Raw genomic sequence first — 144,179 nt, forward strand, 5'->3', positions numbered from 1 at the left:
CATGAATATGGACTTGATTGCTTACAAAATCACGAGTTATATAGTAGTTATATTTCGACAGGGGTGTGTTTGGGCGTATGACATTTGCGCCGATTTTGAAAATTTTCATTCTTTCATTTGCGCCGATTTCATTTTTTCATTTGCGCCGATTTTATATTTTTTCCTAATTGGATTTACAGGTACGTTACAGGTGAGTTCATACTTTTACATTGACTGAGCACAGAGTATAAAGACAAACCAAGTAATATTGCAATTGGTAAATGGCTATCCCAATGTTTCAGGTTATCATTCCTTTCCCTAAATGAATTCAATGACTGCTTCACGTTTGACATTGCTCCTTCTGATGACAAATGTCATACATTTTTAGACAACGTACAAGTACACATTCCATAACGGTCAACGAATTCGTGATGGCGTCCATAAAATTAACGACGGGATGATTTCAACTTCACCATTTGGAACTCTTGGTTTAATAGCTTCCTTGTGAGAAAATGCGAACTATAGAAATGTCCCATCAGTACGAATGACAGACAAAGAAAAGATGGCCTTCGTTATCGACAATTACGCCAAATACAGAAGAGACGAAATCATAAGAAAGGAATATATTAGGTGGGTTGCCTATACATACTCGGAAAGAACAGATTTATGATTTGAATGTATTCCGTTTTTATGGATTTGAATGCTGTACATATATTTTTAATTCGTCATTTTAGTATAAACAAAGTGCTTTTATCTTAGGTTTTTACTTCTTCATTTTAAGCAGGAGACAACAGTAATATACATGTTATGATTGACAATTCATAACATATGTACAACTGGCCAACGGAAGAGGTCTTTAATGATAAATGAAAATAGCATTACTGGGATGGAGAGTTGTCTCATTGGCACTCATACCACATTTTATTATATCATTTCACCTGTAATTTACCTGTTATTTACCTGTATAAAAATCGGCGCAAATGAAAAAAAAAATCGGCGCAAATGAAAGAAAAAATCGGCGCAAATGAAATGCAGATCGGCGCAAATGCAAAACGCCGGTGTGTTTAGTCAGAAAAAAAAATAATTCTGAACACATTTTTTCAAAAAGTCCCATTAATTTATTACTTAATGGAATTCAATAAATCATATGCTAATCTATTCTTCATATTGTCTCGCAGTGCACCCATATGCAATTGTGTATATGTTGAGTGCCAGAGAAAAACAACGGTCAAGTTTCGTCATCACCTTTATCGTTTATGTTTATCGAAAAATTGACAAATATATACTTGTAAAAGTAAATCCTGAGCCTGTAATAGCTGCTCTTCTTGTTCCATCTGAATGAATAGAAACAACGCTGTCGCCTTTCTTGTTAGAATCTCATAGAATCATATGATATGAGTTCCATGTTTTGTGAACGTCTTTCTTAACTGTCGTATTAGACTGATCAGTGCATATCACGCATGGCACTTTAAATGTATTTTAGCGCGAAAATTAACTTACATTTAGCAGGATTTATTGCCGTCGTAGTTCCATCTTGTCGCCTTCGTACTTTTATTCGATGGCAACACGACGGGATTACGAGGTCTTCACGAAGTCGTGTTGCTATCGTAAGACCTTCGGGTAGCTGCGTGATTCATTCGTGTAGACATCGTCATGTCAAAACTGCTCGATAGAAACGATGGAAACACGAATGCAATACGATGTTCAAAGATGCATTCCCGGTGACATTTCGATGGTGAGGATGGTGATACGAACTCAATACGAACCCTCAACATCGGACGCACCTTCGAGGATTTTTTAACATGTTAAAAAATTTAGAACCCTTCCCGAAGTTGTCCCCGAAGGCTAGAAAAAGTTGCCGATGGTTCTACGATGGTTAAAGATGGCACTACGAATAGCCCGTTCTGGATACGATTAGTCCCGATTTTGAAAATTTCCATAATCGTGTTGCCATCGGCGTAAAAATCGGGACAGTGTGACGTGGACATAAAGGCGATCACTATAGTTATGCTTGATTTAATTTCAATAATTTGGCTAACAAGGGGTTTGCAGTTTTGCTCAAAATGAAAACAGCGATAGCATGTTTTAGCTCACCTGGCTCGAAGGACCAAGTGAGTTTTTCTCATCACTTGGCGTCCGTCGTCCTGCGTCCATCGTCCTGAGTCCGTCGTTCGTCAACTTTTACAAAAATCTTCTCCTCTGAAACTACTGGGCCAAAATTAACCAAACTTAGCCACAATCATCATTGGGTTATCAAGTTTAAAAAACGTCTCCGATGACCCGGGCAACCAACTAAGAAGGCCGCCATGTCTTAAAACAGAACATAGGGGAAACATGTAGATTTTGGCTTATATCTCTGAAACCAAAGAATTTAGAGCAAAGATGACACGAGGTAAAACTGTTTATCAGGTCAAGATCTATCTGCCCTGAAATTTTCAGATAAATTTGACAACCTGTTGTTGGGTTGCTGCCTCCGAATTAGTAATTTTAAGGAAATTTTGAGGTTTTTGGTTATTATCTTGAATATTATAAAAGATCGAAATAAACTGTAAACAGCAATAATGTTCAGCAAAGTAAGATCTACAAATAAGTCAACATGACCAAAATTGTCAGTTGACCCCTCAAGGAGTTATTGCTTTTTGTAGTGAATTTTTAACCATTTATCTAAAATTTTGGTAATCTTTTAAACAAATCTTCTCCTCGCAAACATTTGAAACTACTTAGACAAATTTAACCAAACTTGGCAATCATCATCATAAGGGTATGTACATGTTGTATTAAATATGTGTCCAATGACCCTGGCGTCGAACCAAAATGGCCGACATGGCTAAAAATAGTAAATAGGGGTAAAATGCAATTTTTGGCTATTATTTCTGAATTCAAAGCATTTTGAGCAAATCTCATTCATTAAAATATGTTCATTAAGTCAAGATCTTACTGCCCTGAAATTTTCAGACAAATCAGGCAACCCATTGTTGGGTTCCTGCACCTGAATTGGTAATTTTAAGAAAACTTTGAAGTTTTTGGTTATTATCTTCAATCTTATCTTAGATAAAGGTAAACTGTTAACAGCAAATAAGAAAAGCAAACTATGATCAACAAATAAGTCAACTTGACCAAGTTCATAATAGATAGAGATAATTGTAAGCAGCAATATTGTTCAGTAATTAAGATCTACAAACACATCACCAACATCAAAACACAATTTTTTTATGAATCCATCTATTTCCTTTGTTTGATATGCACATAGACCTACGTCACTAAGGTGAGCGACACAAGCTCTTTAGAGCCTCTAGTTATGTTTCCTTGTAAGAATTGTTCGTCTTCATATGTCATAATTGGTAGGGGAGTGCGGAAGATAGTAACTGTAAATAATATTTTTGAGGCAATTGAAAATGCTTTTTATAGATATGGTGCTTCATATTTATTTTGTGTTTATGTTCAACTGAACTGTTTTGTTTTATTTGTTTGTGAAACATTATCATGTTGTAAGAAATTAAAAAAGCGATCAATATTTCACATTTGTTTCTTTTTGAACCTTGCTATGCAACTGTACTAAGAATTAAATGTTCAACCTTAGTTGATTGAGTTTTCGAAAACAATATTTGAGGAGTGTCGTAGTTTTAAAATATTTTTGACCTGCCTTACGCAACTGTGTTTGGAAGCCAACTACAAAACCAATCCTTTGTATGTTCAATTGCATAGTGGAGCACACTTATTGTACCGTTATCGATAGGAAACTGTTATGAAATTTCAAAAGTATCATCTTCCTTTGTTCTCTACTCTATTGTAAGGCTTTACTTACAAAAATTGGAAGGTTACGATTGTGGATGTTTACACAATGCGATTTTTTAACAGGGGTTTCCCGACAAAAAAGATGGCAATAGAGTTATCATTGGGGATAAAACGGAATTTTTGCTCCTGGCCATATTCTTATTTAATCTTCGAGCTCAAGGGTTCCGACATTATGGAATATCCGGGTTTCTTTGACCAATGTATTGTGACTCAATGCTCCACTGATGCTCTAAAATGACAACATTTCGACCTCCTTCTGTGAGGACCAGAACTCACAATTAATGTAGAATCATGCTTTGATTTGAACTGTGGGGCCCATGTTATTATCATATTATGAGGACAGGTAATGTTGTTCTGTGATAAAACGTTCATTGATGGTGATTCGGTCCTGAATGGTCCTGATGGGTCCTGATTCTGTGCTGATGAGTTTGTTTAGATTGTATCAGAACGGTAATTTAACAACCGTTCTGTTGCTTAATTTTTCTCTGATACGTCGCAAATACCATGTAAGAAATATTACAATAATATTGTATTACAAAAGTCCTGCAAATTCGCCAAACGAAATTGTCCTGACGATGTGCTGGTGATTAGGTAAAACGGTTCTGGTGCTGTGCACTTATGTTCTGGTTCTGTGCCTTTATATGTTAGTGGCAAATATTTAAGATGATTGATGCAGGAAAATTGAGTAATTGATAGAAATATACCTAGCATATATTTGGTACATGTTTTATATGAGCAAAGTTGAGTCTATTTTGATTTAATATAATTTTTGAGAGGGGGTGCAAGATTTTGTTTTTTCAGGTGTTTTAGGCATTTTAAAACTTTTGTTAACTGTTTTTTTGAAGATATATGTGCTGTTAACATTAGACCGTTGGTTTTCCCGTTTGAATGGTTTTACACTAGTAATGTTGGGGCCATTTATAGCTTGTTGTTCGGTGTGAGCCAAGGCTACGTGTTGAAGGCCGTATATTGACCTTTAATGGTTTACTTTTATAAATTGTTATTTGGATGGAGAGTTGTCTCATTGGCACTCACACCACATCTTCCTATATCTGGTAACTGTAATTGATTAAAAAGCTGTCCTGTTACTTAAAAGAGAGACGAAAGATGCCAGAGGAATAGTCAAACTCATAAATCGAAAATAAACTGACAACGCCTTGCTAGAAATGAAAGAAGACAAACAGACAAACAATAGAACACATGAAACAACATAGAAAACTAAAAAATTAGCAACACGAACCCCACCAAAACCTAGGGATGATCTCAGGTGCTCCGGAAGAGTAAGCAAATCCTGCTCCACATGTAACACCCGTCGTGTTGCTTTAGTTATTACAAATCCGGTAAATAGTCTAATTCGGTAGGTCACATTCATAAAAGGGAAGTGGGTTGTAGTTACGACGTAAGGAACATTTCCGATATCATTTGTGAAACGGTTATTCCATAACGGTCAACCAATTCGTGATGGCGTCCGTAAAATTTATGAAGGGATGATTTCAACTTCACTCTTGGTTTAATAGATTCCTTGTGAGCAGCAACCCTCTAGCAAGGAAATCATGATAGGAAATGCAAGCACGGGAATATCTTATCAATTGGGAGGTATATTCCCCGTATGCAGGTGCTGCTGGTATGTTGCTACTTAGAAATGGAAAGTTCACAATTGGAAAGCCGAAATCATCTCTTTTGTCGTAAAGTTTTGTTTTCAAACGACCCTCATTGTCAATTTCTAGATGTTGGCATTGTTGTGAACTTTTATTATAGAGAAAAATAAATAACGCCTATTTTTTTTAAATTTTTAAATATTTGAATTCACTGTTTCCTGTTGTTTTTTTTCATTTAAGATAATTTTTAAAAACGCTGTTACATGTATCGGTTATCAAAAAGACTAACTTTCCAAGAGAGATTATAACAAAACCCTCCGACAAGACATTGTGCTATGGTCCATAATCAGTAGACAGGTCTTTCTTTTGCTATGGGAAACAAGACTGGGAGAAGCACATGAGAGAAAGCTTGCCAAGTATCAGGTAACAGACATTCAATAGAAAAATTGGAGGACATGGTATTTTCCAGTGGAGGTAGGCTGTAGAGGCTTTGTTTCTCAAACATTTTAGAGAGCCTTTGGAGTCCATGGGACTAACTCGACCAATAAGGAAAAGCTTGGTTGGAAAAGTTGGGAAACAGGCAGAGGAAGATTGTCGTGGACAGCGCCGAAACAGTCGAGGAGAGGGGATCCACCTGATGATGGAACCAGCTGCGCAGTGGTACCCATAGATTAAAAACTACTTAGAATATTCCGCATTCCCTTTATTATGTCTGATGTACACATATTTATGACAATAATGGTTGTAACAACAACCCCCCGATTCAAGAGCCGAATTGGAGGACATGGTATTTTCCAGTGGAGGTAGGCTGTAGAGGCTTTGTTTCTCAAACATTTTGGAGAGCCTTTGGAGTCCATTGGACTAACTGGACCAGTAAGAAGAAGCTTGGCTGGAAAAGTTGGGAAACAGGCACAGGAAGATTTTCGCGGACAGCGCCGAAACAGACGGGAAGAGGGGATCCACCTGATGATTGAACCAACTGATCAGTGGACACATTGGTACCCATAGATTAAAAACTACTTAGAATATCCCACAGTCCCTTTTGATGTCTGATGTAGACATCTTTATGGCAATAATGGTTGTTAGTACAAGATTTGAAGTTCTGCAAAACAAAAAATCAAATGTTTACTTAAGTTTTGCGAAATTTGTTTGATGAGTACCGATTGAGATTTTAATTGACTAGAACATGGTTTATCTATTAATTGAAAATGCGGCATTGAACTAGCTTTCACTAGCTGCGAATACTGTGTGGTAAGTTGTCTGCTCTTTGGTCGTTTTTTTCTCTTTGATATACTAGTATTCCCAATTTCAATTCTCACTTTTAAGTTTTGTGTTTTTACAAACCTGTAACAATAAAGGAGGAAAGAAGGAGGGGTTGGTTGGGTTGAGGTTGGGAGGGAATGTGGAGCGCTAACAAAAATGTTTATCCCTGTCACGAGTGCCCAAAACTAGTGGTTGTCGATGGTTGCCATCTGTCGGTTTTTTTTCAAAGCTGTATTTCAATTCAGGCCTAACGTCTTCATTTTTAATCGATTACTTTTTTCATAGCTTAGATTCGTTATGGTTTTTGCCCGTTGTTGAAGGTCAAATTTTGACTTACAATTGTCCACATATTGTTACATTTTTGTCAGTTTTTTATCAGTTATGTATGAAAAGCAAGTCTGGGTCGTTTTTTAATCCAGTTGAAATGTATTGGAGACAGTGTATATGTTAAGGAAGAACTTAGATGCATCAGTAGTTAGATCATCTAACCTCGTTTATCGAATTGATTTCAACCAGTCAAACGTTAATAAATGTCCCTTTACCTCAAACATCTTGTGATTGTTAGTTAGTATATTACGTAGAAAATCACCAATGTAAAGGAATTCAATATCTTAAATAAAAATATTCTAATTATATGTTTTTATCTGATATTGGACGGAAGGTGATGCCCTTTCAGTTCCTTTTAAAATTGTTACACGATGATGACTGCTGTACCAATATTTTGACTATTTTATTTGTTGTGTCTGTTTAGTTAATGCAACATTGTAAATATAACTGAATTTGATGAGACTATCACCAAAGTGAGAGGGTTAGCGCTATAAAACAAGGTTGAATCCACCATTTTCCACATTTGAAAATGCCTGTACCAAGTCAGGAATATGACAGTTTTTGTCCATTCGTTTTTTATGTGTTTTGTTATTTGATTTTGCCATGTGATAATGGACTTTCCGAATTGATTTTCCCCTGAGTTCAGTTTTTTTATGATTTTACTTTTTATGTAATATAAGTTACGAATATTTGAAAACGTTTATGTTTCATCTGATTGAATTGAATACAATTTGGGCCGGAAATATTGGGGTTTTTGGTGTAAAAAAAAGTGCAAAATATTTTTTGTAATTTAATTATTTAATTGGTTAGAACGGATTATATTCGTGAAAACAAAAATTCGTTGAATTAGAATTAGTAATGATCATTTTTTGTAATTTATGATTTCTGATTAAAATCATTTTCACACGGGTAGGTGAGCTTTTCCCCTTACGTTGCACCTGTTGCTGTTTTTAATAAAAAAAAAATGTCTTATTCGCTGAAATAATTTGACCAAATGTAACAATATCTATACATTATACTTGTACCACAAAACACAGATCAAACTTGTAATTGAATAGCGTCACTTTTACAGTTCATAACTTCATAAGTTACGCCCTATGTTAATGGAAAAGTGCTAATTCTGTCGTTTCCCTAGTCAGCATTGAGTTTGCCTCAACCAATTGTTAATAAAGGAAGATATTAAACCAAGAGTTCCAAATGGTGAAGTTGAAATCATCCCTTCGTAAATTTAACGGACGCCATTGCGAGTTGGTTGACCGTTATGGAATAACCGTTTCACAAATGATATCGAATATGTTCCTTACGTCGTAACTACAATCCCCTTCCCTTTCATGAATGTGACCTACCGAATTAGACTATTTACCGGATTTGTAATAACAAAAGCAACACGACGGGTGCCACATGTGGAGCAGGATTTGCTTACTCTTCCCGAGCACCTGAGATTATCCCTAGGTTTTGGTGGGGTTCGTGTTGCTTATTTTTTTAGTTTTCTATGTTGTGTCATGTGTTCTATTGTTTGTCTGTTTGTCCTCTTTTATTTTTAGCCAGGCGTTACCAGATATGTTATAACATAAGCAACACGACGGGTGCCTGATGTGAAACAGGATCTGCTTTTCCTTCCCGAGCACCTGCGATCATGTACCTTTTGTCTAGTCAATGAATTTTCGTAATAGGTGTATATGTACATGTATAAGGTAGCGTGCTGTACTGTGCTTCACTATCTTACTGATCGAGATATAAAATAGAGGATCAAAGGGATGAGCATGTATAGCTCGCATGGTATTAAAGCAGTCACTCTACCTTCACTTCCCCTTTTCATTTTTTTTTCTGCATAAATGTCTTTCGAGAGAAAGAGAGAAAACTTCGTAAAAATATCCCACATATGTGTTCTATCAAGTTCAATTCTATTCGGACAAGCGGTTTCAGAGCAAAATAATTTCTTAATGTAAGAAAATCGTGAACAAGAGCTTTACATTGCGACCATATTTTTATTCTAATAAGAACGGAATGCGGATATTTTGTAAAGAACAAGACTTAGTGAAGCTTCTTGTCAAGTTTTGTTGAACTTGGCCAAGCAGTTTCAGAGATTTTCTTAATAAAGCAACCAATGAGGAACAAGAATTGACTATGACGGTATTGAATGTTGGCTGATTAAGACGAAATGAAAATGTACTTTTTAAAGAACCTCCCATAGATGTATCCGGTCAAGTTTAGTTCCATTTGTTCAAGCAATTCCAGAGGATAACATTTTTATGTCATCAAATCAGAAACAAGAATTACACATAGTGGCCATGTTTGTTGTCCAATCAGGGCGAAATGGAATAACTTTGTGAAAACATCCCATAGATGCTTCCTGTCAAGTTAATTTCAATTTCGCTTATTGGTTTTAGAAGAGAAGATTAAAAAGTAAAAAGAGAACAGAAAGACAGACGGACGAATAACGAGAAACAAGAATCGCACATGCTGCCTATGTATACTGCCTTAACTGGGCGTAATGCGGAAAGTTGGTCAATAACCTCTCAATATTGCTTCCTGTCAAGCTTCGTTTCATTTGGTCAAGGCCATGTCGGGGGAGAAGGAAATTTTTGTTATATCAACCGATCAGGGGAAAAAAGATTGCACACAGGGATCATTTTTGTAGTCCGATCGGAGCAAATGAGAAAATTTTATAAACGGCCATTCAAATATGTATCCAGTCCAGTGTGATGCATTTGGTAAAGTAGTTTCAGAGGAGAAGATTTTTGAGAACTGAGTCAATCAGTAACAACGCGATTGTCCATCTGGACAACATGGGCAAATTGTATGAAAGACCTCACGTAGGTGCTTCCTGTTTAGTTTATTTCCATTTTCCTTTACATGTAGTTGTTTTAGTGGAGAAGATAAAATGTTTAAAGTTAACAGATGTATGGATGACAGACGGACGGACGAATGAACGCACTCAAAGTGTTGACAAAGCGTTAAAAAGGAGGTACAAATGTATATACGTATTCTAAAAGGTTTGTTAATTTTCACAATGTCACCTTTATATGTTCATGCTCCAAGTTAAGAATTTCATTAATGTTTGCACTCTTGAAGAATTTAATGGAACTGTACGCATGGTATAGATCTTTTGTGATCACAAATTTTATTACAGCAAAACTAACGGGATGATTTCATAAACCCATCCTGTAGTGTTTGTTAATCATAATGATTCATATATATGCATTAACTTAACAATCGAGACCAGCACTGTATAAACTTTTCAACATACAACGACTCAATTATATCTGACATGTCAATTAAACTGTGTATTAGTTAACTATGAACGTCGGCTTAATCAAGTACATAAGTGTTGAAAATCGGCACACTAAATGCCTAGGAATCCCAAATTAAAAGAAATAAATCGCCATCAAAGGGACGTGTTGGTAATTATTCCATATATTGAGGATTTTGTCAAATCAGTGAAGTCGTCTGTCATTTCAGCTAAAAGAACTGATTTGAAGATATATACCTTTGATACGTAAATGTTCGAACTGAGGCTGTTGACCTTCATCGCCAAACAAGTTCCGAAAATGAAAATCGCGAGAAGGAATATACAGAGAAAAATTTGCCCCCAGTAGCAGTATTTGATCCTGTAACGAGTTTAGTGTTAGATGGTAAAAGGAATAAGCGTGGAGTTTTGTTTAATTAAGAGGGAAATTAAGCACGATATTTCAATCATTCGTAAGAATTTCCGAGTTTTAAACTTATATCTGTGATGCATGATAATTCAAAAGGAAAAAGTTGTGAGAAACTTTTCTTGGTGTCTAAAGTTAATATACCAAAAGATGCAAAATTGGTTTGGGACTATGGAGAGACCAAGAGAGATAGGATTCTAGGGAACCCTTGGTTGACCGGATAACTCTGTCGCTTCTAAATTAAATGTAAAATGTCAATTATCAGTGGGTAAGTAGTCGAGGTATAAAATAATTCATCGATTAATTTTTATATATTCGAATTCAATATTTGGTAAAATTTGTCTAAAGACTAGGTGGCAGTGGTCAGGCTAGCGCTAGCTTCGGGCACAAGCTTTAAAGTTGTGCGCACAAGTTTCAATAATTGAAAACTATACTTGAACAATGTTGAAAGAATGACTGTAATATCTTTTTCTTTCAAATTGAAGTGTGTATCACATGTTTGATGTTATTTCGAATAGATACAGTCATACCTTAACTAATTAAGAAAAAAAAACAATATTTAATTTCATTAAAGTTTTTCGTATATAAAATATACGTAACAGTGAGGATTAGTGAGTGACTTGATTGAATGTGAAACAATTACATGTATGTTTACAAAAGATCAGGAATTTGGATATTAATCGAAAGGTCATTTATTATTTTACTGCATAAATTGATTGAATAGAATTATTTAAATTGGTAATAAATATCAATAAAGATAAATACATTGTATTCCAGAATTCATCTATGCAAATCACAGGAAAATAATTATTTGGTTGCGTCAATACAAATATTCAGCGATTGTTTTCAACAAACTTTAATATACTCTGTTCTAATAATAAACATTATGCAACTAGATAACAACAACACATAAAAATCAGGACAAACAGGTAAAAATGTACTAGAGCGAACACGAATAAGGGCGAACGGACCCGGATTCTGTTTTATACAATATAACAACTAATTTGATGTTATATGAGGGTCCACACCAGTCCATATGGACTAATACATATAAAGATAAACAAGGAATGCAGGATATAACTACCGACCGAAAGCAATTTAAGTAAAAGGCAGTGGCTATTTTGCCGGCTCCAGACTATATGAAAGACATTTTATTGAAAAAAATTATCATCGGCGCAAATGATATATGTGGCTACTAGCTGAGATTTCAATAATGTTTTAGTCTTTGACTAGATATAGGATAACCATTATCAGGCGCGTAGCAACCCGTACGCAAAAACGCAGTTGCGTACACATCGAAAATCTCACAAAAATAAAAATATGGTAAATCTAGTAAGAATTTAACTAAAGTAATGAAATTAATAAAAAAAAATATACAAATATGTTAATGATCACTTTGTAGCTATATTCCGTTCCGAAAACTAGTCTTCCCTTTTCATTTACGAAATCAGCATCGTGATTCTGTTGCTGATACAAACAATTTAAAATGGCTGAGTCCTCCGGGTGTCAAAACACAATTGTCACGTCTTCTATGCCTCCTTACCCTGACATTTTTTCTGAAGATTCCAAAATAACTGATGAAATAAAATATGACATTCTTAAGGTAGCACAATACAACGATTTTTCATCCCCAATCAGACATCTTTAAACTGATGTAATTCCACTCATCTTTCTTTAAATTTTATAAATGAGGTACCAAAAGAAAGAAGGATTAATCTTTCAAATTGTGATAATTTCATTATGACATAATTATTACATAATTAATTGTTATGTAATTAGTTGCCATATTGTGATGTCCATACTTGAATGAATTTAGCTTCTGTGTTATTCATAGCATCCTAAAATATTTTATAGATTCTTGCACAACACAGTTTGACCTCAGTTAGTACCATGAGAAGAGTGAAGACCTAGTTGAGAAATACAATGAAAACGAATCGTTTATCTGGACTCGGTCTTTTGAACATATACTAAGAAAAAAAAATTAAAACAGACACGGTTTTGGACATCTTTAGTAGAAAAAAAGAAAGGAAATGGGCATCGATTTTTCAGAATTAACTTTGAGAGAAAAAAAAAGCTGAAAAACACTGCTTGTTCACTCATAAAATAAAACATAAAGATATGTGTCTGATTCGAACTTTTATTTATGTATTTTCTCAATAAGAAAAATACCATTTAAGTTGCACAGTGTTGGCTTAGAAATTAGTTTGTTTTCTAATGTAAAGTGGGTTCAGCATGATTAGGTAACAAGTAAAATATACCTAATCAAGCCATTTTAATCCACTACACATAAGAAAAGAAAAAAACAAATTGTTAAGCCCAACAGTACGGGTTTCTTTGTTTTTCTCTGATTATTTATTTCCAAAGTTGACTTTTTTCTCCTGAAAGTGAGATTTCTGTGAGGTCATTTTAAGTCCTCGGAAATTGCGAGAATGCAGGATTTTGCACCATTTACCCCAGAGCTTCAGGGGGCATTGAGCGGCCCCCCAGATCCCCGGCCGTATGACTACCTTCTCCGGCATTGCGTACACATCAAAATTGCCTAGCTACGCCCCTGATTATTTCGTATGTCGAACAGTTCCACCGCCAAAAAATAAACGGAAACTTAATTAACAATCATAACACAACAACCTTATATACACTATTTACATACGAATCTATACGTTTTTATGACTTTTTACATGGGAAGTTTACAGTTTTTTACTTTTGCATAGAACGGACTGCAATAAATATTGATACTCTGCAATTTTCATTCTCAAAATGGATTGTTTTGAATCATTGCAAAATGGCTAAAAATCTATGTTTTTTCGCTAAAAACCTGTGTTTTAAATTTAATGTATGATTACTTACATATATCTTTTTAAATAACCATTTCATAAAGAGAAACAATTCGCATCTATGTTGAAAAACCTTAATTTCTTTTGTGCCAGAGAAACTGCATTCAGCTTTTCAATAATTCAGCTGAATACAATTTATCTATAAAAAGATGAGCTGTTTGAACATACATATCAGCTATAGAACTTGTACATGAGCATATGGATCCAGTAGAAACTTTGTTTACATTTTCTCATACAAATAAAAACTAGATAAACAAGTCAAATATAATGAAATACTCACGTAAAAGATTCCTGATGTTTCCTCCTGTTTTGGTATGATTCTTTCTCTAAATAAAATTTTCATTGCAATTTATAAAACAGAAAAATTTGATGTTTTTGCCATTTAACTATAAATAAAATATAAATTTGCGCCATTTTGAAGTCTTCAAAATTCTTTATCTTTCAAACGCTTTAGACAAAGGATAAATCAAGGACTTTTCAAACGTTCAGGTGAGTTTAGCATTAAAAGCGCTTTTATGTTTTGACTTTTGTCTTCTAAATGCTTGAATAATTGTATGACCTTTATATTATTTGTTTTTAAATGGTTTTTCAACAAAGGAAGCAATTATAATATATTTCTAATTTACTTTTAACTGCTCCGATGTTAATACTTGATTTATTTCACTTGACTGGCGGGGTTTAACCGGTTTGCTCATCATGGACCAGTCCGTATATATACAGGTGTTTTGTGATATACTCATCAATTAGTGTTCAACTATTTGTCCCATACTAGGATCATACCGTCAGTTCTTTTATATATCCGTTTGGTGACACTGATAAGTGATTAGAATCAATAATAATTGTAACGGAAATCATCCTTATCGCACACATCTTCAAAAAGACTTTCCATATGCAAATTAAAGCGCAAGATCAGTTGAAATTACATTGGTAATTACAGATATAATTTCGATTTTTTTTTTTAGAAACCATGCTTGCAAAAAAAAAGGAGTTTTGATTCTGCAATTCCTTTAATTCCCTTCAATTGTCCAATTATAAATATTTAAATAAAAAAAACCTAATATTTCAAGTCCACCAAGTGCAGCTGACCGTCAACTATGTTGTCTTATATTTTTGTTCTCTTGGTCGAATAGCTCTTCAACTGTTTCTGGTTTTTTTTACATCCTCGTCTTTCAAATATCAGGCTCTGAGCGTAAATGATTAAGATCAACCCGGAATAGCGCTTCGGACGCATGCAATATATACCTTATTTTCATTTTTTTTACTTTTGCAGATAATTTTGTTGTCAACGGTTATCTTAGTCTGACCTCAGTCACAAACTGTTTTCATAAGTGATGTAATATGAAATATATGATACAACGCAGGAGGAGGATATAAGGTAAACTTTGTTGGCAAAAAAGGGACGAAAGATACCAGAGGGACAGATCGAAAATAAACTGACAACGCCATGGTTAAAAAAAAGACAAACAGACAAATGATAGTACGCATGACAAAACATATAAAACGAAAACTTAGCAACACAACCCCACCAAAAACTGGGGGTGCTCTTAGTGCTCTGGAAGGGTAAGTAGATCCTGCTCTACATGTGGCACTCGTCGTGTTGCTGATGTTATTACACACCCGGTAAATAGTCTATTTCGGTAGGTCACATTCATGCAAAGGGACGGGGATTGATGTTACCACTTAAGGAATATATCCGATATCATCTGTGAAACTTTTATTCCATAACGGCCAACCGGCTCGTGATGGCGTCTGTTAAATTTACGAAGGGATGATTTCAACTTCACCATTTGAAACTCTTGGGTTAATAGCTTCCTTGTGAGTAGCAACCCTCTACCAAGAAAATCATATATTGATAGGAAATACAAGATCGGGAAAACCGTATCAATTTGGAGATATATACTCAGTATGCAGGCGCTGCTAGAATGTTTTTACTTAGACCCTTATTGTCAATGTGTAGATGTTAGTCAAGATAAAGGCCGACTTAACTGTATCTGTTGTATCCTTTATCTCGTGTTCGATGGGATAGATGCGTTCAACATAGTCACAATAGCAATTGCAATAGTGTAGTATTTGTTAACTTGTTCAGTGATTTTTGGAAGAAAATACAGATGCTTCCGAATGTATATATAATATGCATGATTATTTATTTGTAATTCCGATTCTTCCACTTAAGCATGTTAGGCTCACTTTCTCATTCATTGTGGTAGGAAGAATGTCAACCATTAGAGAAAAGTGCGAAACAAAACAAAAAAATAAGTCGACATTTCAAAATCAGAGATCAAGCGGAAGCCGCTGAAGAAGCATCCATAAAAGCACTCCGGAGACGCATTGTTTATGAAATGTAATGCAAGTTCTACATGCTATCAATGCTAACAAACCCTCCAATTTTCGGCGAATGCTTATAATTTTGTCTTAAGGTTTGTAAAGTGAGCTGATGTTTAATTCTAGTACCATATGGCTTATTCACTCGTTAAAATTTATCTTTTATCTTTAGATGTATATTGTGGTTTAAATACACTTGTATTGATGACAGAAATGATAGGGTTCTGATATTTTGTGTGATTTGATATGCTAGAATCTTATTCAACATTTACACTTAACTTGATCTCTGCTTTTGAATAATCTCTTTGAACTGTTTCTGAGGCTAAATGTTATTCCTGACTATACAGCTTCTATGTATGTTTAACTTGACATATGTTTTCGTTGTAGTTCAGTGCTTTTGATGTTCTGTTTTCCTCTTATAATTGATTGTTCGGTTTTGACTTGTAACCCAAATTTGTTTTATTATTTGATTAGATTTATGAGTGTTGAACAGCGGTATACTACTGTTGCTTTAAATACAATCAAAGAGTTTTTTCATGATGAAGGCTATACTGTAATATTCATATCCTTGTGTCTTTAGCTGGAGAGTAGACCATTGGCAATCATGAAACCTCATTACCTAACTATAAAAGTTATTCCAGGTATAGGGTTAATGACTTTGGAAGGAGGAAAATAAGAAATAAAGCTGTCACGTTGAGAAACTTTCAAATACCCAATCAAGAGAGTCTAAGTCCCCTGTACAACAGTAATTTGAAAAGGACATTCTTTTGTCAAATGAGCTACACAAGTAACAAAGCAACAAAGCAACACATTCAACAAGCTAAATGAAACACAATAATACATCAAAACAATAACAAACAATAAAAACACATAAACCTGGTTAAACTAAAACATTTTTTTTATTTGTTTTAAATAATGGCCTGTACCAAGTCAATATTTTGACAGTTGTTTATTAGTTGGTCCGTATCTATAAGCTTTCGAGCGTTTGTTTTGGCCAGGCTATTAGCGATTGTTTTACATAGATTTTTTTCTTTGAGTTTAATATTTCTGTTGTTCCTTTATTTTCTTTTAGCGACTGATGCGTTTCCCTTAGTTTTTGTTTGCAGCCTTGATTTGTTTCCTTTTTATCGAATTATGACTATTGAACATTGGTTGCCTATATTTGGAAATTTAATGAGAAATTGTTTTATTAATACATAAAAAAAAACAAACATTTCCGTGAATCAATAGACCTTGAGACCTTTGAAAATGCTACAATAATTTTGAATGTTCATTCAAAATATGGCCTCTTCAAATCTTTTTTCCTGTTTATTATTTTTCAGTATGTTTTTTTCTATCAATAAATCAATTGTGTACTAATCATTTATCATGATCTGTTGTAGTTCTCCTGGTAAATGACGGAAAAGACTATTTGTAATAGGACTATGGTAAGGTGTCACATAAGTACATTCTGAAAGCTGATTTAGTCTTTCATGTCTATATTCATTGCATCTCAAACAAATGCAAACTGGTAAAATGTGCACTAAATAATGAGCATGACAGGTTTTAAGTTCATCCAATAACATCATAAAATCTTCTGCACCTATATGTCCCTGTAAATTTACTCCTTTGAATTAAGTAAATAAAACTCATTAATGACAGAACGATACATTGGTTTGATATAAAGTGAATGAATTGCAGCAGCAATTTTTTGCACTGAGTTTTCGGGGCAGAAGCAGTTTAAAAAAGTATGTTAGAACTTTTCAATCAGTGGATTAAGAAGAGCTGTTCTGCCCTCTCTACATCTTTTTACTTCCCTATTGTCATTTACTAAGTGTTTTAGTAAAACGTCTAATGTAAAATTGCGATTATATTATCTATTTAAGATTCTAACCAAGTCATCTAAGAATAAGCTATCAAACCAGATACCCCCATGTGCTCCAAGAAGAAGGCTTAAAGTGACATGATGCACAGCTTTTCTGTTTACTTGAAGTATTCGAAAGCTAATAAATAGAGCAACAAAAAGTATAAAGTTAATATGTTCCGCAACGGCTATTAGAGGAGAAACGAAGAACCTAAATGTCGAAATACGCGTGACATTAAGAAATAACTTATTTTAAATAATGGAATGGACTGCTGGGACCCGCAAACCCTTTATACAGAAAGTTTATTCACCCTTGTCAGCTTGTTGATAGAGGAACAAAATAGATTTGAAGCTATATGTCCAAATCCGCATGAGCATGCCCCTAAATACTCTATTGGTAAGTTTTGGAATGAGGCATATGATATGTTAGTAATAAGGGGCGGCAGTCCATTGGATTTTTCAAAATAAGCTATTTCTTAAAAGAGGGACGAAAGATACCAAAGGGACAGTCAAACTCATAAATCTAAAACAAATTGACAACGCCATGGTTAAAAATGAAAAAGACAAACAGAAAAACAATAGTACACACGACACAACATAGAAAACTAAAGAATAAACAACACGAACCCCACCAAAAACTAGGGGTGATCTCATGTGCTCCGGAAGGGTAAGCAGATCCTGCTCCACGTGTGGCACCCGTCGCGTTGCTTATGCGATTACAAATCCGATAAATAGTCTAATTCGGTAGGTCATATTCATGAAAGGGAAGGGGATTGTAGTTACGACGTAAGGAACATATCCGATATCATTTGTGAAACGGTTATTCCATAACGGTCAACCAACTCGTGATGGCGTCCGTAAAATTTACGAAGGGATGATTTCAACTTCACCATTTGGAACTCTTGGTTTAATAGCTTCCTTGTGAGCAGCAAACCTCTATCAAGAAAATCATGATAGGAAATGCAAGCACGGGAATATCTTATCAATTGGGAGATATATACCCCGTATGCAGGTGCTGCTGGAATGTTGCTACTTAGAAATGGAAAGTTCACAATTGGAAAGCTGAAATCATCTCTTTTGTCGTAAAGTTTTGTTTTCAACCGACACTCATTGTCAATTTCTAGATGTAAGTCAAGATATGAAGCCGACTAAACTGTATCTGTAGTATCCTTTATCTCTAGTTCGATTGGATAGATGCGTTCCACATAATGTTCACTCGTATTTCGACATTAGGTTTTCCGTTACTCCTTTAATAGGCGTTGCGGAGCATATCTATTTTATGCATTTGGTTCCTCTTTTGATTAGCTTTTGAATGAGGTCTAAGATATATAAATAATAAGGGCTGAAGAGTCGCAGCAGTCCATTCCATTACTCAAAATATCTATTCCCTTATTCAAAAATGGCTATTTTTTAATTTTATTTTGGCATTCATGCCCTCCGTAACCCCTAATCTTGTTATTCAGTCACATATTGTGTATATCCATTTTGTTCCACTATCAACAAGCTTTTAAAAAGTGTATTAACTGTTCTGTATATAGGGGCTAGATGCTCGCATCAGTCCATGCCATTACTCAAAATAAGCTATTTCTTAATGTTCAGGCGTATTTCGACATTTATATTCTCCGTAACTCCTCTAATAGGCGTTGCGGAACAAATTTACCTTATACCTATATACCTTTTGTTCCTCTTTTGGTAAGCTTTCGAAGGAGGTATAAAATACATCTGTTATTATGGCCCGAAGTGTCGCAGCAGTCCAATTTGTTATTCAAAGTTGGCTAATTCTGAATTTTCATGCGTTTTTTGGTATTCATGACCTCTGTAACCCCTCTAATAGTCATTGCGGCTCATATTTATCATATCCATTTTGTTCTTCTATCAACACGCTTTCTAAGGGTGTATAAACTTTTCTAATAAAGGGACTAGTGGGTCGTATCAGTCCATTTCATTATTTAAAATAAGTTATTTCTTAATGTTCACGCGTATTTCGACATTTAGGTTCTCCGTTACTCCTCTAATAGGCGTTGCAGAACATATTTACTATTTACCCATTGTAACTCTATTGATGAGTTTTCGAAGTGGGTATAATATATGTATGAAAATACAGGCTTAAGGGTCGCAGCAGTCCATTTCATTATTTAGAATAGGTTATTTTTTTTAAAATGCACGCGTGTTTTGACATTTGCGTTCTCCGTGACTCCTTTAATAGGCGTTGCTGAACATATTTACTATGTACCTTATGTTCCTCTATTGGTAAGTTTCCGTATTTTTCCATTTTTGTCCTCCGTAACACCTCCAATGGTCACTGTGGCACATATTGTTTATATCCATTTTGTTCTTCTATCAAAAAGCTTTCAAAAGGTGTATAAAGTGTTCTGTCCGTAAGGAATGGCGGGTCGCAGCAGTCCATTATTCAAAATAAGCTATTTTTTAATGTTCACGCGTATTTCGACATTAAGGTTCTCCGTAACTCTTCTAATAGGTGTCGTGGAACATATTTACTATATACCTTTTATTACTCTTTTGGTGAGCTTTCGAATGTGGTATAAGATATATCTGTAAACTAAAAAAAAAAGACAATGTATGATATTTTTTATAAATGTTTTGGTATGTAGGTCGTTTATATCGTTTATTATCATTTACAAAGAAAATTCTGTTAAAATGGTTAGGGAAATAAACAAGTTTAAGCTCCGAAACTAAAAAAAAAATAGATAAAGAGGATTTGTTGAATAGCACCAAATCGACGAGTTCCGAAATACGGGATAAAGATTAAGTACTAGTGTCACAGTCATTTTTTTTTTAATTTCATTATGCACTTTTCAACTTGAATACTGAAATATAAACTATATCATTATTTATTATTCATCATTTAACGTTGAATAGTGAATAATGATCTATTTCATTATTCATTATTGAATTTTGAATAATGAAAAATGAATAATGAACGTACTTCAGCGCGGTAAATCTTGAACCTGCATTCTATGGATGTTCTCTTATTAACCTTGTAATAGTTTATCAATTATCAAAATTTATAAACCTCGAAAAAAATCTCAAAATCCGTGGTAAAAGTCTTCATATGCCAGCTTTAGCTGGCACTTTTGGTAGAAGCATCGTTTTGGAATAAAGAACGATAACTCTCTCTACACAACCCATCTGAAAAGTTTCGTCACTCTCATTAAATCTCGTACGATTATTTTTTTTTAATGGCGGCCGAATTTAACATTTCAACTCGATCTTGAAAAAACGGGACAGATCGAAATAATTTCGATGTTAAATACGACATGAATTTTATTTGTTTGCAAAAACAAGAAATTTTGGTGATTTGTGTAGCTTATTTAAATGTTATTGTACCACGGAAATTACCGAAGTTAGGAGAACAACATCTGACGCCATGTTTCGTCTGCTTCAACATTCCATTATCAGTGAGGTCAAAAACAAATTACCTAAATAATCATAGGTACTTCATTAAAAGTCACACAATCATAGTTAACGATAACATTTTTAGCGTAAAAGTTCCGTCCAACCATGGGAACACAGAAAAAACCTCTGCAAGCAATACATTTCGGATTTGTTTTTTATAATGGGCATGCGGCATGCGGGGTAAACTTCGGTGCACTGGTTGATCATGACTGCTTATGTTCATACCTGTAGACAGGGAGGTTCAGGGGTTCAGACGAACCCCCCACCCCTTGAAAACAAATAAGGACTGTTTAAGTCAACGATCTGTTCAAATTGTGACTGTTAAAGTCGAGTTTTTGAGGTCTAATAACCCCCCTTTGGAAGTTCCAAGCTACGGGCCTGATGTTCATCTGCCACATTATTCCCCACATCAAGGACCAGTGATAATTATACTGTTAGATGTGATCACGGTTATTCTTGTAGACAATGGCGAATCCAAAAAATTTTCATAAGGGGGCCCGCTGACAGGGCGCTCCAGTCATGCTTCAGTGCTTCCCTATATAATAAAAAAAAAATCCCAAGAAAAGGGGGACCGTCCCCCCTCTGGATCCAATGGTAACCCACAGACTAATTCAAAACTTAACAAAAGTTTAAAACATAAAAAATTATTCAAATAATTCACAATCTTCTAATTTTGTACTTCCTTTGGCAAACTCTCAACAAATCTTTTTATTGATTATGTCGCACCTTATACAGTCCCAGGAGATGGAAACTGTTTTGTTTCTCTCTCTAAGTTTAATCACAAAAGGAGACTTGAGTCTGAGTAGTACATTTAGAACTGACTACTGTATATATATTGTATGCTTCCATATTGTCCAAATCCTCAATCCTCAATCTTAAGGCCTGTTGGCACGAATCGTCCCAATGTGCGGTTTTCCTCGACGTAATTTTTTCTCTGTGCTTTAAATTGGTATGCGCTGGTTAAGATTGGGATTGTAGAACAGCAGTATTAAATCTACCCGTTCTGTCAATGTAATGTGCCACTGTTTGTAGTTTGGCTTTTGTTTCTTCTGTGTTCTCGCCGTCCAGTCTCGTTAGCATAGTAGCTAAATTCAAGTTTCTGACCCCGACCTCTTTGGATATTTGGTGTAACATATCTTCTCGTTCGTTTTCATAGCAGGCACACCCCAGAAGGAAATGTTGAGGCGTTTCAGGTGCTCCACAGTTGCATGACTCTATGGCGTTGGTTTGGCCTACTCGGTTCTTGTAGTAAGGGAGCTACCATTTGATTTTTATGGGGGGGGGGCTAGGATGAAATTTGAAAAAAATAGGCAGGACAGGAGTTTTGAGTAAAAAAAAAGGCAGGATGAGACACTTTGCAAAAAAAAAAGGCAGGATGACAATTTAGGTAAAAAAAGTCAGGATAAACTAATAAAAAAAAAGGCAGGACCGAATAGAGTGAAAAATAAAAAGGCAGGACAGAGATTACAACTAAAAAAAAATGCAGGACAAAATTTTTCATCCTAGCCCCCCCCCCCCCCCCCCATAAAAATCAAATGGTAGCTCCCTAATTGAGTTCTGTATAGCCAGTTCTTAGTTGGGCGAATATACTGAAATGTCTTTTAGTTGGGAAATCATACATAATTGAGTGTTTCGTAGTTGGTATTTTTTCATAAAGGTCCAAAATTGGATTTTATGGGAAGACGGAGTTATAATGATAACCCATGAGAATACCATGACTTTGATATGTACAATGTATATACAGGGCATGATACTTGGAAGTATGTGGGCTACATCCTTTAAAATTCAAGCTGCAGCAGTCGCCTGCATATTTTATGCATCAGTTTAAACCTGATCAAAACATTTTCACTCTACCAAGTACTTTATCACTATATCACTATCAGGTTCACATTTCAACCTATTTAGCAATACACACTTATGGTTATATAACATCACAGTACCAAAATTGTACTCAGTAACCAAATTGCACCTATTCAGCAAAAAAAAAACTGCAAAAATCTTACAAGTTGTCTTTCACCATGTGAAGTTATCTTATTATCATCTTTTTAAAATGAGCAAATTAAACTTGTTACCAGCATACTTTTCTTCAAAAAATATAGTAAAAGCATGGAATTATGTCAAATTGTTCGAAATATTTGAAGAAATAAAACAAAATCTCTGTTTATATCCCAGTTTTAAGGATTTGAAATTAACCATACATGTAATGATGTATGGAATTTGGGTACTGACCTCATAATGAGGCTCATTACAGTCAGTATCATGGATTGTTTGGATGTAATTTCAAACCCATTTTTCAATGACTCTACATGGACTCAAAATTAAATTGGTGTAACTAAATTGTAAACAAGGATATATTTCGTTCTTATGTTGTACTGTTATATCACTGTCCCAGGTTAGGGGGAGGGATGGGATCCCGCTAACATGTTTAACCCCGCCACATTATTTATGTATGTTCCTGTCCCAAGTCAGGAGCCTGTAATTCAGTGGTTGTCGTTTGTTTATATGTTACATATTTGTTTTTCTTTCATTTTTTTTATATAAATAAGGCCGTTAGTTTTCTCGTTTCAATTGTTTTACATTGTCTTATCGGGGCCTTTTAAAGCTGAGTATGCGGTATGGGCTTTGGTCATTGTTGAAGGCCATACGGTGACCTATAGTTGTTAATGTCTGTCATTTTGTTCTTTTGTGGATAGTTGTCTCATTGGCAATCATACCACATCTTCTTTTTTATATAGTCTACAAAATAAGCACAGAATAAACTTTTGTCTGGTACATAAAAAAAGTTGTTAAAAAAATGACAATTTAGGTGCAATTTGGGTATTCTCATGTTAGCAACTTTACAACAGAACTACAAATTTATTTTCATGACCAAAGCAAAAAAAAAGTACAAACCCAAAGGCAATAAAATGCTTCGCCACGCACAGCCTGATACAACCACAGATGTATATTTAGCATATAAAAAACACATTTTTTTTTGTATGTCACTTGAACTCAAACATATTTTAATTTAAGCTTTAAACTTCAATATGGACTAATTTGAAAACAGGTATCAGTTGAACCCACATATTTCTATTTAGCAGAAGTCTCTAACTAAAAATGTACATATCTCCTTAATTTCATATGATAGTAAGTCCTACAAAAATATTGAAAATGTGTACATTTAATTTTTTTTTCTAGCTTCTCTCATGTGAAAGCAGTACCTTTTTGGTCACTATTTATGTGTTGCGTCTAAATAAGAATTGTAACACTTTGTAGTGACTGAACAGGTTAAACAAATACTTCTCAAGAAACCGAAAAAGAAGACAACTTGAAACAGCACCAGCCATGCCAGTATATGTATGAATAAAAACTCAGATCAGAATAGCATGGACAATATGTTAGTTCTATGTCCCTGTGAATATATTGTGAGGAAATTTATCAATAATTCTGCAGATAATGCAATTTTATCAAGTGGTTTGTACATTTTCTGTTGAAATTTTCACACAATCAGTGAAACATTCAAACAGGCTAAACTAGAATTTTATTACTGAAAGTTTCAAACAATGACAAGTGTTTTATTTACTAAATAACTTATGTGTTTCTGTGAGAAAAAAAAAATCATGTGCAATTTTTGGAATTAGAGGGAAAGAAGATCATTTTGCAGCGCACTGGCGCATGTCAATTGTGAATATAATATACTTACCAAATATATTTTCTTTATCATGATACTCACATCAACATTATCAAGAAGTACATATCATAGGAAAAATGCACAAATTACAGATAAAATATTTAAATCACCCTATTTTTAGTGCGTCTCCTGCCAAATCAGTATTTGTTGCATCTATTTATACTAGATGAGTATAATCAAGGTAAATAAGGTAATTTTTGGAAGAAAAACCCTAAATTTTGAAAAAAAATCCACCCCCAATAATGTTGTACCATAACCCCAAAATCAATTCTGATCTTCCTTTTGTGTATTGAACCTTCTAGTAAAATTTCATAGATATCCATTCACTTATACTCAAGTTATTGTCTGGAAACCAAATGTGTTTTCTTGAAAACAACTTTGACATGATTTAGCATTACTCGAAAGCAAAATTTTACATGCTTGTACTTCCCATTTCCATTCTCAATTTTATTTTGCAGTCATATAAAAACTTGAAAAGTAAGCTACATCATGTACATGTAACAAAAAAAAAATATGCAAGAAATGTCATAAAACCGACTCTCAATTAGTTCATGAAATTGATGTAGAACATGTAGAACTCACAAACTGAAGATGATCAGAAATACAAATGTTTTTTTATTCGAGTCAGATTTTTTTTTACCGAAGCCCTTCAGCCCTATCAATTAAAATTATTTAGTCAAAATTTAACACTAGTATTAAGGTTTATCATAACAAATTGGCAAATACGGCCTTTTTATCACCTAAACAACTAATGTGTACATATTACATGTGCGGTTTGGGAAGTTTTTATGTTTTTAGATATATAAAAGTATTTATTTTGCATATATCTGAAAGATAAAATCATTTTTGGTGAAGATCTGGATTCAAAATATTTGTTTTGTCCTATATTATTATTCAGATTTTTTTTTTACCGAAGCCCTTCAGCCCTATCAATTAAAATTATTTAGTCAAAATTTAACATTAGTATTAAGGTTTATCATAACAAATTGGCAAATACGGCCTTTTTATCACCTAAACAACTAATGTGTACATATTACATGTGCGGTTTGGGAAGTTTTTATGTTTTTAGATATATAAAAGTATTTATTTTGCATATATCTGAAAGATAAAATGATTTTTGGTGAAGATCTGGATTCAAAATATTTGTTTTGTCCTATACTTGAACAGATTTTTTTATTCATCAATTTCGGGAATCAGAATATTTTTTTCAGGAAAAATACCATAACCCCTCATGCCTTTTCAAGTTCAATGTTCGTTCCCTAAACATTTTCCATCTGAACTTATAATTTTATTTTAGACATAAACAATATGTTAATATAGCCTAGATCATTTGTTCTGAACATGCATGAAATATTTGCCACTGGACGTTAAACAACCAACAACCAATCAATATATAGGACATTGTCTTAGTATAAAGCTGGCAGTTAAGGTAGCGCCTTCCTCATATTATCAACTAAATGTTTTTGTTTCTTTATGAAATGGAAGATCGCTCCTATAGATGTTACGACTCCCTTTTAACACCCTAATCGATTTAGAGCTGGAACTATAGTGAATCCAATAAAGAAAATCGGAAGATGGATACCAAACGCATGTGTTTTGTTTTTATTTTGTCTGTTAGGTTGCTGTCTCAGTGATAAATATTTTACATCTTTATTCAATACTTGCATAATTTTGGCATGCATATCAAACGACGTGCACAATAAGCTTCTTTTTCAGAGAAAAGGCAATCGTATAGGTTTTAGAAAATTAGATATATACGTCTCGTTCAGAAAATATAGTGTGTAACAAATTTAAAAGGTAATTTCACTTTGCTGAATAAGCATTTAACATTTGCACACATCAACAACGGATATGCACCTATTTTCAGTTTATTTCTAATTTTTGTTCACCTTATTTGTTATGATAATTTAATGTGTCATTTTCAATAAAGAAACGGCCGTGTGGTACGCCAATTTCAAAATGATATAATTAAAATGCCTACATTGCATAGTAATACACTAATCAGTTTAGACAGACAAGTGCACGGCTTGTAGAATATGGAATTTACGAAAATGTATATTAGAATGTTACAAAATGACTAAGAATGTGTTATACGCATCCGTTAATTATACTAAATGTTGCTATCAATACGCTTTATAATTTCGAAGCGAGCTCCACATAGTTTCTCTAATAATCCGCGGTGACCCTGTCTTTTTTCATAAGATTGACTGTAATTGCTATTTAAATCAGTTTAACTATATTAACCTTGGAACAACATCTTGTGTCCTAGCTAGCTATAGCCCATAAGGCTTCGACTTTTACTTCTAGTCTAACATCCTGCAAACTACCGTAAAATAAGTTACATCTCTAAGATTCTTCAACGGTCTATATATACACATGGAAAAAGGTATTTTGAAATGCAAAATAAAAAAACACTCTATATTGTTTTGTGATATAAGTTATTGCAATAGGACTAGTTAAACATTATTTAAATCTCACTCGAGTTTAATCGAAATAAATGTCGACTCGATAAGTTATCTTTACTGTTCCCGTAAACAGCAAATTAACTGCTTTTATCCTCATTGTTTTCAACACATGACCTGGGTAAAGTCTCTTTGTTATTACTGTGCTATAATATGGATAATGCATAGTAAAAGTGTGCATAAACTACATCAGATATATTGCACAGTTCAAAATACTCTGACCTGTAGGAGCGGACCCTAGATTTTGAAAGGTGTGTACATGTAATTCCATAAGTTTAAAAAAAAAAAAAAAACAAAAAAAAAAAAAACATCATCGTGTGCAACGAGACTAAAAACACTTTTGACAATTTTACGATTAAATATTGTATTTGTTTTCAATCAAAAGGTGGGATCTTAAATATTTTATGATTTTTTTGGTATTCAATGTAAATCTCAAATCAGTGTTTCAAAGTCAAACCGATAAAAAAACATTGTTTTGGTAGTTTTTGTTAAAACAGTGATGTATATATATCTATCTGTATTCTAATTTAACTTATATACTTTTTTTTGTTTAGGGGCAAGCTGAAGCACGATTCCGGGTGCGGGAGTTTCTCGCTGCATTTAAGACCTATTGGTGACCTTCCTGCTGTTCTCTGCTCTTTGGTCGGGTTTTTCATACTCATTTTTTTTTTATAGAATATCCAAATAACTTAAATCCGATTTGGATTAGTTTTTTACTCAATGGATTTTATTACGACTATTTAGATACATGTATGTATGCCTTTTAAGTGACTTTTTTATGCTCGATTTTCAGGAGGGTCATATTTCAGGGGAAATAAGCTGCAGATCAACCAGACTTTATAAAGATACGACATGTCTTCAATAATTAATACAGTAGAAACAAATTTAAAGATTGAAACGAGATTTTTTTTTCTTTCAGTTTACTTTATCTGTATAAATTTATGTAGATCTATCCTTGGTTCATCTTCCTCTAAGCATATTATTTAGCGAAAGAAATTCAATTAATCTTAACTTAATAACCCTGTCAATTTTGATTTTTTCTTGCATATTCAAAAAGTACACCAAACCGAACTAAAACTAGCTCTGGAGGTGTAGATTATACGTCAATAAGAGGTGTCATACCACCAATTAAAAGTCCCTATCTGTTCAACCAAATATTGCAATTTTCACAGCTTTCTAAATATTTTACCTTAAGTTTAACTTCATAGAAACTAGGTATATCCTGAATTGTACAGGTGTCACCTTTCTGCATGCCAATTTTCAACATACATTCAAAATCATATAAGAAAGCAGAGAGCTTCCGAAAGGAGGTACCACTAAAAATAACCCCTGGTTTTCTGGAAATCTTAAATTAGTATACTATGGAGCGCATTAATCCTCAATTTTTAATGCGAACTCATAGACAGGTAAATTTTGGCTCAAAATGGTCTTAATATATTTCTCTTTCAACAAAACTTTCATTTCTGCAAATTTGTTAGTTAGTTTAGGTGAACAATGACATCAAATGCACTTTTTTTTTGTCCGAGTAGGCCTACTTTCACATACGTTCTAAATTTGAGGGAGTAATTGGTGGTATGACACCTAAAGAGACAAAAAAGTTGATTAGAAATCTTTTATTTTGCTTTATTCTTAATCCTTAGTCAATTTGTAGTTTAAAACAGCCTATCTGAGCATTATGCGACTTATAATAAAAATTTCACAGCTCAATTTAAACTGACTGTAATGTATGACTTTGATAGAAAATACTTGAAAATTTGAGGGAGTAATTGGTGGTATGACACCTAAGACAGCATACAGACCACAAACACAAGTTAAGGACATCTATAGAGGGCAACATGAAGTAGTATTCAACAATAGAGGTCTCTACACAATTTCGTCACTTATTTATATAAAAATTGAGAATAAATTTAACAGAAACGAAAAAAAAATCTACCATTAAATCGAATTCTCAAAAAATGTTAAAAAGTTAATAGTTATTAAATACTTACACACCTTTAACTACATAAGAGTGTAATTTCCCTTTCTTTAGCCTACAAGAAACTTTCATGGGAGTCCGGTATTGCGGATTATCGTCCGTATATTTGTGTGGGTTAAATGATATATGCCGACTTGCTTGGTCAATAACTTTAACAAGTTTGTAAAGTTATGTGAATGAAACCATGTAATGGGTTCTCGACAACTCTTAACTGGAGTAAGACGGCGGAATATCAGCATGAGACAAGCAGGTATGTCTGTTCGACAAATTATAGTTGGTCAGCACCATACTCCACTATAAGTCGTTTTATGAATAAAAATCAGGCAACAAATCATGTTAAGCCTAGGTCACACCTTACCAGATAGCACGAACAGACGACTAACGGATGAAAGAAAAGGTGTCCGTTGACAAAATTGTTATCCATTGGGAGGCCGTTGATGTACTGACAAATAAAAATTGACGCGTAACGAATGCATAACGGACACACACCGGATATGCAACGTACCAGAAACGGAAACGTACCGGACAGAACGGATGTCGAACGTACATCCAACGGACGAGTACCGCATAAAACGGACACCTAACGAAAGCGTACCGGATAAAACGGATGGACAAGATATACGGAAAAATTAAAGGCGACAATAATAAAACATGTAAATTGCATAAATATTCAAAATGTTTCTGTGTAACTGGTTTTGGTTTGATATTAAAAATACCGCCAAAGGGCAGTGTCTGGTCTGAATAAGAGCTACTTGATTGTTAAGACGTGCCCTTACTCTAAGATAGATTATGAATAATAAGAATTCATGAACCTTACGAAATCTAATTGGCATTTCTGTTGCGACATTTTCAATTGGCATTTATCCAGTTCAGATGCGTTCATCATCCGTTTTATCCGTTACACGTCCGTTAGAAGTCCGTTTCACATTCGTTCAACATCCGTTTTATCCGTTAGACGTCCGTTAGAAGTCTGTTAGTGAATTTATCTGCCAGACCTCCAACAGATGTATAACGGACACGTAACGGATACAAAACGGAAACGAAACGGATAGGTATCGTACAAAACGGACGCCTACCGGACGTTCAACGGACATTTCATCCGTTGGACGTCCGTTCAAAGTTTTGAAAATGCTCAAAATTTTCCACCGGACAGAACAGTCGTCGACGGATAAACCGTACGCTAAAGGGCATGTAACAGATATGGACGGACGTCTAACGGATAAGAACGGACGTCTAACGGATAAGAACGGACGTCTAACGGACATGAACAGATTGAAAAAAAGTTATCCGTTTAGGCATCCGTTCAAGCTATCCGTTAAGGAGTGACCGAGGCTTAAAAGACCTACCGAGATCAGAAATACCCCCATATAACAACAAATAGGGAAAACCAAACCATATGAAGGTTGGTCAGAAGGAACCATTTGCAAACAGTACAATCCCCCTCCCCCCCCCCTAAAAAGAGAGAGTGGTTGACATACAGGAGACTATAACAAGAACTGTTCGAAATCGACTCATAATTACTGGTTATCGTGCGAAAAGCCCATTTCTGAGACCTTTGTTTACGAACAAAGAGTGGCCTATATCCAACTGTGCAGAGCTCGCCAACGTTGTAAATTAGTATCTTGGAGGAAGATCCATCGGTCCAATGAAAGTTGGTTTAATTTCCTTGGCCTGATCGAGGCCCGAATTTGAATCATATCGAGCATATATGAGACATTATTGGGCGCAAAGTGCACAAAGACACCCCAGTTCAAACATTGCATGAAATAAACAATGTCCTTCATCAGGAATGGTTGAGGTTACCTCAGCAACAAATTTGTCGAATAGAAGCTGCACCAAGTATTGATCCCTTTTCGCATAAGATCAACCATACATGATGTGAACAATCATTTTATAGTTATGTTTTTTTAATGTCTGACATCGTAATGTTCGATTACAGTAAAATGTTTAAATATCATTATACCAATAATTTATCATATCATATCAAAAAAAGGGAGGCTAGTTTTCTAAGGTTAAAAAAAAAAAAGATAAGGCGTTGCATTACTTTTTCCATATATATAGATTCTTTAATTTTGAAATACAAAACACATAAAAAATTCATGCTCTAGAAAGTTCCACCATGATTATATATATGAGACGGCATGTAAAAACGTGAAAAAGACACCACAGTACTGACAGTGACAAATGGGGGTCTAACGTTCAGTGGCAAATATTGTGTACAAAAATGGACGAAATCTGATAGAAAGATATAGGAAATGTGATATGATAGTCAAATTGACAACTCACAGGACTCTCATGAGTAGTCAATGTAGTTAAACACACCCGTAGAAGCAATGGGCTGTCTCTATTTGACCTTCAACCAAGTACAAACCACAAACAATAAAGATTACATGCTATTAATATTCAAACATGAACAAATGCTAGTACCATGACTATGGATACAAAGGAGTAGGTCCGGTAAGGGCCGATTTTGGCCTCAATTTTCAAGTTCACCTAACGAAATATTTTAGACACTTTTTAAACATTTAAGTGACTATTTCAATTGATTCCATTAGTTTCTGTGACAGATTTTAACTGATTAAGTCATTAAAAACGCTCCTATGCAAGCTTAAATATGAAAAATCTATTAAATATGCCAAAAATCGTAATTTGTCAGATGGTTTTTGTCTAATTTACTGAAATCTTCACAATTTTAGCATTTTAGTTAAATTTCAGACGGTTTCCGTCAAAAACGAAAGTGGCCGCATCCGTGTTCATCCTCAACCTTTATATATATCATGTATTATCATCAAATACAACTTACATTTCAATATTATGAATGAACACGAATGCGGCCACTTTCATTTCAGACGGAAACCGTCTGAAATTTAACTAAAATGCTAAAATTGTGAAGATTTCAGTAAATTAGCATGACTTAATGATGCTAATACTGGGTATATGTGCATTGTATTGCCAAATCAGCCCATATTTATATAGCAGAATCATTCTTCTTTCCAACAAATAGCTTAACGATTACATTTTCCCAATTTTGTAAAACTGCTATATTTTGGGGCCAAAAAGGGGTCTTACTGAACCTACTCCTTTATTGCACCAGATGCAATTTTCGACAAAATATGTCTATTGCAGTGTTGCTGATCTATACAATGTACTATGTATATGCATTCAGGTATCGCATCTCAAATTTATTCGTTCATGGTGTGTTAATTTACGTTTTTTGATTGAGTTAAGCCTTCTAATTGATATTTTATCGTGTGTTTTTCTATGTTGTGATGTTATACTATTGTCTCAGTAAAAGGGAGAAGGTTTGGTACCATTAAAACGTTTAATCCAGCTGCAAATGTTTGCACCTGTCCTAAGTCATGAATCTGATGTACAGTAGTTGTCGTTTGTTAATGTAATTTATACGTGTTTCTCGTTTCTATTTTTTTTTTATATAGATTAGACCGTTGGTTTTCTGGTTTGAATGGTTTAACACTTGTAACTGTGGGGCCCTTTATAGCTTGTTGTTCGGCGTGAGCCAAGGCTCCGTGTTGAAGGCCGTACCTTAACCTATAATGGTTTACTTTTATAAATTGTTATTTGGATGGAGTGTTGTCTCATTGGCACTCATACCACATCTTCCTATACCTAAATCCCGGCAAACCTTAAATTAAGAATTGAAGAGTTCTCGTGATATGACTGGTGATGGCCTTATGATTATCAACTAAAATGTAAATTACTTTCGATGTATATTTTCATGTTAATTATAATAGAAATAATAGTTGTGCTGCTCAGTCGGCTAAATAGTAAAGATTTGTTTTTTTCCACTTCGTCAATTAAAATTTGAATCTCCTGCTACGTAAATCTTAGACTATTTTTCTTGACCATGATTTTGTATATAATAACTATACAGTCATATTATATCTTTCCTAATTGAGTACTTTATCAACGTTTTTTTTTTTGCGCGGCATTTCGTTCAGTACAAATGTAGGTACTCGATGTACGAGTCGTTAAATATTTACGATCAGATACATGTAACCATTCCTGTTTGAAAATACATGAACGCATAGTCGTAAATAAGAAGAATGGTAATAATAATTATGCTCATCCTTATTATCATTTGTTTATTTATTTTTGTCTATCTTAATCAAAGGAAATATGTTTATTAGTTATGACAGCCATAAGAGCATTTTACACAGGTATGACTACGTATCTTAGGACAGCTTTGAATCGTTAATTCGCATAAGGTCAAACAATACGTCATTGGAAGGCGACTGCAATACACATTCTGAGGTCACACAGGTTCATACAACACTCAGTCCGGCTGTGGGCGGAGCTTTAAAGCGATATCAGTATAGTATACAGATACAGCATAGCGATATATGTAGGGCTGTTAGGCTGTAGGGCTGTATCTGTATAGTAGGACACCATATTGCAGGATAAAACCGGATCACTATCCTAGTCAAGTCGAAGGAGAGATATGGCAAGCCGTTCTCGTCAAAACTATGTTTAAACCATTTTTCGAAAAATTTACACACTGAGAATTTAAAAAAAAACACACTGAGATTAAAAAACTTAAAAACACACACTGAGAATTAAAAATTACACACTGAGATTTCATAAAGACGCACTGAGATTACAAAAAATGAAAAACACACACTGAGAATTGAAAATTACACACTGAGATGAAATAAACTGAAAAAACACACAGTGAGAATTGAAAATTACACACTGAGATTTCAAAAATACACACTGAGATTTGTATGCATATTACTTATGAATATTCATGAGATGAATAATTCAACAGATTAATATCTTGGTCAACCAAACTCTTGTCACATAAAAATATCATTCGGAACACCTCACGTTACTTTCGTATCTCCTCGTCGGTGTCATTTCCTGTCAAAAAATTTCCAGGAGGTGAAAAATATATACAGATGCATTAGAACTCTCGAGTTTCCTTATTATGTCGATCAACGATACAGAAGATTTAGGGGAATTCTTCACATCTTTATTGAATGTTTTTGAAAATACTAATCGTAACTTAAACAGACCTTGGACAGCTCACGACATAACCTTAATCGAAAACATCAGTCGTCGACTAGAAAGTTGTTTAGAGATATTAAATGTTATGCTTTCTGTGCTTGATCCGGGGTCAGATTTAAATCTAACTATTGAAACCCTATACTCAACTGGACATGATCTTTTTGGACAAGCAACACAAATGCTACATACTTTGAATATTGAAGAGGGGGTTAATCATGTTAATGATGAGGGCGAAGACGCTTTGCTGTTCGCAGAAACATCCACAGGACGACCAAAGTACAATTTAAATCAATCAATTATGTATTTATATGAAAGTGGGATGTCATGGAGCAGAATGGCAAGGTTACACAATATTTCTAAATCATTCTTAAGCTACATGTACATGTCCATGTACCTCATTTTATCATTTAAAATAATATAAACATGATAAAGGGGGTCTGATCCCGCTTATTGTTTTGTCAGATTCCTGTATACCCGCTTATCATTGTAGAAATAATGCTTGTAATTTCACGTGTCCCGCCCAACTTCATTTCACGCTTAATAATTTAACTGTCACCCTTACAAAAAATCGTCCAATCCCGCATCACGCTTAGACCCCAATGAGACCTACATGTACATTTTTTACTATATAAGCAGTATAAAAATAACATATGCTGCTCCTATATACTATAAGAAAGCAATAGTGGTGTGCACTTTAATAATTTCATTCAAACTGGTGATGAACCAGCTAAGCACCCACCTTTTTTGCATCAGTTGTAATCCCAAATAAAAAAATGACATGGCAGTACATGCATATATATAATTAATCCCTTACTGTGTCGGTTACAAGCTATTTAGACTTATGTTAAACTGTTTTATAATCATGCTGACTCTAAATAAAGTTTATGTATTTATTTATTTACCAAAAAATAGGCTACTTGCAAACATTTGCTGCAAAATGCTTATGGAGGCTCGCGGGTATAAGAATTTCAGAAAAAAATTAACATTAATTTTTCATTACAAATTTTATTTATTACCTTAAGTAGTTGTTACTTTATCATATGGTACAAAAATCAATTTTTTGTGGCCCCAGGTGACATTTAAAACTTGGATATTATTGAAAAAGCTCCAAATTATCTCCCTTTGGTGCAAAACTGCCATTTTTTGACATTGAAATTGAAATATTTTTTTAACCCATCGGTGACCTATATTTTTTATTGCTGTTTTCGAATAAGCTGTACATAAGCTAAATAATTGTAAAATTTAAGCGATTTCTGTAATTTAGTTCTTTTTTTATTCCGATATTACCGCTTTTTCTCCTATTAGTTCAACAGAAAAAATGGACATTAACAAAAATGTATGCTTCTTTCGAAGGTGGATTGTGAGCGTAAATGAACGGTGACCCCATATTTTTATTTCATTTTTCTATTTACATGATTTAGTATAAGATAAATTTCATTTATAGAAAAATATAGAGAAATCCTATATTAAATAAAAAAATTGATTTAGACCCGCGAGCCCCGTTATGTTTGCAAGAATATTGCTGCTAGCTGCAAACATTAGTTTCATAGGATTTATCAGTTTGTTAGTTTTAAAATGCAATGAAGTACAAAAAAAACAAATACAATGTATGATGAAAGTATAACAAACACCAACTACATTGTACCAAAATACAGGCTCCTGACTTTTGACAGGCACATAGACATGAATGTGGTGGAGTTAATCATGTATGCCAACGCCTAAGCCCTTCTCCCTTTTCCTTGACTGGGGACAATGGTCCATCAGCATGCAATACTAAAGCCTTATAGCCTGAGATTGCTCTGGTGGTATTTATAGCACTAATAAATTGCTTTTTGTCCGTCCTTCCAGTCTTGTTAGCGCTCTCACATGTACAGTTCTTACCAGATTTTAATGAAAGTTATATCATAGGTTTATATCAGCAATGTCTTGGACGAGTTTGATCATCAGTGTCGATCAATTATTTTTAAAAGAGTTATGCACCTTGGAATCATTAACTATATGGAAAATTGCATCGTTAGCTTTCTCATGCATGTGTACAATTTTTGCCAAATTTTTATGAAACTTATACCACAGATTTATATCAGTAATATCTTAGACGAGTTTGAAAATCAGTGTCTATCAATCATTTTTAAAAGAATTATGCACCTTGGAAACATTAACTATATGGAAAATTGCACCATTAGCGCTCTCATGTGTACAATTCTTTCCAGAATTTTATGAAACTTATAACATAGGTTTATATCAGCAACATTCATGACATTGACGTGTTTGAAAATCAGTGTCGATCAATTATTTTTAAAAGAGTTATGCCCCTTGGAAATAATGATTATATGGAAAATTGCATTGCTAGCGCTCTCATGTGTACAATTCCTGCCAGAATTTTATGAAACTTATATCATAGGTTTATATCAGCAATGTCTTTGACATTTTCAAAAATAAGTGCACTGTAGTTATGCACCTTGGAAAAATTTATTATAACGGAAATCACATTGCATTTGCTCTAAATGCTTCATTTCTCTAATCATGCTAATTAAGATATTTATAAATTGTTATTAAGAACCAAAAAAAGACTGTTTGTTTAGTTATTGGCCTTGGATAGATAAAATATGTGCAACGTGGGGGACATTGGAACTCTGTTTTTTTTTTATATTTTATTCATCCCTAGAGAGTCTTTCAATTATTGATGAAATAGGGACAAAATGCATAATATTGTTTAATTATAATATACCAACCTGAATATTATTACAGTTGTCTCCAAGTCTCATTGTCTACTATCAGAAGAAGGAGAGATGAGCTTGGTTTAGACCCCTCTAATATGCATAGATTTTCAAGAATCAGCAACAATGACTTGGACCAAGAAATTATCACAGCACTCCAATTCACACCTAATGCCGGAGAATCCTTTATACAAGGCAGTTTTAGGGGAAGAGGTAATAAGAATAATTGTATATATATAATTTTAAATCTACATATGTATTTGAATTGAACTGATATATATGGTATATAATTGTATAATAGTAATCAGTAGTTACAGATCAAGTTTGAGTTTCATTCTAGTTGATCCAATTTTTGACCTTATTACAACCATTGCACTTAGAAAATTTTATGCACTTTGTGGCATCAAGTGAGCGATTACAGACTCTTTTGAGCCTCTGGTTAACCTCACATATAAACCCAAAGGGTTATATGAGCTATTGCCATCACTTTGTTTCTGTCGTCCGTTTGTTAACTTTTTACATTTTAATATTCTCGGTTTCAATTCCACTGCAAAGTTGGCATGAATCATCCATAGGATTATATCTGATGACCTTGACCTTCAACCAACATGGCAACTGTTACTACATGTATATTAAAATAAAACATAGGTGTAAAATGCATATATTAGGCTTATTTTAACTATAATTCAATGAAAAATCTTTTCTGAAACCACTGGAACAATTGGATTAAGTGAAGCTTGACCCAGATAAACAGGTGAGAGGTCTTGGCTCCTCTTATGGAATACTGGATCAGCCTCTTTTGTGGCATCAACTTATGTCAAGAGCAGAACATTGTGGATTGCATTGGTTATAATAATTCTGAAACATTAAAACAACATGGGTAAAAGCTCAATACATTTAGATTTCACAATCTGGCATCAAAAGTATGAACAGCCATCATGCCTCCTATATATACATGTATATACTCTGAGTGTTACCATACTATTTTCTGATATATATACCATTTACATATATGTTTAGCGATCAAACCAAGAATTTTACTCATGTACCCATAATCCTAGAATACATGAATCAAGGGAGTGTTGCCTATGCATATCTTCTAATCAGTTTTATTAACTGTATTAAAACAATTTCAAAAGAAAATAGTCTTAAAGTCAATTGATTGTCCAGTAATTGATGGTAGATGATGAAATATACATGATATATGAGGAATATTTCAGTAAACAAAATTTAGCAAGAAAAAAATATATTTCTAGCCATTATTGTATGGTTCCCACTATATAAACTGGATGTCCCAGGTCTTCCAGCTGATACATGTGCATGTACAATGTATGTTTTCACTAGCCTTGTTTTCACTATAGCCTGAAAATGGAAGCTACTACACAAATGTAGATCAGCATGACAGACCACATTGGGACATTAGTAGCTCTGGACTCTTTGATCCTATTTGTGAACTAGACCACATCCCGAGGCATCAGGGTACAAACTCTAGTTCAATACCGTATACTTTATTCCACAAAACACTGATTCAAGAACAATGTATAATATTGTTACCAAGTATGGTACATTTGTAAGTGTAAACTGTGTTAAATGTATAGTATGTAAATGTCAGTAATAACAATGAACTTTGTTTATAGGAATTAGAATACAACGATGGCGATTAAGAGAAAGACTTAATGTAATTGACCCTGTTGGTAGAGCACTAAGAAAAAGAAGAGCAATTCAAAGACGTGTATACAATGTAGAAGGAATAAATCATCTCTGGTTAGTGAAATTTTTTAAAATGTAAATGTTAAATAATGATCAACAAGACAATTTTTTTTAGGATGACCACTTTAAAAAAACCAAGTCACAGTGACCTATTTTTAAAAATCAGGTCACAGTGACCTATTTTTGTATCTTTTCCACATTTTTAATAAGTGTGATTCATACCTGTCAACTCACAGTATGAATATAAATGTACAGATTTGATTTTATCATATTATCATTTGCTGAATTAATAATTATTGTCCTAATAACAGCTAGAGCATGTTTATAGTTCAAATACCAATGTCCCTTTATCTATTCTACTTTTCAAAAAAGAAATTATGGTCTTCTTAAGCAAATATAGGCAGACATGTTTTTGACTTTGATGCAGCCTTATTCGCCTATTAATTAATTCCATAAATTTGACAGCTAAACACCAAACTATCAAACAACATTACATTCTGTAAGATCAACATATAAATGAGATAGCTGTACAGGTATATAAAAATCTAAGTTGATTTGAAAAAGTTATAAATTTTTTTAAAGGTGACCATTTGAATTTAGTTTAAACTTTAAATTGTAGCTTTTTTAACCTATTAACTTAAATCCATAAAAATGAAAGCAAAAAAAAAACCAAAGTAATAAATAGCCTGACATTCAGTAAGACCAATATAAAAATGATATAGCAGTAGAGTTTTATGAAAATGGAAGTTGATTTGAAAAATTTATGAAAAAATTTAAGGAGGACTATCTTGAAATAACCTAAAACTGAAAATTTGAGCTTTTTCTTAAAACCATAAGAATGACAGCAACACACCAAACTACCAAACAACTTGGCATTCTATAAGATCAATATATAAATGAAATATTGCTGTCCTATTAGTGCTGAAGACCAAATGACCAAATAACTAGAAGTCCTATCAAAAATAAAGTAAAAATAAATGTGTGTCCTTCTATTGACTATGTTTTGCACCAGTCCCAACCCACCAATAAATATTGACCGGTCCCTTACCGAATTACTTTTGACAAAATACAGATGGAGTTTGATAATGGGGTTGTGTGCCCTATTGTTTAAACCAGAGGCTCCCAATGAGCCTGTATTCGCTCATCTTGATTACAAGTGACCTCAACAAAAATTGAATCATTTTGGTCTTGGATGGAGGGTGGATCTATTGGACACAGTTTTTAAAGGAATTCATCTAAGGACCATCCAGGCCAACTTCATTTTCAATTGACTCAGTAGTTTCAGAGGAAAACATTTGTAAATGAATTTTTTGTCAAAATATGCCTACCAGTAATTCCCTTAACCAACAAAAAATTGGCAACAGATTTAACAGACCATTTTTGTCTCGCCTGTGACAAATTGCTTTCCCACACCGATGCCATCAAATTTTATTGAAAGACCTTTGACAAGGCAGGTGTCGGCTGACCTTGACCTCATTTTTATGGTTCATTAACTCTGTACATTAAGGAAAAACTTGAGGTCAATTTTTTGTGTTTAAGTCAGTTTCTCAGTAAGTAGGCATGATAAGTCGACAGTATTTGGTATGTGAGAGCCTCTTCATCTGGTTATCTAGACATGCAGTCATGGAATGCCTTGCTTATGCTGAGAGTCATATTTTCACTAAATTTTAATGAATACATGAAGTATAACTTTATCTATAATAACTCAGTTTGCCCTGTGCTGGACTATGCATCACAACAATGCAATCTAGAAGCAGGTGACTCCCCCACTCCCTTGCATTACAGTAAATAGGATAACCAAGATGGCCATCACTGCTGTACTTAATTTAAAAAAGGTTGATAGTGGTATACCTCCTCCTCACATTTGAAAACTGTGTTGAACATGTACTGATTTAAGTGAAACTATAGCTACCAAGTCAAAATTTGAAAATGGTTTCTTGTTTGTATTCAGTTGAAAAATATAAGTAACCATTTTGAAAATTGGGTTTTCCACAGAACTCTTTACAGATCTCTTTGATTAGGAATAGTAATATAACAATATGAAATAATTTATTTCCCTCAGTGTTGCTCTGAATAATATAAAAAAAATATTAAAATGACAAATTACAAAAAGTTGCAGAGTATGTAAGCAAACAAGATCTAAAAATATACCAAAACTTTGTAATAGATCAGATTAAGTATGCTTAAATAGTACACATTTTTGTATGGGGGCCAGCTGAAGCCTGCCTCTGGGTGCGTGATTTTCTCGCTCTGTTTGAGACCCATTGGTGGCCTTGTGCCGTTTTTTGCTCTTTGGTCAGGTTGTTGACTCTTTGACACATTCCCCATTTCCATTCTCAATTTTATTATTAGATATGTGCGCATGCAATTTGTGTGTAATTTTCAGTTTTCAGTGTGCAGTTTTCAATTCTCAGTGTTATTTACTGTTTATTTAATCTTAGTGTGTTTTTTTTTAAATCTCACTGTGTATATTCAATTCTCAGTGTGTGTTTTTTTTAAATCAAAGTGTGTAAATTTTCTTAAAATGGTTTAAATATAGTTTTGATGAGAACGGCTTGCCATACTATATAGTAGACTTGTAGGTGAACATCTTAGTTTAAAAAAATATTGACCCCTTCTGATATTACCAAAACTTAATTAAAAAAGTTGTCAAAATTGAATACACTTGCATTTCCTTTACTAAAATTTAAGGGTCACTGATGCTTTTTGGAACTTTATTTTATTGATTTAAAAGAAAAGTTCTTTATACAAAAACTAAACCTTTCACAATAAACAAAGGGTGAAACATGTTTCACTAGAACAGGTACCTAAAGTGATTTTATTATATCACATGATTCATGAGATTTTCTTTTTCTTTTCAGGCATGTTGATACAAACCATAAGCTAATAGCTTGGCGATTTGTGTTTCATGGATGTATTGATGGGAAAAGTCGTCTCATTACATATCTGAATATAGCAGATAACAACAAAAAAGACACAGCATTGACATTTTTCAGAATTGGTGTTAGTAAATATGGCTTGCCATCAAGAGTACGTGGAGACTGCGGAGTTGAAAACACAGATATTGCCAGATTTATGAACAATGAAAATGGAGATGGTAGGGGTAGTTTTATTACTGGTAGAAGTGTACATAATCAGAGGATAGAACGTTTGTGGTCCGACATTAACAGAACTGTAACAATGTATTATCAACACCTTTTCAGTCATATGGAAAATATTGAAGTATTGAACAGCAATATCGAGTTGCATGTGTATGCTTTACATTTTGTATATAGACCTAGAATTGAGAAATCTTGTGCTGAATTTGTTGTTCAGTGGAATAACCATTCACTACGAACTGAAAACAATATGTCACCAATGCAGATTTGGTATTCATTATGTGGTTATTCTATGGGTGATAGAATGACAGAGGTTGTAGTAGATATACAACAATATGGAATTGATTGGGAAGCCCCTCATGCAGCATTAAATCTCAACAACAATATAACAGTGCCAGAAAATTTGTTTACTTTATCGGATGAAGCCAGAATTTACCTTAATAATCAAGTGCAACCTTTAACAGATGATGGCAATCATGGCATTAATCATTTTGTGAATGTTGTTAGATATTTAGAGACCTTTTAAATTACAAGATGTATTTTGAACAGCATCCAGATTATTATTTGATGATAGTAAACAAGTAGATTTCTTTTTGTACTGTATTAATCTATTTTTACAAGTGTTAAAGGGCAATAACTCAACAAAAATACTCTAGTTAAACCCGAGAGCAGTATGACTATGTAAGTCCTAATATGGTAAAAAACAAGCATGCAAAGTTTCAAAGCCATCTTTTTATATGTTGTGTATTGGTTAATGGTAAGGTATAACCTTACCTCGACCTCATTTCATGGTTCATTGGTCATTGACATCTAGTGTTGGCCTTGTGAATAATGGTATACATCTTTCTGTCAGGTTGGTTTCATAACTACTGATTTACTCAATCCTTATGTACCAAATTTTGGTACTTACTTCATATGGTTGGGGCAAACACCTATTGTTTTTAGAGTCAAAGTTTATTTTAGATACCCTAAATATCTGTTATGATGATATTTGGTATGATTTATACACAATTTCTATGTATGTAATTCAAACTCTGCTTATGTCTTATGCATCAAACTTGGATACACACTTCATGCGGGTTGAGCAAAGAGAATGATTTTGGGTCAAAGGTCAAGGTCATATTCACTTTATTTCGAATTATTTAGTGAAAGAACATTATCTTTATAGCGGAAAATGACATTTTTTCTCACCTTTCCTTGTCAGTGAATACAAGGTTCCATACCACAAAAGGAAGGTTGGGATTGATTTTTGGGTTAAGGTCCCGACCGTTTAGAAATTAGGGGCCAAAAAACAAGGATTTTCTGGTTTCCGGACAATAACTGAGTATAAGTCTATGGATCTCTATGAAATTGTACCACAAGGTTCCATACCAAAAAAGGAAGGTTGGGATAAATTTTGGGGGTTATATGGCCCTAACCATTAAGAAATTAGGGGCCAAAAACAATACTTTTCAAGTATTTAATCACAGTCCAAATTCAGAGCTGTATCAAACTTGAATATTGTGTCCATGCTTGCCCAAACTGTTCAGGGTAAGACTTCTGGGGTCATATCAAGCTGCGCCCTGCAGAGCATTTTATTTCATTTTAAAGAAAATGTGACAGAAACATAAACTTTAAATGGCATTTTCAAACACTAATCAATATACATTAAAAAGTAAAAAAAACAAAAACATTGATGAACGATTTAGGCAAAACATTACAAGTGAGCGATTCAGGCTCTTCACAGCCTCATGTTATCACTAGTCTACCTGTATATCTGTTTCATGCAGATACTGAAGCTCAAACCTAAAAAAATGCTCCAGTTAATACTCCCGATAGTGCAGTCAATATCAAGAGTTTAAAAATTGTGTTTGTTCATGGTTACTATTTCACCCACAGGTATACACAGTCTAAAACAAGGCTGTTTTATAACTTTGATGCTAGGCAGGCAAAACATTTGTCTGTGATATCTATTTACGATCATTTTTTTTTGGTTTCCCCACTGTAACTTCAGTGTGTCTCTACCTTTAGTCATCAAAATTTCCCACACTTAATATTTTGGAGGCAAATGGTAAAAAAATCAAGGTCATTACCACTAAAACCGATTTTACTCATTCTCTTGCTTTCTGTGCCATTACTTCAGTTGGGCTCAATCATTTACCATCAGACTATTACAGAAAGTATGCATCTTGGGTACTACTGAACAAACGTGCATCAACTTTCTTACTATGACCTATATTATACGGTTCAGCAAGTCTGGTTATGTTTTGGGTTCAGGTCCATTTCTTGGATACTATACATATAGCAATGAATGTCATCACTGGATACATGTTGGGGAATACTGAACATTCTTTCCATATAATGGCAAGTATGACCTACATGTTGGTTTGTATTCTAACCATTTCTAAGCAAGGCACCTGTCTTTCCCACTTTTAAGTCACACAATAATTTGTTGAGTATGACCTATATTTTATGCTTTAATTCATTTATGGCATTAAGGTCCATTTCTTGGAAAGCAAACATAATAAAAGTGGATACATGTTGGTTAGGTTCGGCATTGCGGCTAAGTTTTAACTGCGCTTCTGCAGTTTTGTAACAGATATTGTCCGACCTTTCAGGTATGCAGTTGGTTTTTTTAGATTCTTTTGAAATGTCTATCTTGAACTTCAAAGCCAAGGATAAAATTTGTGTACCAAGAAGAATATTTGTACCAAACGTTGTTTTTGTTGTAAATCAACCATACCAAATCGATATCACAACCTACCAGAATTTACCCTTTAATGTTTTGCAAGTTGGCCATATATTATGTAATTTATTTGATTATGGTCACTTCCTGTTTATTTTCCTTGACTCTGCTGATACATGTAGCACACACAATTGTTGTGATCAACATTGACAATGAGACCAATAAATTGATAGAAATGGAATATGATTTGAATTTTGTATGGCAAGCAGTTCAGGTGCAAAACTATTTGTACACCCTTTTTTCGAAATAAAATACAGATTTCAAAACCTAAAATAACACTGAGAAATCGAAATTATACATCGAGATTGAAAAAAATAAAAAACACACACTGAGAATTGATAATTACACACTGAGATTAATATGCAAATTACTTATGAATATTCATGAGATGAATAATTCAACAGATTAATATCTTGATCTCAAGAACTCTTGTCATAATGAATTGCGATTCCTTCAACCAACATTTGTAATAAATTTCAAGACTTTTAAACATCGCTCATATTCATAAGTTTGTTGCCTATAATTCAGATCATTACTATCAGTGTATCACAATTTTTTTTAAATCTCAGTGTGCTTTGCTGTAATTCTCAGTGTGTAAATTTTTCAAAAATGGTTTAAACATAGTTTTGACGAGAACAGCTTGCCATGATTTGGTCTTGCTTGCTCACAGTTACTTGAGAAAATTGTAAGTCTACAACAAGGACTACACATTATAACAACACCATTTTCCCATGCATTTTTAAGGTAGGTTTACACTGCACTTTTATGGCAACTGTACTACATCGACAGGTGCATGATATGCTTACCATACAAAAATTCTGATTTGGTCTCATTTTTTGGTAGAGTTCTTGTATCTCTTTTCTTATGTACACTTGTACTGTCAGATATTTGAATAAGGAACCAATTTTAAAATTGTTTACAAGTCCCACATTAATTCAATAAACACTTTTTTGTGCATAAAAAGCAAGTTTTTAATTTCAAAAAATAAACTGGATACCAATACACAAAGAACACAAATTATATGGAAATAGTTTGATCTGATAGACAGCATCTCTTTTGATTGAATTGTCTATTTTCATTTTCACATTAAAACATATGTACATATTTTTACAACTCCCTACCTGTTTATATTGACCATTAACACTTTATTTAATGTGTAGGTCACATTGACCTACATTTTAAAAAAATTACAGAGCATCACCCAAGTAGTTGTGCTGAACCTTGAATCTTCACTGGTTACATAGAAAATAGCTATAAAATTGAACTATGAAAAAAATTTAAAATTGCCCTTTTTCAACATCCCCTCCAACTTACTGGGCCATATTTAATTTTGGACCACATCAAAAACACGAATCCGAGAGGACAATCCAAGGAATGTTCAGCAAAATTATGTTGAATTTGGCAGAGTGGTTCTGAAGATTAAAATTTAAAAAAATTAACTGACATATTCTAGACGACAGACACCAAGTGACGGTAAAAGCTCACCTGAGATCTTAAATAAGATCTGCAAACTAAATTTTACTAAGATTAAACAAGACTAGAATACTTGAACATAAAGTTGTAAAAATAATATTTGACAAAACAAATATAAGATTAAACAAGACTAGAATACTTGAACATAAAGTTGTAAAAATAATATTTGACAAAACAAATATAAGATTAAACGAGACTAGAATACTTGAACATAAAGTTGTAAAAATAATATTTGACAAAACAAATATAAGATTAAACGAGACTAGAATACTTGAACATAAAGTTGTAAAAATAATATTTGCCAAAACAAATATAAGATTAAACGAGACTAGAATACTTGAACATAAAGTTGTAAAAATAATATTTGACAAAACAAATATAAGATTAACATAAAGTTGTAAAAATAATATTTGACAAAACAAATATAAGATTAAACGAGACTAGAATACTTGAACATAAAGTTGTAAAAATAATATTTGACAAAACAAATATAAGATTAAACGAGACTAGAATACTTGAACATAAAGTTGTAAAAATAATATTTGACAAAACAAATATAAGATTAAACGAGACTAGAATACTTGAACATAAAGTTGTAAAAATAATATTTGACAAAACAAATATAAGATTAAACAAGACTAGAATACTTGAACATAAAGTTGTAAAAATAATATTTGACAAAACAAATATAAGATTAAACGAGACTAGAATACTTGAATATAAAGTTGTAAAAATAATATTTGACAAAACAAATATAAGATTAAACGAGACTAGAATACTTGAACATAAAGTTTTAAAAATAATATTTGACAAAACAAATATAAGATTAAACAAGACTAGAATACTTGAACATAAAGTTGTAAAAATAATATTTGACAAAACAAATATAAGATTAAACAAGACTAGAATACTTGAACATAAAGTTGTAAAAATAATATTTGACAAAACAAATATAAGATTAAACAAGACTAGAATACTTGAACATAAAGTTGTAAAAATAATATTTGACAAAACAAATATATATATATTATATATAAACAAATACTTCATAAAAAAAAGTCTTTATGTTTTTAAAGTCAACATGAAGACTTATTATCAAACAAGATCTGGAATTTGTCATTCGTCACTAAAATAGTATAGCACTAAAACTATATAAGTTAATTGACCTTAACAAATAGGAACTGCACAGGAAAAGCATATGTAGGGCTATATGTAGCGGCAGCTTAATAAAAACACAGCAAGTCTTGATGTAAATGATAGAACACATGTAGTTTCAAATACACGTAGGACGTTGTAAATAGTTTGGACATCAGTCCTTTTAGCCCCCTTTATAGGTCAATCAAATTTGTTTGGAAAATCACAGGCAGTCTATTTCATTATGAATCTATAAAAGAAGAAAAACTTGAGCTAACATCTGACAATCTTCCTGTAAAGTTTCAGGGGTCTGGGATGAAAACTGTAGGAGAATTGATTACACAATTTATGTACCTACTTTTCCCCGCCCATCGATAAACAGGTTTTGAACTTTGTCCAACCTGACCAAAAATATCATCAAAATCAGTATCAAAATAAATGATCCACATTGAAATAAGAACACACCCTTATTGGCCCCTTTGGCCCTCTTCTTTTGAAACAAGTGGGGTTACAATCTCAGTTTCAAATGTCATGCTTCATTTAGTGGCAAGGACCATTATGTTAAAAATTTCAGGAACATTTGTCTAGTACGACGAACACACCTATACAATAATAAAACCACAAATTTTGTTGCTGTCTTATAAAAATAATATATCACCACGCACAGTAAAGGCAATAGAAAAACATGTAAGGTGCACAACGATAAGAAATATATGTACACACGTAAAACAAATTGAGTATTTATATTGAAAAAAATGCCTGTAAACTTAATTCTACTAACATCAAACATGACTAAAATGAACTGCTTAAACCTCTATGCCAAGCCATTCTCGTCAAAACTATGTTGAAACTATGTTTAAGCCATTATTCAAAGAATTTAGTCACTGAGATTTAAAAAAAAATAAAAATGTGGATTTTGTGACATGTGGAGAACATGGCATTGTCCTTCCTGGGACAAATGTACTTATAGAGTATGTAATCAATGACAAGGAGAAAATCATTATGAAGCCAAAAAGTTTCTATGATAAGGCAAGGTCTGTTTTGAAGAGATACTGGAATGTAAAGCTGTCAACAGTGGATATGCCAGAGTGGTTGCAAGAGATGGAATACAACATTGATACTGACCAAGATGGCGGTGAATACAAATTTCTAGAATACGTAGCTAAAAGATGGTTTGGGAATCACAAATTTATATCGCAAATGGAAAATGAAAACTTCATCCTTATTATATTCATTAGTAGTGTGCATATAAATCTTAGTGTGCAATTTTCAATTCTCAGTGTGTGTTTTTCAGTTTATTTAATCTCAGTGTGTAATTTTTAATTTTCAATTCTCATTGTGTAAATTTTTGGAAAAATGGCGTAAACATAGTTTTGACAAGAATGGCTTCCCATAAACATCAATGCTTATGATGTAAATAAGTGATGCATCAAAAACAAAATATAAAATATTGCAAAAAACAACAAAACAACCTTCATATCAAATTTGGCCATTACTACTCATAAATGATTTGTATGATAAATATCTACTTTTAAATAAAAATGATATACAAAGAAATTCAATGTTGTCAGGGCATTACTTGCATCCAAAATTGACCAAAAAAAGTACAAATTCTTTTCATCATCAGATAAAATTATAAGAAGCAACTTTGGCTATATTGCAATTGTTTTGCCACTAAGTCATCTAAGTTCATTAAATGAAAAAAATAAATCTCTACAAGTGTATCATTAATTTTTGAAAGTTTTTCTTCAAAAATGTGAGTGAACAGATTAACTTTTTTAGTCAACAGTTCCCATTCATTTCTGTAATTGATAATTTTAAAATTCTACAACATTTGGATTGATTCATATCTGACTTGTGGCTAATGATGAAAAAATGAATAGGATTATTTTCATTTTATTTTATTTTAAGTTAAAGCTAATGTGTGGCCAAGAAATAGCATTATGCTAATATTTGTTTTGTTTATATTAGCTTAACATTTAATGTACAGTAATCTACAATGGTCTGAGCAACAATCACTGTTTATACATTAACATTTACTGAAAGTACCTCCATTCATCAACCCAACCAAAAAGTTACTTGCAAATACATACAGATTGGTATTTGCAGCATTTACAAACAACTGCAACTCATTTGAACAAGTCACTGCACATGGAAAGTATTGTGTATTGTCATGGTGAAATGTCACCGCAGGTTTTGGATGGAACCCAGTTGTGGGTATTCTGCTTGATCCTGTTGCAAAAACAAGGATATGTTTTGGCTCTAATTCTCTGATGAACTCATTCATTGTCGTTGTAAGAATAACATCTCCTTCTTTAAGGACTGTCTCCAGTTCATTGTCTAAATAAAAAAAAAATCTGTCACATGTAAGTCTAATTTTTGTCAATCACAGTTAAGAAGGTATGTATAAATCTTCCAATAATTGGGGGATTAAATTTGCAAAATTTTTAACACTTCTTGATTTCAATATATTTATCAATGGCAATGGCATCTGTCAACCTCAAAAGAAACACTAAATTAACCTCAATACATGATTAGGAATGTATATATATTTTCAATAGTATTGAATCAAATTTTGGAAAATTTCACTTTTATGTTTTGTATTTATGGCAACAGCATCAAATCTTGAAGGTCTTCACAAGTTTAGAACCATCAAATTTTGAAAAGATTGGATCAGTAGTTCTGGAGACCCCAAATGCAACAGCAGCCATAAATTTCCATGTAAATTTTGATGTCATTAAATGTATTCATTTATTAATACTGTTTTTCCCTTACTTAATATATAATACACGTATAAACTGCCTTGTATACCAACATATACTGGATAAATTGATATCACAAATATACTCTAAATTAATAATAATATTTGAGAAGAATTTTCTATTTAAGGGCATACAATACAGTTTTGATCCTGTATTTACAGTTTGATGAAAATTTGCATATAGGCTATTTTATGCCTGATTAAATCAAATCTGTAATAAAAAATATACCTTTATGTGCTACTTTTTGAGTTAAATGAGGTAGAAATTTTGTATATTTGCGGAAAATTTGGATTTGTGGCCTTATTTCCCTTTCGAAAGAAAAACATCACTTTTTTGTTTTAAAAGACAACACAATTTGTTTTTTGGTAAATAATAAGTAATTTCTGTATTTTATAAGTATCATAAAAAATTATGCATTTTTTATTCAGAAATAACTCATATTTATCAAATGGTCATGAATTGAGAAAAAAACGTAATTTTTTAATGTATATTTATCAAAAATTAAAAAATTGAACTATTTACTGTTTTATAAAATTTGGTCCACATAATCTCTCTGCAAAATGAAACAAAATGTCATTTTAATGCACTCATTTTCAAATTAAATCAGTTTGAATGATAAAAATCAGTCGAAAAATGCATCTTTACCAATATGTTGCGAAAATAACATTTTACGTTAACAACGTCATTACCTCCCCTGTAACTGTATTGTATGCCCTTAAAAGTCTAGAAAAACATACCTTGAATTGATTCAACAAAATGATGAAAATTGACTAGCACCAATTCTTCGTGCTCTTTCTTCCTTGGATCATGGGAGAACCTTGGCTTCAGTAATGCCAAAAGGTCAGACGAATTGATTCTGACCTTTTTGTACTCGAACAGATCTCTTAGATTCTCCTTGATGACTAGTTTTAGTACCTGTAAATAACTATATAGTAAAACTAATTTGTCTTCAATTAAAACAAGCGAGATAGCAGTCATAGGGACTGCAAATCTCACTCATTCCACATATCTAAAGATTTTTTTGTCAATTATATAGTTTTTTATATCATTTCTTTTACCCCATAACTACTATATACACAAAACACATTATTAAACCCATAATATACCATATCCAAGCTTTGGAAGAAAACATGTCCTAAGAATTTGACCAATTTCAAATATTTAAATTTTGCCTTTTTTACCCCGATATTTACAAATTCTTTTTGGTTTTCCCTAATAATAATGTTAATACTTTATAAAACCTATGGCAAGCCGTTCTCGTCACAACTATGTTTAAACCCTTTTTTCGAAAAAAAATACACACTGAGATTTAAAAACCTAAAATAACACACTGAGAATTTGAAATTACACACTGAGATTTAAAAAAATAAAAAACACACACTGAGAATTCAAAATTACACATTGAGATTTTAAAAAGACACACTGAGATGAAATAAATTGAAAAATACACACTGAGATTAATATGCAAATTACTAATGAATATTCATGAGATGAATAATAGGTGAGAAAAAAAACTAATTTATCAATACATTTAACCTTACATCATATGTTTCCAGCCCCTTCTTCAAATCAGTGATCATTGAGCTGCATCTGAGTGTGGTCAGATAAGAGGCTGCAACTCCAATAAATTCCTCCTTATTATCCATTGTTACCCTCGACATTATTCCATCTATCTCTTCCCACCATCTATTTTTGTCAACTGCTTCTCTAACTTCATTGTCGCAAGTTGCATTTTCAACCTATACATAAAGTATTGAAGAGAGATAATATTTTAAAGGGATATACATAAACTATCATCTAATTGTACATGAAAGAGGTTACTACTGTAAATATTTGTCATTATGTTCACTCTTTGTCCTATCAAGTAATCCTATCTTTTATGATATCTGATCTAGTCAACTGACTAATGTCTGCATACAAATAACTTATTTGAGCACACCAAATAAAACTTTCATTTATCATCAAGATACATGAAATGTAAACAACTATTTCAATTGCAAGTGTTTTTTGGGGTATTTTTTTTTCAACTTAATTTACCAAAAAATATCACCTAGATTCCTTTTGGGTTCCACTTAAAAAAACTAGATAAAAAAGATGCCCCCTGAGGCCCTGCTGCATGCATATGAAAATAGGTTTGCAAGCATTAGATTCAGCAAACAGTGATGCAGAAGTACATCTTTAAATGGTTGTGTCTGTAAGGCATGTTTGATGCCCCCATCATAGTTGATTTATTCTATAAAGTAGAACATATACCGGTGATGTTGTTCCTTCTTAGCTTCACAACTCAAGTTTTTCAAAATTAAAAAGAGGTAACTTTAATATTCAAATGTCACATGATGAATTCTATTTTTCAAATGAACAATTATCAGTAATGCATATTTACACCTCTGTGGCTGTGTAATGACAAAGGCATATAGTGACAAAGTTCACCATCCTGACATTTGTGAAATTTTTTAAAAACAGAATCGAACAATATGCATGACGTTTGTAAATGTTCTAATACTCTACATAATACAAAAGTTCCAGCTTGAAAACTGTTGGAGTAAGCCGGACAAACCATGTTCTCTTTATGCAGTTAGTACAAAAAATTGACTACGTCCAAACTACCTGTCATTTTGACAATATTTCATGAAAATCATGTGGATCTGCACACCTCCATTATGTGAAATACCAGTGCAGAGGTATGGCAAGCCGTTCTCGTCAAAACTATGTTTAAACCATTTTTCGAAAAATTTACACACTGAGAATTACAACAAAGCACTCTGAGATTTAAAAACTTCAAACGCACATTGAGAATTGAGAATTACACACTGAGAATTGAAAATTACACACTGAGAATAAAAAATTACACACTGAGATTTCATAAAGACGCACTGAGATTACAAAAATGAAAAACGCACACTGAGAATTGAAAATTACACACTGAGATTTCATAAAGACGCACTGAGATTACAAAAATGAAAAACACACACTGAGAATTGAAAATTACACACTGAGATTTCAAAAAGACACACTGAGAATAAATAAACTGAAAACACACACTAAGAATTTGAAATTACACACTGAGAATTTAAAATTACACACTGAGATTTGTGCGCACTTTTTATGCGCACATATCTAATTAGCATACTTAATCTGAATCTATTACAAACTAAAACAACAAGGGGACAAAACTCGTTAGTCCTTCGATTTGGCCGTTCCAAATTATTAATAAAAAAAACTTTAGAAATACAAGAACAAGAAAAATACCTACTTACTCAGTTGTTACAAAATACAACCAAATGGTGAAAAACTTTATTAAAATTATAAGAAAACATTGGAACAATCTGCAAAAGAATGCAGTGAAATTTTTACTCAAGTGTCTAATATAGCATATAAACGTAACAAAAATATAAAAGATTAACTAGCGAAATCAGGGAAACAGTTGGAAGACTTTGAAAAGGGACACATGTTTAATTACTGGTAGTAATGATCTGAATTATAAGCAACAAACTTATGAATATGAGCGATGTTAAGTCTTGAAATTTATAACGAATGTTGGTTGAAGGAATCGCATTTCATTATAATGACAAGAGTTCTTGAGATCAAGATATAAATCTGTTGAATTATTCATCTCATGAATATTCATTAGTAATTTGCATATTAATCTCAGTGCGTATTTTTGAAATCTCAGTATGTAATTAACAATTCTCAGTGTGTGTTTTTCAATTTATTTCATCCAGTGTGTCTTTTTAAAATCTCAGTGTGTGATTTTGAATTCTCAGTATGTTTTTTATTTTTTTAAATCTCAGTGTGTAATTTCGATTTCTCAGTGTGTTATTTTAGGTTTTTAATTCTCAGTGTGTATTTTTTTTTGAAAAAATGGTTTAAACATAGTTTTGACGAGAACGGCTTGCCATACAGAGGTTTAATTGAAGCATTCAATGGCAGATAATTTTGTTAAGTGCTTTTTATGGGTTCAAAGAGGTTGGAGTTTATATAATTTCTGTTCTGTTGGTGATATACAAAGTTGTCAGTGGAATTATAGTTTAAATGCTGTTTGCTATTTAGTTAATATATAGTTAAAGGGGTAACTCTGCAAATTCTGGAAAATACTCCTCAATGGTATGTTTCCAGTAAAAAAATACAGTACAAAACAAATATAAGAAAATATGTAAAATGCAAAACAACTGATACAATAAATGCATTTTTCAAAGTTTCCAGCACAATTTAGCAAGTTGATTTATTTTCCAAACAGTGTTCATTATGTTTTGTTGATTTTTTTTTATCGTCAATATAAAAATTTATTATACCGTTGTTTTTCTAATCGGTTGAGGCATATGATAGAAAGATTTCATATTGGATGTATTACATTTGGCGACTGTAAACTGTTCACTTTTTGAACTTCTACTTCAGACTCACTTACAAGGATCAATATATTAAACTGTTATTTTTACCATTGTTGAAGCATATGATAAAAAGATCATATCATGTCATTTTTCATATCAGATGTATTATAAGCCCTCGATCCTTCACCTCTTGGGCTGATAATACATCTGATAAATACATCTGATATGAAAAATGCCATGTATAATCTGATAATATATTGAGCGATTCATCTTAATAATTATTGTGATATTTCAAGTTTCAAATGAAATTGAAATGAAGTGGTTTGTCGATTTCAGTTTCGATCAAATTATTTTGAAGGAAACATGATTTAAATAACAAAAGAATTTATATATACATCAACTTGGTTGTTGTTGCTTATTAGAGATGATGTTTGAAATAATACGGAAAAACTCTTTTAGTATGAAATAACAAATTTATGAAAAAAATAAAATCTTTAAGATGTATATAATTATAAATTAATAAAAATGCAGGTATTTACATACAATGTTAAATAAACTTTTTAAAGTGAGTTTTGTTATTTCCCTGTCAAATGGGTTATGTAATAAGACCAGGTACCCCTAAGCCAGCTGCCCTGGACTGCTTAGGGTTCATGTATTTTAAAATAAAATATGTTGCTTATGTAAAAAAAAAAAAAGAAAAAAAAGAAATGAAGTTTGAAACTAAATAAATTTGAAGTTCAATGAATTACTGTATCGTCCTAAATCTTGACCAATAGATGAAAAGTATATGGTAGTAGTTGTGATGACATAATTAGCTGATTTATTTAATTCTTAGTTTACTAACTGTAAATTGTGTTTGAATTTTGACTTTTATATTTTCTTTTGCCATTTCATTTATGTAAAATTGAGAATGGAAATGGGAAATGTATCAAAGAGACAACAACCGGACCATAGAAAAAACAACAGCAGAAGGTCACCAACAGGTCTTCCATGTAACGAGAAATTCCCGCAACCGGAGGCGTCCTTCAGCTAGCCCCTAAAAAAATATATACTAGTTCAGTGATTATGAATGCCATACTAATTTCCAAATTGTACACAAGAAACTAAAATCAAAATAACATGTTTTCATTTGCATGCTGTAATTGTGTTCACTTTGTTTGACGTTTGTTCAGTTTATTTACTTTTAGTAAAATATTTATTTTTTTTACGTTTGTTTCTATGAATGTAGGCCAACTGAAAATTTGACTATCCTACATCTTTACAAATTATTGTACCTCGTTTAGCTGTTGGTGATAGTATTCTTCTACCACATCATCAACCTGACTTATGACTGTTGAAGTTGCCACAATTGCATCCACCATTGAGGGAACAAATAGTGCAGGTGCTTCCGAACCCTGTATAATCCCTGTGGCCATCATAATACCCAAAGCTATATATTCCCCTCTTGCCTGGGCACCATAATTAGGGCGTAAAGTATATCCTCTATTACGGCAACCTTATAATAAATATAGATTTCAGTTAATTATATTTACACAGATCGATGATATTTACCGTTTTTTTTTTGGTGCAATTAAACATGAGGCTCTAATCACTGATCTGGTTTACAGTGGTAGAAGTCTGTTAAATATTACTAAATATATCAATATGGTATACATATAGAATGGGGAAAAAATTGAAATAAAAAGAAAGTACAGCCTGTAACATTCACTATACAAATTAAATATCAAATATTTTAACACCACAAATATGGATCGGAGGAAGGATTGATTGATTGATTGTTGGTTGCTTAATGGCCAGTGGCAAATATTTCATGCATGTTCAGGACGATCTGAGAAAGGAACATTTTAAGCCATGCTTTGTTCAATTTGTCTTGGCGGTTCTGAAGAAAATGATTAAAATTCAATTTTTGCTAAAGGCTGTTCCCAGGGAAGGCAATTTTATTTAATCTCAGTAATTTTAAATTCTCAGTGTGTGTTTTTCATTTTTTTTTAATTTTAGTGTGTAATTTTAAAATCTCAGTGTGTTATTTTAGGTTTTTAAATCTCAAGTGTGGTTATTAATTCTCAGTGTGTAATTTTTTCGAAAAAAAGGGTTTAAACATAGTTTTGACGAGAACTGCTGGCCATAATATATATATAGGGTCAAACCTGTAACAAGACCACTGGACTCAATGACAGACTGCCAGAGAAGTCGGAAATATTCACGCCTGGGTCCCCCTGCATCAGCTGCAGCCTCCACACTACCTTCATCTGATGTAAAACTGACCTAAAAATATAGATTTATATAATTGCAGATATTTCCTGTCCACTGCTTCAGAATAGATGCATTAGAAAGAAGTCCATTTTTAGAGTTCTCACCTACTTTCCACAATAAAAGAAGGTCGGAGAACTATATTCTATACTGAATCACCCACAGATCAAACATGCCAAAGTAAAACCTTACTTTAAAATTCTTAAAGTTGTCAGGATAAAAATAAAGTATTACATAGGAACAGGATGGATTGACAGATTTTAAATTTTTATTGAAATTAACATCTATTCCTGACTTGCGGCGACCTGGATGCATCCCTAACTTAGATGTTTTTGTCAGAGTTTTCCCTTTTCAGTAGGTATAACATTCGAAGACATCATGACTTTTCTCCGCTGCCTAAGGATACAGTTTGAGTGATCTGAGTGAAAATGTGGAATCTCTGCGTTGTAAGAGGTATTCGTCAACAGAAAAATTTTGCAACTTCCAAATAATTTTTTATCAGAAATAAAACCTCGAATAATTTCATAGAGGTGCCAAATGTACAAATTATAACATGAAACTAAAAAGTTCAGCGTTTTCCAATTTCCTTCGGAATACTCTAATTTATGGTTTTGTTTGAAAGAAAAATTTCTGCTTGTCCCGAGGGTACATTGACTGCTACAAAAGACAACTCTTGGCAGGAAGAATGACCGCAAGTCAGAAATTAACTAACAAGTGTTAGCTCACTGGATGGGTCCTGTTTTCAAGATAATGACAAGGTGTTTGTATAATATTAAGATCTAGATTTCAGAAATTGAGTATTCCCAGTGGTTTCATAGAAGATTTATGAAAAAGTTAACTCATGGACAAAGGACAACAGAAAGTGATTGAAAAGCTCACCCTGGCTTTTAGGAAGGTAAAATAAAAACACATGTAGATAAAAGTGATCAATGTGTAGCTTTTGAGGTTTTTAAATCTCAGTGTGTCTTTTTGAAAATCTCTTGTGTTTTTGGAAGTTTCTTTATCTCAGTGTGTGTTTTGTATTCTTAGTGTGTATTTTTTGAGGTTTTGAAATCGTAGAGTTCTGTTGTTTTTTTGAAAGTTTTTTAATATTGAGCAGTTCAGTGTGTTTGTTTAAGTTTTTAATCTGTTTGGTTTTTTTAATTAAATTCTCAATGTTTGTTTTTGTTTTTAAATCTCAGCGTGTGTTTTTGAAGTTTTTAAATCTCAGCGTGTGTTTTTGAAGTTTTTAAATCTCAGTGTCTTTTTGAATTCTCAGTGTGGCATAACTTTTTGGAAATTTTGGTCCTCCATGCTCATCAACTTTGTACTTGATTTGGCCTTTTAACTTTTTGATTCGAGTGTCACTGAGTGTAACTGATGAGTCTTCTGTAGATGAAACATGGTCTGGCACATAAAATTATAATCCTGGAACCTTTGATTATCATTTGTAGTTTTTGAAATCTCAGCTTCGAAATTTTTTGAAAAATGGTTTTAAGAGCTTGCTTTACTGAAACCTTTTATATTATTTCACCAATCACCAATCTATGAATTTTATACCTTTAAAAGGCTAGCTTTCTTGACAAATGCATCCCTCTTGAAATACATCAGAGAAGATTTGAAAACTGTATTTCTGGATACAATGAGCCTTCTATCCACCCCAGATATTTTGCTATCTGCCCATGCTGATACAATACCCCTGACCTCTTCTGGTGTTCTACCCTGTACTTGTTCATACCTGTAATTAGTATATAATGTTTAATTCTGCATCTTCAAAGATCAATGAACCATGATGTTGAGGTCAGGGTCCATTCAAATGTCAATTACATTCTGCATCTCCATGCAAGGTTTTCTGTTACTTATTAGTTATTACATTATTTAAGAATACAGAAACTGATATAAAGTTTTCCACTTTTTGAAGTGTCAAGGCGACATTAATGTGATGATTCTGTAAGCAGCTTTAAATTGCATTCTCACACAATGATTTATTTATTTATCTATTCTTTGAGAATATAGATTTTTTTTTTTGGGGGGGAGGGTTAAAATGTACTTAATTTATTACATCACCTGGTCTCATTATGTTAATGAACTACACACATGCCTTTTCATGTTACCATTAAATAGTTATTGGTCTACTTGGATCCTACTTTATACACAATTCATGGACGAATATTATTGGAAATTTTTTTTTTACAGCAAATTTTTTACCTTAGAATGAAAAGAAGCAGCACACTAAAAACAACAAGAATTGTAACATATTTTCAACAAAAATAATATTTTGCTTCCCTTAAATACAATTTTTTGGGGGACTGACTTCCATGACTTTGGAGGGAGACTTTATTTTGTAATGCAATAATGTATATAAGATATCTTATAAACTATAGGCGATATCTTAATATAATTACAGTTTAAGTAGATATCTTATAAACTAAACAAGATGTCTCAAGGACTTTTTAAGATATCCTATATAGTTTACAAGATATCTCCTAAAACTTTATAACACATCTCATTAAGATTATCAGATATCTAGTTTATGAGATATCTCTACAAACAACATATTTAAAAAGATATCTGATAAAGTTTATAAGATATATTATATACTTTATAAGATATCTCATAAACTTTCTTGATATCTTGAAAACTTAAGGAGATATCTTACAAACTATATAACAGAAAATAAAACACACTTTATTCCAGATACCCTAAGGATCGTTCAGTTCCAGTTTGACAACAGACGACAGACACCAAGTGATGGCAAAAGCTCATATTTCCCTGGAGGAAAGGTGAGCTAAAAATGCTGGACCAGTAAGTTCTCATCTCTTACCTTCAATTGTTCTATCAAAAAGTTTATTATGTTATTTACCTTCCATATGCTGACTCACGCTCTTCAGATTTTGAGGTTATAGTATATTCATCAACACTTTCTTGAATAGCTGTTTCAAGAGCCTCATCCTCATCCATTGCTCCTCTGAATAATAAAAATTCATCTGACATTTGAAATATACATGTATTACAATCATTCTTGACAAAAAAAACCAAATATTGAGAACATGAAGAATTTCCTCTTTTTCTCTATTTCTGTTACAGCCAACTAAGGATATATCTCTTCTGAAGATATTTCTATGACCTGAAATGTTGGTCATCAGGTACAAAAAGCGTCAATTTTGACGATTTTACGTACTTTCTCTTGACCCAGAAGACCCAGGGATGCTGGTAAAGCCTGCATGTAGAGTGGACCCTAGTTAATAAATTGACCCCAACCGTTGTTAGGTGGGATTGAATCTGATCTTGGTTCAGCAGTCTACAGAAGGTCATTTGGACCAAAAATACGGAATTTCACGATTTTTTTTCTGATTTTTGACTTCAAATGGACACGAAACTGGAAGTGGTAATTTCCTATGCGTATTTCAATAATAATAACGATTGGAAGTTATATGGCCATGAGTTTGCACTATTTTTGCAAGTTTTATGCCTCTGAACTTCCTGTGTAAGACACAGATGTGAAGCCCACCCCTCCAGAAAACTAAGTTTCAGCAGATTCAATTTTAGTCAGTATTTGTGCTCAAAATGCAACTTATACATGAGAAACATGAACATGGATAGCCTCAGGTTGACGGAACATGCACAACTTTTAAAATAATTTTCCTAAAGTGGTCTTCTAAAAGTATGGAACGACCTTGGAGCCAAATAAAGGTGGTCTGGGTACGCCCCTCATATGACGGTCACCGCATGGTAAGGGTTAAGGTTTATCAATATATACACCTATCATATAAAAATTTTGCAGATATATTTTTCTTCTGCAAGGAAAAACTTTCCTTAATGTATATATGTCATAGATAAATATGAAAACATAAGGCAACTACTGAAATGAAATTCCACTTCTCCCTACTTTATCCTAGTGGTAGACCACAATCCTAGATATTAAAAGCCCTGATTCTAAGTGTGTTTTTTTATGTCAGTATAATTTTTTCGACAAAAATTCATAGTCTCGCCTACTTTTGCTGTTAATCACAGGCTCAGCAAATATGAGGGAAAAGAATCAATAAAATTATTCCTGTTGATACTATCTTTTGATCGTAAAAAGCTTCTTTCCAAGTTTGGTAATCAAAGTGCTGTAAGCACTGTAGGCAGGCATACGTCGGGCATATAGGGCGTAGCTAGTAACCAAGAAGAAAGTCTGACTGCAAAAGTGGAAGGTCTCAGACCTCGGACCACCGCTAATTTGACCCCCTGCGTCCAAACTAAAAAAATACGAAAATTTCGTTTTCTAATTCAAAATTGCCCCCCCCAACAGCGTGATCAATTGAACTAATATTAATAGACTTCTGACCTAGTTGACTACGTATTGACCACAAACAATATTCCTACGACTTTTGCAATTTGGGAAATCTTAACTACATGTCTTTAGAGATTTTCGGCGATTAAATATTTCATACATTTGTTCTTAGCCAAAAGCTCAAGGTAGAATAAATTACACAAGGATTCCTAATGTGCTCTACTTCCTATGTGCAACTTCAAAACTTTTGGGAAAATCGACTATCATTTAAGGTTTTTCTGGTCATAATTTTTGTAATCCAGAATGAAAAGTGTGAAAAAACTGTCCAATAAGTTATAAATAATATAGTAGCTAGCTAGATGATAACAATGGCACGTATTTCAGCATTTATTGGGTATAACACAAACCCAGGATGCTCCCATAAGGCATCTTAACTGCCTAAAAATCCAAGATAGTTTATGAATCTAATAAATGTTTTAAAAACTTCAACTGCAGACTGTATGTAATGTTAACTGGAAGAAAAACTAAGTCCATGTATAAGTAAAATACAGATACACAGGTACAAAATGTTAACAAGATTTCCTTCTAGATACTAGCTTTTGATCATAAAAAAGCTTATGTCCATGTTTGGTACAAATCCAAAATGGTATAGGAAAGTTATTAAAAAAAGATAAAACTTTAACCAAAGAGTGAATGTGTTGTTTCAGGGCAGAAAATCTAAGTCCATCTAAAAGAAAAATACTGAAAAAAATTGAAATTTATTTTTACAAAATTTACTTCTGGATACTATTTATTATCATAAACAAGCTTCTGTCCAAGTTTGGTAGAAATCAAGTATAGTTTAAGAAAGTTATTAAAATTTCAAAAACTGTAACCAGAGTGAATGTAATGTTTCCCAGCAGAAAAACTAAGTCCATTTATAAGTAAAAGGCGAAAAAAATGGAATTTTGTAAAAATCTGGATACTATCTTATGATCAGAAACAAACTTCTGTTCAAGTTTGGAACAAACTGAGGATAGTTTAAGAAAGTTATTCAAATTTTAAAAACTTTAACCAAGAGTAAATGTTATGTTTCCTGGCAGAAAAACTAAGTCTATTTTTAAGTCAAATACTGAAAAAAGGGAATTTTGTTTTTACAAAATTTACTTCTAGATACATGTACTATCTTATGATCATGAACAAGCTTCTGTCCAAGTTTGGTAGAAATCCAGAATAGTTTAAGAAAGTTATTAAAATTTTAAAAACTTTAACCACAGAGTGAATATTTGTGTACGCTGACGACGGAATGTAGGATCGCTATGTCTTGCTTTTTCGACTAAAGTCAAAGGCTCGAGAAAAATGGCTTAAATTCACTTTCATTTGGCCAAGTGGTTAGAGGAAAAAGAATAAAATGTACAAAGTTACAGATGGATGCCAAAATTCACTGGAGATTAAATTTACTAAGATGAATGGCAAGCCGTTCTCGTCAAAACTATGTTTAAACCATTTTTCGAAAAAATTTACACACTGAGAATTACAAGAAAGCACACTGAGATTTAAAACTTCAATACGCACACTGAGAATTGAAAATTACACACTGAGAATTAAAAATTACACACTGAGATTTCATAAAGACGCACTGAGATTACAAAAATGAAAAATGCACACTGAGAATTGAATATTATACACTGAGAATTGAAAATTACACACTGAGATTTCAAAAAGAGACACTGAGAATAAATAAACTGAAAACACACACTGAGAATTTGAAATTACACACTGAGAATTTCAAATTACACACTGAGAATTTAAAATTACACACTGAGATTTTCATATTTGAGCTTTTTATGCGCACATATCTAATTAGCATACTTAATCTGAATCTATTACAAGCTTAAAACAACAAGGGGACAGAACTCGTTAGTCCTTCGATTTGGTTCCAAATTATTAATAAAAAAAACTTTAGAAATACAAGAACAAGAAAAATACCCACTTACTCTTATTACAAAATACAACCAAATGGTGAAAAACTTTATTAAAATTATAAGAAAACATTGGAACAATCTGCAAAAAGAATGCAGTGAAATTTTTACCCAAGTGTCTATTATAGCATATAAACGTAACAAAAATATAAAAGATGAACTAGCAAAATCAAGGAAACTGTTGGAAGACTTTTGAAAAGGTGTAGTAGAGTGATTTTTATGATCATTTTATATATTGTAAAAATCATCTATTTAATTACTATATTAATTATAAAAGCTTAATTACATATTTTGAATATTGTATATTCAGTTTAAATTATTACTTACAAACCTTATTTTTATGTATAGTAATATTCACGTTATTTTCTATGAATATTCATTAGGGATTTACTTGAATCATTGTATTTGATTGGCTGTTAATATTTTCGCGGTCAAGTTTAATTTCCTTTGTTTTGTACCTGTACATTTCCACGGGACGATAGCCATGACAGTCCATTGAATTTATGGTCTGATTATATTGACCACATATAGTTTACCTGTAAACCTTATATATTTTGGACAACATTATTACAGAATACTGTAAGTTACTTCTTTATTAACATTATTTGTATTTTTCACGTAAATGAGATTCTAGTAAAGTTTCTATTTTGTTTTGTAACGTTCTCCTCATATCGCATGTATGTAACACAAGTACACGAGATGTACATGATAGTATTTTATTAAGCTAGAAGTATATGATTTTATAATCTACGGTTTATTTGCCACGGTAGAATTGTATTGTTAATTTGCGTACATGACTATTTGATTATTGTCATGAATAGTCTATATTTTATAAATGACGGCTTATTAAGTGAAAGACAGAAAAGTGTTTCCATTTATATAAAGTAATAGTTTTGTAGTAAATAGTTTTTATCAAGTACAAATATGAATGAGTAAAGAATATTTGTTACATTGTATATTTTTATAATTAAAAGTCCGAGTATTTATGTTCGTATTTTGGTTTCAGGACTCCATGTAATGTAATTATGTAGAACACATGATTGTGATGTGTATATGATGTGTCGTTAACCTTATCAGTAGTACAACTCACTCCACAAGTGGTAAGAGTATATTTATTTATAGTTTAACTTTGTTTATATTGTATTGTAAACATGAATTACCTCCCGTTAATTTGGAGCTTTTAATGAATCGATAATATTGACATCATAAGTCTTTATGATTATTATATTTGCAACTTTATGATTGTTGTATGATATTATGTAGTTAATTATTATACGTATTATATATTTTAATGAAGTCATTATTAATAAATGTAGATGTAACATTTATTATATACCGTTTGTTAGGTAAACCAGTATTGAATACAAATACACAGATACACGTAAATTACATATCACATTCCGATTTAGTGTATCGACAAAGGTCAAGCTAAATAAAGATAAAAAAAAAGACAAAGGTCAAGCTATTGTAAAAGTACACGTGACACCCGATGTCAATTTCTTTGAATGTAAACACTGAACATTTTCTACTTGCAATACATTTTACTTGCTACTTAGTTAATAACAGATAAAGGTATTATTTATTATAATTCTGTATTATATAACCTGTGATATTCGTAAACGTATATATATTTATGTTATATGAAATAGCTTGTAATTTATATATGTTGTATTGCTATTTCAGACTTGTTATTTATATACTGGTACAATAAAGAATCAGAACCTTTAGCTCTCGTTAGGTGTTATTCATTAACGCATAGAAAACCACCTACTACAAATGGCGCCCACGTAGGGACATATTAGACATTCACTGAGTTAGATAGTATCTAGATTTTGAGAGTGTAGATATACATTGTTGATTATTTTTTAATATTGATTAAAAATTTCCATTTGATCATTTAGTGTGGTGGTGTTGACACTTATTAGATTGTTGCATTAATATTGAACTTGAATTAGGGTGAATGAATTGAATGTTTATAGGTACACTAGTCTACACCGTTAGCCATGTATGACCAACCGAATGAGCCATATTGCAACGCCAGGTATGACCAACACTACAATACCTACGACACTTTTGATCCACAGTACTATCCACCACGCAGAAAACGTCGTCGCCACCGAAGACGCAACAGACAACGTCCATACTGGGACCAGATAGAAGCTGAATACCAACCTGCTCCTACTCCGACTTATGTATCTCAACCATCCAGAGAACCTGTTATATGCTACAGATGTGGACAACCAGGCCACTATGCCTTTGCCTGCTGTGTTAGATTGGATCACACTAGAAAAGCTTGTAACTTTCAGCAGATGAACACTGAAGCTAAGATATACCAACAACGACAGTTATCAGGTGATACAGAAGGATTACTTGGTAGCCCTAATGAAGTCACAGTAGTCATCAATGGACTTCAAGCAGCAGCACTACTAGATACTGGTTCTACAGTCAGTACAGTTAGCCAGTCATTCCATCGACAGTACCTTGCTGACAGTCCTATTCAGACACTCAACCAGATACTTAACATCGAATGTGCAGATGGCCAGAACATGCCATACCTTGGTTACATCTCAGCAGATTTACAGTTACCAGGTACATCTACATCAGCAGATCCTCAGCCATGCTTACTGTTAGTCGTTCCAGACAGTTCTTACAACCAGCTTGTACCACTTCTACTGGGAACCAACGTTTTGACAGCAGCTATGACTGATGTAAAGCAACGATATGGATCACGTTTTCTACAAACAGCAGATCTACATACACCATGGTATATTACGTTTAGATGTCTCCTACTTAGAGATAAGGAACTACAGAAGAGATGCAACAGACTTGCCATCATTAAGAGTGCTGAAGGAAAGACTATCCGTATACCACCTAACAAAGATGTCGTTCTACAGGGATACATGGACCATGAACTACCATACCATCCAGTTTGTGGACTCCTACAGTCAACTGATAGAGCAGCAATACCATCAGACTTAGATATAGCTCCATCATTAGTATCATATCAGTATAGAAACAACAGCATCATACCAGTACATATCAGCAATGTAACTACCAGAACAGTGACAGTTTCGCCAAATGCCATCCTTTGCGAACTTCAACCTGTTTCAGTCACCGACATTGATGTACCAGACACCTACGAACAAGATGCATGGAATGAATCTACATTTCCAGATACACTTACTGATGATCAACTACGTAAAGCCAGAGAACTACTACATCAATTCAGAGATGTATTCAGCACTTCAGATACTGATATAGGCCACATTACCGCCGTACAGCATAAGATAGAACTGAAAGATGAAACACCATTCAAACAACGACACCGGCGTATTCCACCTGCCTTATTCGACGAAGTTAGAACACACCTTCAACAACTACTTACTGCTGGGATCATTCGTCGTTCACATTCGCCTTGGTCATCGAATGTTGTATTGGTTAGGAAGAAAGACAACAAGCTCAGAATGTGTGTAGATTATAGACAACTGAACCAGCTGACGATTAAAGACTCATATGCTCTTCCTAGAAGCGAAGAAATCCTTGACGCCTTGGGAGGAAACAACTACTATACCGTCATGGACATGAAGAGTGGTTATCACCAAGTAGAGGTAGAAGAGACACACAAGGCTAGAACAGCATTTACAGTCGGCCCTCTTGGTTTCTACGAGTTTAACAGACTCCCGTTTGGCCTCGTAAACAGTCCAGCAACTTACCAACGTCTCATGGAACAGATACTTGGAGATCTTCACCTAGATATATGCTTTATATACCTTGACGACTTGATCATCTTTTCGGAGACGTATGAAGAACATCTTGAAAGGTTACAGATGGTACTACAACGACTAAGAGAACACAACTTGAAACTTTCGCCCAAGAAATGTGCATTCTTCAAAGACAAAGTCAAGTACATCGGTCACATTGTCTCTAAAGATGGTATTTCACCCGATCCAGATAAACTAGAGAAAGTTATCAACTGGCCTCGACCAACAACGCCAGAAGAGGTACGTCGCTTCCTTGGTTTTGTCGGCTATTATCGCAAGTTTGTCAAAGATTTCTCCAAGATAGCAAGACCGCTCACAGATTTGATGCCTGTACCAAAGAAGTCCAGTAAGCGAACACTTAAGAAGCCAACAGTAACATCATGGGTTTGGGACAAGCCACAAGAAGATGCCTTCCAGAAGCTCAAAAGTCAACTAGCGATGCCACCAGTTCTTGGTTATCCACGTTACAAGGAACCTTTTGAATTACATACAGACGCATCTATGCTTGGTCTTGGAGCAATACTGTACCAAACACAAGAAGGAAAGAAAAGAGCCATAGCCTATGCCAGCAGAGGACTTAGCAAGACTGAGAGGAACTACCCAGTCCATAAGTTAGAATTCCTTGCTCTGCAATGGTCAGTAACAGAGAAATTTCATGATTACCTTTATGGCAACACATTTACCGTGGTTACAGACAACAACCCACTTACCTACGTTTTAACAACAGCGAAGCTTGATGCCACTGGACATCGTTGGATAGCAAGTTTGTCATCATACAACTTTAACATCGTCTACCGACCTGGTGTCAACAACGCTGATGCAGATGCACTTTCCAGACTTCCAGAACTGCTTGGTCGTACCAACACCTCCAACATTAGTACAGATTCTGTGAAAGCCATTTGTCAGTTACAGCATGCACAACCATATGTTCAGACGTTATCAATGACAACATCTAAAGCCACTGATGATCCATACTTACCATCACAACATCTAGTTAACATCAAGATGGAACAGAAGAAAGATACTTACCTTAAAGATTGGATATATTGGGTTGATGAACATCGCAAGCCACGAAAAGAACAGCTAGAACGTTCACCATGGAACACTTGGTTTTTGAACAACTACGACAAGTTGAAAATGATCGATGGCGTACTCTACCGTATTATCCAGGACAATGGGGAACAACATAAACAAATGGTATTACCTGAAGACTGCATTTCCAAAGTATTAACAGCATTACATGATGAGATGGGACATCAAGGCAGAGACAAAACAGTATCATTGGTTAGAGATCGTTTTGTTTGGTTTGGAATGAATCGAGATGTTGACAACTGGATATCGAACTGCGACAGATGTATTCGACGGAAGCAACCTGCAAGTCATAGAGCACCACTTATCAGCATTGAGACGACACAACCTCTTGAGTTAGTTTGTATGGACTATCTCTCACTTGAAAGATCTACAGGTGGATTTGAGAACATACTAGTAATAACAGACCACTTCACTCGATATGCCTTGGCAATACCAACTAGAAACCAGACAGCAAGAACAACTGCAGATGCATTCTTCAACAACTTTGTCGTCCACTATGGTTTGCCAGAAAGAATACATTCCGATCAAGGTGCCAACTTTGGATCCAAAATAATTAAGGAATTATGCAACATCACTGGTATGACTAAGTCAAGAACAACACCGTATCATCCAATGGGTAATGGCATCACCGAGCGTTTCAACAGGACATTACTTGGTATGCTTGGAACATTAGAGAACGTCCAGAAGAAAGATTGGAAGTCGCATGTTGCTGGTCTTGTCCATGCTTACAATTGCACTCGTCAAACATCAACTGGATTCTCTCCATATTTCTTGATGTTCGGAAGACAACCAAAACTACCTATCGACATCGCTTTTGGAATTGGAGATGAAGCTGAACCTATTACCACAACTAAGTATGCAGAGGAAATGCAAGAAAGACTACGCAAAGCATATGATACAGCAACAAGGAACATCTTTGCTGCCCAGAAACGACAGAAGACACACTACGACCAGAAAGTAAAAGGAGCTGTGCTGAAACCGGGAGATAGAGTTTTAGTCAAGACTCTAGCTTTTGATGGAAAGCACAAGTTAGCAGATAGGTGGGAAGATGACCCGTACTGTATAATTAGTCAGCCTAATTGTGGAATACCAGTATACGTGGTTCAGAAAGAGAATAAAGAAGGAAGAAAGAGGACTCTACATAGGAATCTGTTCTTGCCTATTGGAGATCTGCCAAAGGAGATTATTGATAAAGAAAAGAAACGTCCTGCGCCCAGGCAAAGAAGAAAGAAGCAGCCTGAGGAACCGACGAAATCTGAAGGGAACAGTGAGAACAGGACCACTGATGAAGTATCAGATGGGGAGTCGGAGCAGGAGTATGGATATTATATACTTGATCAGGATACACAGGACAACACTAACAGTGATGTACCAGTTGTGGACCTACAAGAAGAAGGAACTCTTGGTTTCACTGGTGACGGCCATGATGGAGCTGAGAGTAGTGATCAGCAGGGAACTGGTTTAGGAGGGGACGCTCTTCCTGTGGACATTAATACAGCTGCAGAACCAAACCCTGTGAGTGATGAGGAACCTGAAGAAGCGACTGCTCAGACTACCGAAGAAAACACTTCTATTGATCAAGATGAGAGTGCGCCAACAGACTTATCACATGAAGAGGCAGACGAACCCACCATAGCTCCGGAACAACAACAAAGAAGAAGACGTATATTACCGACACCACCACGAGACCCACCAGTAGCAACTAGACCTCAGAGAGAAAGGAAACCACCGAAATACCTGGAGGACTATGTTGTATCCAAGCAGGCTACTACTATCCAACAGCCTGATTGGTTAATGAGGATTCACTGGTTGGAGTCTGAAGCAAGAAAAGGAAGATTTAAAGGTTTAGAGATGGAGTTGTCAAGAACCATCCTCGACATCATGCGAACTGGTTAATGGTTTGCCGAGGACGTCAACATTCAGTGAAGGGGGAAACAGACGGGAATGACGTGGAAGTCATTTTCCTACAGCGGGGAGAATGTAGTAGAGTGATTTTTATGATCATTTTATATATTGTAAAAATCATCTATTTAATTACTATATTAATTATAAAAGCTTAATTACATATTTTGAATATTGTATATTCAGTTTAAATTATTACTTACAAACCTTATTTTTATGTATAGTAATATTCACGTTATTTTCTATGAATATTCATTAGGGATTTACTTGAATCATTGTATTTGATTGGCTGTTAATATTTTCGCGGTCAAGTTTAATTTCCTTTGTTTTGTACCTGTACATTTCCACGGGACGATAGCCATGACAGTCCATTGAATTTATGGTCTGATTATATTGACCACATATAGTTTACCTGTAAACCTTATATATTTTGGACAACATTATTACAGAATACTGTAAGTTACTTCTTTATTAACATTATTTGTATTTTTCACGTAAATGAGATTCTAGTAAAGTTTCTATTTTGTTTTGTAACGTTCTCCTCATATCGCATGTATGTAACACAAGTACACGAGATGTACATGATAGTATTTTATTAAGCTAGAAGTATATGATTTTATAATCTACGGTTTATTTGCCACGGTAGAATTGTATTGTTAATTTGCGTACATGACTATTTGATTATTGTCATGAATAGTCTATATTTTATAAATGACGGCTTATTAAGTGAAAGACAGAAAAGTGTTTCCATTTATATAAAGTAATAGTTTTGTAGTAAATAGTTTTTATCAAGTACAAATATGAATGAGTAAAGAATATTTGTTACATTATATATTTTTATAATTAAGAGTCCGAGTATTTATGTTCGTATTTTGGTTTCAGGACTCCATGTAATGTAATTATGTAGAACACATGATTGTGATGTGTATATGATGTGTCGTTAACCTTATCAGTAGTACAACTCACTCCACAAGTGGTAAGAGTATATTTATTTATAGTTTAACTTTGTTTATATTGTATTGTAAACATGAATTACCTCCCGTTAATTTGGAGCTTTTAATGAATCGATAATATTGACATCATAAGTCTTTATGATTATTATATTTGCAACTTTATGATTGTTGTATGATATTATGTAGTTAATTATTATACGTATTATATATTTTAATGAAGTCATTATTAATAAATGTAGATGTAACATTTATTATATACCGTTTGTTAGGTAAACCAGTATTGAATACAAATACACAGATACACGTAAATTACATATCACATTCCGATTTAGTATATCGACAAAGGTCAAGCTACACATAAAGAGAAAAAAAAACAAAGGTCAAGCTATTGTAAAAGTACACGTGACACCCGATGTCAATTTCTTTGAATGTAAACACTGAACATTTTCTACTTGCAATACATTTTACTTGCTACTTAGTTAATAACAGATAAAGGTATTATTTATTATAATTCTGTATTATATAACCTGTGATATTCGTAAACGTATATATATTTATGTTATATGAAATAGCTTGTTATTTATATATGTTGTATTGCTATTTCAGACTTGTTATTTATATACTGGTACAATAAAGAATCAGAACCTTTAGCTCTCGTTAGGTGTTATTCATTAACGCATAGAAAACCATCTACTACAAAGGGACCCATGTTTAATTACTGGTAGTAGTAATGATCTGAATTACATTGAATTATAGGCAACAAACTTATGAATATGAGCGATGTTAAGTCTTGAAATTTAATACGAATGTTGGTTGAAGGAATCGCATTTCATTATAATGACAAGAGTTCTTGAGATCAAGATATTAATCTGTTGAATTATTCATCTCATGAATATTCATTAGAAATTTGCATATTAATCTCAGTGTGTATTGTTGAAATCTCAGTGTGTAATTAACAATTTTCAGTGTGTTTTTCAATTTATTTCATCTCAGTGTGTCTTTTTAAAATCTCAGTGTGTAATTTTGAATTCTCAGTGTGTGTTTTTTATTTTTTTAAATCTCAGTGTGTAATTTCGATTTCTCAGTGTGTTATTTTGGGTTTTTAAATCTCAGTGTGTATTTTTGTCGAAAAAAGGGTTTAAACATAGTTTTGACGAGAACGGCTTGCCATAAAGATGGAACTTAAAATTACACAATGAGATTTGTGCTGTATTATCTGGTGCATTGTTTTATTATGTGTATTTTTGCTTCAGATTGTTTGAAACATTTTTCACAAGAAGGAATTTCATAAATTACAAGAAATCACCCAGATAATATCCATCTGTTAATGACTTTTTTGAAATTGGAAATGAAATGAAAAAGCAATACAGAAAGACTGTTAATATTAAGAATACATACACCATTTTCATGTAAAGATCATCAAGTTGTGTAATATTACATGCATCTGTTCTGTCACTTATATTAGGTCTGCTATCCTTAAATGACATGCTCTCAGTTCCTTCAGAGTTTGGCCTAAATTAAAAAAATTCTAATTATATCAGTTTTATATTTAAAAATTTCAGAGATATACATGAATAAACACATAAAAACATTGCACATAGTATACAGTACATGAGTCAAGTATAAGAACAGTGTTTAGATTTTTTGTTCTTTATTTGCTATGAAGGCTTCAACAATACTGTGAAATCATTATATTCGTGGTATAACATTTTTCACTGATTTCTGGATCATATTACACAAAAAGAATTGAATGAATAACTGCGACCCTTGGTTGGTAAAATGTCTACCCTATAGACGATAGCTTATGGAAACCTTATAGATGATAGCTTGTGACATTATAGCATTTGTCATTATTATACCCCCCTTTTAAAAGCAGAGGTATATATAGTGATGGGGAAGTCCATCCTTCTGTTCTTTCGTCTGGTACAATATGTTTCACTTTGTATCTGCAACTCCTCCATAACCACTTATCAGAATGAATTGAAACTTTTTTTTTTTGGCCTTATCATACCTTTTACAACAGGTTTGTTAAATACGGTCAAATGATTCTTGAAAAGATAACAATGTGAATAAAAGGACAGCAGACACAATGTAATGACACCAGCTTACATGACCTAACTAAAGAAAAAAAAAAGCAAATTAATTATTTACTTGAGATGTTTTTTTGGAGGATGCAAATCTGGAAGATCCATTGTCTTTTGTTCCTTTGAACATGTATCTTGACGTTTTTTTGGTGGATGCAAATCTGGAAGATCCAATGTCTCTTTTTCTACAGTGCATGTATCTTGACGTTTTTTTGGAGGATGCAAATCTGGAAGATCCAATGTCTCTTTTTCTACAGTACATGTATCATCTGCCTTAAAGAAATGTAATAAAAACTAGAATAAGGTGATTTAGTGCTCACAGATACCCAACCTGCACCCTTCTTAAGAGCAAGTGATTGATTATATAATTTATGTTTAAAGTACAATTTAATACATGTTTGAAAATGCCATTTTATGTTTCTATTTGTCAGTTTCTGCCAAAAAACTAAGAAAGACAGAACCAGATACTCTGCAGGGCGCAGCTTTATACGACCACAGAGGTCGAACCCTGACCAGTTGAGACAAGTATAGACACAACATTTAAGCTTGATACAGTTCTGAATTTGGATTGTGATTAAATAGTTGACACAACATAGGTTTCTGACACAGAATGAATGCGGTCTAAGAACTTTATTTTTCGAGATATAACCCAAAAACTGGATTTGACCCCATGTTCTATTTTAGCAACAGGGGCCATGTTTGTTGATGGATCCAATCACCTGATACAATTTATAAACTAAAACCCAGAGGAACATTCAGTTAAGGTTTGTTAGTATTTGACCTAGTAGTTTCACAGGAGAAGATTTAAAAAATAGTTGACCTTCATTTAGTTGTCAGTAACAACATATTAAAATTTTAAAAGCTTTGGTTGAACAGTTCATGAGTTAATGCACGGACAACATTTGATTGCCACCCGCCCGCCGCACATCCCCAAATCAATAACCGACATTTTTGTCACAAAAATCCGGTTAAAAAGAAGATATGGTATGATTGCCAATGAGACAACTATCCACAAAAGACCAAAATGACACAAACATTAACAACTGTAGGTCACCGTATGACCTTCAACAATGAGCAAAGCCCATACCCCATAGTCAGATATAAAAGGCCCCAATAAGACAATGTAAAACTAATGTCCCTATTTATGTAAAAAAATGAACGAAAAACAAATATGTACATGTAACACATAAACAAACGACAACCACTGAATTACAGGCTCCTGACTTGGGACAGGCACATACATAAATAATGTGGCGGGGTTAAACATGTTAGTGGGATCCCAACCCTCCCCCTAACCTGGGACAGTGGTATAACAGTACAACAGAAGAACGAACAATAAAAAACAGTTGAAAAAGGCTTAACTCATCAGATGGACAAAAATATAAGTGAACGTGGCCGGGTACTTATAGTTATACATCCCGACACAAAAAGACACAATTAACAGATCTGAGAGTACTCTCAGTTATCTGACAGCTAGTTCAAAAAAACTATGTGCATATTAAACAAAAGACACAGATGGATTCATGTAAAATTGTGTTTTGGTGATGGTGATCATGTGTTTGTAGATCTTACTTTACTGAACATTCTTGCTTCTTACAATTATCTCAATTGATAATGAGCTTGGCCCATTAGTTACAGAGGAAAATATTTTGTTAAAATTTACAAAATTATTAACCAGGTGCTCCGCAGGGCCCAGCTTTATACGACCCCAGTGGTTGAACCCTGAATAGTTGGGGCAAATTTGGTCATAATATTCAAGCTTGATTCTGTCTGAATTTGGATTGTGATCAAAATTTTGACATAATAAAGGTTTTTGTCACAAAATTAATGTGGTCAAAGATCTAACAAATCTTGTGCACAATACTGTGCAATTGAATATTTCTTCTTGAAACTTCTTTGAAAAAAAAGGAAGCCATTCAAAAAATGGTAAACAAAAAATCCCCCCCAAAAAACTTTTTGAACCACCCTTGGAGCAATAACCCTTAAACTCAATCCCATGCTTTCCATTGCAGTTTTGAACCTTGTAGTACAATTTCAGAGAGATCCATACACTTTAACGCAAGTTATTTTCATGATTGTTTGGAAACTAGAAACATGCTTCTTTTTGGCCCCTAATTCCTACATATTTTGGGCAATTAACCCAAAACTTAATCCCAGCCTCCCCTTTGTTACACTGTGGCACAATTTCAGAGAGATCCATACAATTGAACATAAGTTATTGTCTTGAAACTAGAAAAAAGCTTGTTTTGACCCCTTTTTGGCCCTTAATTCCTAAACTTTGGCTCCATAACCCCTAAAATGAATCCAAACCGTCTACTTGTGGTTTTAAACATTGCTGTATGATTTTATAGCAATTGAAATACTTCTACAAGTTATTCTCCTACACCTAGAAAAATGCTAGTTTTGGGCCCCTTTTCGGCCCCTAATTCCTAATCGGTTGGGACCTACATCCCCAAAATCAATCCCAACCTTCCTCCTTGGGGTATTGAATCTTCTGAAAAAATTTCATGAAAATCTATTCACTTAAACTAAAGTTATTATCTGGAAATCAATGTGTCTTCAGACGACGACGACGCAGACAACATCATACCAATATACAATCCCAAAAAATGTTTGGGGTCGTATAAAAATTGACTATAAAGGGCAAAAACTCCTTAAAGGGGTCAACTCACTTTTATGGTCATGTTGACTTATTTGTGGATCTTACTTTGCTGAATATTATTGCTGTTTACAGTTTAAATCTATCTATAATCATATTCAAGATAATAACCAGAGGAGAAGATTTTTATAAAAGATAACTAAGATTTACAAAAAATGGTTTAAAATTGACTATAAAGGGCAATAACTCCTAAAGGGGTCAAATGACCATTTTGGTCGTGTTGACTTATTTGTAAATTTTACTTTGCTGAACATTATTGCTGTCTACATTTTATCTCTATCTATAATATTATTCAAAATAATAACCAACAAGAGTGCACATGCTGAAATGTCTCGCCTTCTATACTAATCATTGATATTATGTTGATAGTCCTAAGTATAAAGCTTTAATTTATTATAACTGTCTCATAAACTTAACATTAACCAAGATAACTAAACAAAAACCAATGAACCTTGAAAATGCGGTCAAGGTCAGATGAACCATACCAGGCAGACATGTACAGCGAACAATGCTTCTATACAACATATATAGCTGACCTATTACTTATAGTTTAAGAAAAATAGACCAAAACACAAAAAGTTAACACTGTGCAATACACCGTGAAAATGAGGTCATGGTCAAAAGAAACCTGCGCTACTGACATAAAGATCATAAAATATTTCCATACACCAAATATAGTTGACCTAAGGCATATAGTATTAGATCAAAAGAATACATGCCAGGCAGACAGGTACATGCTGTACCTGTCTGCCTGGCATGGTTCATCTGACCTGGACCTTGTTAAATTAAATGGTTTGAACCCATTCAGTGGTTCTCTAGAAGATGGGTCAGGTGAGCTAAAAATAAAACTGCAGAACCCAATTGAATGGAAAAGAGGAGTGAAGTACCCAAAAGACCCTATCCTTATCTTGACCTCAGCTGAGGTACATGAACAAATGAATTAAGTAAACTTACCTCAAGAAGTTGCTTCGACGGTTGTAAATAAATAGTCTTCCTACAGAAAATCTGGTGTATAATCTGGCCATCCATATTCCCTCCACTAATATGGGGCTTAACCAAGGAATTACCGCAAGGTAACATGATTTCAAGTCTGAAATTTATAAATTATATGATTATTTCTGTTATTGTCTTTAATATCCCTGTGCAAAGGATAAATATCATATGGATTTTTTTTTATGATATGCATTTTTTAAGTCATTTAAAAGCTTCATTATTGGCTTAACTTTTAGAAAATCTAAGAGGGATCGCAAATCCTCAAGTGAAGTACAAGTTGACACCTCTGATCAGCTAACCTCATATTAAAACCTTTTTGTGAGTGCAATGTTAGAACTTGGTTAATTTAATATTTATAAAGTCATGACCATGACCTGACCTTCTGTCACCTCAAAATCAATAGAAATATTCCTCTCATGGTTGGCCAAAAAAACAGTCAATACTATTGACCATGTCAGCGGTAAATACTGGTAAATTGAAATTTTAAGAAGACATTACTATAAAAACCCGCCCCTACCTGATCAAAAACATTACATTTACATGTTTTAGTATTGAAGTAATGATATATTGAAGGTTAAAAGTCAATATTAGTCTTTTAGGACTAAATTCAAAATAAACGACAATTCCCGAAATGTTTATCTCCTGGGTTTATGTTGATGAAACATATTTCTCTGTTGCAATCAATTTTCTTTTAAGCTTGGTTGTCTTTTATTACATTATTCTGATAGTATAGAAATTAGTCAAATTACCAAAAGTTTTTTTTAATACCAATCAGCCTTTAGAGGAAGGCTTTATGATGCATTGTCGTTTATGTACAAAATTTTATACTAATAAATTTCAAAATCCTGTTTTTAATTTAAAATCAGTAAAATGAATACACATTAATAAAAAAACATTGTAATACTAATGTAACATTAGAACAACGTTCACAAGCTCTTAATAATTAAAAGCAAATTACTAAATAAACATTGCTAAAGGGTCACTATTATCTGAGATTATGAGAGAGATAACAAAAAAGTTCTAAAGTGCTGAACGTATAGGCTAAAAATTATGGAAAGGGCAAAAATTAGAGTATGAAAGCTAATAATATGAATAAAGTGGTAAATGACTAGTTTTTAGATGTTTAGTCTATTTCTAGACTTTTTTAGCGGCGTTCTAGCTATTTGGTTTTTCTAGTGATACTGACCCTGCTTTGTACAAGCCGGATCTTTAACATGCTAGCCCATAAGGTAACAGTTTGCAGGAAGACATGTCACCCTTGGCCTACCCAGACACATAATTCTGACTCCAGGCCGACTAGACTGACTAGTGCTGTCCCCTGGCCCTTTGCTCAAGGGACAGATAAAGACTAATCTCTACAGTGGAACTTTTAAGTTTCTGTAACATATTTCCAGTATTAACAACTGTATCCAATTTCGCAATAGGATTTATGATGATTGTCTATAGCACGCTGTTCTCATCAAAACTATGTTTAACCCTTTCGCCGATGAGTCCCGGTTTACCGAGATTCACGCTTCAGACTGCTGACGATGAGTCCCGTTTTACCGGGATCGGAATACATCTTTTTTATTTTCCGCTCAAAACAGTGCAAACATGAGTTATCTTTCTTTGATGGATACCCGGATGAAAGTGTAAACATGGCGGTTCCGTTTGTTGAAAACCGTGTCAAAATCAGAGGAAATTTACGGAATTTACGAGAATTTGAAATGAGGGAACATTTTTGGGGAATGAATATGGAAAAATTAAGCCAAACTAGTATACGTTTTTGACATAAAATGTCGTTTTATGTACAAAACACTTGGAATGGACATCGTTCTGTGTGAGGAATTTGTACAGCCTCACAATTTTTTTCAAAATTTTGCAGTTTTGGGTTAAAAAATTACGATTTGGGGTCAAAGAGCAGAATTTTGAGAATTTCACTTCAATAATGCCGAAAAATTGAAAATTAGAATATTTTATGAGGAAAAAATTATCAAAACATAAAAAAAACTGTGAACATAGTGTTAGTGAATGAAATAAATACACAAATAACTACAAACAAAGTTTTCATTGACATTTATTATGAAGATCTCCCACTTGAGTAAAAGTAGCCAGGGAAGCCATCGTCTCAGAGTAGCTTCTGTCTGGGCAGCAATCGGTGAAAGGGTTAAGCCATTTTTCGAAAAATTTACACACTGAGATTTAAAAAAAAACACACTGAGATTAAAAAACTTATTAAAAAAACTTAAAAACACACACTGAGAAATTAAAATTACGTACTGAGAATTAAAAATTACACACTGAGAATTTAAAATTACACACCGAGATGAAATAAACTGAAAAACACACACTGAGAATTGAAAATTACACACTGAGATTTTTGCGCACATTTTATGCGCACAAATCTCAGTGGGTAATTTTCAATTCTCAGTGTGTATTTTTGAAATCTCAGTGTGTAATTTAAATTTTCAGTGAGTAATTTTAATTTCTCAGTACGTTATTTTAATATCTCAGTGTGTGTTTTTAAGTTTTTTAATCTCAGTGTGTAAATTTTTCAAAAAATGGGTAAAACATAGTTTTGACGAGAACGGCTTGCCATAATTGTCTCCTTCAATGTACATGGATCAAATTTAGTTTATTTTCAATGATTTGTATAAGTATATCTAAATAATAATTCATGTTCCTTATTATCAATATTATGTGCATTCAACTTTTATGTATCTAGGGACATACATGTATCTCCTGTGAAAGTTTGGTTCATATCCTATATATATATACATATGTATTATGGAATCGAAATAAGTTTCTATTTATAGTAAATGGTGATAATGATTCTTTTGGTACCAACCCCGACAAAATGGACCTCATGACAACTATATCTAACTCAGTGACTTTATAAACATAGCTTAATAACAAGGTCCAGTAATGGGAGACTTTCTACATGTACATGATGTATACTCACTTGACTGTTTGTGGAAGGAAACTGAAGGCTGAGTAGAACGATGCCATCACTTCCTCCTCTTCCCAGTCTTTTTCAAATATCATAGCTGCCATAACATGGCCATTTTGGTGGAGTTTTTCTTTTCTGCTTTGTTTTGGTAGGCTTGAATTAGGCCCTGCCAGAAGAACCACCTCCTTCATGAACACACCTTTTGACTTCTTACTGTAAATGAAATGTCACTTGTATATTCTTCATTCCAGCTATGATAAAATAGTCCCCTTACTACATCTTTGGCACAAAAGACAACATTACAGGACTACTTAATCCACAAATATTGCATTTTTATTCAGGTATAAAATTAATTAGGTCTTGATCGATGAATATTTTATTTAAATTTATCAAAATCAAAATATGTTTAAAATCAAACCCTCCTAATTCATAAGCATGAGGTGGATTACCATTACTTACAAAAATGTATTGCCAATAAAGAAAGTTTTTTTTTTTTCCTCAACCTAATTCTGATGGCTCTGTAATATTGCTGATCTCTATAAGAATAATTTTTCCTTTCTTAATTTTAGGATCTGAAATAAAATACGGACAGATTTTTCCCCAGTATGTGGCCATGTGTGTCAGTGATTTGCAATTTGCTCCCATGAAACGTTATTTGTAGCTTTTAATTTAAAAATATTAAAGTTCTAATAATACTCACATCTAAGTGTGATTATCAATTCTCAGTTTATTTAGTCTGTCTAAAAATTTTTGGAATATTGGCTTAAATATAGTTTTGATGAGAACGGCTTGCCATACATTTAATTACGACAGAAAATGACCATTACTTTTTCAAATCAAGTGGGATTTTCTTCAATTTCATAACACTTTAAAGCTTTTTCATTAGGTACTGTTCTTAAAAATGGCAAATTTTATTTTTATTAAGATTTTTTGCTCTCAAATGTTATAAACTTTATAATCAATATATGTGAAAAAAAATAGTTTTTTCAGTTGGGATTAAATTCATGTAGTTGACTTTAAAAACTTCCTTTAACTGTTTCAAATCATCTGGGATTGTCATAAAACTTGACAGGTATCTACCTTGTATACTGTTCTTACAAAATTGTTAAATCTGTTTTTCATGTAAATTTATCAGTGTCAAAGTTTATGCTTTAGAAAAAAAAAAGAATCTTCAGTTGGGAATAAATTGAGATACCAATAGTCAACTTCGAGAGATTCTACATGTATATCTTTTTTAAAATGACCCAAGATTATTCATAAAATTGGACCATTATGTCATGTCTATACTGTTCTTACAAAATGCCAAATTCTAATTAGTTTGGAGATCTACCGTGTTGAAAAAAGGCAAATTATATAATTGTTTTCAGTAAATCATGATTGTCAATGTTAGAAATTGTCATTTTTTTTTAATCTTAAGATTGTTACATACTCAATACAAATCATTGTGCTTACTTTACATCAGATATGATAATTTAAGTTAAATACAAATGGAATTTAAGCCTTATTTGATAAGAAACAAATATTGTTACAAAAAATTGCTGAAATAGTTATTGTCCCACATGGACATGATGAATAACAAGAGTGTACACGCTGAAATGTCTCGCAAGTTTTACTAACCATGATTGGTTACAAGTATCACATACACTTTATATTATCAATGATCCATGGAAATGAGGTCAAGGTCATATAAACCAAGGCAGACATACATGTTCACCTTACAATCAATCCATGCATCAAATATACTTGACCTTATTGCATATTGTATCGAAGAAGCAGACAAACAGGAAAACTTAACACTGACCAATGAACCATGAAAATGAGGTCAAGGTCAGAAGAACCCTGCCAAACAGACATGTACACCTTACAATTATTCCATACACCAAACATAGTTGACCTATTGCTTATAGTATTAGAAAAATCAAAGAGCTGATAGCTCTGAAGTGGAAGAAGGTGAATAAAAGGTAACTTGAATTACCATAAAAGCAGCCCCACTTACCCAGGCTGCTTTGTTCCATTATCGTTAAAATGTATTTTTTTTCTTCAAACAAGAAAAGGTCATAAGTACATGGATTTCCCATCCATACAATCATTTTCTATGTTCAGTTGACTATGAAAATTAGGTAAAATCTTTAATTTGGCAGTAATTAAGAAGATCATATCAAGAGGAACACATGTGTACTAAGTTTCAAGTTGATTGGATTTCAACTTCATCAAAAACTATACCTCGACCATAAACTTTATAACCAGAAGCAGGACGGACGTACAGACTAGAAAACATATTGCCCATAAATGGAGCATAAAAATAGTAAGACTTGTTACATACCTGCCAACTTTTGAAAGTTCCCATAGTTGCACATATTGTACGTTGACTTCTAACCAGTTGTAAACAAATTTAATATATAAACTTCAATTTAATCCTTGAAAGGAGGTCTAAATTAATAAAATAATTTATAAATTTTAATTTTTGTATTTGTCCAAAATCATTTAAATTCATTTAATCAACATCCTTTTATGATTATTTGATTAAAATATTAATCATTTATAGTCTTTTTACCATTTACATTTTTAAAAGCAAAATAACTGAAAACAGGATAAAACAAAGGGAAGTAACAAAAAAGTATTTCAATATTCCCAATACACATCGTTTTGATAACACAATGGCAGTTAGCCGTAGGTAAACATCGTTGATTACCAGTATGTTTGACACCCAAGCTGTCAAGTGAAGCCATATAATTATACATCTTCTTTGATGTTCAGGTAAAATTTAACACAGGTGTCAATTACACCCGTACAGTAGTAAGAAATGATCAAATATGGCGTCTGAAAAATTTCATACACGGGAGTTTTTTCTCCTAAACGGGAGGTTTACATGTATGTTACGAAGGGCATCTAATTCACATGACAAAGGAAACCCATGAATAAAGATAACACTTTATATATCCTTTTTATTTATATAAAAATAAAATCTTCTTGTCTGCAGGATTGCAAATTCGTAACTTCAAGGGCGAACTTGTAAACAGGGCGAGTTGTACCGATACCAAATTCACGCATGCGTAATACAAATATCTACAGTTAAAACATCCTGTTACAAGTAAACAAATTACTTTCATGTGGATAAGATGAAATCTAATAATTTACATAAATAAAAGGGTCATATTTACGCTAGTGATTGTTTTACAATCATAATTTACAAATTAAATGATTCAGATGCCCAATCATGTGTAAAAATCGGTGTCAGGAATCTAAGTTGTTTTGAAATTGTAATACACGAAATGAATGCGGCATACAGAGACTCAAAGCCAATGGTCGGCCCCTTAAGTCTTCAGAAGACTTGACGTCTTCTTCCACTAACAAACCAAAACTCAAAAACTTACCTTTGACCATTGAACGATGAAAATGAGGTCAAGGACAAATGACACCTGCCAGACTGACATTTATCCCTTACAATCATTCCATACACCACATAATAGCTGACCTACTGCTTGTAGTATCTGAGAAACAGACCTAATCATGTAACTTTAACCTTAATCACTGATCCATGAAATGAGGCTGAGGTCAGGTGAACCCTGTCTGAAGGACATGTTTACATTGCAAGGAACCAATATACCAATTATAGTTACATGTATCCCATTACTCAAAAGTGAGAAATTTACATAACAAAAATACTATAAAATTTTTTCAAGCAGTCGCTGAACCATGAAAATGAGGTCAAGGACATTGGACATATGACAGACAGAAACTTCGTAACATAAGGTATCTGCATACAAAGTATGATGCATCCAGGTCTTCAACCTTCTGAAATATAAAGCTTTATCTATATACAAATAGTTAACGCAGCTGCCGCCGGATAGTAATACCTATGTCTCACTTTCTGTGACTTTCGTCACAGGCGAGACAAAAATGAGGTTGAGTCCCCCATTAACAGCATATGATTATCATTAACAGAAAAAGTTCCTGCCCCAACACTATTCTTAGTAAATAATGATTTTGCCCTGCCAAATATATACATTTGTGTACAGCAATAAATTGAATGTATTTGCCCTTCCTCATGATCACAGGCCCATCTCTCAGATAAACATTGAATGGTCCTTAATAAAACAGTCAATGTCCCATGCAAATTTAAGTTGAAAAAAATTTGGTTCCCATTGAATTTTTGCACAGGCCCATCTCTCAGATAAACATATTGAATGGTCCTTAATAAAACAGTCAATGTCCCATGCAAATTTAAGTTGAAAAAAATGTGGTTCCCATTGAATTTTTGCACAGGCCCATCTCTCAGATAAACATTGAATGGTCCTTAATAAAACAGTCAATGTCCCATGCAAATTTAAGTTGAAAAATTTTTTGTTCCCATTGAATTTTTGCATTAAAAAGGTAAGAATGTGTCTGAGTACATGAATTCCCACACTCAAGCTTTGGTATTTTCCAAGTATTTTCCAAGTTATAAAGAGGCATGACTCTAGAATGGAAAATGACTCACTGCCCAAATTCAAACTTTGTCTGCATGTTTTCGTACTAAGCATTGTGTATGAGTTTCATAAAAATTTGGAAGCAAACTTAAGAGTGAAAATTCAGTGTTCCAGCTAGACTGTTTTCAGAGGGCCCTGAGCCTGCCCTTTTTACAGTGGCGCCATGTGCCCTTTGCCTTTTCCATTGCTCCCTGCCTTTTTGGAAATTGATAATATTTTATTTCTTATGCAATTAAATGTACTATAATTATCATAAATATACATGTTGTTGTGAAAATGAATAATTATCAGTCCCTTGCTTTAATGAAAATGAAAAATCTTGCTTCAATACTGCAGAAAATGAATAATCTGTCCTCTTAGTTTACAGAAATAAATAACCGATCAAAAACAAATCCTCATGGTCCGCCCTCGCCCCCCCCTGAATATCAAATGGTCGTCCACTTAAATGAAAAGATGAATGAAAAATGAACAAATTGTTACCTGATTTATATAATTCCAAGGCTGTTAGTTGACACCAGAAGCGACGAAGCAGCGCATCTATTTTGGATGGGCAAATATCCACTTTTTGATATGGGACGAGCGCGGACGTCCCACGGCCCCAGTTTGTCTGGCAAAACAGCCGTTGGACGTCAGAGTAATCTCGAACTATACATTTACAAGTTATATTTACCATTAATTTATTTCCGAAAAAAAAACGATGGACTTCACAAAGTATGGACGATTTTGTCATAGGCTATGGTCGATGCATCTTTCAATGTATGGACGATACATCCTATGGACGACGTAGCAGTATGGACGTCGCGCCCTGCATCGCCCATAAACACACCGTCAAATCCAAATAGGTACATGTACCTCGTAGAGTATACGGACATAACTGATCATTTAGCTTAGAATTATATTTTATATCATAATCAAGAAAAGTACCTCATCTTGAAGGATTTGCTTCTAGGGGATTTCCCTCCCTTTGCCTTCCAACTCCCACTGTGGAATGCAAAATTGGCCAGACTAGTGACAGGACTCGTACGGTTAGATCTGTTTTGTAACTGATTGGCAAGCCGGGTCATCATCGCTTCGTTATCCACGAGTTCTGTGACAAGTTTCCTTGCGGATTCCATGGCGCCAAATAAAAATAGTCTGGGATCCCGGCCTATTCTGAGCTTCGTATCGCAATGTCAATTTGAGTCAGGAACCCAGGCTACAGATGAAAAGCGAGTTCTGTCCCCTAGTTGTTTAAGCTTGTAATAGATTCAGAATAACTATGCTAATTAGATCTGTGCGCATAAAATGTGCGCACAAATCTCATTGTGTAATTTTCAATTCTCAGTGTGTGTTTTTCAGTTTATTTCATCTCAGTGTGTATTTTTGAAATCTCAGTGTGTAATTTTCAATTCTCAGTGTGTAATTTTTAATTCTCAGTGTGTGTTTTTCAATTTTTGTAATCTCAGTGCGTCTTTATGAAATCTCAGTGTGTAATTTTTAATTCTCAGTGTGTGTTTTTAAGTTTTTTAATCTCAGTGTGTTTTTTTTAAATTCTCAGTGTGTAAATTTTTCGAAAAATGGTTTAAACATAGTTTTGACGAGAACGGCTTGCCATAGAGAGACGAATAATTGCAACGGTGACTGACGCTTGTTGTAAGATTAATTAGCATAACCTCACAGGTTTCTTGTTGTAAACAAGAATTACGGCCATTTAATGAAATGTACGATACTACCGACATAAATAAAGAAAGACAAACAAGCATTTGTTTTATCCCAATTTACGGTTGAAATTTTTAACCCAACAAGGGAAATGAGTGGTTCCATATCTATCAAAGGCTTTATACGAATGAGTCTGAAATGACAATAAAGTTGTGAATGACGGTTGAGAAAAGGGGATTCCCAGCAGGCAAGTTGCAGTCGGTCCTTGAAAAAGGACCTAGTATATCATTTCGGCGGAACAGCCATTCCGGTCACAGCCCTATCTTGTTAAAAACATTAAGGAACAGAAGAAAAGTAATTCAAATACCAACAAAAATTAAGGTACGGACCATTTGATTTTTTGGGGGTTGCCTTGGATTTACATCCGAAAAAAAATACGCTGTTTTTTCTTTATAAAAATAGTACGAATAAAAATAAAAATAATGAATTTGTTGGAAATTGATTTTGTCTTATAGAAAAAAAAAGTGGTCTAGATTATTATTTTCAACCCAGGTACAATCATAGTTGATTTAAAAAAAATCAGGTTCAAAATCAACCTCCCCTCTCCTTCCCCCTGCGAAAATCAAATGGTCCGTACTATTGACTTTTAATTAAATAGGAATTACTGACTGGGGATCATTATCAATCACTCAGGTACAAATGGACTGGGGCGTGTTGGGTTAAACATGTTTTGTATGTTAATACTAAAGCAGTGGAACATTTTGTTATAGAGTATTACCTTCTGTTGGGTGGAATTATGAAATAGGGGGTCAATACGTCCTTGCTCCATCCTTTGTCGCTTTGAAGGCATCATGCCTGTCATTTTTAACCTAAGCAATGTATTCGAGCGTCACTGATGAGTCTTTTGTAGACGAAACGCGCGTCTGGCGTATATACAAAATTTAGTCCTGGTATCTATGATGAGTTTATTTACTGTAATAATGACCGAGTGACGTTGGTCAACGTCCACGGTGGCAATTTGCCAAATCATGTGACGTTGAAATATCAATCAATAATATATTACACGTAAATAGAAACGAACAAATTATTTATATATAACGAATTGTCCCATAAAAATTAGATATACGGGAAATGACAAGGTTAACACGATATCTAGTGGGATTAATTTATATTATAGTCCTAATAAAAAGAAAAGTGCAAGTAAGGGGTTCGTACACCCTCTATGGCCCTCGTGATCTGCCACTGGTTATTCTGCCTACCTGCAGTCATCCAGGGGCTTTGCTGGTTATTTCTTTAGTGGTTTCTATAGTTAAGTATATAATGTATTGTTCTGAGACCATCCTTAGACACGTCCTAGTTATATGACAGTTTCGTTGACACGGCCCCAGATGTATTATTAATCTTCGGTCAATGTAAGCCCACGAGCTAAAGACTCGAGCACTGACATAGATCACTCGGCTGATAGATAGTTTATTAGATAGTTTATTTCTCATGAAACCATGTATGTACATAGGTTATTCCATAATTTATCTGGGAAACGTAATAATCTGATAGTATACAAGAATGAAAAAGAATTTTCTACCCGGTCGCCCCCACTGAGTGCGTGCTTGGGATCAGGTTGCAAATACCAATATCCGACCGAGAACGACCCTAATACCTCCTACGTATACGTGCAAAGCATGCACGTTACTAATAGATCACCAGAGTCGAGCGACGTTAACAAAAAATATAATTGACTACTTTTGAAATAAAAATAATTTGGCCAATCATCAAAAAGTCAAGTTTAAACATTTCAAATATGTGACTCTGGATTCGTCGTACATTAAATTAACGTCAAGGTTAAGACATATATAATTGTTTACAAACCGTATCTAACCTAAAGCTATATATGGTCTCTTGTGAACAATACAAAGGGATCATGAGTATACCTCCCGCAAGCAAAGCTTTAGGTGTATATACGAATCACCATGTCCATCCATTCGTCCGTCCGCGTCCATCTGTCATAAGTCTGCATGTCTGTCAATTTGTCTGGTAAGCGCAACTCCTCCGTAACGGATGGACTGGTGTGGAAGGATGGACAGTTATAGTACAAGACATGAGGATGTGCATAAAGTAGTGAGGGATTGGGGAATGCTATTGTGAGAAGACTCACAATTCTAGTTTCAGCTTCCTTATTGTGAACATTTCATTTTCTATGGATGAAGTTCCTTTATATGAAGTAAATATCCAAGTTGATGTCATGTTATGAAGTTTACATGATTTATGTGGTAAAGGGTTGCTGCTTACAAAGAAGCTCATAAAACCTAGGGTATCAACCAGATAAAGTTGCAGTCCTCCCTTGACTTATTTACAGACCCATCACGAGTTGGTTGACCATTAGGGAATATCTGAGACACGGATATTTTCCAAGTGTTGTTACCACAATCCTCTGTAACCTTCCTCAAATATGACATCACTTCGAATGCACGAGACTTGTCAGCTGAATTAAACATGACCATCAAGACTATTGTCACATGTGGAGCAGGATCTGCTCACCCTTGCTGGGCATCTGAGACCTCTTCCAGTATTTGTTAGGTATTTGTTGATCCTTAGCTTTCTGTGTAGTGCTTTGAAGACTGGCGCTAGTCTTTTTTTATTGTTTGATTTTTTGCTATGACGTGTGTGCAATGTCAGTTTGTCTTCTGGTTATGAGTTTGATTGTCCCTTTGTTTTAATGCATAAAAGCAAATTCCAAATACTTCACATAACCATATAAGCTGATCATTATTGTTGCCCTTATAGAAACATACACTATTGCTGTTCATATAAGAAAAGGCAACCCGAAACAACGATAGAGATATGATACAGCCACACTGATTCAAAATTCAAATTATATGTATACATTCTATATAATTACAATGTTGGGCAGAATTCAGAATGACAATAAGACTAGAGGTTCTACAGAAAGAAAATTACTCATACAAGGGCTCAATTATAAGGATTTCTGCCATGATGACTGATTTATTTTTTTATCTTATTGTCTTGGTCATCTTTGTGTCTTTAAATAAAATGATAATAATCCAAAAAATGTAAACTATTCATCAGCAACCATTTTTGACATATAATCTACAAATGAAAAATACAGTAAAAAGTAATAATTTATTCATATGCTAAAATTTGAAAGACAAAACAAGAAAATGTAAAAAAAAAAAAAAACCAAACACTACCTGCATGGAAAGCTTGAATGAAAAAAAAAAGATAAAAAAAAGAGGAAGAAACGGAACTAAAACATTATAATTCCCTTCGTAAATGTAGATATGTTCCAGACCATATGAGTATTTAGACCGTACGCGTACGGTCCGGACCGTATACTCGTACATAAATAGAAGTATAGATCGAATAGCTCTCACAATAAAATGATACCACCTACTCCTCACAAAGTTCGTGATTTGCTATATTCTCCAAAATTGATGTAGAAAAAAAAAATATAGGAGGTTCACAGTAGCATTATATGGTTAAGAAAAAAAAGGAACTTTGTCAGTCAAATGTATAGGATGTAATGTAGAAAAGATATTGCAAGGTTGTAGTTCACCATAAATGTTGCTAACATATGTATGTACTTAGATTAATTTTGTAAATATACAAATGTGCTGTTGACGACAAACTGTTACGGTTTACGCGTAATTGAGATTTATAAACTTTAACAGTAAACTTATTCTACTAGAATTCTAACTATCATTCACTTGGTGAGCAGGGACAGACTGAAGGGGTATTGATTTTTTTATATATATATAATTAACTAGTACACTAAATTATGTAGGGGCCACTTCCGGGTGTGGGATTTTCTCGCTGCGTTGAAGATCCATTAGTGGCTTTCGGCTATTGTCTGCTCTTTGGTCGGGTTGTTGACTCTTTGACATATTTCCCATTTCCATATGTATATTAGAAAATGTGTTTTAAAGAAGTGGTCGTCAAAAATAATTTAAACATCTAAATCACATCCTAATCATAAATCTGGTTGAAGATGAACAACATTTTATAACTAGTTGTCAAGCATACAAAAATGATAGGGAGATATTTTTCAAGGAGATAAACTGTATTTGTCCTAATTTTATACATCTTTCAAATGAGGCAAAATTTGTTTGGTTATTTACTAATGAAAATTTGTCTCTACTTAAATATTTAGGGAGCTATATTATTACATGTCTAGATTATAGACGAAATGTTAATTAATGTATGTAAAAACAATCAAATAATGATTTTATGGTTCTGATCCTGCCTGGAACTAACTGTATTTGATTTTTATAGAATGAAGATAATAACACCTGTCTGAACTTTTTTTTTTTTATGTTTCATTTTATTATATAACAAGGATGTGTCCATAGTACACGGATGCCCCACTCGCACTATCATTTTACATGTTCACTGGACCGTGAAATTGGGGTCAATACTTTAATTTGGCATTAAATTAGAAAGATCATATCATGGTTAACATGTGTACTATTTTTCAAGTTGATTGGACTTCAACTTCATCAAAAACTACCTTGAACAAAAACTTTAACCTGAGCTTCACACTATCTTTTTCTTTGTTCAGTGGACCATGAAATTGGGGTCAATACTTAATTTGACATTAATATTAGAAAGATCATATCATAGGGAACATGTGTACTAAGTTTCAAATTGATTGGACTTCAACTTCATCAAAAACTACCTCCACCAAAAACTTTGGTGATTGGAATAATAAAATATTCTTATTCTTATTTTTATTCTTATCCTGAATTTGCTTTTGCTTAGAAAACCCATTTCAGAAATGTTAAAAATATTTACATTAAACATGTTAAAGCAGAAACTTAACTTTACTTAATAGGATATAGCATATATGCTGATAGAGGGGTAGCATTTAATATATATATGTACCACTGTTATTGTAAATTAGATTTACAGACGACGGAAAGACAGGGATATAAAAAAAAATATGCCCCGCTGACAATTTGTCGCGGAGACATTAAAATAGAGCCGATTTAAGCCAGGGTTACACATTCACGATTTTTACTGTTGTCCATGACAGGATAATTCCGGATTCGAATTTATCCCAAGTCTGATTAAGATCCTGTGTATCGTAACTGAAAATTGAAACGTTTATGCGGCGTTCACACAGTGCCGATTATTGCTCCCGTAAGAAATCAGACATCGTTAAAACACGAAAAGTAAAAAAGTCGGATTCCACAATGATCTGGAATATCCTATTATTGCCTGAACGCTGTTGTAAACGTTCGTTACATATTCTTACGGATCGAAGAGGTCGGACAAGCACCCCAGATAGTTAGATGCGTCTCGTAACATTCGGGAAAACTCATCCGATTTTGTCTAGTCAAATTACAATCATGATTATGTCATGACAGATTCTGCTATATCGGATCGAAATCGTAACAATGTTCTGAGTTGTCTAGACATTGTCCTGTGGACCGGGCATGATTTGGTGAGATTTGTCATTGCTGTGTTTTGTCGGTTGAGTCCAGATTACATCCTGAATACGAACCGTCTTTGACGAAACCGTTCCGGAACAGTCCCGTTATTAATACGAAATTGGCAACAATACCCTCGTCTGAGTCCCGAAAATTACAGAACACGATACAAAGCCGTTTGAAATGCGGTTCAGAAGTCTGTGATAGGATTGCGTTCCGAGAGTACCTGATCATCCAAAATATAGCGACAGTTTTCTAACGGATATCTTCCGTCAGCGTCGGTTCACTGTCTGGTCACTGTCTGATGTCTGTTGGGTCGCATTCAGCTTCATAGGGACGCTGTCAGGATATATTCGGTCGTTTTTAACCATGGGAAAGATGCAAATCGGACTAAAATCGGATGGAGGACGGGATAATCGGTACAAGTTTGGATGAAAAAAAAAATGAATTTTGACGCTTCCAGAACAAACTGATTGTTGTCGTGATTAAATAAATGTTTTTCAAGTTTTAATAAAAGTTAAAATTTTCAACAGGACGGAAGTAAAAATCGTGAATGTCTGATCCAGCGTATTAAGTAGACGCACCTAGCTGTGGGTGTACTTGGCCGAACTCTCCGGACATATGACAGACGGAAGATTCAATGCATGAATCGTCCAAGAGATAAACACATGTTTTTCACTGTTAATAACACGATTGAAAGTAAGAAAGTTAGTAAGTTTTATTTAAAGTGGACATATATATACATAATAACAGAAAACAAATGAGCACCATTCGAGAGCTCTTCAACCGACTATCGCATGTATCGCACTCCGCAACTTTTGGTGTTGCGGTTTAAATATATTCTAATGTACAGGTTTTGAAATTTCATTGCTAAAACTGGTCAGGGAATTCTTTTTGTACAGCATGTACGTCATAAAGGGCCAGTAGAACACACATGAATTTACTTTCACGGTCATCATTCGATCAATAACCAGTTACCTATTCTAGTGATTGAAAAACTATAGTTTTGATGTTATATTTTTTCTTAAAATACAAAAAAATGTGCATCTAGTATAATATACGTGACATAAATTTGAATTAATAGAAACAACGCTGTCGCCTTTCTTGTTCTCATAGAATCATATGATATGAGGTCCATGTTTTATGAACGTCTTTCTTAACTGTCGTATTAGACTGACCAGTGCATATCGCGCATGGCACTTTAAATGAATTTAAGCGCGAAAATTAACTTACATTTAGCTGGATTTATTGCCGTCGTAGTTCCATCTTGTCACCTTCGTACTTTTATTCGATGGCAACACGACGGGATTACGAGGTCTTCACGAAGTCGTGTTGCTATCGTAAGACCTTCGGGTAGCTGCGTGATTCATTCGTGTAGACATCGTAATGTCAAAACTGCTCGATAGAAACGATGGAAACACGAATGCAATACGGTGTTCAAAGATGCATTCCCGGTGACATTTCGATGGTGAGGATGGTGATACGAACTCAATACGAACCCTCAACATCGGACGCACCTTCGAGGATTTTTTAACATGTTAGCATTTAGAACCCTTCCCGAAGTTGTCCCCGAAGGCTAGAAAAAGTGGCCGATGGTTCTACGATGGTTAAAGATGGCACTACGAATAGCCCGTTCTGGATACGATTAGTCCCGATTTTGAAAATTTCCATAATCGTGTTGCCAATGGCGTAAAAATCGGGACAGTGTGACGTGGACATAAAGGCGATCACTATAGTTATGCTTGATTTAATTTCAATAATTTGGCTAACAAGGGGTTTGCAGTTTTGCTCAAAATGAAAACAGCGATAGCATGTTTTAGCTCACCTGGCTCGAAGGACCAAGTGAGTTTTTCTCATCACTTGGCGTCCGTCGTCCTGCATCCATCGTCCTGAGTCCGTCGTCCGTCAACTTTTACAAAAATCTTCTCCTCTGAAACTACTGGGCCAAATTTAACCAAACTTGGCCACAATCATCATTGGGTTATCAAGTTAAAAAAACGTCTCCAATGACCCGGGCAACCAACTAGGAAGCCCGCCATGTCTTAAAACAGAACATAGGGGAAACATGTAGATTTTGGCTTATATCTCTGAAACCGAAGAATTTAGAGCAAATCTGACACTAGGTAAAACTGTTTATCAGGTCAAGATCTATCTGCCCTGAAATTTTCAGATAAATTTGACAACCTGTTATTGGGTTGCTGCCCCCGAATTAGTAATTTTAAGGAAATTTTGAGGTTTTTGGTTATTATCTTGAATTTTATAAAAGATAGAGATAGACTGTAAACAGCAATAGTGTTCAGCAAAGAAAGATCTACGAATAAGTCAACATTAAAAAAAAATTGTCAGTTGACCCCTGAAGGAGTTATTGCCCGTTATCGCCAATTTGTAACCATTTTCTAAATTTTTAGTAATCTTTAAAAAAAATCTTCTCCTCTGAAACTACTGTGCCCAATTTAACCAAACTTGGCCACAATCCTCATTGGGGTATCTTGTTTAAAAAATGTGTCCGATGACCCAGCCAACCAACCAAGATGGCTGCCATGGCTAAAAATAATACATAAGGGTAAAGTGTAGATTTTGGCTTATATCTCTGAAACTAAAGCATTTAGAGCAAATGTGACAGAGTAAATTTGTTTATCAGGTCAAGATCTATCCGCCCTGAAATTTTTACATAAATCGAACAACCCGGTCGTTGTTGGGTTGCTGCCCCCGAATTATTAATTTTACGGAAATTTTGCAGTTTTTGGTAATTATCTTGACTGTAAACAGCAATGATGTTCAGCAAAGTAAGATCTACAAATATATAAGTCAACATGACCAAAATTGTCAGTTGACCCCTCAAGGAGTTATTGCTTTTTGTAGTGAATTTTTAACCATTTTTCTAAAAGTTTGGTAATCTTTTAAACAAATCTTCTCCTCTCAAACATTTGAAACTACTTAGACAAATTTAACCAAACTTGGCAACCATCATCATAAGGGTATGTACATGTTGTATTAAATATGTGTCCAATGACCATGGCGACGAACCAAAATGGCCGACATGGCTAAAAATAGTACATAGGGGTAAAATGCAATTTTTGGCTATTATTTCTGAATTCAAAGCATTTTGAGCAAATCTCATTCATTAAAATATGTTCATTAAGTCAAGATCTTACTGCCCTGAAATTTTCAGACAAATCAGGCAACCCATTGTTGGGTTCCTGCACCTAAATTGGTAATTTTAAGAAAACTTTGAAGTTTTTGGTTATTATCTTCAATATTATCTTAGATAAAGGTAAACTGTTAACAGCAAATAAGAATAGCAAACTATGATCAACAAATAAGTCAACTTGACCAAGTTCATAATAGATAGAGATAATTGTAAGCAGCAATATTGTTCAGTAATTAAGATCTACAAACACATCATGAACACCAAAACACAATTTTGTTATGAATCCATCTGTTTCCTTTGTTTGATATGCACATAGACCTACGTCACTAAGGTGAGCGACACAGGCTCTTTAGAGCCTCTAGTTATGTTTCCTTGTAAGAATTGTTCGTCTTCATATGTCATAATTGGTAGGGGAGTGCGGAAGATAGTAACTGTAAATAATATTTTTGGGGCAATTGAAAATGCTTTTTATAGATATGGTGCTTCATATTTATTTTGTGTTTATGTTCAACTGAACTGTTTTGTTTTATTTGTTTGTGAAACATTATCATGTTGTAAGAAATTAAAAAAGCGATCAATATTTCACATTTGTTTCTTTTTTAAACTGCCTTATGCAACTGTACTAAGAATTAAATGTTCAACCTTAGCTGATTGAGTTTTCGAAATCAATATTTGAGGAGTGTCGTAGTTTTAAAATATTTTTGACCTGCCTTACGCAACTGTGTTTGGAAGCCAACTACAAAACCAATCCTTTGTATGTTCAATTGCATAGTGGAGCACACTTATTGTACTGTTATCGATAGGAAACTGTTATGAAATTTCAAAAGTATCATCTTCCTTTGTTCTCTACTCTATTGTAAGGCTTTACTTACAAAAATTGGAAGGTTACGATTGTGGATGTTTACACAATGCGATCTTTTAACAGGGGTTTCCCGACAAAAAAGATGGCAATAGAGTTATCATTGGGGATAAAACGGAATTTTGGCTCCTGGCCATATTCTTATTTAATCTTCGAGCTCAAGGGTTCCGACATTATGGAATATCCGGGTTTCTTTGACCAATGTATTGTGACTCAATGCTCCACTGATGCTCTAAAATGACAACATTTCGACCTCCTTCTGTAAGGATCAGAACTCACAATTAATGTAGAATCATGCTTTGATTTGAACTGTGGGGCCCATGTTATTATCATATTATGAGGACAGGTAATGTTGTTCTGTGATAAAACGTTCATTGATGGTGATTCGGTCCTGAATGGTCCTGATGGGTCCTGATTCTGTGCTGATGATTTTGTTTAGATTGTATCAGAACGGTAATTAAACAACCGTTCTGTTGCTTTATTTTTCTCTGATACGTCGCAAATACCATGTAAGAAATATTACAATAATATTGTATTGCAAAAGTCCTGCAAATTCGCTAAACGAAATTGTCCTGACGATGTGCTGGTGATTAGGTAAAACGGTTCTGGTGCTGTGAACTTATGTTCTGGTTCTGTGCCTTTATATTTTAGTGGCAAATATTTAAGATGATTGATGCAGGAAAATTAAGTAATCGATAGAAATATACCTGGCATATATTTGGTACATGTTTTATATGAGCAAAGTTGAGTCTATTTTGATTTAATATAATTTTTGAGAAGGGGTGCAAGATTTTGTTTTTTCAGGTGTTTTAGGTATTTTAAAACTTTTGTTAACTGTTATTTTGAAGATATATGTGCTGTTAACATTAGACCGTTGGTTTTCCCGTTTGAATGGTTTTACACTAGTAATGTAGGGGCCATTTATAGCTTGTTGTTCGGTGTGAGCCAAGGCTACGTGTTGAATGTCGTATATTGACCTTTAATGGTTTACTTTTATAAATTGTTATTTGGATGGAGAGTTGTCTCATTGGCACTCACACCACATCTTCCTATATCTGGTAACTGTAATTGACTAATAAGCTGTTATCTGTTTACTTAAAACAGAGACGAAAGATACCAGAGGAATAGTCAAACTCATAAATCGAAAATAAACTGACAACGCCTGGCTAGAAATGAAAGAAGACAAACAGACAAACAATAGAACACATGAAACAACATAGAAAACTAAAAAATAAGCAACACGAACCCCACCAAAACCTAGGGATGATCTCAGGTGCTCCGGAAGAGTAAGCAAATCCTGCTCCACATGTAACACCCGTCGTGTTGCTTTTGTTATTACAAATCCGGTAAATAGTCTAATTCGGTAGGTCACATTCATAAAAGGGAAGTGGGTTGTATTTACGACGTAAGGAACATTTCCGATATCATTTGTGAAACGGTTATTCCATAACGGTCAACCAATTCGTGATGGCGTCCGTAAAATTTATGAAGGGATGATTTCAACTTCACTCTTGGTTTAATAGCTTATGAGCAGCAACTCTAGCAAGGAAATCATGATAAGAAATGCAAGCACGGGAATATCGTATCAATTGGGAGGTATATTCCCCGTATGCAGGTGCTGCTGGTATGTTGCTACTTAGAAATGGAAAGTTCACAATTGGAAAGCTGAAATCATCTCTTTTGTCGTAAAGTTTTGTTTTCAAACGACCCTCATTGTCAATTTCTAGATGTTGGCATTGTTGTGAACTTTTATTATAGAGAAAAATAAATAACGTCTATTTTTTTTTTAAATTTTTAAATATTTGAATTCACTGTTATCTGGTTTTTTTTTTTTTTTTTTTCATTTAAGATAATTTTTAAAAACGCTGTTACATGTATCGGTTATCAAAAAGACTAACTTTCCAAGAGAGATTATAACAAAACCCTCCGACAAGACATTGTGCTATGGTCCATAATCAGTAGACAGGTCTTTCTTTTGCTATGGGAAACAAGACTGGGAGAAGCACATGAGAGAAAGCTTGCCAAGTATCAGGTAACAGACATTCAATAGAAAAATTGGAGGACATGGTATTTTCCAGTGGAGGTAGGCTGTAGAGGCTTTGTTTCTCAAACATTTTAGAGAGCCTTTGGAGTCCATGGGACTAACTCGACCAATAAGGAAAAGCTTGGTTGGAAAAGTTGGGAAACAGGCAGAGGAAGATTGTCGTGGACAGCGCCGAAACAGTCGGGGAGAGGGGATCCACCTGATGATGGAACTAGCTGCGCAGTGGTATCCATAGATTAAAAACTACTTAGAATATTCCGCATTCCCTTTATTATGTCTGATGTACACATATTTATGACAATAATGGTTGTAACAACCCTCCGATTCAAGAGCCGAATTGGAGGACATGGTATTTTCCAATGGAGGTAGGCTGTAGAGGCTTTGTTTCTCAAACATTTTGGAGAGCCTTTGGGGTCCATAGGACTAACTGGACCAATAAGAAGAAGCTTGGCTGGAAAAGTTGGGAAACAGGCACAGGAAGATTGTCGCGGACAGCGCCGAAACAGACGGGAAGAGGGGATCCACCTGATGATGGAACCAACTGATCAGTGGACACATTGGTACCCATAGATTAACAACTACTTAGAATATCCCACAGTCCCTTTTGATGTCTGATGTAGACATCTTTATGGCAATAATGGTTGTTAGTACAAGATTTTAAGTTCTGCAAAACAAAAAAATCAGATGTTAACTTAAGTTTTGCGAAATTTGTTTGATGAGTACCGATTGAGATTTTAATTGACTAGAAAATGGTTTATCTATTAATTGAAAATGCGGCATTGAACTAGCTTTCACTAGCTGCGAATATTGTGTGGTAAGTTGTCTGCTCTTTGGTCCTTTTTTTTCTCTTTGATATACTAGTATTCCCCATTTCAATTCTCACTTTTAAGTTTTGTGTTTTTACAAACCTGTAACAATAAAGGAGGAAAGAAGGAGGGGTTGGTTGGGTTGAGGTTGGGAGGGAATGTGGAGCGCTAACAAACATGTTTATCCCTGTCACGAGTGCCCAAAACTAGTGGTTGTCGATGGTTGCCATCTGTCGGTTTTTTTTTCAAAGCTGTATTTCAATTCAGGCCTAACGTCTTCATTTTTAATCGATTACTTTTTTCATAGCTTAGATTCGTTATGGTTTTTGCCCGTTGTTGAAGGTCAAATTTTGACTTACAATTGTTCACATCTTGTTACATTTTAGTCAGTTTTTTATCAGTTATGTATGAAAAGCAAGTCTGAGTCGTTTTGTTATCCTGTTGAAATGTATTGGAGACAGTGTATATGTTAAGGAAGAACTTAGATGCATCAGTAGTTAGATCATCTACCCTCGTTTATCGAATTGATTTCAACCAGTCAAACGTTTATAAATGTCGCTTTACCTCAAACATCTTGCGATTGTTAGTTAGTATATTACGTAGAGAATCACCAATGTAAGGGAATTCAATATCTTAAATAAAACTATTCTAATTATATGTTTTTATCTGATATTGGACGGAAGGTGATGCCCTTTTAGTTCCTTTTAAAATTGTTACACGATGATGACTGCTGTACCAATATTTTGACTATTTTATTTGTTGTGTCTGTTTAGTTAATGCAACATTGTAAATATAACTGAATTTGATGAGACTGTCATCAAAGTGAGAGGGTTAGCGCTATAAAACAAGGTTGAATCCACCATTTTCCACATTTGAAAATGCCTGTACCAAGTCAGGAATATGACAGTTTTTGTCCATTCGTTTTTTATGTGTTTTGTTATTTGATTTTGCCATGTGATAATGGACTTTCCGAATTGATTTTCCTCTGAGTTCAGTATTTTTGTGATTTTACTTTTTATGTAATATAAGTTACGAATATTTGAAAACGTTTATGTTTCATCTGATTGAATTGAATACAATTTGGGCCGGAAATATGGGGTTTTTTGGTGTAAAAAAAAGTGCAAAATATATTTTTGTAATTTGTGATAACGAATTATTTAATTGGTTAGAACGGATTATATTCGTGAAAACAAAAATTCGTGGAACTAGAATTAGTAATTATCATCTTTTGTAATTTATGATTTCTGATTAAAATCATTTTCACACGGGTAGGTGAGCTTTTCCCCTTACGTTGCACCTGTTGCTGTTTTTAATAAAAAAAATGTCTTATTCGCTGAAATAATTTGACCAAATGTAACAATATCTATACGTTATACTTGTACCACAAAACACAGATCAAACTTGTAATTGAATAGCGTCACTTTTACAGTTCATAACTTCATAAGTTACGCCCTATATTAATGGAAAAGTGCTAATTCTGTCGTTTCCCTAGTCAACATTGAGTTTGCCTCAACCAATTGTCAATAAAGGAAGATATTAAACCAAGAGTTCCAAATGGTGAAGTTGAAATCATCCCTTCGTAAATTTAACGGACGCCATTGCGAGTTGGTTGACCGTTATGGAATAACCGTTTCACAAATGATATCGAATATGTTTCTTACGTCGTAACTACAATCCCCTTCCCTTTCATGAATGTGACCTACCGACTTAGACTATTTACCGGATTTGTAATAACAAAAGCAACACGACGGGTGCCACATGTGGAGCAGGATTTGCTTACTCTTCCCGAGCACCTGAGATTATCCCTAGGTTTTGGTGGGGTTCGTGTTGCTTATTTTTTAGTTTTCTCTGTTGTGTCATGTGTTCTACTGTTTGTCTGTTTGTCCTCTTTTATTTTTAGCCAGGCGTTACCGGATTTGTTATAACATAAGTAACACGAGGGGTGCCTGATGTGGAACAGGATCTGCTTTTCCTTCCCGAGCACCTGCGATCATGTACCTTTTGTCTAGTCAGTGAATTTTCGTAATAGGTGTATATGTACATGTATAAGGTAGCGTGCTGTACTGTGTGTCACCATCTTACTGATCGAGATATAAAATAGAGGATCAAAGGGATGAGCATGTATAGCTCGCATGGTATTAAAGCAGTCACTCTACCTTCACTTCCCCTTTTCATTTTTTTCTGCATAAATGTCCTTCGTGAGAAAGAGAGAAAACTTCGTAAAAATATCCCACATATGTGTTCTATCAAGTTCAATTCTATTTGGACAAGCGGACTGAGTCAATCAGTAACAACGCGATTGTCCATCTGGACAAACTGGGCAAATTGTATGAAAGACCTTACGTAGGTGCTTCCTGCTTAGTTTATTTCCATTTTCCTTTACATGTAGTTGTTTTAGTGGAGAAGATAAACTGTTTAAAGTTAACAGATGTATGGATGACAGACGGACGGACGAATGAACGGACTCAAAGTGTTGACAAAGCGTTAAAAAGGAGGTACAAATGTATATACTTATTCTAAAAGGTTTGTTAATTTTCACAATGTCACCTTTATCTGTTCATGCCCCAAGTTAAGAATTTTATTAATGTATTGTTTGCACTCTTGAAGAATTTAATGGAACTGTACGCATGGTATAGATCTTTTGTGATCACAAATTTTATTACAGCAAAACTAACGGGATGATTTCATAAACCCATCCTGTGTTTGTTAATCATAATGATTCATATATATGCATTAACTTAACAATCGAGACCAGCACTGTATAAACTTTTCAACATACAACGACTAAATTATATCTGACATGTCAATTAAACTGTGTATTAGTTAACTATGAACGTCGGCTTAATCAAGTACATAAGTGTTGAAAATCGGCACACTAAATGCCTAGGAATCACAAATTAAAAGAAATAAATCGCCATCAAAGGGACGTGTTGGTAATTATTCCATATATTGAAGATATATACCTTGGATACCTGAATGTTCAAACTGAGGCTGTTGACCATCATCGTCAAACAAGTTCCGAAAATGAAGATCACGAGAAGGAATATACAGAGAAAAATGTGCCCCCAGTAGCAGTATTTGATCCTGTAACGAGTTTATAGTGTTAGATGGTAAAAGGAATAAGCGTGGAGTTTTGTTTAATTAAGAGGAAAATTAAGCACGATATTTCAATCATTCGTAACAGTTTCCGAGTTTTAAACTTATATCTGTGATGCATGATAATTCAAAAGGAAAAAGTTGTGAGAAACTTTTCTTGGTGTCTGAAGTTAATATACCAACAGATGCAGAATTGGTTTGGGACTATGGAGAGACCAAGAGAGATAGGATTCTAGGGAACCCTTGGTTGACCGGATAACTCTGTCGCTTCTAAATTAAATTTAAAATGTCAATTATCAGTGGGTAAGTAGTCGAGGTATAAAATAATTCATCGATTAATTTTTATATATTCGAATTCAATATTTGGTAAAATTTGTTTAGAGACATATCACTAGGTGGTAGTGGTCAGGCTAGCGCTTCGGGCACAAGCTTTAAAGTTGTGCGCACAAGTTTCAATAATTGAAAACTATACTTGAACAATGTTGAAAGAATGACTGTAATATCTTTTTCTTTCAAATTGAAGTGTGGGTCACATGTTTGATGTTATTTCGAATAGATACAGTCATACCTTAATTAACTAATTAAGAAAAAAAAACAATATTTAATTTCATTAAAGTTTTTCGTATATAAAATATACGCAACAGTGAGGATTAGTGAGTGACTTGATTGAATGTGAAACAATTACATGTATGTTTACAAAAGATCAGGAATTTGGATATTTATCGAAAGGTCATTTATTATTTTACTGCATAAATTGATTGAATAGAATTATTTAAATTGGTAATAAATATCAATAAAGATAAATACATTGTATTCCAGAATTCATCTATGCAAATCACAGGAAAATAATTATTTGGTTGCGTCAATACAAATATTCAGCGATTGTTTTCAACAAACTTTAATATACTCTGTTCTAATAATAAACATTATGCAACTGGATAACAACAACACATAAAAATCAGGACAAACAGGTAAAAATGTACTAGAGCGAACATGAATAAGGGCGAACGGACCCGGATTCTGTTTTATACAATATAACAACTAATTTGATGTGATATGAGGGTCCACACCAGTCCATATGGACTAATACATATAAAGATAAACAAGGAATGCAGGATATAACTACCGACCGAAAGCAATGTAAGTAAAAGGCAGTGGCTATTTTGCCGCCTCAGGACTATATGAAAGACATTTTATTGAAAAAAATTATCATCGGCGCAAATGATATATGTGGCTACTAGCTGAGATTTCAATAATGTTTTAGTCTGTGACTAGATATAGGATAACCATAATTTCGTATGTCGAACAGTTCCACCACCAAAAAATAAACGGAAACTTAATTAACAATCATAACACAACAACCTTGTATACACTATTTACATAAGAATCTTTAAGTTTTATGACTTTTTGCATGGGAAATTTACAGTTTTTTACTTTTGCATGGGAAGTTAACGATTTTAAGACTTTTTACATACAAAGTTAAGAATGTTTATGATTGTGTACTTCAAGCAGTTTATATTATTTTGGTATACTGGTATTAAATTAATAACATTTACAAAATAAATCACATAAATATTTTTTAGATAATTCGGATTTCAGAAAAAACTAAATTTATAGTCTTTGACCTTTAATAATTGACCTTTATATCTTTAAAGTTAATATGACACTAATTTATTTACTGTGTATTATGAGAGTAAATAGATAAAACTATTTAATGTTAATTCACATATTCATTAACTGAGACTTTAAGATTTAATAAAAATAATTATACTTTTAAAAATTGTATTAAGTAGACTAGATTTTCAAATGTGTGTTTAATTATTCATTGCTGCCCCTCCCATCCTTGCACCCACTCTTCATGCATCTTTTTTTTGCTTGGTCTTTCATCACCAGTTGATATCGTGCATTCTGTATGAGGAACCTTCGTGATTGGAATTTTATTTTGAGACTTTTATAGTGTGACGGTTATGTGTATATTTTATATATTTAGCTAGCCTATGTTCAAAATACGTGTACGTGCGTACTAGGTATGTAAAGTAGATGTAAATGATAATACTATAGATTTTTTTTTCAGAGGCTATAAATTGTACATGTACAGTGACAAATGATAACAGTGTGAATGTGAAAAATTGTGAGCTCTGCACATCGTCCTCAAGCAATTTTCATGTTAATGGTCATGCAGAATAAAGTAATAGAAATAGCTTCCAAGGTAGTGTGAATGTTATGAGAATGAACATGTAGTTTGGTATGAACTTTAAAGTATTCTTGTACTAATCTTTGAAATGAAAGAGCTGACTGAACATTGACTACAAATTAATATAAAAATGTGTGTACACCTAAGTAATACATGTATATTCTTAAGGGCCTCGGGAAAAAACAGTCCTACAGCTTACGATGTTAACCTCTTTTTAAAAATATGTAAGAAACTGTTATAATATACCATTTAAGCTGGGGTCACACATTCACGATTTTTACTGCATTCCTTCACAGGACCATTCCCGATTAAAATTTGTCAAAAGTCTGATCAAGATCCTGTGAATCGTGGATGGAAATTCAAACTTTAATTAAAATTTGTAAAGAAAATAATTAATCACGACAACAATCAGATATTGTTCAGGAAGCGTCCAGATTCAGCCGTTTTCAGCCGAATTTGTCCCGATTATCCCGTTCTCAATCCGATTCTAATCTGATTCATATCTTTGGCCAGGTAAAAACAGCCCGATTCTGTCCAGACAGCATCCCGAAGTTGCCGAATGCGATCCGACAGAGACCCGACAGTGACCAGACAGTGAACCGACTCCAACAGAAACAATCCGTTAGAAACCGTTCCACGTGACAGTCCCGTCCTATAGAAAAATCGTGCGACGGCAGATAATCACTTCAGCCTCAGCACTTCTGCAAACAGCTATAAACAGATTGTTTCCATTTAAAATAGATAATCCTTATCCAGAGATAGTAAGTTATTATGGGATTTAGTTATGATAATGCTTTTTTATGTTAAATGTTTAGATTAATGTAAAATGTAACACGTGAAGATAGTTATGAGATTATTTGGGATGTAAATTTGTAGATAGGTATGAGATTTAGTTATGAAATTTAATTATGAGATTTATGAGCATTTATATGTTTCTTTTAATTACATTGCTTTTCTTTTCTGTATTTTCATTTAGATGTTTGTTGACCTGGTACGACAGTGTTCGAACGAGGTATGGTAAACTGGCTGCCCGACCCTCTGGATCAGGAGCCGAACTGACTGACCGTGAGAAGTGGATACTGGATAACCTTAAATTTCACAAGCCATATATCCACCGTGTGAAGAAGAAGACGCCTGTAAGTGTGAGTATTATGCAAACAACTAAATTTATTTTATTCATGCAATATTATGCAAATAGCTGAATGCATTTATTCATACAAGTATTATGCAAATAGCTGAATGTATTTATTCATGCAAGTATTATGCAAATAGCTGAATGTATTTATTCATGCAAGTAATTTGCAAATAGCTGAATGTTTTTATTCATGCAAGTATTATGCAAATAAATGAATGTATTTATTCAATTTTGATCAAAGCTAAAAATAAACAAATATTTAAGTTTGGATAAATTTTAAATACTATTTGATATTTCATTTTTGACATATACATAGGTATAATTCAAACATTTCATTGTTTTCAGTATTATTGCGTTCAATAATTCAATTATTAATTATGTTTGTTTCTGTACTTTCAGCTTAAAGGAAAAATTACTTCTGCTACTGATGCTACTGTAGACGATGCTTTATCCTCAATTGCAGATGAGGAATCAACGCAGGACATGCAGCACAGGCATGACGAGGACATTACCGACATCAATATGGTACTTGATGGACGTGAAGATCCTGTAGGAACTCATTCGACCATTTCCCTAGAACAGATGCCTCCTTCCTCCATGGGAGGCAATAAGAAGACACATGTACAGAAACATTGAGAAAATGAAGGAGCAGGATGCAGCCTTTTTAAGTCACAAGAAAGAGAGGGCCGACGCAACAGCCAAGTTCCGAGCTAAGATCATGGCTACTGTTGTTACTCCTATTGTATCATCCCCCAAGAAGTTAGATTCGTCTAGATCTGGCTTTTGCAATTGGTTCGAGTCTGTGGCTGAGAGTCTGCACCCAAGCCTGTGGCCTAGGTAAATATGATATTTCAAAATGGGAAAAGGAAAATTTTTGGCCTCCTAAAATGACAAAAATATTATATGCACAAAATACCATAAAAATACAATTTTTTTATAGAATTTATAATGCTTTTCTAAGTTTCGATAAAACCTTTTGGGTTCTGACATATAGTATTTTTGACGTCATGTGCAAGTATTTGAGGGATTGCATAGTTTCGAGCAATATCTGGTCATGTTTGGGAGAAAATGAATAGGTGTGCATTCGTTCAAAATTCCATTTTCATATCAAACCTATCTTTTGGTATGGGAAACATCGATGCCAAAAATCTCGATGGTTCATGGATGCGCGCATGCATTATTTGTAACTTTTCCACCTGTAAAATGCTTGAATGTAGGGAATTTTTATGAAATTGATAATTAGTCACATGGTGATGGCGTCTAAAAATGCCTTTATCATACCTTGTCCTTTATTGATAAAATTTATTGAACAAACTTTTTTATAGTGTTTATTATTTATTACATGTCAACTTATACATGTATTGTTTAACGGTTCTGTGTTTTACCCCATTTATTGTGTCATTTGACGCACAAATCGACAAATGGCAGATCTCCTCAACATTGTCCACACCAACTACCCAGCCGCAGACTCAGTCACAGACTCAGGCACACATTTCCACATCATTACATAGACAGCATGACACATTCCCGTCTGTGACCAGTGCTCATATGTCCCAACAAGCTAACTTTGACAGCTTGATGAGTTGCAGTTGTACTGGGGGATGTCACTCAACACCGCTGGCAGTTCCGGCAGCAGCATTCCCAGGAGCCTGCCGCCCGAAATTCGGTAAATATATATAAGAAAAAAACAAAGGATACGGGCTATTCATCCCAGACCCAAAATCAGTACATGCACTGTATAAAAAAAAATATCACAAATAGCCAAGGAACAGCGCTGGTTTTGATGTTCTTCATCCCAAAAAACTCTCACCTCACTACAAGTTAAAGACGGCCTTAGTAACGGCATCAGCGAAATTCTTTGCAAAAATAATCTGGATTTATTTTGTAAGATGTAACAAGTAAATAAAAAGTAGTAGATATTTAAAACAAGATATAGTTCCTATAAGCTTGTAAATGAGAACAACATATAACTGATTCCATTTCTAAAAGGGAAAATCCATAGTTTTCCCTTTTTACCTTTGTAAACCAATTTTAGATTAATTTAAATCATTAAATGCCTTTTTAATGCTTTATTTCTAACTTAAGTATTGGATTTTTCATATTGGCTCAAGAATTTTAACAAATTTTACAATATCTTGTAAATTTATTATGAAATGTTTCCTCCAATATACTATATACTAGTCCATAGACAATTTCTAACAATTCACATAGCATAAAATTTGCTATCTGGTCGTTAGTCCAAAACTGGAGAAGTGACTTTTAATTGTTGTAAAAACACAACCTCAATAAAAACTTGATAAATACCAAATGTTTAATCCACAAATGTTTTGAATAGATATTTTGGTCTTTCGACCAAAAATAATGTTTTCAAACGATATTGTATTATTCTGGTCTATAGACCAAATATTCATGTATTTTCTTATTCATAAAGAAAAACCAATCAAACCATTAAACCAATCTATAGTATGTTTGATACTCATAAACTGGTCTTTAAACCAAAAAAAAAAGAAAAAGGAAAGAAGAAGAAAATGATTCGGTAGAATTTTTAGTATTTATTATCAAAGACAAAAGATCAATATCAACGAATGAGGCCAGATAATAAAAAAACACAAAACAAATATGACAAAAAGAAACATCTACGATTCACTGTCAATGTCATTCTAATAGCTTTATGTCTCTCACATGTTATTGATAAGTAACTACTAAGATATTTAGGAGAATAAAACAACTTTTATTAATGAAATATTTCAAATGTGTTCGAAACTTGTAATTACAACTGACAACTGTCTAAATAATATATAAGTTGGTTTGAAATAGAAGGATAAATATGTGATGTAACAATTCTTTCCCAAAGACTTAGAAATATTTTGAGGTAAAATATCAACACTAAATGCAAATATTCGTCTATCAAAAAATACATGAACAATGATTCTAAAAGAAAATATATCGCTAAGTATAATCTATGTTTTTGATAATAACTTTTAGTTTCACAAAAATAAATGTATGAAGAGTAAATTTTTCTGGTAATTTCTTTCACATTCTTTTTCCTTTTCTTTCCTTGGCATGTTTTCTCTGAAATAGAAGAAACGATATATTTACATAATTTTGCTTAATGCATATTCATCTTTTTTTCTTCAGCTTTAAAGGAAGATATCAATATGAGGTTCAAAATGGTGATACTTTCGTGACTATTCACGAAAAAAAATCAATTCAAATGAAAGAACAAAATATAAATCACATAATACCTTCTGATTCTTTTCTATTTCCTTTTGGTGTCCTTTTTTGTTGTTTTGGCTGTACTTGCACCTGAAATGTAAGAAATCATATACATTGTAGTTTGTATGAACAAATCACGTTTCTTAATAACATCGAATGCAGATTTTTAAATAATTAATATTTGAGTTAACATATAACAGAAGACGATGGCGAAAAACAATTGTCACATTTAGTAGCGTGATCGACTTCTTAACATTGCAATGATTTCCACAGAAACAAGTATTAAAATGTGTAGTGGGTCGCTCTAAAGTTGGAGCGATAGGACTGTTTTTTTTTTTTTTTACTTTGCTCCATGTTGAAGGTTAACTGTCACTTTCGAATGAAAAACGTAGAGCGCTGTTCCTTTGATTTAAAACATTTCGTGACGTATAGTAATTTTGTGTCCTATATTGATAAACTATGTCTTATCTTTTAGTTTAATGAACTCTGGAAAGCATAATATACGGACAAACTTATCACACAGACTTAAAGCATTATTTATATTGTGATGATATACCTTTTATACTTTTTTATTTCAATACAATGAAACTGGAGATTAAATTTATTAATATATTAAATGAGAAATATGAAAACTTATATAGATAAGAACTAGACCGACTTACAAAACATTCCTCTCGCTCATTTTCCAATAATCTCCTTAGTTCTGCTGGAATGTCTTGATCAACGGATGGTCCTTGTCTTTTCAATTGCTGTTTGGGTAACAAAGGTAAAATCCATTTTGCCTTTGATAGAACTTTTGTCCTTCTGTATGGCAAACTGTCTCTAATTTTTTCTAGATGTCCAAGAAATCCTCCCCACCACTTTTGCTCTGTATGTTCTATTTGATCGGTGAAAAGACATTGCCACTGTGGTATTCTAGATTTGATCTTATTTATATCTATCTTCTCGAACAGAGGATTGATAACTTTTGGTATTCCCTTTGGTAAATTAGGTTTTCCGGAAATGAGTTGAATAATGCTATGTTCAGTTTTCCATTCGCTGTCTTGGAAAGCTTTGTACTGCATTTTCACATTATTTGTTGCTAAATCCCGGATAAACTTATAATGCAAAGGTTTCGTATGCTTACGAATGTCGTTAAGGCTTGATGTTATCCATGAACGAATGTCATAAATAGCCTCTATATCCTTAACGTTCGGAAGCATCTCCTTCAGACGAGGCATTGTTTCAGCATCATTTCTACGAAGAGTTTCAGCTATTCGACTAAAAGCGGCATCCACATCTTCGTGTGTATGTCCTACTGGTAAAAATGATAAATGCACCTGAAAAGAAAATTTCCTATTTGTAACAGTATAATAATAGGTGATTTAAATACGCTAACATGTAATGCTAGACTGAACTTACATTATAAGTGTGTAAAATGCCAAATTGATTCATAGTATGTCTTGTATTATAAGAGTTGACAATACCCTTCGTATTGAAAGGCAGGAAACTTCAAAATGTATATGAATAAAGAGCACGTGATATGCCCGTATTATTTTCAAAGAATGAAGTTCTAGTACTTCTAAATATCATGTTATAAATCTATAAAAAAAATAACCTTCAAGGGATGTTATACTGATAGATATAAACCAGCCTACAAGGTTTCATGAAATCATTTTGAGTTTTTGTCCGAAAACTGACTAATCCCCCCTCCTTTTATGACTAAAATCCCACAACTCGGAACGATAATTGCCATAATATACAACATCGATAGTATACTTCAATAAACACTTCACCAAAATATCATGAAAAATGTTCTACGCATTTGACAGTTATTATACGAAAACACTCGAAAAAGCCCCTTTTAAATGGATAAAATTCCTATAACTTGAACACTTTTAAAATCTATAATTTATAAAAATAGAAAGAAACTCACGTAGACAGATCTATATAAGGGAGCTACCATTTGATTTTAATGGGGGGGGGGGGAGGGGGGGGCTAGGATGAAATTTGAAAACAATATGCAGGACAGTTTTGAGTAAAAAAATGAGACACTTGAAAAAAAAGTCAGGTTGACTATTTAGGTAAATAAAAGTCAGGATAAACTAAAAAAAAAAAAAAAGGCAGGACCAAACAGAGTGAAAAATAAAAAGGCAGGACAGAGATTACAGCTTAAAAAAAAAATGCAGGACAACATTTTTCATCCTAAATAGTAATTTCTATTCAATATTATAAGTGTCACTGGGAAAACAATTTCTAACTAAAATCGTAGAAGTATTTTACCTCCATGCTAAAACCTTATATTACAGGCATCATAACTTACATGATCAACCAAAAGTCCCACAAAAAATTCCCAAAAAGGGGTCTTGTAAATGGATGTTTTACAGAGAGGCGTAGCAATAGCATGTATAAACTGTAATCAATGATACATGTGTGCAATTTCAGAGGTAATTATATTGATAGGCAATAATTAATGTGTCAATTGATCATATATTTTCATTGTCTGGTAAGATACAATGTATATGTATATACTGTGCACTGTTCTTTTTATCTACTTGAGATGAATGACCCCATGTGGTTAGCATCTTTATCTGTGGAATTATTGTTGACACAAGATAATTAATCCTTATTAAGATGTCACAGATTATATGTTAGAGAAGAATTATATACAAATCATTAAATTAATATAGTATATAACAAGAGGCTACGTTTTTCAAGTCCAGTCTTACATTATAGTCCCTCCTCGTGAAAAAGAAGGGGGAAGACGGCCCTGATCCCGAAGTCCCGGGCTTAAAATCATGAAATCCCTAGGTCCCGAATTTAAAAAAAAAAAAGACCCGACATCCCGAACTTCGGAAAGAGAATTCCCGGATCCCCAAAGCGTAAATCCCGAGCTTAAAAACACCCTGAAAAAGGTCCTGCCGCCCCTCAAAGAACCATTAAATTTCGAATAAAGCAAATCATTGTATTTATTTCTCGCGTAATGATAACACATAAGAATTCAGTGCTGATGAATTTTAATGCACTATATTTTCAAGAATTTTAGGGAGCACAGGCCCTTATAATCATCCAATACCCATACCCCCCACGGTTGGATCTGCCTATGCAAATATGCTTAATACTTCCCACAGTTTAAACCCTTAAACCTAACCGTTTTAAATCTAGAAATAACCACACTTTTTAAATCTAGCAATAGATAATTTCTAAGTGAAGAGGAAGTCCCAAATAAATTTGCCGAGGGGAGGAAAGAGGAATATATTATTTTATGCGTAAAACTATTTTCACCTTTAAGGGTGCACACGCCCATATGTATATACCTTCACAACCACCTGGTAACTGTTCTTTTAAATAAAGTAACAAGAATCGCAATGATTTGTAAATTGCAACTTACCTCATTGAAAATACGTTGGTGAACAAGGAGTTCACAAAAACCCAATACATATCGATTTTTATTTTCCCGCCAACAATTATCTGCTTGCAAGTACAAAATAGGCGGTAACTTGTTACCCTACAAGGACAATAATCATAAAATTACTTCAGTATCGTATCTTACCATGTTTTACCTTATGGACATAGTTTTATAATAAACTTCTTATAATTACTCGTAGTAATCCGTAAATGGCTCCCTAATAATTCATTTCAACTGTCAAAATTGTCGCAAAAAATGACAAAATCGTAAGGGTTTGTAAATGTGTGTGATGCTTAAGGACTCGTTAGATAAATCCGTGATGTGAAGCGGTGCAGGATAACAGGGATTGTTCATAGATTAACTCGAACCATATACAAAGTCAACTGGGATCAGCCTATTCAGACAAAGAGAGTTTCTACTTTATAAATGATTAAACGAGATTCTATGAAGAAGGCAATTGGGACCGTTAATGAAAATGCAGTGAGATTATAAAATGATAATCATAAAGAAATAAAAAAAAAGAATTCAATTTATGGACAAATCAAGTTTGTTTAAAGAATTAATGAAGATTGTATTCAAAATATTGAATCGCCATCATGATGGAGTAGAATTACGGATTTACATAAAACTTTTTGGGGGGCACATTAACCCGTTTTCAAAGGCAACAAGTTACAATAGCTATTTTTATGCCCCACCTACGATAGTAGAGGGGCATAATGTTTTCTGGTCTGTGGGTCCGTAAGTCCGTCCGTACGTCTGTTTGTTTGTTCGTGTACTTTGGGCACATTCTTGTTAAATATAACAGGAATTACGTTAAATATAACAATAAACCATTCTAAAAGCACAAAACTCTGTCATTCAAATTATATGGCTAATCGGGCGAACTTATTTGTTTTGGGTGTATAGATTAATTATTTTCAACAAATTAAAAAGATATGTAGAAATGTGGACCACAGTAAAACTCGGGGACCAATTCACTACTTAATTGATATGGGTCTGTTATCTTATCCTTTACATATACTTTCGATTCAAAAAATATATTACTTTTCATATATTGCCTAGGATACATTCAACTTTTTATTCTTATGATTTTGTGTGATGTGTTCATAGGAGTTCAAATCTAAGAATCAGAGATTCCTTGTGTCATGTTGACGTACGGCGAGACTGTTTGCTGTGAAAAAATACAGGGCGTGTCATATAACAAGTAATTGGAACTCTTTTCATCTTATTTCCGATTGTTTTCCAATATATTCTTCAAGCTGGAAATGTGACCAATTCAAGCTGAACGCCCTATCACTTGTATACAACCAAGGATGTTGGCATTCGAGGAATAAACCAGTATAGGGAGTGCTCATCACCACCCTCACCCCACCCGAAGTCATACATGTATTGACTGATCATACGTTTAAATTTTGAAGTGTTTTACTTACCATAAGTTTTGAAATCTGGTGAAGAATTAGCATAAGGATATTCATGGTCAGATTAGAGTCGTGCGCATATTGGTTCCAGTCGAGAAAGGTGAAAAATTTGTTTTGTCCATGAGCTAAAACTCCGGTGACATGTGTCGTTAGTTGGTCAACTTTATTCACAGCCTGCAATAAAACGTGTCAATAAGACAACCACATATATGGACCAAAGTAAAAGATATATAAATTCGTTGTAAATTAAATATTTTACTATCCTAAAGAAATATAATAAAACAATGATTTACAAGGCATACTAAAAAGAGGAAGTCTGTAACAAACTGACAATATCAAACGATGTTTACGGAACAAGTTACTGCCATATTCCTGCATTTTTGTAGCTTGGTACATGAATTTTAATGAGAAAAAAAATGTACACGTATGAATGTATGGATGTGTCATTTAATTTACAGTTGTGGCGTGGTCGTCAATTCGCGAATAATTCCTCTCAAATTGCCGTCTAAAAACTTGCAATGAGATAAAAGCTAAAGTATGTTAAATTAATTGTACATAAAAAAATCGCTCTAAATGGATAGATTGATTTATTGTTTGTTGCTCAACCTGTATTGCTCTTTAAAAGAAAACGTATGGTAAAAGATACAAAATAAAATCTGCATAATTCCAAAGTTCCACATCAAACTCTATAATCGAAAGAAAAACTATGATGTTCGTATATTTCCGAAGAGGGAATTTTCTGTTATATAAAATACCTAACTTACCTTTGCCATTCGACCAACAAAATGAGGAAGATTCGTTTTTGCTACAATGAAAACAAAACTTAAAGTTCATTATATTTCAGTCATCAAAGTTTGTTTTAATAGAATAACATCACACTTCCCATTTGAAATTAAAAAAATGCGAAAAAATAATTCCTTATTCGGTTCATTAGTTTAAATAAAATAGATAAGATTTTAACTTCAATGTTTTTTTCTGTTCCTTCCAGATCTTATTGGTTTTGCCTTTAAAGTAATCAGATGCTCAAAGGCAATTAGAAATTGGCAAACTGAGTCAATAGTATATCGACTTATATAAAACTGACGCAATGTTAACTGACTTTTACAAAAATGACCGACCATTTATCTTACGGTCGACCCATTTTTCTCTAAAAAGTCCAAATATTTATCCGTAGATCATAACTTACACTGATCCATTCCATCTATAATTAAGCTTAGATATTGTGATGGGGATGTCTTTGCAGCATTTTTCTTTGTGTAATAGTACTTTCTTTCCAACCTGCAAAAATAGATATTAAACATATTAAAATATTAGTTTGCTGTTCCGCTTGTGTCTAGCAAGCAAAGTCCACAAATACAACCCGATAAATTGATTGTCAGATTTTTATTTTATTTGTATTGTTAAATATCAGCTGCTTGATACAATATGGAGCGTTTTGAATTCGTTCGCTGCGCTCACTCGACAAAAAACTTCATATCGTGACCTGCAGCTTACAATAAATATGCAGACACCGTCACTGTTACACACAAACCTACACAACAGAACACTATCGATAAATGTTATTGGCTGTAGCTATAGTTAATTTATATTCTTCTATGTGTAGTCTAAAGTGCCGCATGTGTAGCAGGATCTGCTTACCCTTCCGGAGCACATGAGATCACCCCTAGTTTTTGGTGGGGTTAGTGTTGTTTATTCTTTAGTTTTCTATGTTGTGTCATGTGTACTATTGTTTTTCTGTTTGTCTTTTTCATTTTTAGCCATGGTGTTGTCAGTTTGTTTTGGATTTACGAGTTTGACTGTCCCTTTGGTGTCTTTCTTCCCTTTTTTATAACTTAAGTTTGATTTCATATTTATTAATTGCATATTTACATACATCTGTCTGCTATTGTGTTCTCTTCGTTCAGCTCGCAATTTTTCTCTCATCACTGGATCATGCGTGGTCTCTATCTGTCGTTCCAAACTTGTACATACTGTGCATTTCGAAAAGGAATTGGTCTGAAAGTGTAAATACAATTACATACACATAGCATATACTGACAAATGTTTGAGCTACATTCCAAATACTAATTTGTAACTATTTTAGTTGCAGTCTCACATCTACATATACGTAAGAAGTCTAAATTTATAAGTTAAATCCACAGTAAACGTTTTGCAAATAATCAAATCAGTGGCGGATCCAAAAAAATTATAAGTGGGGACCCACTGACTGCCCAAGAAGGGGCCAGCTCTGGACAGATTCAGTGATTCCCTATATAACCAACCAAAGTTTCCAAGAAAAGGGGGCCGCCTAAATTCGCCTCTGCATATACAATTATTATAGTGAAATTGGTTAATATTAAACTGTCCAAAATATGTCCTGGTTTACAGCATCACCTTTGTTTCGTAATGTACTTAATATAATGGAATAATATTATTAGTACCATTTTTATAACGCAAAGGAACGTACGCGTTTCAGACCTTATTTTTATTTTAATATATAAGTTTTAACTTGATTTTTTAAAGATATGGCCTAACTTGATTTAATTTATACCTTTTTGACTTTAAGATTGGGTAAATATTTTTTCCACATTCCGTAGAAGGCTGATGGCATTAAAAACTCTTCTGATCTTTCCTTCATATCTTCTTTATATCTTAAATAAATCATGCACTGTCGTGTCCGATAAGGTAGTAATAGTGTATTACAGTCGGGCATCCTGTCAACGTAATATGTAGCGTATTCCTCCAGCCAATTTATAGCTTGGAGTGATTTTATGCTGGCACAGTAGTGTCTCTCCGATACAGAAAAACGTGCTCCTCCTATGAACTTTTTTCGATTAGAGTAATAGAAATTTTTGTGAATTCCAAGCATTCTCATCAATGCCTTTGGACAAACTACATGTCCGTTCTGTATACGGAAGTATGGTGTATACTCCATATTAGTTTCAGAGAACTTTTTTAATAACCACTGGTTGCGACCATTTATTGTCTTTGACCAGAATTCTAATCGCATGTTTTTAACCTCCACAAAAGAGAATTTCTTCGTACAAACTTTACTACAACAGCGTCTACATGACTTTAAATCCTTCTGAATACTTGCTACTTTTGTATGACGAGCAAGGAGACGACTTCTCTCTGGATCTACAAAAATGTGATATGATAGTTTTGTTAATAAACTAAAACACTAATTTTTTTTATTTTTATTTTTTCTCTTTGCTATTTTTCCCGCTTTTCTTATAGCTATACGATAATTGGATCATTAAATGTAATCAATTAATCTTATGTACATGTATTTGAACATGCAATTGACCGTACTAAGTGTTTCAACCACATGTGATTTAATCAACTGACAAAAGAAAAGATTAACGAACAACATTTAACATATGAATTGATAAAGAACAATTGACCTTCACAAAATATTTGTATGAATCTTTAGGACCATCAATCAACGTAAGCAATAATGGGCACTCATTGAAACATGATTCTCAAATCATGTCAGATTTTAATAGCTAGGCTGCTCTTCTTTTAAAACACGAAAACAATACGCAATAAATTAAATGCGTTAGGTGCATTTTTCTAGATTAACACCCAACAAGAACTCACAAAGCCCTGATGTATAAAAACGATACAGTTGAATAGCTATTTTATAAAAAATCACTAAAAAATAATAGCCAAAGTCCTTCAAACGCCAACTTTGCCGAAGGTAGTTTTAAACGTTTCTAATTACGGTAGTAAACACTAAATTTTATTAAGGAAATTCACAACCATTTAATGTACTGAAACAAGTGTGTTATCTTTTGACGAGCAAAGGCAGGTCGTATTTCTCTTTATATTACTTTCCAACTTATCGATAGAGAGTTGTCTCATTGGCACTCATACCACATCAAGTTCCTTTATCTATTATGATAACAAACAAAAAAAAAAACACTTACGTGATTGCGATTCAAGCAATGGTTTTGTTTCTTCTTGGGGAAATGTAGCTCTAACATCATGATACATTTCTGCCATACCAATTGATGCATCTGAATACACTGAAACATTTTCATTTATATTGCTTGCTGAGCGAGAACTAGCAAGATATGACATTCCTTCAAAACCAGAAGATAGTGACAGTATTTCGGTTGATGCTAGATGAAGTGTTTCCGTATCTTCTTCGTTGAATTCATAAGGCGACGAAGGGCAAATATTGCTTCTCAGTTTTGTGCTAATTTCTGAACCCATATAACAAGAACTTTCATGTTCACTGCTGGAAATTCCGAAAGCTGGTTCTAACTCGATTAAAGTTGCAGTTACGGAATAATCAAACAGTCCAAAGTCATAATTATCATCTGATATGTCTCCGACCTTACTGATCACTGGTATTTTTCTGGGTGTACTGGTCATTAAAGCTTTGTTTGGCGATTTTAATGTTGTGTCATAATTTACTGCATCCTCTTCAAATGACTCTAATGTTTTTGTTTCTAGAATTAACGACAGGCTGGATTCAGCAGTCTTGCTTAAGTCTTCAAAACAATATGAATCAGACTGTCCAAGATTATGTATAACAGAATGTCCAAGATTATACGAATCCCCTAAATTATGTGGCTCCGACAATGAATCTCCTAAGTTTACCCCGTGATTTTCGGTATAATTTAAACACACTACTGAGTTTTCCGCTGATTCTAAAAAATGAGAACCACCAAGATTACTTGAATTTACAAATGTATATTCATCAGTAGCGCTCGATGCATCAGCGAAAACAGTCACATCATTCAAAATTGATTCAACAGGTAGGATAATTTCCGGCACCTGAATGGAGAATGTCAATATCCGTCTCTGAAATAAACAATCGATTATTATGAGCATAAACTGTTAAAAGTGACAATGGATATTTGTAGCCGTATTTTATTCGCTGAACTCCGGCAGTTTTTGTTGTGTTACTGTGTTCATGTTACCCACGATCTCTTTTTACTCGTATATATATTCATACGGTAAAAAATCAGAAAGCTGATGAATATATAAAAAAGAAGATGTGGTATGATTGCCAATGAGACAACTATCCACAAAAGACCAAAATGACACAAATATTAACAACTATAGGTCACCGTTCGGCCTTCAACAATGATCAAAGCTCATACCGCATACTCAGCTATAAAAGGCCCCGATAAGACAATTTAAAACAATTCAAACGAGAATACTGACGGCATTATTTATGTAAAAATGATGAAGCCTTGAAACGTATGAATATTGAAAAGACTAAGGGATAATATATAGACCCTTCTACAACGAAATTTGTTTGACATGCACACGTATAAAAATTGCGGTTTTTATCCAACGCAATCATAGGTTTGAACGTAGTTTTCAATTTAGACTCGTATATATATATATATATATACAACTCGTCTAAACATCAACCCATATATATATATACTGCATACATATAGTGTAAACGTTTTGAAACTGTATTGCTTGACATTTTTTTACTATTGATAGTTTTGAATTCTTTACGTTTTACTTTTACGTAAGTGCGTGTAGTAAAAAAAGGGAGGGGTTGTTCCTCGACGCAACAATGTATCAATCAAAATTGATCTTCTTCAATATTTAAAATAATATAAGCTATGAGAAAAATCAGATGGATTTAAATTAATTTTTGTTGTCATCTTCACCCAAAAAAAAAAAAATCCATCAAATTTGGGATCAGCATATATTTTTAAGGAAAAAAAAATCACAATTCCCTCCCCTTTGAAGTTTAATGGTCGTTCTCTAATTTTGGTGCTATTTTCACATTTCTTGATCGGTGTGAGAAAAATATTTCTCTAATGTGTGTGCTATGTTCACATTTCCTGACCGGTGTGAGATAACTCAAATAATGCAAGTCCTTTCCGTGTCCGGTTGTCTCCTACACGAGGTTAATGTAGCCTTCGTAGATCAGCGGAATAAAACGACTGAATTATTCGGGTAAGGTGCGTGTGAGAGAAAATATTTCTCCTCACTATTGAAAAATCTGTTCTCGGCAACTGATTGGTTGAAATTTAATTGTGACGTTAAATTTTCTTGGTTTTCTTCTTAATTTAACATACAACATTCAATTTAAAGTGTTATTTAAGTCTCATCCCTCAACAAATACATGTAAATACATTGTATAAACTTGAACTAACACAAATAAAATGAGAGCCATTATAAGAGACTATTAAAATGCATATATATAAGTCACTTAAGAATATGAAATAAAATACTATTTACACATGTACAAATGTGCTGGAATAAACAAAACAAGAACACAAAGTAACTGTAGGTCTGTATAAATTACCTATTTTTTTTATTTTTTTTTTATTTAGAGTTGTCGTCTTGCTTTATTCATACAATATTATATAGGCTTATTAAACAGTTGTTACAGTAGCTAAAACAAATAGCAAAGAAACAATCACCACTGCTTCAGACTTAATCCCACTGAATGTGTGGATCGTAGCTTTTAAGTTATGCAATGTCCGGATAAAATGTTACAGAAGCTGCGCCCCGTGGTGAAAATTGCCGTAAAAGTAATGTATGTATACTAAGTATTCCGATCTATAACGAAAAATCTTACTCGCGATCAAATCATCAAAGCAAGAAAACACTTACATGTAATGCGATTAGATCTCCAATTATACATGTAACGTTTAGGAGGATTAATACGTTACTATTAACAAGATTATATTAAAGTCTGTTTTGTGAAAAAAATCATAACTCGATAAACTTGTCTAAGTGTTTTTTTTTATTAGATGTCCGCTGCTGACCCCATACTTTTAAAATGTATCATTTGATATCAGTCCCGTGACTAAAAACAAGCTCAGCTTATTTTAAAATATACAGTGCTAGGTTATTTTACTGTCACAGAATTTAATACGATGGTCGTAGGAAATTGTATATGGCACGTCGAAAATAGGATAGGAAGGTACAAACATGTGCAGTTTCCAGGAGAGAAATTTTGTATATATATAAAAAAAAAAAAAAAAAAAAAAAGGAAACATTTTAGTCTTGCTACCCACGTCTAACTAGCAAATCGATGTTTATCCTCAAAAATACCAGATTAACCTTTCTCTTATCTGATTTATTAGGTTAATAAGATCCACCAATTTTCCCTGATCTTAATGTTAAAGCATACCCAAAGAAAAGTCATATATATGATCGATCTGCATTTGATATGTTAAATTCTTTTAAAAAGGAGTGAAAGATATAATCACAACAATAAATGTAATAAAAGAAAAACGATATGATTACAAAAGGCAATTCTCTGCAAGAGACCAAATTACACAGACATTTACCGCTATATGTCACCATACGGCCTTCAACAAGACACAAACGAGAAAACTAACGGCGTAATGTATGAACAAAATAAGGATAGAAAAAAATAATATGTTAATAAACTCACATAAATAATAAAACAGCAACAAACGACAACATTACCACTGAATTCCAGGCTCATGAATAGGGACAGGCACATTTAGAATGTGTCCGAACCAGGTATATAAGCGAACGCCTTAAACCCCCCTTTTTCTGTCCAGTATATATTCGGTTTAAAAAAAACGCCAATAACTACCCAAATGTATCTTGAAGTCTTTGATCATGAATATTTAAAACGTTTTCATTGTAAAAATATGTGTGAACCTCTATATTTTAATATATTTTTTTTTAATTTTTTTTTTTTAAAATATGAATATTTCAAATTGACTTACCTCTGACACTGGGTTGCAGTTCTCTCTTATATTCGTCTTGACACCATTCAAAGTTTGAACAGATAACAACACGTTTAAACACAGAGCCGATAAAAAAATACAGTAGTCCATTATGTTCTAGTTGAAAAGTAAGAAACACATGGTTTAAAAATATACATGTAAAAAATGCGCACGTGTCTAGCAGGCGTGGCTTCGCAATGCGATTAAATATAACCAGTGGTGAGACATTGTAGCAGTCCACTAATTTTTTTTCTAAATCGAGATCAAACGTTTATATATTACGCAATAATGTCGGGTTCAGAGAAATGGAAAATCGTAATCGAAAACGGAAGACTTTGTGTAGAGGAAAATGGTAGATATTTTGAGGACATCGACAATGTTGGAACAACAAGAGACTTTGGAATTATCAAGGTGACTATCTAAACATTTTAGTAATTTACAGTTTTATTTGGTCAAATGTGGATAAGAAAAGCCATCGGGAAAAACTACAAACTCAACAAACTTGTATTCAAAGCAAATAAAAATATCCAAATCAAATAATACATAAAAGTAAAGAGATACTTTTAAGAAAAGTAGATAACTTTCTATTAAAAGTTGCATTTAACTTACGTCACTGACAAAATTAGTGAACTACTTGTATACTATTGTTTCTTAGAACATTGGTTTGGAGTTGTAAACATAGGAAACTCTAAAACTATAAACTTTTCTTCTTCTGTATTGAATGACATCTTCAAATGTTAGGGCAAGTACATTTAGATTTTGAATTCCTTGACATCATGTCAGTGTTTCAAACAAAATCATTGATTGATCATGTACATCTCTCTATACAAATATCTCCACTCTTGTTTTCAAAATGAAGTATACTTTTATAAATGTTAATCCATCAATAAGCTGCATATTCTTATTACATTTACCCTTGTGAAGTACCAACTGTTCATTTTAATGTGGAACGGTCATACAAATCACATTTATTTTATTCTTAGACTAGACTTAACACAATATCGATCAATACATGTATATTAGTTTTCGTCAATACAGAAATACGAATGTTGGCTTCATGTTCAATGCTTGTCAACGTTCACAAAACACATGATGTTTTCTTATAATTTAAGGTTACATATGAATCTGGAAAAGCGAAAATGTATAGTTTGAAAAACTTATGCGAAGGTCTTGGTTTTGGGCCAGCTGTCAAGACTCGTTCAGGTTTTATGAAAATATGGGACTCATTGAAAGGTGAGAAATGTATTTAAAATTTGTGTGTTGTTCTTGTATCATGAGTATATAGTATATGTATGGATATTGGCTTCTCTTGCATTCGTCACAACTCGGCCGAATCCGTACCTCCATCTAAAGATAGAAGGAGAGTAGCGGCGACTCCGAGGATTGCCAACTGCTACTCTTGATTTTGACCTTTTGTCAGATATTCGGAATCCTCTACTTTTCTCCATGTAGTACCAATGAAAAAAAAAACTACCAACCCTTACTTTTTAATTCATATTGTTATGCCCCACCTACGATAGTAGAGGGGCAATATGTTTTCTGGTCTGTGCGTCCGTTCGTCCGTCTGTCTGTTCGTTCGTCCGTTTGTCTGTTCGTTCGTCCGTCTGTCTGTCCGTTCGTTCGTCCTTCTATTCGTCCGTCTGTCCCGCTTCAGGTTTCAGTTTTTGGTTAAGGTAGTTTTTGATGAAGTTGAAGTCCAATCAACTTGAAACTTAGAACACATGTTCCTTATGATATGATCTTTTTAATTTTTAAACCAAATTAAACTTTTGACCCCAATTTTACGGTCCATTGACAGGGGCGTAGCTAGAAAGAAACGATGTGGAAGCAAGTACCGCCGAGCGGAGCGAGGCGAATAAATTTTGGGACCCTATTATGCAGAATTTTTTTTTTCTGTTTTCGGTCATAGGACGGTCAAAAGAGGAGCTATATGTAGATAAAAATTTATGAATGTAAAACTATTAATGAATCTTATGAATATAGTAATACATAAACAACACATATTTGAGATACAGAATTTACTCAAAATTGGCCAAAATCTGCTCTTCGGGTCTGGGCAGAAACAAACTTCTCTATTGTCAACATTCACACTGAAATCCCGATGAATATGCAGTAATGCTATGTAAATGTCGTTGTTCATTGTTGATCGTACATTTGTTTTACATACGTAGTACCGTGACTGATAGATCTTAGGGCCATCGTGGCATGGTAGCACTCGCGAGATGTTATAAACCAGCGTACTTGTTCGGCATCGAGCGAACTCCAAATTGAATTCGTCAAAATTACATGCCAGAGGTCAGTTTCGTATGTCTCAGACAATATTGAGATTTGTTCGTTTGTGATATTTCCTACAACACGATGAAGCAGATACAGCGCAAAGAAGCGATTTTTTGATAACTTGACGCGACTCCACTCTCCAGTTCCCTTATCATATGGTCTATGAACGCAAAAAATAATTAGACTTTCCAATACTGTTTTGGCGTGGTTGCAGCACGGTTGCAGGGTGATTGGCTCCGGTAGTCTGCCAACCACATCGACTCGGCATATTTTCAACGATATCGAAGGGATCTGATAATTCTAATGTCGATTGGTACATCTCATTCCAAACTGCAAACTGATGAACTGTACACTGTAAAATGTCCCCCAAAACTACATATCTTAGACTGAGTATTACAAATTCAAATCTTGTAAAAGATACAAGTTACCTTCCGATATTGTCATAATCTCAACAACAAAAAAATATTTTGAAACCAAATTTCGTTATTTAATGATATTTCATCAATTAAAAAAATGACAACATAGGTGTTTCCTTTAACATTCAATAATTTTTATTATAAAAAAAAATTATTTTGCCATTTCTTTTTTGCATGCCGAATCAATGTGCACGCAACTGCGGAGCTACGATCTTTTTTCTGCATGAACAGCTTCATCAACACTTGTATCTAGGTTGTCAAACTAATATCCAGGATAGACGGAAAAGACACCAACACTAACAGTCTCCAAACGTTAAACAAATATCATAATCATGATAATACATGCATCACGCTGTCTGATTCTGATTGACCAACTCATCTCTCTCTTCTGTTTTTTTTTTTTTTTTTTTTTTTTTTGTGTGAAAACGACGTGGATGCACGTGCTGTCGTGCCTCCGGGTAGCTACGCCCCTGATTGAACATAAAAAATGAAGGTGCATGTTTCAGGTTAAAGTTTTTGGTCAAGGTAGTTTTTGATGAAGTTGAAGTCCAATCAACTTGAAACTTAGTACACATGTTCCTTATCATATCATCTTTCTAATTTTAATGCCTAATTATATTTTTTATTCAATTTCATGGTCCATTGAACATGGAAAATGATAGTGCCGAGTGGGGCATCCGTGTACTTTGGACACATTCTTGTAATTACATATAGTTAAACTAGTCATTCATTAAAATCTAATACAATTCTTGTTATTTTTTCAAAGTGTTTGAAAGAAAAAAGGTACCAAAATTTTAAATGTGTGAGCATTCTAAGAGAGAATCATTTCCCGCCAAATTTTCAATTGATTATATTTTAAAAAAACAAAGTCGCGGACCTATTATTTTTTCCTGCTTTTTAGCCTCTGTTCAGTTATTTATATAATATCAATATATACCAGTTGATTAAAAAGCTAGTTATTATCAAAAAGAGAAGCTAACATCCTTAATCGAACGAAGGCTTAAGTTTTTGTCGTATATATTTTAAACATTGACTTTGTTGCGATGCCAAGAGGATGAAATTGTTTTTAGAAAATGACTACCATGAACAAACATTGATAATAGCTTATTTCCATGACTAGTAATCCTCGCTCAATACTCCACTGGACCTGATACGGCACCCAATAGTACTTGTGGTTAAAAATTTGATTTTATTCAACAAATTAATTAATGAACTGCTGGTACGTGACCAAATGGTCAATGTTAATCATCCGTATAATTGCTCTATGGAATGTTTGCAAAGCTTCAACGGAGGCACTTTCTTGGCTAGATAATATCAATGAACTTGTATTGGTATATTCGTTAAGTGTTTGTATGTGTTTTATTTCGTGATAGGAGGGGTAAAGAAAAAGGCAAAAGGGGTGGGTTATTGGTTGTCTTTGCCTACTGCAATGTACTAGTAGTGTGCGTGTGAGTGCTTTTCTATGTTTACTTGTCCAATTCGAATTGTCTTTTTTTTACTGAAGAATATAACTGTAGCAAACAAGTTTTAACTACAATATGTACATAACTTTTACAGCAAACGTAGATAATTATCAGCTACAGACATCTTCAACAGATAACATCGATCAGTCGAAGAACCAAGTTAATATGAATATTTCAGGTAGATGTGATTCTTTTAATACATATTTGATATTTACACACGCTTTCGTGAAAACAAGTTACTAAAAATATAAACTAATCCGTAAATATGAGAAAAAAAACAGATTGAAAAACTCTTACCATAACCAATAATATTAATTCATATTTTATGAATAAAAGAAGTTATAGTATACTAGTATGCGAGATGACAAATAACGATTCTATAGAGGTCCTATTATCGCCGTATTACATTTGCGAATATTTTGTTTTTAAATTGCATCTTCACTTTTCCGCACAGACCCCTTTTGGATCAGCCACTGAAATACAATGTTTAAAAATGGGGGGGGGGCAATATAAATGGAATGTAATAAAAATGCAGTTATGGAATTATGAGCTGTGTAAAACTTGCAATTGAAATGCTGTATCCGTAAAATATTCAATAATAATGGACAGGCCGTCTATACGGACAAAAGGTCTTTTGCCCCCCCCCCCCCTATTTTTTCCATTGTCATTGTTTCTTTAAAAAATTGAACACGCACCGGCGTGACACGGAGAAAATAATGGCAATTTAGACAGCTAAAACTGTTCTTATGACATGACCTTGGAATAAAAAAAATCATGTGTCACGTTGGCGCACGGAACACCAGCAAAATGAATGATAATTACAATATTTGAATTATGAAAGGAAGTTTACCAACTTACCTCACCCAGTTGCTAATATTAGTGGTTTTGAAGTTCACCCAAACAAACATTCAAATCTCAGGGACTATTCTAACATAAGACGTAGCTTTCCGAAACAGAATTTAAGAAATGAGAAAATAGGGGGGCCAAAAACAGGCCTTATCGTACCAGAATTGCCAGTTTTCCTGCCACATCGACTTCTTGCAACAGAGATTGGTTTTGTTTCTGTTATAATTAAAGAGTTTTTATTTCTATTCACTGAATCATAATATGGGTCATGTGGTCAATTTTATTCGTTTAACTTAGTTCTAAAGCATAAAACATGGCGCGAACGTTACGATTTTGTTCGAGTATCCGTACAAAAAATGATACAAGAAATTGGAAGATTTTTTTTTTACAAAACATACATTAAAATTAACATTATAATAATTGTGTTTGCAAAGTTCCATTCTATTGTTGTGACAAATACGAAAAATCTAATTCAAGATATTGCCTTTTTCTGTGAATAGATGTAACGGGAGGGGAGGATTTAACCAGGACTGACGACAACGTAAACACATTGGATAATGTGCAAAGAAAATCCTCGACGCGTATGTCACCAGTCCACACGAAATTATTGTCACCAATGGACAGTTCTGAAGGTATTTTTTTAATCCTCCTTCTTGCAAACAATTGATCTGCTGCGTCGTAATAATAGTCATGTGTAATTAAAATAGGTATGCAAGTAATATAAAATATATTCCACTTAATACATATATGATTTTACAATAAAACTGGAAGAGACCAAGATCAAGTAAAACATGTTAATGAAAATTATTTACTATTTGAATAAAAACCATAATTACGATGCGAAAATGCTATGTATATTTTATTTTTGCAACAGATGCATCGACAGTTGAAGATATTCTAGAACGTATCATGAGTTCTTGCACTGAAGCGCATATGAATAAAGAAGACGTTTCCGATAGCACACCAGTTACAGTGGAGCAGTCAATTTTGGACGATTATTTAATAGGTATGATATACCATCTTCATTCTCTTAATAGGTGCTACTCATGGTATGAAGTATAGTGTCTTTTAATCTTACTTTTTATAGCTGACCAAATGTTGTATTGGCTTTGCTCATTGTTGAAGGCCGTATTATGGTGACCTATAGTTGTTAATTTGTGTCATTTGGTCTCTTGTGAGGGGTTGTCTCATTGGTTATCATATCACATCTTCTTTTTTTTTTATACTTGTCTGTTTTTTTGACATCGCGTAATATATTTTTTCTCTAGTTGCTGTTTTTGTTTAATAACCATTTAAAAAAAATAATAGTGAATGTGTTGAATTTATGTTAAATGTCCAGTGGAAAATATTATATTATATGTGTCTATCCAACAAGCCCAGCCAAGACGTTAGGCTTTATTCATTATGTAACACTCCGGAAGAAGAGTCATCATACAAGGACACATTGGAGACTGTTATTTTCTCAGCGGAGAAGCCGCAGGTATTAATTTTTAAGTCGACGATGACGATTACGATGACGGTGACGTCCAGTGGCAAATATGATGGGCATATAATGGCGATTGAGTGTTAATGTTTTATTAATACACTCATATATTGTACTAGATAGCATGCTAAATTGTGTTTTAACCCAGTACTTCTCAGTTCTTTTCTTTTACTACGAAATGTTACATGTTTGGCGAAAAAGTAAAAATGGGTAAGTCTTAGTTTTGAACAAACTTGGGGATCGAACACACGATTACAAGGATCGCTTCCAGAAGCAAGACCACCGAGGAGGTCTTTTCTTATTGCGTATACGGGTACTGGAAATTGTAACCATATCAAAGTTCAGAAATATTACTTTTATTTCAAATGTTCAAACACTTTCTCATTAACTGAACAACATATCTTTTTGTATATTTTGAATTGCTGATTTTCCATTCTAAAATGATAGCATTTGTTTACTTTTAGGAGACACATTAAAGGTACATATTCAGAACTTAGTTACACCTGCCGATGATCGCTGTTTTCGAAATCTGGACACGAAACATGCTCACTGTCTAAAACAATTTTATGAAAATCAGCAAATGTGTCATACAATTCTCATTGGCAACATTGTCAGCGATGTTACTACTAATATAGATAATTTGTCAAAGCTTCTTCAAGAACCTGGCAAAGTAGCAGTTGAAACTTTAGGTGGTAATCATACAAGACATGCGCTACAATGTTTATTCGCAAGCCAAACCAAACCTATTAGCATGGTAACATGTCGGTTATACAACAAATTACCAGACGAGTTGGCGCTACAATTAGGATATGAACACAATGCATCTAATACAATAGGAAAACCGACAAGTTTTGTTGATTTAGTAAAGGTGTTTCGAAAAGAAGCAACAAAAATAGTAGGAGATACAGATATTAGCTGCATGCAAAATAGTGAAGTAAAGCAATGGAAAGATATTTTATGTACCATTCTAGGGATGGACAGAAAGGCGGAAGAATTTCATAACAAGTACAAAATTGTTTTAAAAATTGCAAAATCAAAGGATTCAGTATGGAGAAAATTTTTAGAATTCTGTTCCGCTTTCGAAATGAATGAAATTAGAAATACTCCAAGAGGATCTTTAAAGGTTACACAGTTGAGAGATTTTTCAATGCTTTCTAGTGATAACCAAATACATATTTTGGAAGAAACATTACAGACAAAAGACTGGAGAGTATTTAAGAGAGAAGTAGAAAGGTAAATAAATGCAAATCATGACGTGTGTACTGTAAAACAAATTCACTGCATTATATGATTTTCTTAAATGTTGATTTTATATTTGTAAATGAACGATACTTCCTTACTATTAATTGTTCATTTCTTGGTTTGTAAATTATGCTTCAAAAGGCATTCAGCAAACATTTACGTTATATCGGGAATGTTATTAAAAAAAAAAGAACCGTGACTTTCGTAATTTAATTCACAGTTTAAGGAAAAATTGGAGCATTTCATCGACCTCAGTAAGGAAATTCATTTGTAATATTATGATATTAAAAATAAATTATGAAAAAAGGAATGTACACACCAGTTTTCAAAGATTTATCACCTATAAAATTCTTCACGAAAACAAAACACAAAAAAATACCTAATAAACGCTTAGACAAGAATAAAGGAAATGTGCAGGCAATGTTATGAGAGACAGCAACCAAACGACACACATAAACTAAAACTATCTAGAGACAACACATAGCCTTACAAATATAGGCAGTCGCCATGCAATTTGTCAAGCTCTTAATTTTCCATTATATACATTTTGTGAATAAGTTACACAAAGACTACCAAAGATCTTTCGTTTTATCGAAATCACAAACAAAAAATGTATTTATGAAATGTCAATCGCAAATTCATCTCGTCAACCTTTTCGATAGGTCGTGTATTTGGTGGTTGATGTAGACTGCAGCCTTGTAATTTTGTAAACTTATGTTTTTTTTTGGTTTTTTCTTAATGTATAAAAAGTGCAATTTCATAGATCGCATCGATATTTTTGGTAATAAGCCCACCTTTCATTTAAAAAAAAACCCGGTATATTGAAATATTACAGAAAAAAGCTCGCACTGTACTTATATCAGTATTGAAGTTACTAACTTTGATGATATCACTGGATTTATTTTGTAGTGTTAGTTCAGATCGAAAGAAAACAACTGGGAAAACAAAAGCAGATCCGTCAGATGTTGACAGAAAGATTAATGAAAGGTATTTTAGCACTTTAAACGAACATACAGAATAAGTTTCATGCCTCCATTTATGACAATTTTTTTCTGAATTTTATCATTTCACGGGATTTCCAAATGTCATTGATTTATATGATTGCGTACTTTAATGTTTGAACATCATTTGGTGCATTTCCGAACGCGCATATAAATCATAAATCCCTACTGCATGGCTGGCGGCACAAAACTGCCATTTTGATTTGTTTTAGTTTACGATTTTATTCCAAAACTACCGTTTTGTTAATTACTGTTAAGAGATATTTTTTTTAAAATTTTAATGTTTTAATTTGTTGATGAAATTTTTTAATATTAAATACTAGACTCGCAAATTTCTGTTGCAAGCTGGTTTAACTGTAATAAGGGAATAGTTCACTTCTTCTTCATGGCAAGCATTTACAATGTGTCTTTGCCGATTTGAATTTACCCATTAAATAATTGAGTAATTTTATTATATTTATCTAGTGAGTGTAAAATAAAACAACTGACTACCGAAAGAGAAAAATTGTCAACTACTTCATCAACATTAAAATCAAAGTTGACAGAAGAACAAAAGAAAACAAAGGACTTCGAGACATTGTTGAATCAAGAAAGGAAAAAATGCAGCGCACTTGAAATTAAATTACAGCAATTGAGGAGATCAGAGACTGAACTCAAAGTTGTCTTGGATAAGCAGATTGATAAAAATGAAAAATCTAGTAATCTGCTACAAGTTGAAAAAACAAAATACCAAACCCTGGAAGAAATGTACAATAAATTGGTAAGTTGAATATTCTGTTTTATAGGGCTGTAATAGCCCTTTAGACAAAACGCTTATTATTTTGTTGATGATATGTGGAATAATATTCTGAAACAGACTTACGATAGTTATAAGATCACATTAATGATGCATAAAGATTTGTTCAATTGACCATACAGTCTGCTGATCTTTATCTTGCATTACATAATTAATCAAACATATTTATCAGCTTAGAATAAATACGAGAGACAACAAAGAAAAATGGTTTATACAATAAACATCTTGCATGTTATGTACCTGTTTTAAACATAATAATAAAATAGTGCTTATTTAAATGTTCTCAATACGCAAACTCTGAAAACAATGATGTTTTTACAGGAAGAAGCAAAAGCTTGTTTAGAAAAGAAAGTTCAGGAATTTGAAGAATCTATTAGATGTCAACATACTGAAAAACACACAAGCCAAGTAAACTACTCTATTGTAAGTTTTATAACCTACGTATATATTTACCTAACAATAAAAAAAAATGTCCTATAATTCTTTGTTAATTGTTTTTCATTTGTCTTTTTGGGGACTTGTATATAGCTGACTATGTGGTATGAGTTTTGCTAACGATGGTAGGCCGTGCGGTGACCTATAGCTGTTAATTTCTGTGTCATTTGGTATCATTGGCAATCATATCACCCATTCTTTTTTACAATAAGACATTTTTTGTTTGTTCAACAAATGATATTAACTTTGTTGATCTGAGTGTACGTAATTAACTTAAAATCGGGAAGATTTGTTGAGTTTCGTACACGTGTAGTTCTGCTTTCGTTGCAAGTTACAAAATAATTTTGACTCCTGTATTCATAATTTCTCTTTTTTTGTATTTGGTCAGATTCTATTATTCATATGCATTTCCTTTACAAATGATTGATTTTCATTGGATAATTTTAGTTTTTCCTTTTTATTCTAGTTTATTGTAAATTTTAGTTCCAACGTGTGTATCGTCAAGTTTGTTGACTATTATGTATATCAGTCTAGTATGTCAAGTGTACGTTAAGTTTTTCAATATAGATTTGTATATTAAGTTTGTTTGCTGTTTATGACTACATATTACTGTAACTGTCTGTGACGTGCCATTGTCATTAGAACACTTTTCATAAAGTCTCTTAAAAAGATATACATAACATATTTTTATATATTTACAGGTATCTGATAGAGTCTCGACTCCAAAACAAAAACTGAAAAATGACTGCAGTGACACTTTAAACAAGAAGAAAAGAAGGATGAGTTCAAAGGTAAATAAAAGAATAAATAAAAAAGGTGTACAAACAATTATAACAAAATCTCCGATTACAGAATAATTCTGGCTGTGACAGTATTGGCGTAAATAGACAGTGGGTAAATTTGAACATTCTGGACATTTCTGTCTCTCCAAGAATGTTTTCTATCCAGAGCAATTTTGAAAAAAAAGTTCTCAAAACTTGTGCTTTACTCCAAATCTTTTTGAGCCATGTGGGCCATATTAGTTGGCAGGTGGAATCATTAAATTTTTTAAAACAAAATATTCCAATGATGAGTATTGTCGAATTTAGATAAATCTGGCAATATAATTTCAGAGGGGAAGATTTGCTAAAAGGTTTACAGATTACGACAATACATGTAGTACGCTTTTTTAACCTACTTTTAGGACGAGTTTAACTGCTAGATAGGTGGAGCCCAGTCGGCCATGTCTTTAAACCTTGTCAATCTTTCTGGTCTAGACACGAAGAAATACACGGTGTGGTATAAACTCTATCATATGTTTTGTGCAGTTGTAAGATGCTTATTTTTCATTTATGTTATAGGAATTTGAAGTTGGTACGTCTGTTGAAGCATTTTGGTATCCAGACAAGTGTTGGTACACTGCAAAAATACTAATGAAGACAGGAAAAGGTAAGTACTGTTTTATTAAAACAAAATTTGGAGGACAAGTGTTATCAGATATTATATCAGACTGTACAAAATAATTCTGTCGTATAAAGAAATTAAAGTGGAAATGTTTGTACTCAATCAACACATGTACAAAATGTATGTAAGTTGAAAAATAATCATATTATTAAAATTCTCCAAATCATGGTAGCAATCCTGATGAAGCAATTCAACAAAAAAAGACTTGGCGTTTATTTTTACAGAACAGTACTTGTACTAAACTATCGTTTCGGTATATATTTATTTCAATAAATTGTTTTACTTATGAACTTTGTTTTAAATCTGTTTGCAAACTGAACGCCATGCCATGTATCAAATTTACTATAATATGGATTTTTCCAAAGTACTACTTTTAGGCGTTGCATCGTCCTGAACATGTTTGTACTATTTTCCGATGGACGTACTTTTTAAGGCTTGTCACCACTACTTGATTGAAGTCAGTTACTCTTTACTAGTATCATTATAGTTTCAACATTCAAGCAAAATTAGACCACAATTTATTATTCATTAATACTCAGATCTTTTAAAAATAAATTGATTTTTTTTACAGGCTATGAAGTAAAGTACGATCTTGATAAATTTGTCAAAGATCTCCCTTTGAAATATGTAAGAGCAGAAAAGATATCTACAGAATAGACAGATTTGCTGAAACAAAGGAGAATGTCCATCATTGGAGGATAACTATGATGCTAGCCAAAGAGGAGAAATATTTGACGAACATGTGTTTTTTTATAATTATTATTGTTGTCCCTATAGAAATAATATAAAAAAAAATGTTGTAGATATTGCGTAGTTGTTAATAATTGTCATAGAAATAATCATATAGCTACTCTGCGTAAGGAAGTACAGCAGTCACTGTGACAAATTTGTGGATTTCTTTATCATTTACTTTAACACCAGAAATTTGCGAAAAAAAAGAAAGCAATAGAATATACCAATAATAAACGTTTAACTTTTGATTCATTAAGCTTATTAATTGCATTTTAAGTTGGGTAGTGATGTTTAATGGATAAATGATAGTTAATATCATTGACTTTAAGTTTTCTACCATTTTAGGTGAAGCGAATTAGTATCTACAACGTATATTTCAATATTAAAGACAGATACACCCGGTTCACAAAATCGTTAGAAAAATAAATCTAATTTCAAATAAAGTGTTCCAAAGTAATATGCAATTTCACTGTAATCAATTAATATAGATCTAAAAACAGAAACATTTATATGAAATTCATCTTTCAATAAATACTTCGACTTGTATGGTACACGTTTTTCTTTACCAGAAATATGCATCATTTCGGGGCTTTTTATTGTTGAAGGTTCGGTAAGGATTTTGCTCTTTTTAAAAGGCCGTATGTCACAGAAAACCTATAGCTTTTTTATGTCATTTGGTCCCTTGCGGAGAGTATTCTCACTCGCAATCATACCACATCTTCTTATTGAATATTTGAAAACAAAATGTTACCGGTTGATTATGTATATATACTGTATGTACCTTTTTAGTCTATGAACAATTGTGATTAGAGTAACATTTTCACGTTGTTCTTGGTCTAAGAACCAAAAAGCAATATACGCATTATATTTTACATTCAATTTTGTTCTTGGTCTAAGAACCAAAAAGTGTTATACGCATTATATTTTACATTCAATTTTGTTCTTGGTCTAAGAACCAGAAAAATAAGATTGATACTATTTTATTTGATATCATTCATTTAGTTGGTCTTTAGACCAAAATCTGTTGGACAATAGCGCTATCATCTGCATGAATGTAACATTTTATTGTTTAAATTAATTAAATATAAACAACTTAGCACTGACGCCTAATGTCTAAAGTGTTTCTGTTTTTGGTCTCAAGACCAGACTTCTTCAAGCATAAACAGTTTTACGCAAGTAAATACAAATAACAGTTCGTTGTGTTGTTTTGAAATGATGGGTTCATGCATGGATTCAGCCATACCAGATTTATTCAAATTGAGAACTAACCCGATATTTTTTATATTCTGGTCCAATGACCAAAATATGTATACATCGATCTAAAATTATTCCAATTCTGTAAGACAAAACTGTTATAATTTATCAAAAAATAATTGGGGGAAATTTCAATGTCACTGCTAGTGATATATCAATGGTATGGGTGTTATAATTTTCAAAATTATTCAAACTTTGCAATGAAGTCAGTTATATATGTCGATCTGCATTGGTATTTTAACTAGTACATGCAAGTATAATGGTTGACATGTATCAAAGAGGAAAAGAATGCATTTTCCCTTTTAGAAATGGATTCAGTTATATACAGCAGAAGATCCTATATAAATCTTTAACTATGTAGCATATATTTTAGTACTCAAGGTATCAGATCAGGAACAGTTGAAGGAATGGTACTTTTAAATATCACAATTTTAGTTACAAACTGACCTTAAAGTGAAAGAACGATTCGGCACACATAATAAAAGTTATCTCAAGAATAGATACATTTGTATATATAAACATATTTTGTTTGCATTTATTAAACTTTGTCAATGTATATATTTAGGTCATAAATAGCTCACCAGAGCCAAAGGATGAAGCGCGCTTTTGTCATCTTTTGCGTCCGTCGTCCGTCTGTTATCTTTTCATATTTTGATCTTTTTCTCAAGACCCACTGGGCCAAATAAGTCTCCACGGAGCCTTTTTTACTTATATTGTATTATTTTTCTGTCATTTTAACAGCATGCAGTCGCAGCGGTTTGTTGGTTATGGTGCCGCATATCACGGAGGTTACTCTGAATCTCACGCTGGATCTCACACTGGCACATGGGCCACGGAGGACTCAAGACCACCTGCACTTTGTGTACATCATGGCTCCTCGTCTGGTCAGAGTAGGCCAAAATCTGTCACGACCTCAACCGTGGTCTCGGGTGATCAGGATGAAAGTTTGCTGGATATCACCTTGAACGATACTCTGAATGTCCCCCCTACTACATCACCTAGTGAGTTTGTCGAAATTGGTGCAATTGTGAAACCTGTGTCTGCTGATTGACATTATAAGGACCAAACCTCATTTTGATCTTTCCAAAGTTTTATTGAAATATTTCTGATGGGTAATTTGATTGTGTCATTATTATTAAAATTTTGATTTTAAACTTTTTTTGCATTTTGATTATAAGTTTGATTTTAAACTGCTTGCTGATATGCTGTATTTATATTACAGCAAACTTGTATGAGAACATTGCAAGGTAAAAAGATGTACATGAGACAAAAACTTACACATATTTTTACATTTGAGTATAGGTACAGCGCTTTGATTGCTGTTCTTCATTAAATCTTGAAGTAATCTCTTAAATCTGTATAATAATTGCAAAACAATTGTAGGATTGGAACTAATGTGTTTTAGTTTCACAGAATAAAACTGAAAATTGAAATGGGAAATGTGTCAAAGAGACAACAACCTGACCAAATAACAGAAAACAGTCCAACGCACCAATGGTCGTTTAACATAGTGAGAAATGCCGAATCCGAAGGCCGGCTTCAACTAGTCTGAAAACAAAAATGTGTATTAGTTCAGTGAAAATGGACGTCACATCAAAACTGAGGCGGGAATAAACATGTTTTGTGAGAAATCAACCGTCCTATTATACCTCTATCCCGTGTACAATAAACAAAAACACAGCAATACGCACAGTTAAACTTAATTCAAAACTGCTCACAAGGAAGCTATTAAACCAAGAGTTCCAGGTGAAGTTGAAATCATCCCTTCGTAAATTTTACGGGCGCCATCACGAGTTGGTTGACCGTTACAGAATCACCATAATCGTATATGTTACTTATGTGGTAACTACAATACCCTTCCCTTTTCATGAATGTGACCTACCGAATTAGACCGTTTACCGGATTTGTAATAACATAAGCAACACAACGGGTGCCACACGTGGAGCAGGATCTGCTTACCCTCCCGGAGCACCTGAGATCACTCCCAGTTTTTGGTGAGGTTCGTGTTGCTTAGTTTTGGTTTAGTTTTCTATGTTGTTTCTTCTGTACTAATATTTGTCTTTTTATTTTAAGCCATGGCGCTGTTCTTTCCGATCTATGAGTTTGACTGTCCCTTTTGTATCTTTCGTCCCTCTTTTAAAAGAAGTCCGATGTCAGAACCTTTTAACATTTAATATACACAGTTAATGTAAAATATCACAGAAAAAAACTAAAGAAAAATTCCCGATTAAATTTTCCTTTCCATAAGTTAACTCATAAATAAAAATAAGTTTTAATAAACATTAAACAGCTATTTATTATGCCATGAAATTAGTACTAGTAATGTCACAAGTTAAACTCCTCTGTTAATTTGAAAGCCCATTGATATATACAAGATGAGACATATACATCATGGTATTCTGTCATTTGTTCATATGAACTTCATTCACGGCGAGGGTTGATCATCCTCATCTGCCAAGGTACAGAACCAGCGGCTGATTTAAGATAATGTTTGAGATATTGTCTCTGCCTCTTTCCCTGCACTGTTGCATTGTTAGCACCCTGAACATTAACAACGTCAAGCAGCATGTTTCGACCCAATCTCCATTCTCCGGGTATGATCGTTTCGTTTTCGACATCTTCACGATCAACTTGGTTGATGTTCATGTTTGGGTAGCGTATTCTCATCAAGTTGTGGAGACAGACACACGCCTGTACGATGATTCTAACATTGTCAGGAGAATGTTGCATGGTGGACAACAGTATTTGAAATCTCTGAGACATTATGCCAAATGCATGTTCCACTACTCTGCGTGCTCTTGACAACCTGTAGTTGAAGATCCTTTCTTCTACCGTCATATTACGAAAAGGAAAAGGCTTCATCATGTCAGTTCTCAGTTGAAAGGCATTGTCAGCAACAAAAAAGTATGGCATGTTTCTGTCATCTTCAGGAAGTGGCTCAGGATCAGGAAAGCCAATGGTCTTATTCTATAGTACTTCTTTCAGCGCACACTCGTTATATATTTGAGCGTCTGAAGCTGCTCCATCTGGCCCAACATCAAGCCAGATAAATCTATAATCCGCATTCACAAGGGCCATCAGGACTATGGAGAAAAAACCCTCATAGTTATAATACGTAGATCCAGTATTTGGTGGGCACTTGCACGCAACGTGCTTTCCGTCCAACGCACCGCACACATGTGGGAAGTTCCATCTGACGAGAAATTCATTTGCTATTTCCAACCACTCTGCTGGGGTAGTGGGACATGCGATTACCTCTGCAGCGTACTCATCAATGATGGCTTGGCAGACTTCAGGGACAAACATTGACATGGTGTATTCGGTATAAAGACATCATTCGTAAATATAGCTCAACATGCAGACTTCTAATACGTTCAGGTATTTCACATCCAATTTTTTATGGTAATATTCTTTATAAAGCACAAAGGTGTCAGTATTCACCTCAGAAACTTACAAAACCTTTGAATAGACTTATTAAGAAGGGATATAATTACGATACAGTTGTCAAGTCATTAAAGATTGCATATTTTGGCGTTAATATTGAGTCACTGATAAGGTCTTTGCATCGGAACTAAACACATTTATTCTAAAAACAGTTATTGGCATGACACGGGTTATGTTCTTCTCATATATGTTATGATGGTATGATACTAAACCCCTAACGGGAAGGATTGTGCCTGATGTTCATATGATGAAATCATAATCTTTCAGTCAGTTTAATTGAAGTCTGGAGCTGGCATGTCAGTTAACTGCTAGTAGTCTGTTGTTATTTATGTATTATTGTCATTTTGTTTATTTTCTTTGGTTACATCTTCTGACATCAGACTCGGATTTCTCTTGAACTGAATTTTAATGTGCTTATTGTTATGCGTTTACTTTACTACATTGGTTAGAGGTATAGGGGGAGGGTTGAGATCTCACAAACATGTTTAACCCCGCCGCATTTTTGCGCCTGTCCCAAGTCAGGAGCCTCTGGCCTTTGTTAGTCTTGTATTATTTTAATTTTAGTTTCTTGTGTACAATTTGGAAATTAGTATGGCGTTCATTATCACTGGACTAGTATATATTTGTTTAGAGGCCAGCTGAAGGACGCCTCCGGGTGTGGGAAATTCTTGCTACATTGAAGACCTGTTGGTGACCCTCTGCTGTTGTTTTTTATTTGGTCGGGTTGTTGTCTCTTTGACACATTCCCCATTTCCATTCTCAATTTTATGTTACTGGGAACCCTGAAGTCCCACTTAATACTACTGTAGCTGTCGCCGGATGCTAGATGTCTCATTGTACAGGCAAATTTCAGTCCTGGATCTAGGGTTTTCCTCCACCAGGTATCTTGTTTGGTAATTCGGGGTGTGATTCGAGCTACATTGTAGCACTTCATCGTACATCAGGTCAATGGACAGCCTCATGTAGTTGGTGAAAGCGTCTGGGTCTTCTTCTCTCAGCTCTCTCATCAATGTGTCGTACTGGCCGAGCTGCCCCCTTCTAGATATCCAGGGCTTGACCCGGTATCTTCTATTTCTACCGAATCGATGTGCCCTTCTTTTTAAATAATAATTGGCAAACAGATGGTCTTCTTCTTCTTCCAATTCCATAAGAGAAACCTGCTGTAGAAATCTGAGCATACGAGCACATTGCATGTCGGACCGGTCAAAGTACTGTCAATGAATGACACTCTCACACACACACACACACACATGCTACTTAAGACAATAGCAGCTCATCTGAATTTTAAATTGCACGCATCTAAAATCCTACACCTGTCGTCATATTCGGGATGATGTCGGAACGCAATCCTATTACAGTCTGGTGTACCGCATTACAAACGGCTTTGTCTGGACTCAGTCGTTTCATATTCTGTAAGAGTCGGGACTTTGACGTGGGTATTATTGCCGAATTTCGTATTAATAATCTGACTGTTCCGGAACAGTTTCGGCAAAGACGGTTCGTATTCGGCAATATCTGAATGCAATCTGGACACATCGGGAAAAAAACAGCGATGACAAATTCCTCCAGATCATCCCCGTTCCATAGGACACCGTCCAGGACAGAGTTACGATTTTGATCCGATACAGCCGAAACTGTCACGAAATAATCACGATTGTAATCCAACTAGACAAAATCGGCTGAGCTCCCCCGAATGTTACGGGACGCACCTAACTGTCGGGGTGCTTGGCCGACCTCTCCGACCTGTTCCCGATCTGTACGAATCTGGTACGAACGTATACAACTTCGTTAAGACAATGATAGGACATTTCAGATCATTAAGGATAGTATTCCATTTTTTTGAATTTTTTATGTCTTAACGCTGTCGGATCTCAAACGGGAGCAATAATCGGCACTGTGTGAACCCCGCATTACAGAGTAAAGAACAGAAACACTGAAATAAATGTAGATATTGTTTCCAAATCTATATATTATGTATATTGAAGCTCAACATTATGAAAAAAATCACACAAGAGAAAAATAACATTCAGATTACAGAGTTGAACTTTGCATTATTTTCATAATTGGAAATTCTTAAAACTTAAAACTTTCTCATAAATTCTGTTTAAACAATGCATGCTTCACATTTTATTTTATGCTGCACTTCAACAATATTTATTTTCTCAGATGATTTGCATTATGATCAGAGTATGAGGATGTAACTTGTAAGTGTTATCTATAAATGTGTATGTGGGTTTAAATGAATGAGAGAGGAAACCCAACATCACTATTACAACCTTAAGACTTGTAACGATCTATATTCAGTCATAAACTATCATTATAATGTTTATTCCATTTTACGTTTATAAATTGTTTCATTTTTTTTTCCAATTTTACTTTATCTAAAGATCTAAATTTATTTGTAGAGAAGAAATCATCAGAAATTCATGTAAAGAGTAACCCCCTAAAAGAAGAGACAATTCTGAAACAAAATCAACTAATGTTCAAAAGATTGATGAAACTCATCAACAAAGGACAAACAACACACAAACCTTTCTATGTTGTCCCAAAAGATACATCAGAGCAAGCACAGAAATTTACTAAAGGCGAATTTTCAAATTTAATGCTGGATAGAAACAATATGCATCTCGATATTTTGAAATATATTCCAAATTGTTCAAAAACATAAAATGCCAAAAGTAGGAGATCCCGCGAATAGTTGTGAGGACTATAATGATAAAACTAGGAATTTTACCGAGGAGCAAAGATCATCACTCCTAAAATATTTATGTGACAATTTTCATCAAATCACCTTGCAACACCCTGATGTACCAAGTCTAATTCATGTCACTATTACATGCATTTTGATACACAGACATTTTTTTCTGGTGGTCCTTGAAGAAAATCTTCTCAGGTCCTAACTATTATTTCTAATGGAGTTATCAGATGAAGAGCAAGTTTTTCTGGGGTCATGGATTTAATTGTTAAGAACCCTTGCAACAACTCTTTGATGTCCCGTAGGTGGCCTGTTGTTAGCTAATAACTTGCACCTAGAACAAGCCAACTAATTGGCCTGCCATTCTGTACTTCATTTTCAAGAGCTTCTTTGTTGTGAGCTAATAACTTGGTTAAGGTTCCTAAAAAAACTCTTTGCTTCTTGTAACGTCTGCTGCTTCGTTGTCATCTAAAAACACATTCTGCTTTCAGACAATTAATTTGTTTTGAATTTACAAGAAGGTTATCAAAAAAAGGGTTGGATTGATTTCAGTGGTTATGGTTTAGACAGTTTAGGAATTAGGGACTTCTTGTAAATTCGAAAAATTTCATAGAGATTCGTTCACTCAAACTAAAGTAATTGTCTGAAAGCAGAATGTGTTTTCAGATGACAATGAAGCAACAGACGTTACAAGACCAAACAAAAGAGTAGGTTCAGTAAGAACCCCTTTTTGCCCCAAAAATAGAGCAGTTTAACAAAATTGTAAAAATGTAATTTTTTAGGTATTTATCGGAAAGAAGAATGCTTCTGCTACACACATATTGGCTTTTTTTTTATAATACAATTCACATTTATCGTGTACTAGCATCATATAGTCATACTAAATTACTGAAATCTTCACAATGTCAGCATTTTAGTTATAATTTTAGATGGTTTCCGTGTTAAATGACAGTAGCCGCATTCGTGTTCGTTCATGATATTGAGATGTAAGTTGTATTTGATAATAATACATAACATATTTAAAGGTTGAGGATGAACATGGATGCGGCCACTTTCATTTTTGACAAAAACCAACTTAAGTGACGTTTTTTGGCATATTTGGTAGATTTGTCATATTTAAGTTTGAATCTGAGCGTTTGTAATGATTAAATCAGTTAAAATCTTTTAAATAAACGAATTGAATCAATTAAAATAGACACTTTATAAACTCATCATAGATACCAGGACTAAATTTGGTATATACGCCCGACGCGCGTTTCGTCTACAAAAGACTCATCAGTGACGCTCGAATCCAAAAAAGTTAAAAAGGCCAAATAAAGTACGAAGATGAAGAGCATCGAGGACCAACATTCCTAAAAGATTTGCCAAATCCAGCTAAGGTAATCTATGCCTGAGGTAGAAAAGCTCAAGTATTTCAAAAATTAATTTTTTTGTAAATATAACCATATTATATATGATTATAAAGAGTCCTTTATCGTACCTACTCCTTTTTGTGGTCAAACAAAAAACATGTACATTCAGAGCAATTACAGAAGATTTCATCACAACACTAACAATATATGGTATGCTTTGACTGTTTTGTAGATCTTGTTTTGTATCTGGTTGACATACCTTTTGAATTCAATGAATATCTTGAAAGTGATGTTTTTGCCTGGTCCAACTAATCTATAATCAATGACAAATGTGTTGAGGACTGGATCTAGCTTTTGCTCTATGCTTGTAATATTTCTGTCTTGCTAGGCTGAAATTACCAAAAGTAAAATCATATCAACCAAAAATATAATAGAAGCAACCAACAGTAAAATAACAAACCATGTTTTTCAACATTGTGGTGCACATTTAATAACCTGCATAACAGTGTACAACATTTTTAGGCTATTTTGAATATAAAGGAACAATATTAGTCATCCCTTATAACTTAATGCTATGTTTACTTTTTAACGAGTAAAATGTAATTGTTGGTCCGCATCATCTAGATAGTTCAGCTAAGACTCTAGCAACATGTCTAAAACATATAAGCATTTGCTCAAAAAATAAAATAACAAAATATAGTCATAAACAAAATCAGCAATATCAAGCTTTAAATAAAATTGGGGATTTTCATTTTGTTTTAACTAACCATTATCAAATACTAATACAAAATAGAATAACAATAACTGTTAATTGATTACGAATTATCTCTAAAAGTTATTCAAATAAGATGACAAAGTTGATGCATGTTTAGAATTGTCGAAACTAATATCCTTTACCTATTTCTGTTAACATAATCATGATAATTCCTAGGTTATTAAGTTGAAAAGGGGATTGTCAAATTTTAATGTTAGAATAAATGAAATTGAACATTAAACGGTCATGTGTTAAAGAAAATGGCCTTATATTATAGCCTTAAGGCTGAAATAAATAAAAAGAACCTTAGTGAGAAAACTCACAAACCTTGCCCTCCCCTCTCCACCCAAACTGCAACTGGGCAATCAAAATATCATACGAGTCTGAAGTTCAAAGACATCAACTCATCCCTGTTAGTAACCAACCAAGTGGAAAGTCATTCTATTTAGTTTTTTTAAAGATTGTGACAAATTTCTAAGTTCAGCACATGAAAAAAAATCATTAGTAAACTTTATCTTCTTTATATTGCAATTAGTCAGGTCAATAAGTTTGTTTCTTTTCTCTTTTATGCCTGTTAGATCAAAAGAGAAACCATGTTTCTTGATTTGATTTCTATGCATTGTTAAAATTTGGTGTCATCACTTTTAATAAGTGCCATCTTCATTGCTCAGGGTTATCTTTAGACCCCCAAGGGTGACTGGGGTATAGAAATATGGTCACTTGGTCTTCTCCCGACCGGCAGTAAAACGCTTGCCGAAGTGGGGCAAGTTCGCAGTCACGTCCAATCAGAAGGGGGACGTTAAATCCGATGCCTCGTGTAAAGAGAGTGCCACACTCTTTGCACGTTAAAAACCCTTGCAACAACTCTTTGAGGGGTCCGTAGGTGGCCTGTTGCAAGGCAAAATTTCTGTCCCTATCCAATATACCGTCATTTTCCAGTGGCAGTCAAAATTTTCCCGACTATCATCCCAGATGACCTCTATTGTATCAACCTACCTATTGTATTTATTGTGAACCTGTTCTCGTCCTGAATATGCATGAATTATTTGCCACTGGACGTTAAGCAACCAACAATCAATCAATCAAATGTTATCTTTAATATCTTAGATGTGTCAACTCCACACATTTTTTGCACTCCATCTATGAATCTATGACATAAAAAATTCAGTACGAAAGTTGGTCATCATTTTGCATTAATTGTCTTAATATTTATATCATTAAAATACCAATCGCCACATCCGCTTGCCGAAGTGGGGCGTCCGTTTGGCTGTGCGGGATGTATCAAATTCACAGTCACGTCCGGTCAGATTGGGGACGTTAAATCCGATGTCTCGTGTAAAGAGAGTGCCACGCTCTTTGCACGTTGAGAACCCTTGCAACAACTCTTTGAGGGGTCCGTAAGGGCCTGTTGCAAGGCAAAATTTATGTCCCTATCCGAAATACCCTCATTTTCCAGTGGCAGTCCAAATTTCCCCAACCATCATCCCAGATGGCCTCTATTGTGACAAGACCTACCTATTGTATTTATTGTGAACTTGTTCTCGTCCTGAATATGCATGAAATATTTGCCACTGGACGTTAAGCAACCAACAATCAATCAATCATTTTACCTTTGGCTTCACACTCAATGAAATCGGCTGTAAATCTTGAAAGTTGAAACCTTTTAGCTGGACATTCAGTCCTGCAAGTGAAGACATTCAGAATGAAAATAATAAATCGATCAACATTAAAAGAAGAAATTAAGGTTGAAAACGAGTGCACCCGCACGAGCGGGGATCGAACTCACAACCTCAGTGTAGACTGGCTAGTGATTACAGAAGTAACTTCTTAGACCACTCGGCCACCGAGACCCTTTAATGAAGTATGTCTACGTTTCTAATCAAATTCGGATGTTTGGGGTTTCATGAAATACTACTTACCAACAACTGTTACATAAAAAAAGCATTTCATTTTGGATAAGATAAGGAGATGTGGTATGATTGCACATGATACTATATACCGGCGATCAATGTGCAAATTTCAGGATATATATCGTAGAAATAATGAATTTTTAGAGAAGCTTGAAGATGTTCATGCCTCTTTCGTCTACATATCTTAATGAGTTTTTAACGTCTTAAACCATTTCATTGAAAACTTTGAACTTTTTTTTCAGCATTTCAGTCTTTGAAATATTGTGTTAAGTGTTAAAAATCTCACAGTGTACGATTCTTTAAGTGACAAACAATGACATTGTACAGGCTATGCATATTTGCTATACATACTGTATAAATCTGATACTGAATCTTCAATAGTAGTTTTAATCCATTTGCGTTTTTTAATGTACCGGTAAACAACATGTAAATGTGAAATGCTATATTCATAACTTCAACTATTATTTATGAATTATAAGTGTGCCACTTCTTATATAATTTCAAGGTTTTTTATGCCCCAGTTATGGGCATTATGTTTTCTGGTCTGTGCGTTCGTCTGATAATCCGTCCGTCCGTTCGTCCATCTGTCCCACTTCATGTTAAAGTTTTTGGTCGAGGTAGTTTTTGATGAAGTTGAAGTCCATTCAACTTGAAATTTAGTACACATGTTCCCTATGATATGATATTTCTAATTTTAATGCCACATTAGAGATGTTGCCCCATTTTCAAGGTATACTATACTGGGGACACATTCTTGTTTATTTTACATATTAACTTGTTAATGTTTATACTTACTTATTATTATGTGATAATATGATTTGTATTTATCCTTTTTTTTTGGATAAACCTACCATTTCCTTGATGGCTTACTTTTAAAATGCGACGGGGTTAAACATTTTATTTTTAGATAACAGCATATGATTTAATGTTTACATCATCAAGATATAATAATAATGCCAAAAACCTACTTCGGTTTACAAAAAAGAAAAAAAAAACATTATTTAACCGTTGCTAAGCACTGTTTTGGTTGCTAATCTTTTAATCAGTATGATATACAATTGACTTGCTTTCATTTTTTACTGCTAGTTATTCTTGAATGTATTAACCAATCTAACCTGATTTAACTCTAATTTGTACAATTAAAAAGGTTTTTTTT

The 144,179-nt window shown here is 33.6% G+C and overlaps 4 protein-coding genes and 2 long non-coding RNA genes across 8 annotated transcripts; 4 read left to right on the forward strand and 2 right to left on the reverse strand.

The window, feature by feature from the left end:
* The first annotated feature begins 33,680 nt into the window (after positions 1 to 33,680).
* LOC143051210 (uncharacterized) lies at positions 33,681 to 42,283 on the forward strand. The gene is made up of 4 exons (XM_076224189.1): positions 33,681 to 34,508; positions 36,915 to 37,096; positions 38,521 to 38,647; positions 41,455 to 42,283. Exons 1-4 carry the CDS (start codon positions 34,087 to 34,089, stop codon positions 42,215 to 42,217), a joined length of 1,494 nt encoding a protein of 497 aa, XP_076080304.1. The 5' UTR covers positions 33,681 to 34,086; the 3' UTR covers positions 42,218 to 42,283.
* A 4,528-nt stretch (positions 42,284 to 46,811) lies between these two features.
* On the reverse strand, positions 46,812 to 72,545 carry LOC143051212 (G2/M phase-specific E3 ubiquitin-protein ligase-like). The gene is made up of 9 exons (XM_076224190.1): positions 72,439 to 72,545; positions 71,686 to 71,799; positions 59,206 to 59,310; positions 57,903 to 58,080; positions 56,261 to 56,378; positions 55,388 to 55,608; positions 51,327 to 51,524; positions 50,523 to 50,700; positions 46,812 to 49,363 (listed from the first exon to the last, which is right to left on the reverse strand). Exons 1-9 carry the CDS (start codon positions 72,477 to 72,479, stop codon positions 49,053 to 49,055), a joined length of 1,464 nt encoding a protein of 487 aa, XP_076080305.1. The 5' UTR covers positions 72,480 to 72,545; the 3' UTR covers positions 46,812 to 49,052.
* On the forward strand, positions 62,827 to 64,362 carry LOC143051211 (uncharacterized). Of its 2 annotated transcripts, none has more exons than XR_012970651.1 (3): positions 62,827 to 63,158; positions 63,586 to 63,679; positions 64,263 to 64,362. It is a non-coding gene; the product is annotated as an uncharacterized LOC143051211 (long non-coding RNA). The 2 variants fall into 2 exon arrangements; XR_012970652.1 differs by lacking the exon at positions 64,263 to 64,362 and adding an exon at positions 64,036 to 64,122 and having other exon boundaries at positions 63,586 to 64,001.
* Positions 72,546 to 100,486: 27,941 nt separating the features above from the next.
* Positions 100,487 to 104,359, forward strand: LOC143051213 (uncharacterized). Of its 2 annotated transcripts, none has more exons than XR_012970653.1 (4): positions 100,487 to 100,762; positions 102,534 to 102,668; positions 103,167 to 103,795; positions 104,188 to 104,359. It is a non-coding gene; the product is annotated as an uncharacterized LOC143051213 (long non-coding RNA). The 2 variants fall into 2 exon arrangements; XR_012970654.1 differs by lacking the exon at positions 100,487 to 100,762 and adding an exon at positions 101,094 to 101,599.
* A 1,969-nt stretch (positions 104,360 to 106,328) lies between these two features.
* LOC143052344 (uncharacterized) lies at positions 106,329 to 116,371 on the reverse strand. The gene is made up of 10 exons (XM_076225350.1): positions 115,719 to 116,371; positions 114,341 to 114,927; positions 113,684 to 113,805; positions 112,997 to 113,088; positions 112,575 to 112,615; positions 111,823 to 111,984; positions 110,375 to 110,491; positions 107,667 to 108,323; positions 107,034 to 107,094; positions 106,329 to 106,860 (listed from the first exon to the last, which is right to left on the reverse strand). Exons 1-10 carry the CDS (start codon positions 116,167 to 116,169, stop codon positions 106,559 to 106,561), a joined length of 2,592 nt encoding a protein of 863 aa, XP_076081465.1. The 5' UTR covers positions 116,170 to 116,371; the 3' UTR covers positions 106,329 to 106,558.
* A 2,446-nt stretch (positions 116,372 to 118,817) lies between these two features.
* Positions 118,818 to 131,682, forward strand: LOC143052346 (uncharacterized). Its single transcript, XM_076225351.1, has 12 exons — positions 118,818 to 119,891; positions 120,593 to 120,713; positions 123,731 to 123,814; positions 124,983 to 125,114; positions 125,357 to 125,488; positions 126,430 to 127,198; positions 128,117 to 128,194; positions 128,674 to 128,968; positions 129,326 to 129,427; positions 130,141 to 130,230; positions 130,780 to 130,867; positions 131,454 to 131,682. The coding sequence occupies exons 1-12, from the start codon at positions 119,769 to 119,771 to the stop codon at positions 131,537 to 131,539; spliced, it is 2,100 nt and encodes a 699-aa protein (XP_076081466.1). The 5' UTR covers positions 118,818 to 119,768; the 3' UTR covers positions 131,540 to 131,682.
* The last annotated feature ends 12,497 nt before the right edge of the window (positions 131,683 to 144,179 follow it).

Source organism: Mytilus galloprovincialis, chromosome 11 (assembly GCF_965363235.1).
Source record: "Mytilus galloprovincialis chromosome 11, xbMytGall1.hap1.1, whole genome shotgun sequence".
Taxonomy (NCBI): Eukaryota; Metazoa; Mollusca; class Bivalvia; order Mytilida; family Mytilidae; genus Mytilus; species Mytilus galloprovincialis.

Excerpts from the sequence above, each read along its gene's own strand:
- LOC143051210 (XM_076224189.1), top strand. The coding sequence starts at position 34,087 with ATGTCGATCAACGATACAGAAGATTTAGGGGAATTCTTCACATCTTTA. Across the intron at positions 34,509-36,914 it reads TCATGGAGCAGAATGGCAAG|TTGTCTCCAAGTCTCATTGT; the intron begins GTTACACAATAT and ends ATATTATTACAG. Across the intron at positions 38,648-41,454 it reads GAAGGAATAAATCATCTCTG|GCATGTTGATACAAACCATA; the intron begins GTTAGTGAAATT and ends TTTTCTTTTCAG.
- LOC143051212 (XM_076224190.1), bottom strand. The coding sequence starts at position 72,479 with ATGGATCTTCCAGATTTGCATCCTCCAAAAAAACATCTCAA. Across the intron at positions 71,800-72,438 it reads CCTCCAAAAAAACATCTCAA|GCCAAACTCTGAAGGAACTG; the intron begins GTAAATAATTAA and ends TTTTTAATTTAG. Across the intron at positions 56,379-57,902 it reads AGAAAGCTAGCCTTTTAAAG|GTCAGTTTTACATCAGATGA; the intron begins GTATAAAATTCA and ends CTATATTTTTAG.
- LOC143052344 (XM_076225350.1), bottom strand. The coding sequence starts at position 116,169 with ATGACCAGTACACCCAGAAAAATACCAGTGATCAGTAAGGTCGGAGAC. Across the intron at positions 113,806-114,340 it reads CCAATCTTAAAGTCAAAAAG|ACCAATTCCTTTTCGAAATG; the intron begins GTATAAATTAAA and ends TTACACTTTCAG. Across the intron at positions 112,616-112,996 it reads TATAGATGGAATGGATCAGT|CAAAAACGAATCTTCCTCAT; the intron begins GTAAGTTATGAT and ends TTTTCATTGTAG.
- LOC143052346 (XM_076225351.1), top strand. The coding sequence starts at position 119,769 with ATGTCGGGTTCAGAGAAATGGAAAATCGTAATCGAAAACGGAAGACTT. Across the intron at positions 127,199-128,116 it reads TTTAAGAGAGAAGTAGAAAG|TGTTAGTTCAGATCGAAAGA; the intron begins GTAAATAAATGC and ends TTTATTTTGTAG. Across the intron at positions 128,969-129,325 it reads AAGAAATGTACAATAAATTG|GAAGAAGCAAAAGCTTGTTT; the intron begins GTAAGTTGAATA and ends ATGTTTTTACAG.